This window comes from Scyliorhinus torazame, chromosome 2, assembly GCF_047496885.1.
Source record: "Scyliorhinus torazame isolate Kashiwa2021f chromosome 2, sScyTor2.1, whole genome shotgun sequence".
Taxonomy (NCBI): domain Eukaryota; kingdom Metazoa; phylum Chordata; class Chondrichthyes; order Carcharhiniformes; family Scyliorhinidae; genus Scyliorhinus; species Scyliorhinus torazame.
The window spans coordinates 368536986-368681164 of NC_092708.1; the positions used below are offsets into that span (position 1 = coordinate 368536986).

General features: G+C 48.0%; 1 protein-coding gene across 1 annotated transcript; it reads left to right on the plus strand.

Annotated features, from left to right (window-relative positions):
* The first annotated feature begins 6133 nt into the window (after positions 1-6133).
* Positions 6134-96637, plus strand: LOC140407920 (phospholipase B1, membrane-associated). Its single transcript, XM_072495114.1, has 16 exons — positions 6134-6257; positions 6349-6413; positions 12831-12924; positions 16793-16851; positions 32336-32403; positions 32493-32536; positions 35530-35650; positions 54460-54511; positions 64992-65072; positions 67688-67753; positions 79476-79567; positions 84740-84821; positions 87483-87587; positions 89767-89862; positions 92073-92144; positions 96283-96637. Exons 1-16 carry the CDS (start codon positions 6200-6202, stop codon positions 96418-96420), a joined length of 1293 nt encoding a protein of 430 aa, XP_072351215.1. The 5' UTR covers positions 6134-6199; the 3' UTR covers positions 96421-96637.
* The last annotated feature ends 47542 nt before the right edge of the window (positions 96638-144179 follow it).

The window sequence follows — 144179 nt, forward strand, 5'->3', positions numbered from 1 at the left end:
TCTCTTGCTGTCCCTGGGCATTAAGATATGCCACCTGGAATTGCCCTCCTCAAACAGCAGTCCCAGGCACTTATCTGAGAAACGGAGGCACAAGGGTGGGAAGGGGGTGGGAAGTTCCCACCTGCCTTCCATGACCATCAGGTGCTGAGGCCATGACTGCATACCGGGACACTTCTTGGAAAGCTTCAAGATAGCTCCCTCAGCCTCCCCCACAACTCCTCGCAGTCTTCAGGGAGTTGCTTCTTCCATTTTTGAACACCCTGCTGAATCCCCATTGGATCCAGCGCCTGACATGTTGCACCTCCACACACTGATAAACCAAACAGCAGTTGCATTTCACACTGGCCGGATGCAGAATATTATCTCATTCACAGCACTATGTCAGCCAGAAGCAGGTTTTATATCAGCTTCCAGTTGTGCCTACTTTGGGCATGCCCCGAGAATAAAATTCCAGCCTTTGTTTTTACCCTGTGGTGAACGTATTGCAGTAACCATTCACCATGTATATAATTGTATTGTGCTGTTGCCCATGTGGGCTCCATCTATGGACCATTGTAAGGTATTACCTGTAATGTATCATGTTGTTGCCTGGTGGGCTCCGCCCCTGGCTCCACCCCTTGAGGGGAGGTATAAAGAGCAGTAGCCCTGTAGGCGTCTCTCACTAGTAGACCAGTCGCAGGCAGGCACTGTTCAAGTTGATTAAAGCCACAGTTTACTTCTACTCTTACAATAGAATCGGCCCTCAAACCTCACCGACTGGAACTCAACCCGCAGGCCAAAGGGATTTTTTCGCACTGGCTCCGCTATTTCAAGGCCTACCTCGCCACCTCCTCCTCGCGTTCCGTCTCCGACGATCAGAAGCTGAGCCTCCTCCACGCCCGGGTGAACCATCGAATCTCTGTGCAACTCAAGAAAGCCTCTACTTACGCAGACGCCCTCGCGATGCTAGAGCGCCTCTACGTAAGGCCCGTGAACGAGGTATACGCGCGCCATCTCCTCACTACTCGCTGCCAACGCCCCGGGGAATCGCTGGAAGAGTACCTACGCAACCTCAAAGTCCTTGCGCGAAGTTGCAACTATCAGGCCGTTATGGCCACTCAACATATGGACCTCGCCGTCCGGGACGCCTACGTGACTGGAATCAGGTCCAACTACGCGAGACAGCGCCTACTTGAGAAAAGTGCCCTAGACCTGGAAGAGACGGTAAAGTTAGCTTCCTCTCTAGAAGTAGCGATCCAAAGCCTCAACGTGTTCACGTCTGATCACGTGACCCCCCTCATGGACCCCCGACAAAAGAGTACACCAGGACTGTGCCGCACGGCTGCCCGCCCACCATGGGGGGCTACTTCTGCGGCCAGCATCAGCACGCCAGGCAGCGCTGTCCGGATTGTGAACTGCAGCGACTGCGGAAGAAAAGGACATTTCGCTAAGGTTTGCCTGGCCAGGTCCAAACACTCAAAATCGCAGGCCTGACCCTCAGACTCTCAGGCCCACAGATCCCGCAGTGTAGCAGCTTGCCTGCCGGCTCCGCACCCCCGGACGCGTCATCGGCCTCATGTTGTCCGTGGGGGCAGCCATCTTCCAGCCCGCACAATGTGGGTGACTCACGGGGTCCGCCATCTTCGCCATCCTAGCCCACGCGGCCCACCACGTGCGACTCATGGGGACCGCCACCTTGGACGCTATCTTCCTCACCGCCCGACACGTGCGACCGATGGGAGCCGCCATCTTGGCTGGCATCTGCAACGCCGCCCGACACGTGCGACCGACGGGGGCAGCCATCTTGGGACCACCTCAGCACTTCCGACCATGCCGGCTCCCTGCAACTCAGCGCGGCCACCCTTGACCAGTCGCGACCCAAACACCTCTGGAGATCCATGATGACTGTCCGGGTAAATGGACACGCAACGCCCTGCCTGTTCGACTGGGGGAGGACGGACAGCTTCATTCATCCAGAAATGGTAAGACGCTGCTCGCTCCCAATCTTCCCAGCACATCAAACCATCTCCCTCGCTTCTGGGTCGCACTCGGTGCAGATCCGGGGGTGCACAACCGCAACCCTCGCAATACAGGGCGCCGAGAACGCCAATTTTAAGTTATATGTACTCCGCGACCTCTGCGCTCCTCTCTTGTTGGGACTGGACTTCCAGTGTAACCTCAGGAGCCTAACTCGGAAGTTCGGTGGGCCCTACCCCCGCTCACCGTATGTAGCCACACAACCCGAAAAATCGACCCTCCCCCGCTCTTCACAAATCTCACCGCCGACTCTGTGCAAAGTCGCCACCAGAAGCAGGCGGTATAGCATACAGGACAGGACTTTTATCAGGTCCGAGGTCCAGCGACTCTTGCGGGAGGGAGTCATCGAGGCCAGCAATAGCCCCTGGAGAGCTCAGGTGGTGGTCGTCAGGACCGGGGAAAAGAACCGGATGGTTGTAGATTACAGCCAAACCATAAACCGATACACACACCTCGATGTGTACCCCCCTTCCCCGGATCGCAGACATGATTAACCAGATCGCACACTACCGGGTGTTCTCCACGGTGGATCTGAAGTCGGCATACCACCAGCTCCCAATCCGCCTGGGGACCGCCACTACCCGGTCTTTGAGACAGACGGCCGCCTCTTCCACTTTCTCCGGGTCCCCTTCGGCATCACAAACAGGGTCTCGGTCTTCCAAAGAACGATGGACGGAATGGTGGACCAGTACGGGCTGTGGGTCACATTTCCATACTTGGACAACATCACCATCTGCGGCCATGATCAGCAGGACCACGATGCCAACCTCCAGAGATTTCTCCAAACCGCCCGAACCCTTAACCTCACTTACAACAAGGAATAATGCGTTTTCCGCACAACCAGACTAGCCGTCCTCGGCTACGTCGTGGAAAACGGGGTTCTAGGACCCGACCCTGACCGTATGCGCCCCCTCCTGCAACTCCCCCTTCCTCACTGCCCCAAGGCCCTGAAAAGGTGCCTCGGGTTATTTTCCTATTACGCCCAGTGGGTCCCCAACTATGCGGACAAAGCCCGCCCACTAATCAAGGCCACCATCTTTACACCGGCAACTGAGGCCTGCCAGGCCTTCAACTGCATCAAGGCAGATATCACCAAAGCTGCGATGCGCGCGGTGGACGAGGCCGTCCCCTTCCAGCTGGAGAGCGCGCATCAGAGGTCGCCCTCGCCGCTACCCTCAACCAGGCAGGCAGGCCAATTAGCATTCTTTTCACGAAGCCTCCGAAATTCTACACTCCTCGGTCGAAAAAGAAGCCCAAGCCATCATGGAAGCCGTGCAGCACTGGAGGCACTACCTCGCTGGTAGGAGGTTTACCCTCGTCACCGACCAACGATCGGTAGCCTTCATGTTCGATAATACACAGCGGGGTAAGATCAAGAATGATAAGATCTTGAGGTGGAAGATCGAACTCTCCACCTATAATTACGATATAGTATATCGTCCTGGGAAGCTCAACGAGCTCCCAGATGCCCTGTCCCGTGGCACATGCGCCAGCGCGCAAGATGACCGACTACGGGCTATCCACGATGACCTCTGCCACCGGGGGTCATCCGGCTTCTCCACTACATCAAGGCCCGCAACCTGCCCTACTCCACCGAGGAGGTCTGGGCCATGACCAGAGACTGCCCGATCTGCGCGGAGTGCAAGACGCACTTCTATCGACCGGATAAAGCCCACCTGGTAAAGGCATCCCGACCCTTTGAGCGCCTCAGTATCGATTTCAAAGGGCCCCTCCCCTCCACCAACCGCAACACCTATTTCCTCAACATCATTGACGAGTTCTCCCGCTTCCCCTTTGCAATCCCTTGCCACGACGTGACCGCGGCCACCGTCATTAAAGCCCTACATAGTGTCTTCACCCTGTTTGGTTTCCCCACGTACGTTCACAGTGACTGGGTCTCGTCGTTCATGAGCGACGAACTGCGTCAGTACCTGCTCGGTAAGGGCATCGCCTCGAGCAGGACTACCCATTATAACCCCCGGGGAAACGGGCAGGTGGAGAGGGACAAAGTGACGGTCTGGAAGACCGTCCTCCTGGCCCTATGGTCTAGGAATCTCCCAGTTCCCCACTAGCAGGAGGTCCTCCCAGACGCACTCCACTCTATTAAGTCCCTCCTTTGCATGGCCACAAACGAGACCCCCTCATGACCGCCTGTTTGTTTTCCCCAGGAAATCCACCTCCGGGGCCTCGCTTCTGTCCTGATTGAAGACACCGGGGCCCGTACTGCTCCGCAAACACATCAGGAGCCATACATCCGACCCCCTGGTCGAGAGGGTCCAGCTCCTACACACCAACCCCCAGTACGCATACATAGAACACCCCGACGGCCGACAGGATACGGTTTCCCTCCGGGACCTGGCACTCGCAGGTTCCACCACCACCGCCACCCCATCTTACCCCACCCAACCTACGCTGACCAGCACCCCCGCCCCTACATGGCACCAGCACCCCCTCCCGCTCTCCATTCCCCCTTCACCGACCCACAGGAATGAAGCTCCAGAAGACGTGCTCCCGGAGTCCACACCTGTGCCCGCACCGGCGACTTCACTACCCATGCCTGCACGGATGAGTTCGACACCCGGGCCAGCTGTGATACCAGAGCTTCGGCGATCACAGCGCACGATCCGTGCGCCGGACAGGCTGAACCCCCGCCGGACTTCATTTTTTTAACAGGGGGTGAATGTGGTGAATGTATTACAGTAACCATTCACCATGTATATAACTGTATCACGCTGTTGCCCATGTGGGCTCCACCTATGGACCATTGTAAGGTATTACCTGTAATGTATCATGTTGGTGCCTTGTGGGCTCTGCCCCTGGCTCCACCCTTGAGGGGAGGTATAAAGAGCAGTAGCCATGTAGGCGGCTCTCACTAGCAGACCAGTCGCAGGCAGGCACTGTTCTAGTTGATTAAAGCCACAGTTTACTTCTACACTTGGTTTCGCGTCAATTGATGGTCGCATCAGTTACTTAGCCTATGAATTTTTTCATGTAACTTACACTGCAATTCAGCTTTCATGCTGAGGGCACGTTTCATCATTATTATTATCGGCAAGGGAGTCAAAGGTTATTGGGGGGGTAGGTAGGAAAGTGGAGTTAAGGCCACAATCAGGTCAAACATTGAATGGCAGGACAGTCTTGAAGGGCCAAATGGCCTACTCTTGCTCCTATTTCATGTGCTCTTCTCTTCAATAATGATAAAGTGATGGAAAAGAGTTATTTGGTGCGGTATATGTCATAGTATGGCAAACATTCCCCTAAAAATGCTTCAAAGGTCTCCAAAATTGGGTTTGCCCAGTTACATTTTGCCAAAAACATGTTACAAGAATTGATTCACCCTCTTCAGTATCAGACACATGTCACTCGGTTTGCTTGAATACAGTTTTTGCACAAAAAGCGAATGAAAGACCATTCTTTCATTTCATAAAAAAATCAGGTATTGCAAAATTTGAGGCTGCAGACTGTGGCGAAGATACAGGCGAACATTTAAGTGTCATTTGGATATACATAAATGAAAGGGGAACATTTAGACTAGCTCTAGTTCAGATATATTAATCGATGTGCGGGTTGGATCTATCCAGGAAATGTACGATCCAAAGGGAACTAGTACCTCCTCTATGATTGAATGAACACGCTAACATCCAGGAAACATCCAGCACCCAAAATGAAGGAAGTTGGGCATATGTTCTCCATCTTGACAACTAAGAAATCCATGAACTACTCGCATTATTTTTTTTGCAAAAGTTGGTGTTGAAGGGAACAGAGAAGAGGGTTTTAAGAAGCATTTTGTCGTGGAGGAAATTAGCTACGTGCAATTCTCCCCTTCAGATTCTTAATTTCTGCATTAAAAGCTGATTTCAATTTGTGTACGAGTGTGGGGCTTATTTCATATTTGTTAACTGCAGAGGAAACACAAGAGTTAAACAATATGCATTTGTTCAAATAACTGTTGCCTCTCTACTTAACAGTCAGCAGATTGTTATCTTTATTCCCTTTTTAAAATGCTAGAGCTGTGCATGGTCCCCATCTGATCCTGATGGTAATCTCGTTCACGATCAATTGCATTCTCCTTTACCACCAGGCTTGTGCTGAGAACTTGCATGAAAGAGGAGTGAGTAATCAGTCCTATCGTTTCTCTCTTCCATAAGCTCTAGACAATTGCTGACCGCCGCTGCCTTTCACTATGGAAAAGAGAGTGTTGCTTCTCTCCATCTGTACATTGCTCAGCTCGTATGTACAAGGTATTCATCACCCCGTTGCTTCCTTCAGCATCTGGGATTGAGCTGAGCCTGTACACCTTACCAATTTACTCAATGTCCATTTTCATTACAGGTTCCCAGTGGTGGGACAATTATGAGAATGGGATCAAAGATTATATTTCACAGTTTGGACCCATGGTAAGTATGATTTTCCCTGTCGAGCATCCATACTTTAAAGGTCATAGCTTTAGCTTAAAAACAGCTGATGCGGCGTTTCATTTTTATGTTGAATTATCCCATTAAGAACGTTATGTACGTTGTGTTGAGTTGTATAATGCTCAGCATTGTGTTTTCAGTTGTGAAGCCCTCATTTTTTACAATGTCTGCTCTGTCTTTCACTCTGCCTATTGGAGACTGAGATGTTACACTGTTAGGAACTAACCGTCGAGCCTGAACAACATTGTGGGTGTCAGTCCAAATGTGTTCCGAGCCGGTTTGTGCTGTTGCAACAGCTGAGGAAGATTCAAACTGCGAACTTTCATGACATTATTGGTTACAGCAGATTACATAATTACATTCGGTGGGTTACAGATCAGCTTTGCTTGTTGATAACTGGTCCTTTTGATCAGTACTTTTTGCAAAACATTGTGATGTTGTAAAGGGATTGTATTTGTTTGCAAAAATGTGTTGAATTTGGTGATTACACTGAGAGTCACAAGCGAAGCTGTCTCTTTTGAATTCATCAGAAACATTATTAATACAAAGATTGGAATGGACAGTTGGGTCACGGCTTTGACCTTTGTAGAATTGTTGAACACATCTCCATTCAAAATTTATCGTAGATAGTAAAATTAATCTTTTAACTCTCTCCAAAGGTCAGTATTGTTTTGTGAACACTGTTAATATTACAAAATATGTTATGGAAGCAGTTACGAGGGGGAATTTGTTCATGAGAGTATGGCATTTTGGCTATAAATTGGCTGATTTATATCGAATTAATAACAATGAGGGTTTTTTTACACTAATCGGTACTTCTTTAGAAGTCCAATGTACTCTTAAAGCAGCAATATCCGATGATGCATGTACATTGCCTTAGCTGATGTGAACCAGAGGAGCCACAGGTGTGACTGGAGTTGGTTGTGTATCACACTGAGAGGAGACTCACCATTTGGACTAACAGCAAACAGCCATTATTAAGCTAATTTTATTTACACATGCTCAAGAAGAGGGCAATATAATAAGATGCTCAGCTCTGGCAATATAAAACATTCCCCCTCTCCTCCCACTTAAAAGAAACTTAGACCTTAAAATATAGCATGGTACATGGACGTATTACAATGGGACTAAATCAACATCGACGAGACCTGAAATTTTACAGATTGGGTTACATTCTTTTTTATCATAAACTAAAACTTAGAATTTGCACAGAAACAAAGATGTTTCCTTAACACTAGTCTGTATTCAACAAAAATATCATCATTTGACAAGAAATAGTGGGCAGAATTCTCCCATTTTGAGACATGGGGCGAAATTCTCCCGGAACGGCGCGATGTCTGCCGACTGGCGCCCAAAACGGCGCCAACCAGACGGGCATCGCGCCGCCCCAAAGGTGCGGAATGCTCCGCATCTTTGGGGGCCGAGCCCCAACATTGAGGGGCTAGGCTGGCGCCGGAGGATTTTCCGCCCCGCCAGCTGGCGGAAACGGCCTTCGTTGCCCCGCCTGCTGGAGCGGAAATGACATCTCCGGGCGGCGCATGCGCGGGAGCGTCAGCGGCCGCTGACAGTTTCCCACGCATGCGCAGTGGAGGGAGTCTCTTCCGCCTCCGCCATGGTGGAGACCGTGGCGGAGGCGGAAGGGAAAGAGTGCCCCCACGGCACAGGCCCGCCCGCGGATCGGTGGGCCCCGATCGCGGGCCAGGCCACCGTGGGGGCACCCCCCGGGGCCAGATCGCCCCGCGCCCCCCCCCAGGACCCCGGAGCCCGCCCACACCGCCTTGTCCCGCCGTTCAAAAGGTGGTTTAATCCACGCCAGCGGGACAGGCAATTTATCGGCGGGACTTCGGCCCATCCGGGCCGGAGAATCCAGCGGGGGGGCCCGCCAACCGGCGCGGCGCGATTCCCGCCCCCGCCGAATATCCGGTGCCGGAGACTTCGGCAACTGGCGGGAGCGGGATTCACGCCAGCCCCCGGCGATTCTCCGACCCGGCGGGGGGTTGGAGAATGACGCCCAAGATGTGGTAGAGGGTGGCTCTGGTAGTGCCTGGCCCGCTGACCAGAATGGCGGGTTCCCCTGCCAGATTCTGAGCCGGTGCAGACTCGATGGGCCGATTGGCCTCCTTCTGCACTGTAAATTCTATGATAATCTATGATGATGATCCTGCACTTGGAAGCTCATCAATTATGCACAAGCGCATTCCCCTCTGAGTCATCTGGCGGGCTGGCCACTGGCCACTGATTCATACACCCGCCATCAGCTGGTGGGTTTGAAGGTCCCAGCGCTATGTTACAATACCCATCCAGCACTCTCATTTCACTCTCTCTAGCCAAACTGTCTTCACCAGACCCTGCAGGATTTCAGTGACACAGAGGCCATTGGCTAGCAGCCTCAAAAAGAAGTATGTACCTCGATTCAAGCACCCTAATATTAAGGGGGATCTGCATGTGGCGTGACACTGGGCATGAATGGGCCGCAGCCAGGCAAAGGGAAAAGGATAGTATTTGTACCAGTTTATCAAAGGGCAAAGTCACAGGTAAGTTCGACAGAGGAGTCAGATTCTCCTGTCACCGACGGCGAAATCGCGTTCGGCTATCGGCCGGGGAATCCCAAGTTTATGACAGAATCGGGGGCGGCGCCACTCCACCCCCTCCAAAGCGGCATACTCTCCGAGTCCACCGCGCCACGTATCGATGGCCTCAGGACATTTCCTGAGGCCCGCCCCCCTCCAATTGAGTTCCCGACAGCGTGGGTCTCTCATGGTCTCATCCGTCGGAACCTCAGCGTGGTGGCTGCGGTCTCAGTCCAGCGCCAGCACAGTCGGGGGAGGACTGACCCGCGGGCAGGGGCGACATCATTCAGGGCTGGGAGCACTGTGGGGCGATGTCCTGGGCGGGTCTGCAGGCTGCGTCCACCATGTAGCATGGCGCTGCCGCTGCAGGCTGCCATGCGCATGCATGGCCATGGACCCGGCAATTCCCCGGGCCGAATGGGCAGCTAGAGCTCGGTGCACTAGGCTGCCGTCCTGCTAGCCCCCAGCAAAACGGGGAATCGGTGGCCGTTTTGCACCATTTCTTCTGCCGTAAAATGCCACCGTTTCCACGCCGGCATGGGGACAGAGCCCCAGAATCGGAGAATCCAGCCGGAGGCCTTTGACGGGCAGCATACAGGAAAAGATTGATGGCTGAGCACACGGAAATGTTGAAAGCATTGGCTGAAACAAGTGCTAATTGTATCAATTGAGTTTAAGTATACACAGAAGGAGGGCATTGATTGGATGGTTACTTCAGCACATATAAAGATACATTAACTGATTGAAGAGTGGTGTGGAGATATATACTTGCAATGTTTCACTCTGTGAATAAATGTATCCCAAGTAAAGACTGGCCTTGGATTCTTCGATCACCAACTGGCTACCTGGAGTATAACACCAGGGAGCCTGTTGTCATTATAAAGCAGCATGGACGAATATGGCAGCAGCATGGAACAAGACATCATGCAGAGCTTGGAACCCATCCTTTCCAGTTGTGGTCAACTGTAAGTGAACGCTTGTGACCCAATTGTGACTTAACATCTGGGGCGAGATTCTCCAATAATGGGGCGTTGTCACCACGTATGCGAAAAAACGCACTCTAATCACTCTGGACTTACCTGGAGAAAGTCCAGGGTGATTCTCCAATTTGCAGGGGGCGAGCAGGGCCCCGGAGTGCTCCTCGCAGCTCTGGCTGCCGTTACGGGGCCCTGCACTTCCGGTCAGCGGTCCGCGCATGTGCACGGCGGCGGCCTACGTCGGCCGCCTCATGCGACATGGCCGACCCACACTGCGGACCGGCACCGAAAACATAGACCCCCCCTCCCCCGATCACGCGCACCCGTGGATCAGTGGCCCCGGATCGGTAGCCTGGCCGTCCTGGAGGCCCCCCTCTCTCCGCGAATGGCCCCCCTCCCCCACCAGGGCAGCCGCGGACCGAGTCCGCAGCCGCCACGCCGAGTTCCTGATGGGTGGAATCATGCGAGAACCACGCCGTCGGGAACTCGGCCAGCTGCACTCGGTGAATCGCCACAGGGGCCACTTTCAATGGCCCCTGACTGGCGCTGCGCCGACCGCGCGTACGCGATTGGCGCTGATTCTTCGGGGACCGGAGAATCGCCGGATCAACATTGGACCCGATCTCGCCCATTCTCCACCCCCGCGCTGATTACGATTTCGCAGCGGAGGCTCGGAGAATCCCTCTCAGCTTCCATCGCAGCACAGACAATTTCAGTGCTGCAGTGGCAGCTCAGACTGAGGAGATCCTTGTCTGTTATTATGCAAAGCTGTTCGGTGCTAATCCCGGTCAGACTGCTGTCTTTGTGGGTGCCGATACAAGCTTGCAGGGCCTCACATCAGTCCAGCCATCCATGCTCGGGAGAGTGAGAGTAGCTCCACAGTGCATAAGCCTGCAGTTCTCTCTCAGGGTGACAGCAACCATGCTCCTAACGCTGACAATTCGCTAATGCTGCTCCCTGTCAGCCAGTCAACCTAGACTACTGCCACCCATTTTGAGATGGTGCAGTCTGAAGCTGGCTCTCATGGCCAAGAGCTGCTTGAGGGTTTCCTGCAAGGCAATTTGTGGTATCTCCCATTGAAAGTCAGCAGTATTCCACCAGCCATGCTGCAGGTCTGGGGGCAGCACTGTGTAGGTGCAGTAGGCCAGAAATAGGCAGCCGCAGACACGCAGCTGGAATGTACAAGGGTGAATAGTTGAGTGTTGTGTGGATTACTCAAAGTGATAATGGTTAGTATTGGCATGGAATATTTGCATTGTGGTGTCTTTTATTTCAGGATTATGGTTAAGAGGTTGCTGTGATGGTCAGTGACAGAATGTAGGTAGAGCAGGAAGGTGTTGAACAACAGGGATCTGGGAACATATTCTGGGGGAAATCAGAGTCTGATGTGCTGCTCCCAAACAGCCCATCTGGACAGCAGGTGTGCCAGCTGCATCCTTTCTTCCTCTTATGTTCCTCCTGTTCCTCCTTCCAAGGTTTTCATCAAAACCCTGTTGACAAGGTTGTGGAGGACGCAGCAGACTATCCCGGATTGAGCATTCCTGGTGAGTTTTGGAGGGCTCCCATCAAGTGGCCCATGCACCAGAACCATAGCTTCTGGATGCTAATGGCCTATCCTATGGCATTCCAGTTGCAGCATTGTCCTCATTGTAGGAGTGTTGGCCACGTGTTTGGGTGGCATAGGGGCCACATTTACAGCAGGTAGTTCTTGAAGCCAAGCAACAATCCTCTGATTGAAAGGTAGTGGCTCAAAGGTGACTGGAACTGTGGAGTGGCACAAAATAAAAGCATCTTGACTGCTGCCAGGCATTCACCAACTTAATGTTTGGGATGTGATCTTGCATGCTAACTGCACATTGAATGAGTGGTGCTACATGCGGACCTGTACATCAGGATGCCATTGTCTTCTCTCCAAGCAGAGAGAAACAGGAGGTTCGGGCATGTGTCTTTGCTAGGATAGCAGAATTTCCCGTGTTGCAGGGTTTATAGGTTGGCCTGTTGGACTGAGGGAAACACTCCTCCAGCAAGCTCACACGCAATGCTGTAAATGCATCCCAGTAAGCAGTGGAATGAAATCTCTGAAAATGTGCTGCCCATGGTGCAAAGTAGCTGAAGGCTTAAACACGTGCGTTTGAAACCAACTTCGCATCACATTTGTTTCAAAAGGATGATTTCTGTGATCTTTAGCATGTTAATTTTACAGGTGTTTAGAATGGAAACTATCACGTGCTTCATACTCCAGGTGTGATAATAATGGGCATCTACTAATATGAATCTCTGCCTTGATATTGATTTACTTACGCTATCCCCTTGATGAACACAATGAATGACCATCACATTTACCATTGTATTGGTTTGATTCATTTATTCACAGGTATTGGGATGTTATTTGCCCTGAATAGCTCATTCGACAATGAGAGGTTAGATAGTCACAAAGACAAGAGTCATGTGACAATCAAATACCATCGGCCTTAGTTAACAGTGGTGTTGACGTATGCAGATAGGCTGGACACAATTCTATGGAGAGGAGCCCCATTGCTTTCAGCTCATTCATATGTATTGTTCTTAGTTTGAAATGTTTTGTTGACTTTCCTTCCTGAATATTAATATAACTACAAATGCAAAGACTCGAGATCCGACAAAAATAAATCACAATTGGGGCATAATTAAACGCAGGTGCCAAAATAGATATACACACAATTATCAAAACATGGGATCCGGAATTGAACGTGTGAAATTCAGTTAAAGGAGGTATTTCAATTCAGTGTACCCACAGCAGTACTACTTTGTAATGATCTTGACAATATTACAGAGAACAAGATGTAAATTCTCCTACTTTGTGCACTTTTAAGGGCTTTCATAGGAATATTATGCAAATTAAGGATCCACAAGACTCTCCATTTATTTGTCCTGACATGGAACCATCAGAAACAGTACCGATCTCAGGTAAAGTGAAGCATGGCTTTTATTTAACATATTCAAACTTTTTCATGATGCAAGTTTAAAATCAAGTCACTGGAAAGTGAGCCAGAAGCAATTTTTGCTTCTTGAGAGCACCAAATTGGATTGGTAGTACACAAACGTTTAGGTACCATCATATTGTTCTTTGGGTTGACAACGCAGAACAGTTTGGGCACCAGTGTATTACACCAGAGTGAGAAAACCTGGATGTTTGTATATCGAGGTGCGTGCTACAGAATTGCGGAATATTGCTGCTTGTGGACTAACATGCAGGGCTTGTGGGACCCAAATGCTTTGTCATAGAGTGGCATGACAATCCTCCCATTGCTAAATTGTTGGGCTTGACTGGATCATTGGCAAGAATGACCTCACTGTCCACCAAGCCTCCGCTATTGTCAGAATGGATTGGTTTCAGAATATGAGGGACCGTAAAGTAATGTGGTCTCTCTGTGGCGTCGTCTGATTCTGACAGGTTATGGGCAGCACGGTGGCACACTGGTTAGCACTGCTGTCTCACAGCTCCAGGGACCCGGGTTCAATTCCGACCTCGGCTGACTGTCTGTGTGGAGTTTGTATGTTCTCCCTGTGACTGCATGGGTTTCCTCCGGGTGCTCCGCTTTTCTCCCACAGTCCAAAGATGTGCAGGTTAGGTGAATTGGCCACGCTAAATTTCCCCTTAGTGTCCAAAGATGTGCAGGTTAACTGGGCTAATGGGGATAAAGTGGGCGAGTGAGCCTAGGTAGGATGTTATTTCAGAGGGTTGTGCAGACTTGATGGGCTGAATGGCCTCCTTCTGCACTTTAGGGTTTCTATGATTCTATGAGTGCAGGAGGGAGAAGTGCTCATTTAAATATAGGAGCATTGGGGAGGACAAGGACTGGAGAATACTTTGAGCAGAAGAAAAGTGCTTAATTATCAAGTGCTTATACACCATGTGTGTGGTAATAATGGGCACCTACTAATATAAACCTCTGCTTTGATTTTGATTTAATGACATTATCCCCTTGATGAATACAGCCACCATCAGATTTACTCTTATAATAGTTTGATTTGAAAGTACAAAGAACAACATTCATCCTTTGGACATGGTTATTTTGTGGTATAGAAACATAAAATACTGGAAATATTCAGCCACTGCGGAGAGAAAAACTCAGGTTGGGAATTTCCGCCACCATCCCCCCAAATCCCCCATCCCCCTCCTCCCCCACGTACGTGTATTGTGGCAGCAGAGGTGACCCGTCGTTGGTGGGTCCAGCCGATGTCGATGGCCTTTTCCATTACTCACACCCCTTGCGGCTGGGGAAACTGTGGCAGGGGGTCACCATCAGCGGGACTGGACGATCCTGCTGGCGTGAAGGCCCAGAAAAATTTGGCCAGAGTGAATGTTCAAGTCAAATATGACCCCTCTGCAGAACTAAAACAAGGTAGAAATGTGTTGTGCCATCAAAATTGAGGAAAGGGAAGCAAGAAGAAGAGGGCACGTCTGAGGATGAGAGAGATTAAATGACAAAGATGTCATGGGCCAAAAGGTAACGGGTGTGGAAATGATGTAGACTGAATAAGAAGTTTTGAAGAAGAGTTCATATTTTCCTTCAAATATTAGCTCGTTTGGGAGGGGGGGGGGGGGGGAAGCGATTCTCCGGGGTCACTAGCCAGTAGCAAGAATTGCAATAGCTCAGTCAATCGGGTGGTAGGCACAAAAAAGAGTTTCACGCCGGGTGTCAAATCTCCCGTCCCTCTCTGTCGGCCCCAATGAGGTTCCCAGAGGCCTCGACGAGGTTCCCGTCCAGACCCAGTGGGAACATGCCGACAGGTCATTAAACTGATTTAAATCTCATTATTAGGCAGGGAGCCCAATTTACCAGTTTTCTGGTATCCCCTCACCCCCCGGCCAGACAAGTGTCTTGGCATGAATTGGTGCACGTCCTCAGAAACAGGGAGCTGGTGGCTTGCACTCTGACTGGCAGCAAGGAGGTGCGCACCCTCCCTAAACCTGCCTCCAGGGTACTGAGAGGTTGGGGGGGGGGGGGGGCCTTCAGGAGAGGTGAGGGTTGGGTTGGGCTGGGCTGGAGGAGCTCAGATTTGGACTTTTTCCTTGGTTGGGGGTTGTTTGGCTAGTCTTCCACCTGTAGTTTTTAAACACTTTAAACTGACTCCCAGCGTGAAAGATCTGTGAGATGAAGGTAAAAGTCTTCCCTTTAATGTTTTTTTCACAGTCAATTTAATTGCCCTTTTTCAAGCCTCTGTGCACACCTAGAAGCCAAAAATCTTTGAATTGCATTGTTTACATGCAATTTCATTGACCCGTGCCTTTCAAAAGCCTCTTGATTGACAGGGCCAGGCAATTTCATAGGATGAATTGCCATTGTTTATTTATATAGCTCTACAGGGGTCCATTAACTCTGAAGCACTTCCTCTTTTGAGCAGCTGTTCTTTCTAACCTCAGTTTTTAAAAAGAGGCTAGCTCTTTGTTCTGAAGGGCTTCCTAGAAAGACTAGGTGCTCTGCCTGGTACTTCCCCCACACCTGGTCGTTCCAGAAAGATCTAGGGTGGTGCCTGAAGGGGGAAAACTGAGAGGGGGAGGTGAAGGGGGGACTAAGAGGTGAAGGGGTTCCTTGTCAGACATTGGGGGGAACCTTGCCAGCGATTGTGGGGCGGGGAGGGGGTCCTTGCCAGCAATCTGAAAGTAGGGGAAGGCTGCAATGATATTTTGAGATCTGGGCGCCCTCAATCTCTGAGCTGCGGTACCTGACAGAGAGTCTGGGTGTGTCCCTCTCCGATCCAGCACAAATCCATTTTAAAATTTACTATGTGCCATTGAAAAACACGAAAACCCTTTTCCTCATTAAAAGAATTTATATGTGCCGTTGAATGGCACGTCAACTTCACTCCTAGCGCCAGCGGGAATCCATCCAAATTCTCTGCTGGAGTGAGCACTTAGTCTGCAAATAGAAGAATTTCACCCTCTGCTTCTCTCTCTACATATGCTGCCAGACATGCTGAGTATTTCAAGCACTTTCCATTTTTATTTCAGATTTACAGCATCTGCAGTATTTTGCTTTTATTTTCGTTTATTTTTTGGTTCCTGTAATGCAAAATACATGTACAGTTGGGAGCAGCGGGTTGTCGAATTTTACCATTTTAAGAAATATCTCCAACTGCATTGGAGCACGGAATAACACTTTTCCACATTAGTGTCGGATATGTATTCTCTATAATTGGTTGGATATTGACTCACTGGGGTTTTTTTTTATCATAGATTATCATAGAATTTACAGTGCAGAAGGAGGCCATTCGGCCCATCGAGTCTGCACCGACTCTTGGAAAGAGCACCCTACCCAAGGTCAACACCTCCACCCTATCCCCATAACCCAGTAACCCCACCCAACACTAAGGGCAATTTTGGACAGTAAGTGCAATTTATCATGGCCAATCCACCTAACCCGCACATCTTTGGACTGTGGGGAGGAAACCGGAGCACCTGGAGGAAACCCACGCACACACGGGGAGGATGTGCAGACACCGCACAGACAGTGACCCAAGCCGGAATCGAACCTGGGACCCTGGAGCTGTGAAGCATTTGTGCTATCCACAATGCTACCGTGCTGCCCTTAGTTATCCAATTCTACTTTTTTCACTTAAAGGTGACACATCAGTATTGGACAAGAGAACATTTTGAATATTGACACCAGTGTCAGTACTGAGCACTTGCAGGTCACATACAACACATCAGATGGAGAGTGAATCCCGAAATAGAAGCTGAAAATGAAAGTTGCAATTGTAATAACGTGCTGTTTTATATTTGTTATTTCAAATGAAGTTTTTATTCAAGTTTTTCTCTTTTTGAATTTAGTTCACACTTTGAAACCAGCAGATATTAAAATAGTTGCTGCTCTGGGAGACTCCCTAACAGTAAGTCACAACATTTGGAAGTTGCACTGTTGCAAATGTATGATTGTTTCATTGTGTGTGAGAGGAACATAATCATCACAAATTACCATTGAGGACCTGGACAATATGTCGCTTTAAAGGGACATTTAAAAAAAAAATTATTTCATGGGATGCGGGCATTACTGGCAAAGGCAGAATTTGTAGCTCATCACTGATTGCCCTTGGGTAAGTAAGCCACTTTCTTGAACTGCTGCAGTCCGCAATTCTACTGGGAAGAGAGTTCAGGGATTTATATCCCCTGACAGTGAAGGAGCGCCAATATAGTTCCAAGTCAGGGTGGTGTATGGTTTGGAAGTAACTTGGAGGTGGTCGTGTTCCATGCATCCACTGCCTTTATCCTTATATGCCGTGGAGGTCGCAGATTTGGGAAGTAGCCAAAGAGTGGGGCTTTCCAGTTGAAATAAAGTTTGGGAACAGTTTGTTCTAAAAACTCTGCTGAGATACCACATTGGTCCCTGGATGTCTGTGATAAAATGGTTGTTTTAAATGCTACCTTATGAACTTTAAACTGTGCTATCCACATAGAATTGCACCAGATGTGTGAGCAATCACATTGCGTTGTTCGGGAATAAGATAGCATTGTGGATATATTCATGGACCAGTAACCCAGAACCTCAACTAATGATCCAGAGACATGAGACCATGCATGGCAGCTGGGTGGAATTGACATTCAGTTAAATAAACTTGGAAGTAAAAATGGTGACCCTGAAACTATTGGATTGCCATTAAAAATCCATCTGGTTCATTAATATCCCTTTAAGAAAGCAAATCTACTGACCTTGCCTTGTCTGTTCCATATATGATTTAGACCCACAGCAATGTGGTGTACTTCTAACTTCCCTCTGAACTGGACTAGCAAGGCACTCAGTTATATACATGAAGGTATTGCCAGCAACTCCCATATTCTGAGAATGAATAAGTGAAGATTAGCATAGTGGATGAAGACCATGGCATTCATGCACCTTCTTCAGTTTTCTTCCCAAGGGCACAGGTAATGCTGCGAGGCAAGTCCTGAACCCACCCCAGCTGGAACAGGGATTGAACCCCATGTTGTTGGCACCAATCTGATCCACACTGGCTACAAAGAACAAACAAAGAACAAAGAAATGTACAGCACAGGAACAGGCCCTTCGGCCCTCCAAGCCCGTGCCGACCATACTGCCCGACTAAACTACAATCATCTACACTTCCTGGGTCCGTATCCTTCTATTCCCATCCTATTCACATATTTGTCAAGATGCCCCTTAAATGTCCCTATCGTCCCTGCTTCCACTACCTCCTCCGGTAGTGAGTTCCAGGCACCCACTACCCTCTGCGTAAAAAACTTGCCTCGTACATCTACTCTAAACCTTGCCCCTCTCACCTTAAACCTATGTCCCCTAGTAATTGACCCCTCTACCCTGGGGAAAAGCCTCTGACTATCCACTCTGTCTATGCCCCTCATCATTTTGTATACCTCTATCAGGTCGCCCCTCAACCTCCTTCGTTCCAGTGAGAACAAACCGAGTTTATTCAATCGCTCCTCATAGCTTATGCCCTCCATACCAGGCAACATTCTGGTAAATCTCTTCTGCACCCTCTCTAAAGCCTCCACATCCTTCTGGTAGTGTGGCGACCAGAATTGAACACTATACTCCAAGTGTGGCCTAACTAAGGTTCTATACAGCTGCAACATGACTTGCCAATTCTTATACTCAATGCCCCGGCCAATGAAGGCAAGCATGCCGTATGCCTTCTTGACTACCTTCTCCACCTGTGTTGCCCCTTTCAATGACCTGTGGACCTGTACTCCTAGATCTCTTTGACTTTCAATACTCTTGAGGGTTCTACCATTCACTGTATATTCCCTACCTGCATTAGCCCTTCCAAAATGCATTACCTCACATTTGTCCGGATTAAACTCCATCTGCCATCTCTCCGCCCAAGTCTCCAGACAATCTAAATCCTGCTGAATCCTCAGACAGTCCTCATCGCTATCCGCAATTCCACCAACCTTTGTGTCGTCTGCAAACTTACTAATCAGACCAGTTACATTTTCCTCCAAATCATTTATATATACTACAAACAGCAAAGGTCCCAGCACTGATCCCTGTGGAACACCACTGGTCACAGCCCTCCAATTAGAAAAGCATCCCTCCATTGCTACCCTCTGCCTTCTATGGCCTAGCCAGTTCTGTATCCACCTTGCCAGTTCACCCCTGATCCCGTGTGACTTCACCTTTTGTACTAGTCTACCAGGAGGGACCTTGTCAAAGGCCTTACTGAAGTCCATATAGACAACATCTACTGCCCTACCTGCATCAATCATCTTAGTGACCTCCTCGAAAAACTCTATCAAGTTAGTGAGACACGACCTCCCCTTCACAAAACCGTGCTGCCTCTCACTAATATGTCCATTTGCTTCCAAATGGGAGTAGATCCTGTCTCGAAGAATTCTCTCCAGTAATTTCCCTACCACTGAAGTAAGGCTCACCGGCCTGTAGTTCCCGGGATTATCCTTGCTACCCTTCTTAAACAGAGGAACAACATTGGCTATTCTCCAGTCCTCCGGGACATCCCCTGAAGACAGCGAGGATCCAAAGATTTCTGCCAAGGCCTCAGCAATTTCCTCTCCAGCCTCCTTCAGTATTCTGGGGTAGATCCCATCAGGCCCTGGGGACTTATCTACCTTAATATTTTTTAAGACACCCAACACCTCGTCTTTTTGGATGACAATGTGACCCAGGCTATCTACACCCCCTTCTCCAGACTCAACATCTACCAATTCCTTCTCTTTGGTGAATACTGATGCAAAGTATTCATTTAGTACCTCGCCCATTTCCTCTGGCTCCACACATAGATTCCCTTGCCTATCCTTCAGTGGGCCAACCCTTTCCCTGGCTACCCTCTTGCTTTTTATGTACGTGTAAAAAGCCTTGGGATTTTCCTTAACCCTATTTGCCAATGACTTTTCATGACCCCTTCTAGCCCTCCTGACTCCTTGCTTAAGTTCCTTCCTACTTTCCTTATATGCCACACAGGCTTCGTCTGTTCCCAGCCTTTTAGCCCTGACAAATGCCTCCTTTTTCTTTTTGACGAGGCCTACAATATCACTCGTCATCCAAGGTTCCCGAAAATTGCCGTATTTATCTTTCTTCCTCACAGGAACATGTCTGTCCTGTATTCCTTTCAACTGACACTTGAAAGCCTCCCACATGTCAGATGTTGATTTGCCCTCAAACATCCGCCCCCAATCTATGTTCTTCAGTTCCCGCCTAATATTGTCATAATTAGCCTTCCCCCAATTTAGCACATTCATCCTCGGACCACTCTTATCCTTGTCCACCAGTACTTTAAAACTTACTGAATTGTGGTCACTGTTACCGAAATGCTCCCCTACTGAAACATCTACCACCTGGCCGGGCTCATTCCCCAATACCAGGTCCAGTACTGCCCCTTCCCTAGTTGGACTGTTTACATATTGTTTTAAGAAGCCCTCCTGGATGCTCCTTACAAACTCCGCCCCGTCTAAGCCCCTGGCACTAAGTGAGTCCCAGTCAATATTGGGGAAGTTGAAGTCTCCCATCACCACAACCCTGTTGTTTTTACTCTTTTCCAAAATCTGTCTACCTATCTGCTCCTCTATCTCACACTGGCTGTTGGGAGGCCTTTAGTATACCCCCAACATTGTGACTGCACCCTTCTTATTCCTGATCTCTACCCATATAGCCTCACTGCCCTCTGAGGTGTCCTCTCGCAGTATAGCTGTGATATTCTCCCGAACAAGTAGCGCAACTCCGCCTCCCCTTTTACATCCCCCTCTATCCCGCCTGAAACATCTAAATCCTGGAACGTTTAGCTGCCAATCCTGCCCTTCCCTCAACCAGGTCTCTGTAATGGCAATAACATCATAGTTCCAAGTAGTAATCCAAGCTCTAAGTTCATCTGCCTTACCCGTAATGCTCCTTGCATTAAAACATATGCACTTCAGGCCACCAGACCCGCTGTGTTCAGCAACTTTTCCCCGTCTGATCTGCCTCAGAGCCACACTGTCCCTATTCCCTAGTTCTCCCTCAATGCTCTCACCTTCTGACCTATTGCTCCCGTACCCACCCCCCTGCCATACTAGTTTAAACCCTCCCGTGTGACACTAGCAAACCTCGCGGCCAGGATATTTATGCCTCTCCGGTTTAGATGCAACCCGTCCATCTTATACAGGTCACACCTGCCCCGGAAGAGCTCCCAGAGGTCCAGAAAACGGAAACCCTCCCTCCTACACCAGCTGTTTAGCCACGTGTTTGTCTGCTCTATCTTCCTATTTCTAGCCTCACTGGCACGTGGCACAGGGAGTAATCCCGAGATTACAACCCTCGAGGTCCTGTCTTTTAACTTCCTGCCTAGCTCCCTGAACTCCTGCTGCAGGACCTCATGCCCCTTCCTGCCTATGTCGTTAGTACCAATATGTACAACGACCTCTGCCTGTTTGCCCTCCCCCTTCAGGATTCCCTCTACCCGTTCGGAGACATCCTGGACCCTGGCACCAGGGAGGCAACATACCATCCTGGAGTCTCTTTCACGTCCACTGAAGCGCCTATCTGTGCCCCTGACTATAGAGTCCCCTATTACTATTACTCTTCTGCGCTTTGACCCTCCCTTCTGAACATCAGAGCCAGCCGTGGTGCCACTGCTCTGGCTACTGCTGTTTTCCCCTGATAGGCTATCCCCCCCGACAGTATCCAAAGGGGTATATCTGTTCGAGAGGGGGACAACCACAGGGGATTCCTGCACTGACTGCCTGCCCGGCTATCCAGCTCACTGAGCCAACCCAAAGGGTCCGAGTTGCTGAGGCAACATGCACTTTTACCTGCATGTTGTAGTCAGAGCTATGGATAGTGATGGGTGGAGGCTCCATCTTTCTTTCCACCACATTGCTGACCAGGAATCATTCTCGCTCTTACTTATCTGCCATTGCCGAATGTTTCAAGGATTTGGCGATCCAAGCTGTTAGGCCTCGTTAACATAGCGACTGCTAAATTCTAAATGACAACAAGCATTTCTAATAGAGGAATGCTGTGGAGGCAGTGAGCACCGGAGCAACAGGGCCGAGAAACAGCTGAAAGTGCTTCTTGAGCCTCACTTGAATGATTGGAGGGGGTGAGCTGACTGTGCAGGTTATACTTCCTCAGGTCAATAGCCTGTTAGAGGAAATGATTTTGGGCTGCTGGCAGAGGCTCTTAAGTATGTTTCAGGAAAGCTTTATAGGGAGCAACAGGAGCAAGGCAATCAGCAGAAGGTGGAGTCAAAAGAGCATTACTGGTCCTCCTAGCTTGATGGAAAAGCATTTCTTAAAATAAAATAAATTCAAACCTATTTCTAGCTGGCAGACACATTTACATGGGTGTCTGGCACAAACCTTGAACAGGCACCAAACGCTGATATTAAATGGATGTCAGGAAACGTAGAGAACAGATCCCACAACGTTAGCAGTGGGACCAATATCTGTGCAGATTGGGTGCAGACTGTTGCACTGCTAAATTGGTATGCTTTGCACACATTTTATGCCTGGGAAACAGACACAATGGGCTAGATTCCCCTCTGTCGGGATTCTCCGTTTTGCCGGCAGCGCACCCACACCTGGGGATTTCCCAACGGCGTGGGGCTGTCCACAATGTGAAACCCCATTGGCCGGCTGGCGGGAAGGAAAATCCCGCTACCGGTGGGGGGGGAAGCTGCACCAGAAAATGGGTGTGGCGGGACAGAGAATCCCGCCCCTTGTGTATCAATTTCTACCCTATATCTTAAATGAATCAAACTTTTTTCCATACATGCAAAATATGTTCTGAGTTGCTTGATTCATATTTGATATGGGAATTTAATTTGGCTATCTATCCATAATCATTGTTTTATTTTTAAACCTAAAGCAGCTTTTAAAACCTTAATCGAACCCGGGCGGGATTCTCTGTTCCCCGACACCAATTTCTTAATCAGCGATTTGGTGGAGAATCCCTTTTGAGGCTGAAATTGAGGGCGGCGCCTGTTTGATGCAGGTTATGTATGCTCCGCCCCTTCCAAATGGCGACATTGTGTTGTGTGGCGCATGCTGTTGTGACGGCCTTAGCACGTCACCTGAAGGCCCGCTCCCGATGCTCCGCCAACCCAATGGACTGAGTTTCTGACCGTGCGGTTGTCTTGTGGTCTCAGCGGTCGTGAACCGGGCGTGGCGGCAGCAGACTGTCCGGTACCACCACCGTCGGGCAGGAGCCGTGCTGCTGGGCAGGGAGGGGGGGGGGGGGCTTCCGCGAGGGCTGGGGGACTGGTAGGGGGTGGTCAGGGGTTGGCCAGGGGTCACTATCTGGCAGATCGGGTACGTGCACTGCCAGCGCCATGTTTTAAGTTCGCATGCGTGACCACGGACCCGGCCATTCTCCAGCCATTTCTTTCGTGGGAGCCGGGGGTTTTACGTAGTGTGGCTGCTAGCCCCTCACTGGGGACAGGATCGGTGAGGGGGCATCGCTGATTTTTTCCACGTAAAACGCCACAGATCCTCCACACTTAGGCACAAAAGCGGAGAATCAGCCCCCTATCCCTGATTTCCTTATAATTACACTTTCAAATGGAAATATAATTCTCCATTCTAAGTCCTATGATATTGTGTGACATTGTGAATGCCATTACCATAGCCATGGCCACTGGATTTAACTCTTCTTGGAAAAACAGGCAAAAACAAATGCAGAATGGATTCCCGAAAACCTTGGTGAAAATCCAAGAATCCCTTTTAGAGAAAATAACATTTGTTTCATTCGGTTACCATAAGCCAATGGCCCTCATTAAAGGGAAAATCATCCCCTTGTATAGTCTACTATGAGGGAATTTAAACAGTTTTAAATTAAATTATGCACTAGGTTTTATTAAGCAATGACTACGGATCAGCAACAAAGGTGAATCCATGCCAATCAAAACAAAATGTGCAGAGCGGGAAAGGCAACATTTTGAATCATTTAAGTCTACTTATACTGAAAATGGTCATCTTCCTTCTAATAATTTGGGGTAAGGTGGAGTAACAGTTATGTTACTGGGGAGCAATCCAAAGAATGTGAGTTCCAATTCTGTCATGGCAGATAACAATTTGATTTCTGTAAATAAAAAGCTGGCAATAGGAAAAAATGATAATGAAGCATATCGTAATAAATGGAACTGGTTTACTTTAAGAAGGAAGCCCCTGGGCGGCACGGCAATACAGTGGTTAGCACTGTTGCCTCACAGTGCCAGGGACTCGGGTTCGATGCCGGCCTTGGATGCCTGTCTGTGTGGGATTTGAACATTCTGCCCATGTCTGCATGGGTTTCCTCTGGGTGCTTCTGGTTTCCTCCCCCAGTCCAAAGATATGCAGATTAGGTGGGGCTACAGGGATAGGGCTCTTTTGGAGGATCGGGGCAGACCTGGGGGGCCAAATGTCCTCCTTCTGCACTGTCGGGATTCTATAGATTCTTTCCTTGGCTCTAGGCCAACAACAGGCGCACACCAATATGGTTAACTCTTAACTGCCCGTTGAAATGGCCTAACAATCCACTCAATTCAAGGACAATTAGGGATGGGCAATGAATGCTGGCATTGCCAGCAATGCCCGCATCCACTTAAAAAAAATAAAGAAAAAATAGCGCAGCTGTCCTGGCTGTGGAATCCAATAAATATAATTTGTTTTTTGTGGAAAAAGAGGCTGCCACTGAAATTCACCATCAATTAGTTTGGGCTACAAGAAAGCTGTTTTAATTTACTTTCCAGTCTCAAAATTCTGTATTGAACATTCTAAATAAAAATATAAAGAACTAGTGGTTAATGTACTTAGATGTGGGGCGGGATTCTCCGTCCAGCGATGCTGGAATCACGAAACTGAAATTGTGATGCACTATCAATTACGACGAGACGAGAGTAGAGATTAATTGAGGCTTTATTAAGCAGAGATGTGTAGCCTCCTGCAGCTGCTGCCAAAATGGCTGCAGCTCGGTGAGCACACAATTTTATACTCTGCCTACTGGGCGGAGCCAGCAGGCAGGGATCTACGCACGTACCTGTAGTACAGGAGCCTTACCGTATTACATCTCATATGTGATATATACAACAGTGGTGACTACCACATTCACCCCTGTTAAAAAAGAGACCAGCGGGGGTGGAAGACTATTTACATGCATAGGTTAACATTTTGGGGAAAGTTCACAAATGTAGACGGTCGGGCGCCTTGATCCTCCGTTGTGAGCGCCGCAGTCCCGGTGGCGATGCAGGCGTCGGTTCGGGAGATTCCGGGAGCGTGTAGACCTCATCTTCATTCCCGGGTGGGACCAAGGGGAGGACGGATCGTCCTGGAGCGGGGGCTGTGGTGAGGTGCGCTGGGGGGAGGAATGGTGGCGCCGGGGCAGAGGGGGGGGACCCAGCTGGTGCCATGTCCCTGAGGGAGACTGTGTCTTGGCGGCCGTCCGGGTACGCCACGTAGGCGCACTGCAGGTTTGCATGGAGTAGCTGTACCCTCTCGACCAACGGGTTCGCCTTGTGGAGCCACATGTGCTTGCGGAGGAGACCAGGTCCTGGAGATGCCAGCCACGTTGGGAGCGAAACACCGGAGGTGGACTTCCTGGGGAAGGCAAGGATACGTTCATGGGGAGTTTCGTTAGTCGCAGTGCAAAGTAGCGACCGAATGGAGTGAAGGGCGTCGGGGAGGACCTCCTTCCAGCGGAAGACCGGGAGATTCTTGGACCGTCGGGCCAGCTGGACGGCCTTCCAAACCGTCCCATTCTCCCGCTCCACCTGCCCATTTCCCCGGGGGTTGTAGTTGGTCGTCCTGCTATAGGCGATGCCCATGCTGAGCAGGTACTGGCGCATCTCATCGCTCATAAATGAGGATCCCCGGTCGCAGTGGATGTAGGCGGGGAAACCGAACAGGGCGAAGATGGTGTTGAGTGGTTTGATGACGGTGGCAGACGTCATATCGGGGCATGGGACGGCGAAGGGGAATCTCGAGTATTCGTCGACGACGTTAAGGAAATACGTGTTTCAGTCGGTGGAGGGGAGGGGCCCTTTGGAAACCACGCTGAGGCGTTCAAAGGTGCGGGAGGCCTTCACTAGGTGCGCTCGGTCTGACCGGTAGAAGTGCGGTTTGCACTCCGCGCAGACCTGGCAGTCTCTGGTGATCACCCTGACCTCCTCGATGGAGTAGGGCAGATTGCGGGCCTTTATGAAGTGAAAGAACCGGGTGACCCCTGGGTGACAGAGAGTGTCGTGTAGGGTCTGGAGTCAGTCCACTTGTGCGCTGGCAGATGTACCTCGGGATAGGGCATCGGGGATTCGTTGAGCTTACCGGGGTGATATAAAATCTCGTAATTGTAGGTGGAGAGCTCGATCCTCCACCTCAATATTTTATCATTTTTGATCTTGCCCCGCTGTGTGTTATTGAACATGAAGGCAACCGACCGTTGGTCAGTGAGGAGAGCGAATCTCCTGCCGGCCAGGTAATACCTCCAATGCCACACAGTTTCTACGATGGCTTGGGCTTCCTTCTCGACGGAGGAGTGCCGAATTTCGGAGGTATGGAGGGTGTGTGAAAAGAATGCCATGGCCTGCCTGCCTGGTTGAGGGTGGCGGCCAGTGCTAATTCTGATGCATCGCTCTCGACTTGGAAGGGGAGTGCCTCGTCAACCGCGTGCATCGCGGCATTGGCGATGTCGGCCTTGATACGGTTGAAGGCCTGGTGAGCCTCGGCCGCCAGTGGGAAAACAGTGGAGTGAATGAGTGGGCGGGCCTTGTCCGCATAGTTGGGGACCCACTGGGCGTCATATGAGAAGAACCCCAGGCATCGTTTGAGGGCCTTGGGGCAGTAGGGCAGAGGGAGTTCCATGAGGGGGCGCATGCGATCGGGGTCGGGCCCTAGAACTCCATTTTGCACGACATAGCCGAGGATGGCTAAGCGGATGGTGCTGAACACGCATTTCTCCTTGATGTACGTTAGGTTGAGGAGTTTGGTGGTGTGGAGGGATTTGGAAAGGTTAGCGTTGTGGTCCTGCTGGTCGTGGCCGCAGATGGTGACATTATCCAGGTACAGGAAGGTGGCCCGCAGTCCGTACCGGTCAACCATTCAGTCCATCTCCCGTTGGAAGACCGAGACCCCGTTAATGACGCCGAAGGGAACCCTAAGGAAGTGGTAAAGGCGGCCGTCCGCTTCAAATGCGGTGTACAGGCGGTCCGCCTTGCGAATGGGGAGCTGGTGTAGGCAGATTTCAGGTCCACTGTCGAGAAGACCCGGTACTGTGCAATCTGATTGGCCATATCAGATATGCGTGGGAGGGGATACGCGTTGAGCTGCATGTACCAATTGATGGTCTGACTGTAGTCAACGACCATCCTGTTTTTCTCCCCAGTTTTCATAACTACCACCTGGGCTCTCCAGGGGCTGTTGCTGGCCTCGATAATCCCTTCCCGCAGCAGCCGCTGGACCTCGGACCTGATGAAGGTCCTGTCCTGGGCGCTGTACCATCTGCTCCTGGTGGCGACGGGTTTGCCATCCGGGGTGAGGTTTGCAAACCGAGAAGGCGGGTCGACCTTAAGGGTGGTGAGACCGCAGACAGTAAGGGGTGGTAGGAGCCCGCCGAATTTCAGGGTTAGACTTTGAAGGTTGCACTGGAAGTCCAGACCGAGTAGCAAGGCAGCACAGAGTTTGGGGAGGACGTAGAGCCGAAAGTCGCTGAACTCTACATCCTGGATGGTGAGGGTGGCGGTGCAGTACCCCCAGATCTCCACGGAGTGGGATCCGGAGGCCAGGGAGATTCTCTGGTTAATGGGGTGTACCACGAAGGGCCAGCGCCTTACCGTATCGGGGTGGATGAAGCTCTCCATGCTCCCAGAGTCAAGAAGGCATGATGTCTTGTGCCCATCGACCTTTACCGTCGTCAACGCGACTGCGAGGTTGTGCGGCCGGGACTGGTCGATCATGATGGAGGAGAGCTGTAGCTGGTGTTGGAAGGCCCCTGGCTGGTCGGCGGCGGTTGCAGGCGATGAGCAGCCCGATGAGGTGCCCGACGAGCAGGGGTCCTGAGGCAGGGAAGATGGTGACGCCCACGGGGCACATGTGGCGGGCGGCGTTAAAGATGGCGGCGCCCACAGGCCGCACGAGGCCTGATGGGGGGAAGATGGCGGCTCCCACAGGCCGCACATGTCCTGAGGCAAGCAAGGTGGCTGCGCCCACGGGCCACACGTGATCTGAGGCGAGGAAGATGGCGGCGCCCAAGGACCGCACGTGGGTTGTGGGGGCGAAAATGGCAGCGCCCACGGGTCGCACATGGGGGCTGCAGGAACAATGGGCCAGGTTACAGCGGCGATTGAGCGGGCCTGGCACACAGCAGAAAAATGTCCTTTCTTTCCGCAGGCCTTGCAGAGTGCGCTCCGTGTTGGGCAGCGCTGCCGGGGGTGCTTTGTCTGTCCACAGAAGTAGCACTTGGGTCCCCCTGGGTTGGCTGGCTGCCGCGGGGTGCAGGCTTGGGGTTGGCTGGGGGCGGTTGCTGGTGGAGTCCACGATGGGGTGCTCGCTGGTGGGGTCCACAATGTCCAGGAGGGGGGCGCCAAGCAGTCGGGGGCTTACGCTTGTACATTATGGGAGGCGACCGTTAGTGAGATCGCAAGTTTCTTGGTCGCCGCGAGGTCGAGGGTAGCCCCTTCTAAGAGGCGCTGGCGGATGTACGCCGACCCTATGCCCGTAACGAAAGCTACCTTAACTCCTAATTAGGAGTTTGGAATGTTCAACAGCTGAAACGGCCTGGCAATCGCAGTCCCTCGCCTGGGCATGCTGGGCACGCCAGAAATCTTCCACAGACTCACCGGGGAGTTGATGCCGCCTGGACAGGAGGTGCCTGGTGTAGAGCTTGTTGGTTTGCTGGGTGTAGTTCTCCTTCAGTAGCGCAATGGCCTCAGCGTAGGTAGGTGCGTCCCGGATGAGGGGAAAGATATTGGAGCTCAGCCGCGTGTAAAGGATCTGGAGCTTTTGTGCCTCTGAGGGTGGTTCAGTCGCAGATCCGATGTAGGCTTCAAAGCAAGCTAGCCAATGCGCGAAGGCCGACTTGGCGTCGTCTGCTTGAGGGTGCAGCTGCAGGCGAATCGGCTTGATGCGGAGGTCCATCGTTGTAAAATCTCTGCGTAATAAATTGATGCACTATCAATTAAGACGAGATGAGAGTAGAGTGTAATATAGGCTTTATTAAGCAGAGATGTGTAGCCTCCTGCAGCTGCAGCTCGGTGAGCACACACATTTATACTCCACCTACTGGGCGGAGCCAGCAGGCAGGGATTTACCTCCGTACCTGTAGTACAGGATTCTTACCGTATTACATCTCATATGTGACGTATACAACAGTGGTGACTACCACAAATTGTGAATATCGTGACCAGCACCAGGCACCCGACGGAAAGCCATGCTCTGGTGTCTCAACAGCGGCGTCGATACATTCTGCCCCGCACATACAGTTAACAGCCTTGGTATATCATTAACAGGCCCAAACCTTTATTTTCTTGGGCACCCGCAATGCTCCACCTATGCCGACCGCCACCACACCCCCCGCACTACCCGTCTGGCATCCCCTTGCCCTACCCACCACTGAAACCCCCTCCGTGATTCATACCTGCCTCACTATTGGCAGTAACAGCGGGTCTGGTCCATGGGATGGAGGATGATGACGACCCGCTCTGTGATGAGCTCTGGTGCTCCGCCTCGTTTGACGAAACCTGTCTCCTGTTCAGGGTAGCACTTTCCACCGTCCGCCTGGGTGATCTCTGCATGCGATCTGTCCACTCCATCACATGGTCCCACCAAACCCTGGTGGTGGAGGTGGGGAGAGGAGGGGCGTGTTATGGTTAAGACTGAGCGGCAGGGTACTGGGACGATGTGCGGTGTCTGACCTCGGGGCCTGGCCCGTGCCCACCCTCAACGTTCAACTATCTCTCTCCCCCCACCTCCCCCACCATTGTGCCACCTCTGCAGACAGCCCAGCCCAGTCCAGCCCATTAATCACACCCTTCTGAACGAGCACCGAGGCAGTTTGGAACCTTTCTGCACGGGTTTTTATTTTGAACATAACAGGTGAACATCTCTAGTATGGTTTGCACCCTAGCCCCTAATGTTATCCTGTGTCCTGCACACGTGCCAACTTAACTGTCTACCTTTCTGGCCTGATGGGCCCTAACATTTAGGTGGATCCCCTGCCATACATCAGTGGTAGAGGTCGGAAGCTGTGATTCCCGCCCTGTTGCATGGGTCCCCATTAGCAGCCATCTTCTGGAGAGACAGGGATTGGATAGGCCTGGCAGCCACTCGGTCATCCCAGGTGGCGTGATGCCACCCTGTTCTGCTCACTGGCCCATTGGTTGCAGCAGGGACTGGCGTGGGGGGGACATGTCCAAAGCGCTGTGGTGTTCCAGCACCTCCCTTGCGGGGATCACTGGCACTGGTTCCATCAAATCCTCCTCCCTCGGGTTGCCTGACACTCCTTGGGATTGGGATGAGACATTGGCATTTATCCGTAATGTGTTTGCTGTCGTCCTCGATGTTTTGTCCTTGGTTTGGTCTTGTACTCTGGCTCTGGTCTTCCTTCTACTGGTGGTGTGATGGTCCCCCTCGTGGTGGCTGGTGAACATCACTGTTGTTGTGTTCCAGTTGCTGGCTGCTGCAGAGAGAGATTCCAAGGCGGTGCGGCACTTTTTACCTTCAGCGATTTTGCACCCTTTTGGGTGGTCGCTGGGTCATTGCCAATCAATTGATCAGGGGCAATTGACAACGGACAATATGTGGTGCAGAATGGGAAACGTGCACACTGCTGGTCAGTGGGGTTTGGTCACCCTCTGAGTTGGGAGGTGGGTCGGCGTATTATGGGTCAGGGATTGGTGCCAGAGGCACGGTAATTCCTACCCACCCTGGCAGTCCTGAGGTCATGCAGCTTTTTCCTGCATTGCTGTACCACCATGGCAGTGGGGCTCGTGGCGCTCACGGCCTCTGCCATCTGCAGCCAGGCCCGGCGTACAGCGGCAGGTGGCAGCCTCCTACCCACCCCAGAGAACAGGGTGGGCCCGTCTCTCCTCGAAGGCATTCAGCAGGGTCTCAAGCTCTGCGTCCATGAACCCGGATGCCACTCTTCGTGCTGCCATCTTGTTGGCTGGGATGAGTGTGTGGGGGAAGTGGAGCGCTAATATGCGGCTGCAGCTTGTTAGCCTCTTGAGCGGCAATCCCGAACCTGGTAAATCGGACACCATTTATCATTGGAATTAATCGAGTTCCACATGACACCGGTGCTAGCCCATTAACGGATCATGAATCCCTCCGGGACCAGTGCCAATTTAGTTGTCGTACAAGTCCACCAATTCAGTCCCGGCGTCAACACTTAGGGTGTGATTTTATGGCCACGTTGCACTTGAAAAGCAGCTCGTCGCAGCGCAGCATGGCTCATAAAAGCCAGAAGACCCCACTCCAGGGATCTACCCAGCTTGCAACGCCTCACGATATTGCATTGATCATGTTGCGATGTAAATCCCGCCCATTGTGTGCAGGAGCATCTTTTAGAAAATATGCATATCACAGCGTGACAGCTTGTCTCATTGCAATGTGCAGATTTCCAAGCCACCCAAGGTATGGGATCAATCTCCTTTGCCTTTGAGACGTCGGGCGAGTGACGTTCAGTACTGGCCTCCACAAATGGGGACCAGACGGAATGGCAGTCATGGGGGTTTCCCAGGGGATAGGAAGCCCCCAGTTTCATGCTGTTTGGGCAGGGTGATACCCTGACACTGTTTATGCCACCTGGGCACCATGGCGGTACCAGACTGGCACCCTGGCAGTGCCACCTGGGTGCCAGCCTGGCACTGCCAGCTGGTATGGGCACTGCCAGGGTGCCAGGTTGCCACTGCCAAGGTGCCAAACTGGCATTTTCTGCACTGGTGCAATCGGGCCGGGGTTCCCTGCGCGGATGTTGGAGGAGGTGTGTGTGCGCGTGGCGGGGACCCTCGCGGGGAACCTTCCATGGTGCGTGAGGCTTGGGGGTCTTGGGGGTCACTTTAGGTGCCTCGGAGATTGGGATGCCAGGCACCGGGAAGTTCCGGCGAGCGGAGCTCCTCAGTGTACAAAACAGAGCTATGCTGCACAATCCCCGTTTAGGCCCCTTATCGCGTTTTATAGCCTTGTTTTTCTTGGCGCTGCTATGGGACTTTGCTTCCATTTGGTACAACCGTTCCCTTACTCTCTGAAACGGAGAATCCCACCCGTATTCTAATTCAGACCCATCTCTTTCTGTTAGTAGCAGTGTTTTTCTTCTTAGATTCGGGGTCTTTGCTTCTTTTGTGAAGGCACTGTAACACAAGTGGAATCTCTCATATTTGTTATAAAATACACATTACAACATAAATACATGGTACAATGAGTAAAAGAGTATTTCTTTTTTTTCAGACAGCAATTGGCGCAAATGCTACAAATGTGTTGCAGTTACCAATTGAATATAGGCATGTTTCTTGGAGGTAAGCTAAATTGAGATCCACAAAGCAATCTGCAATTGTGAAAAATAACTCCAGTAACAAAAATATTAAGCTTTTGTTTTTTTTTACAGTATCGGTGGCTATGGTACGCTCAGTAAAGTTATTACCCTTCCAAGTAAGTATGAAGATAAAGATTTACAGCTCCAATTGTGCCTCTGCTGAGGTTGACCCACGTTCCTGTAAAACGTGAATTATCCATTCTATCAAATTCAATTAGTCAACAGGATGAACAACGGGAAAATAAAATGAAGTGACCGAGAAGGAGAAACACAAAGAGAGGATAGAATAAAATAAAACAGCTGAAAGATGAGTCTAGATGAAGAGAGATCGATATATGGAGACAGGAGGAAGGTGGTAGAGGATTAGAACAAGTGGAAAGAATGTCTATGCTGCAAGATAATAAATGTGTCAATCATCCAGGCCCTTTGAAATTTCCAAAACCACAAACCATGAACCCTTGTAGCCACTGAGCTTGTGAACAAACATTTTGAAATTGAACGCAAAGATCAGAGAGTGTGAGCTGTCAGTCAAGCAATGTTTCCTCTGGGGTGCAGGTGTTCTTGTATTCTAATAGCTGTCGAGGCTCTTAACCAAGTCTTGCAGTCCTTTTGACAGAAACCAGACTGCACGCTTTAAAGACACTCCTGAAACTTGCATAGCCTGGGAGGGATCTGAGGTGGAAGGGCAGAGTTTGGCATGGGGGTCATGAAGGAACATGGGGGATGGGCGAGGGGCATAACTTGGCATTGGGACCATGAGGAGGAACTTTTTAACTTACCGTTTAGAAGGTCCTCTCACGCAGACTCCGGTTCACGACTCTTCTGAGGGGCCGTGAACCGTGACACTTTAAAAACCTGGCCCAACTCCATGGAAGTTGCCGGTAAATGAGAGATACCAATCTCCGCAATGGACGCGGCCAGGTCACGGGTGCCAGATGTGAGCTTCTGACAGGGAACCGGCCTGCATCCTTTAAAGGCCCTCCTAAAAATTACACAGCTCAGGAAATAGGTTGGGAATCCCAGAATCAGGGCTCGCCTGCCATTTTCAAAGGGCTCCCAATTCATCCCAACTCTGTGGAAATCATAGAATCATAGAATTTACAGTGCAGAAGGAGGCCATTCGGCCCATCGAGTCTGCACCGGCTCCTGGAAAGAGCACCCTACCCGATCTCACACCTCCACCATATCCCCATGACCCAGTAACCCCACCCAACACCAAGGGCAATGTTGGACACTTAAGGGCAATTTATCATGGCCAATCCACCTAACCTGCACATCTTTGGACTGTGGGAGGAAACCCACGCACACACGGGGAGGATGTGCAGACTCCGCACAGCCAGTGACCCAAGCCGGAATCGAACCTGGGTCCCTGGAGCTGTGAAGCAATTGTGCTATCCACAATGCTACCGTGCTGCCCAGACCTTTGTTTCAGGAGGCTGTTCTCTGTGGTTGCAATGAAGAGTTTCAAAAGTTATAATGCCTGCCTGGAGGCTGGAGAAGAAATTGAAGTTTGAGGGGAAGGATCCAGGTGTCATGGTCAACATAGGAACATGAATGATGTTCTGCGAAGAGAGTTTGTGGAGCTCGGTCCAAATTAAATAACAAGACTTCATAAGTAATAATTTTTGGATTCCTATACTGCGCCACGCACCAATTGCCAGAGGAATCCAGTGGCGCCTTCCAGGAATGCAATTTTCGCAGCACTCCCACACCCTGTTCACCCCCTCCTGCCATTGAAAATTCAGCCCATGGCATCTCCAGCCCTGGCACAATAGCTGATTGAAAAGTACAAAGTCTTTTGCATTGCTAATATTCTGATTGCAAATTAGGGAGAAGGCTGCTTGTTTCTGGTCACAAAAAAATGATCACATTTGAACAATCGGCCTGAACCAAAGAGAACAGAATTTTCTAAAGTCCATTGTGGGTTAGAATGGTGCTGCACTATCAAATGTCGAAATGTGCCTCATTATTGCCCAAAGCTGGTCCCCTTCATGGCTTTGTGTCTGGAGGGAATCATCAAAATTGCTCATCTGATCATCTTTGTCTATGATGCACCATCAATTACACACGAGGCAAGTTGTAGGAAACAAAGTAATGGTTTTAATACTCTAAGGTGTAGCCTGTCTGCTGCTGAACCCAGACTGGAGACAGGGCTACAGATCAGTCAACTATATACAACAGCCAGTGGGGCGGAGCCACGGAAGAACAACAATATGTAAACAGTGAGTAACAATGGAACAAACAGTAACAGAGAATATATACAGCGCTGTAAGTAACAGTGGAACAGCAGTGGAACTACAATAACAGTGGTTCACCACAGTCTAACAGACCTTCCAAGCCAGTGCCTGGCCTTCACTTGATCAGCAGGTGTCACAAATAGTATGTTTCGCATGTTGGGATTTTGTTTGTCTTGGAGGGATGCATGCTTATTAGCTGGGATATGTAAGGGTATAGGTAGCCAGAGGAACAAGATTGCCATTTTCTCCTGAGAAAGAGTTCATGTCAAGACCTGAGGGCAGAATGCAAAGAAGCTTGCTTGCTCATTTGCTTTGAAAGTCACTGAAAGTTACATGCAGGTTTCTCCTTCAGTTTTGACCTATTTGCTATCTTGCATACTGGTTGATTCTGTAAGTAACTCATAACTGAACCTATTTACTAGATTGGCCTGTTACAGAAGGAGTCCGGCATGGTTAATATTATCCATCTCCTGGACTGTGTCGTATATGGTGGAATCTTGAAAACTATGCAGTAACTAGCCCACGTGGAAGGCAAAGTGTGTTTATCCTGCAGCAAGCAATATTCCAACTGCATGTATTGTATATGGTAAGCCTCTGATTATAGGAAATTAAGGTTTGCCTAAGGAAGAGGTCCTTTTTCAGAGAGAATGAGAATAAGAAATTGGAGCAAGAACCTTAACAGCTTGGCACTGAAAGAGTTAATTGATACATTTGATGTAATGAACTATGTGCTTTAAAAAAAATGTACAATATTTGTTGTTCGCATATTCTTATAGTGCATTGTTTTGAATAGACAAGAATCTGCCTCCATGTACAGAGATTTTCTATCTTCGTTTGACAGAAAGTAAGCTTGGAATTTTTTACATTTCCAGATATCTTGAAACTCTTCAATCCCAACATCACTGGTTATTCCAAAAGGAAAACCTTCCATCAAATACCACCAACTCTAGAGCAGACGGGATTTAACTTTGCAGTGACTGGAGCTAACACACAGTAAGTAACATGAAATCGTAGAGAAATAATCAGTGGTATCATCATAGCCATCCAAGTGTAAAGTGGTGTCACCTGTGAGTAGTTCCATCTATGTGTACCTGCCTCAGCCATCTACTGCTGAAACCATAAAACTAGAAGATATGGGAGCAGAATTAGGCCATTTGGCCCATCGAGTCTGCTCTGCCATTCGATCATGGCTGATATGCTTCCCATCCTCATTTTCCTCCCTTCTCCCCATAACCTCTGATCCCCTTATTAATCAAGAACCTATCTATCTCTGTCTTAAAGACACTCAGTGATTTGGCCTCCACAGCCTTCTGCAGCAAAGAGTTCCACAGATTCACCACCCTCTGGCTGGAGAAATTTCTCCTCATCTTTGTTTTAAAGGATCATCCATTTGGGTTTGAGCCAAATGTTTGGTCAACTGGGCTTAAGGAGGACTCCCGGTGGCGGCTATGAAGGAGTAAGTTGCACATTTGGTGGCTCCCGCTCGGGTCGGGCTTTTGCACCTTTTCCCCTGATTTTCTACTGGACTTGAATTGTAAAACTGATGACAGAGGCAAGTGTGCACTGAATTCCCACATCGGTGCATGGAGAGAAGGATTAGAAGTGCTCGTAAAGGCAGAAACAGAAAGACAGAGAACGCTTGGGCTGAAGCTGCAGCGGGAGACAGCATGGCGGAAGACCGGACCTCTGGCTTGTCAACCCAGCGGTCAACGGAGCAGCTGATGCAAGTTATTCAGGAGGGCTTTGCGAAGCAGAAACGGGACTGCTTGGACCCGATAAAAGAGTCAATTGAGCGGCTGGAGCTTAGATTGGACGCCCAAGATCGGGCGATCCAGAAAGTAGAGAAAGCGCTGGCTGAGCAGGAGGAACATCAAACTGCGGTGGAGTTGGAGGTGGGGATGCTGAGAGACCAGCAGAAGAAGCTCCTGGAGAAGGTGGAGACCCTAGAGAATAGGTCCCGCCGGCAGAACTTGAGAATCGTTGGGCTCCCAGAGGGGTCCGAAGGAGCGGACGCTGGGGCATACATCGCAGACATGTTTGAAAAGCTGCTGGGGGATGGGGCATTCTCCCGGCCCTTGGAAGTGGACAGGGCTCACAGAGCACTCGCGAGGAAGCCGCGAATGGGAGACCCCTTGAGGGCAATGGTGGTGAGATTCCACAGGAACTTGGATAAGGAGCGCATTCTACAGTGGGCCAAGCAGACACAGAGCTGTAAGTGGGACAACAGTATCCTGCGGGTTTACCAAGACCTGAGTGTGGAGGAAGCCAGGAGAAGAGCAGGCTTCAACCAGATTAGGTTGATCCTTTTTAAGAAAAAGGTGAAGTTCGGACTGTTCTATCCGGCCCGTCTCTGGGTCACGCACGAGGAACAGCACTGTTATTTCGAGTCACCTGAGGACGCGATGGACTTTGCGAAAAGGAAAGGACTGGTGGTGGACTGAGAACTTTTGAACTTTGCTGCAACGTTCATGCATTTTTTTTTCCTGTTTTTTAAAAAAAAGATTTTCATTTTTTGTTTTGTGGAAGCTGTTTCTAATGCCGTTTGCATTAATTTGAGACCAGCGATAGAGCTGAGTGAGTTAAGGTTTTCATTTGCACTGTTGGGGGATGGAGGTGTGCTTGTTTAGATTTTGGTGTTTCTCTGTCGGGCAATTGTGTGGGGATTGTTTGATGTTGGAGTATGTTTGTATGAGTGGTGGGGAGGGAACAATAGGTGGGAGACGACCCGGCGCCAGGGATGGGGCCACCAAGCTAGCTGGGCAGGCTAGCTCACGGAAGCGCAGTGGGGGGTGTACATATGTTCGGTTTAGTAAAGGGGTTGGCTGACGAGGGAGGGGTTTGGGCTAAGGGACAGAGAGGAGGTTGGGGGTAGAGGCTGCTTAGGGGCAGACCGGTGAAGGCGCGGAGCATGGGCTTGAGGCGGGCCCAATAAAGGGGATGGCTGATCGGCGAAGGGGGGGCAATGAGCCCCCCAACTAGGCTGATCACCTGGAATGTTTGAGGGTTAAATGGACCGGTGAAGAGGGCACTTGTGTTCACGCATCTTAGGGGACTGAAGGCAGACGTGGTAATGTTGCAGGAGCCGCACCTTAGAGTAACTGACCAGATTAGATTGAGGAAAGGTTGGGTCAGTCAGGTCTTTCACTCGGGACTGGATTCAAAGACGAGAAGGGTCGCGATCCTGATCAATAAGCGGGTGGTGTTTGAGACGGGTAGAATAGTCTCGGATGTGGGAGGTCGGTACATTATGGTCAGTGGGAAACTGGAGGGGGTGCAGATGGTATTTGTAAATGTGTATGCGCCAAATTGGGATGATGTGGAGTTTATAAAGAGGATGCTGGGGAAGATACCGGACCTGGATTCGCACTGGTTGGTCATGGGAGGGGACTTCAACACAGTTATTGACCCCGGCTTGGACCGGTCAAGCTCGAAAACGGGCAGGGTGCCAGCAATGGCAAAGGAACTAAAAGGTTTCGTAGAGCAGATGGGGGGGTGGATCCATGGAGGTCTGGGAGCCGAGGGTGAAGGAGTTCTCCTTCTACTCACGCGTGCATAAAGTGTACTCCCGAATTGATTTCTTTATTTTGAGCAGGGCCTTACTGGCAGGGGTGGGGGACAGGGGATACTCGGCGATCACAATCTCAGACCATGCTCCGCACTGGGTTGACCTGCAGGTTAGTAAAGACAGTAACCAACGCCCGCACTGGAGGTTAGATGTGGGACTTTTGGCTGACGAAGGGATGTGTGAGCGACTGAGGAAATATATTCAGAACTACCTGCAGGTCAACGACACGGGGGAAATTTCAGCAGCGGTGGTCTGGGAAGCACTAAAGGCAGTGGTCAGAGGGGAGCTGATCTCGATACGGGCCTATAGGGGGAAGGTGGACAGGGCAGAGATGGACCGACTGGTAAAGGAGATACTACTGGAACACACCATTACAAGGGGACATAAATTTAAGGTGAAAGGTGGAAGATATAGGAGGGATATCAGAGGTAGGTTCTTTACCCAGAGAGTAGTGGGGGCATGGAATGCACTGCCTGTGGAAGTAGTTGAGTCGGAAACATTAGTGACCTTCAAGCAGCTGTTGGATAGGTACATGGATTACGGGAAAATTATATAGTGTAGATTTATTTGTTCTTAAGGGCAGCACGGTAGCATTGTGGATAGCACAATTGCTTCACAGATCCATGGTCCCTGGTTCGATTTCGGCTTGGGTCATTGTCTGTGCGGAGTCTGCACGTCCTCCCCGTGTCTGCGTGGGTTTCCTCCGGGTGCTCCGGTTTCCTCCCACAGTCCAAAGATGTGCGGGTTAGGTGAATTGGCCAATGATAAATTGCCCTTAATGTCCAAATTGCCCTTGGTGTTGGGTGGAGGTGTTGAGTTTGGGTAGGGTGCTCTTTCCAAGAGCTGGTGCAGACTCAGGGGGCCGAATGGCCTCCTTCTGCACTGTAGATTCAATGATAATCTATGATTAATCTCGGACAAAGGTTCGGCACAACATCGTGGGCCGAAGGGCCTGTTCTGTGCTGTATTTTCTATGTTCTATGTTCTATGTTTAAATCGATGGGAGGTATGCAAAGACCCCAGACGCAGGGCTTTTAAAGGAACGGCGGAGGCTACAGGCGGAGTTCGGCTTGTTAACCATAGGGAGGGCAGTGGAGCAGTTGAGAAAGGCGAGGGGGGCGATCTATGATATGGAGAGAAGGCCAGCAGAATGCTTGCACAGCAGCTTAGAAAGAGGGAGGCAGCTAGGGAGATAAGGAAAGTAACTGACGGCGATGGGAACCTGGCCGGAGATTCAGCAGGGGTGAATAAGGCGTTTAGAGATTTCTCCAGTAGGCTGTATAGGTCGGAACCCCCAACGGGGCCGGTGGGGATGAGGCACTTCTTGGAGAGGCTGAATTTCCCAAAGGTGGACGGGGGGCTGGTAGAGGGACTGGGGGCTCCGATCGGGTTGGAAGAGATAGTGGAGCGTCTGAAGGCCATGCAGTCGGGTAAAGCCCCGGAGCCGGACGGGTACCCAATGGAGTTTTACAAAAGGTTCTCTGGGATATTTGGGCCGGTGTTGATGAGGATGTTCAGTGAGACAAGGGAAAGATGGGTGCTGCCCCCGACGATGTCGCAGGCCACAATTTCGCTGATTCTGAAGCGGGACAAGAACCCGGAGCTGTGTGGGTCCTAGAGGCCGATATCCCTGTTGAATGTGGATGCCAAATTGCTGGCCAAAATTCTGTCCTCCAGGATTAAGGATTGTGTTCATGACGTTATTGGGGAGGACCAGACTGGGTTTGTTAAGGGTAGGCAGTTGGTGGCCAATGTAAGAAGGTTGTTAAATGTGATCATGATGCCCCTGGAAGGTAGGGAGGTGGAGGTAGTGATCGCAATGGATGCAGAAAAGGCTTTGGATCGGGTAGAATGGGATTATCTGTGGGAGGTGCTGGGACAGTTCGGATTTGGGCGGGGCTTGATTGACTGGGTCAGGTTGCTGTACCAGGCTCCTGTGGCAATAGGACGAATAGGACAACATCGGACTATTTTAGACTGCACCGGGGGACTAGACAGAGATGACCCCTCTCCCCACTGTTGTTCGCGTGAGCTATAGAGGCATTGGCAATTGCTCTGAGAGCTGGAAGGGGCTGGCCTGGGGGGGGGGGGGGGGGGGGGATGAGCACAGAGTCTCGCTCTATGCAGACGACCTGCTTCTGTATGTATCGGACCCAATAGCAGGGATGGAAGAAATCATGAGGATTCTATTGGGAAATTGGCCGGTTTTCGGGGTATAAGCTAAATATGGGGAAAAGTGAGATGTTTGCAGTCAAGGCGAGGGGACAGGAGCGGCGATTGGGGGAGCTGCCGTTTGGATTAGTCGGGGGAAGATTTAGGTACCTAGACATTCAAGTGACGCTGGAATGGGACCGGCTGCATAAATTAAATCTGGCCCGACTAGTAGACCAAATGAAGGACGATTTTCGGAGGTGGGACGCGCTTCCGTTGTCACTCGCTGGGAGGGTGCAGACGGTGAAGATGACGGTCCTCCTGAGATTCCTGTTCGTGTTTCAATGTCTCTCCCCCTTTATTCCGCGGACCTTTTTTAAACGGTTCAACAAAATGATCACTGGCTTCGTTTGGGCGGGCAAGACCCCGCGAGTAAGGAAGGTAATGCTTGAGTGGAGTCGAGTAGAGGGCGGGCTGGCACTGCCAAATTTTAGTAACTATTACTGGGCAGCGAATATAGCCATGATCAGGAAGTGGGTGGTGGGGGAGGGGTTGGCATGGGAGCGTCTGGAGGCGGCTTCATGCAAGGATCAGCAGTCTGGGGGCGTTGGTAACTGCGACTCTGCCGTTCCCGCCGGCATGGAACTCCACTAGCCCCGTGCTGGTGGCGGCCCTGAGAGTCTGGGGGCAATGGAGGAGACATGTGGGAGCAGAGGGAGCATCGATCTGGTCCCCGATCTGTAATAATCACCGGTTTGCCACGGGAAGTATGGATGGGAGGTTCCGGATATGGCGGAGAGCATGGATTGAGAGGATGGGGGATATGTTTCTAGAGGGGAGTTTTCTGAGTATGAGGGCGCTGGAGGGGAAGTTTGGGTTGGCGAGGGGAAATGAATTCAGGTATCTGGAGGTGCGGGACTTCCTACGTATACAGGTGTCAATCTTTCCGCTCCTACCGCTAAGGGGGATTCAGGACAGGGTAGTTTCCAGAGGGTGGGTAGGAGAAGGGAGCATCTCTGACATTTACAAGGAACTTATGGGGTCAGAGGAGATGCAGACTGAGGAGCTGAAGCGCAAGTGGGAGGAGGAGCTGGGAGGAGAGATAGAGGATGGTCTATGGGCAGACGCGTTGAGTACAGTCAACGCGTCCGCAACATGTGCCAGGCTCAGCCTGATACAATTCAAGGTTGTTCATCGGGCTCACATGACAGTGGCCTGGATGAGCAGATTTTTGGGGTGGAAGACAGGTGTGCAAAATGTGCGGAAGGACCAGCGAACCATGTCCACATGTTCTGGGCATGTCCGAAGCTTAGGGGATTTTGGCAGGGGTTTGCAGGTGTCATGTCCACGGTGTTAAAAACAAGGGTGGCACTGAGTCCAGAGGTGCCGATTTTCGGGGTGTCGGAAGATCCGGGTATCCAGGAGGAGAAAGAGGCAGACGTTCTGGCCTTTGCTTCCCTGGTAGCCCGGAGACGGATACTATTAGCTTGGAGAGACTCAAAGCCCCCAAAGTCTGAGACCTGGCTATCGGACATGGCTAGCTTTCTCTGTTTAGTGGAAATCAAGTTCGCCTTGAGAGGGTCACTGTTAGGGTGCGTCCGGGGGTGGCAACTGTTCGTCGATTTCTTCGCGGAAAATTAATCGTCAGCAGAAGGGGGGGGGGTTAGTTTAGCTTAGAGTAGGGGTTTAATAAAGGTGGGACCTACAAGGGAGGAAGACGGCTTTTGCACTATGTTTCATGTACATTGTTTATTTTGTTGTTGCTATAATACCAAAATTACCTCAATAAAATGTTTATTAAAAAAAAACTGGGCTTAAGGAGTTGTTTTAAAAGCTTTCGTGTCCACCCCTCTCAATCTCTCCTTTTGCACACATTCCACATACTCAAAGTGTTTCAAATCACTATTGTAGTCCAGCCATGTCTTTAGTTGGCTAAATGGAATGGCCAGTTCACCTACAGTGAAGTCTGTTATGGGACAAGTGACTGATGAAATAGTTTTCAGTAGGATTGGGCACCTAGATTATTTTCTGAAGTCGGGTTGGATCTTGGCCTGGTGTGATTGCATAAAACTCTGTGACAGTGAATCTTCTGCTTTGTATTTGCATTGATTTTGATAGAATTATAAATTGGATATGATATAAAACTGCCCATCAATTCACTATCAACCACTACAAAGTCAAAATGTACCCACTAGAGTGGAGTTTGGCCCCAAAACCATTCAGCCCATCGAGTCCACACCAGCTCTCTGTGGAGAAATCCAGTTAGTCCCACTCCCCGCTCTATCCCAGTAGTATTGCACCTTTATTACCCTCAAGTGTCTGTTAAATTGCCTCTTGAAACCATTGATGATCTCCGTCTCCACCATTCCTGTAGGTAGGTAGTCAATTCTAGGCCATCACCACACACTGCATAAAAAAATTCTTCTCTCCTGTATCCCTTGCCCAAAACCTTAAATCTGCATTTCCTAGTTAATGGGCACAGATTTTCTTTGTCTACTTTATCTAAACCTGTCTTCGGGTGGCACAGTGGAACAGTGGTTAGCACTGTTGCCTCACATCACCAGGAACCCGGGTTCAGTTCTGGCTTTGGGTGACTGTGTGGAGTTTGCACCTTTTCCCCATTTCTGCGTGGGCTTCCTCCGGGTGCTCCTGTTTCCTCCCACAGTCCAATGTTGCGAAGGTTAGGTGGATTGACCATGTCCCTTTGTGTCCAAAGGTTAGGTGGGGTTACAAGGATAAGGAGGGGGATTGGGCCTAGGTAGGGTGATCTTTCGGAGGGTCGGTGCAAACTCACTGGGCCAAATGGCCTCCTTCTGTACTTCAGGGATTCTATGATTCTATGATAATTGTGTGCACCTCTATCAAACCTCTCCTCAATCCCCTTGATTCTAAGGGGAACAACCTCAGGTTCTCCAACCTAACTGTATAGCCAAGTCCCCTCATGCTTCAAATCATCCTGGTAAATCTCCTCTGCATTCCCTCAAGGATTCTTACACCCTTCCTAAATTGTGGTGACCAGAACTGGGCGCAATACTCTAGTTGTGGCCTAACTATAGCTGTCAACTGATTCTGTGCTCCGTACCAATATTTATGAAGTCCAAGGTCACATACGCTTTGCAAATTACTCTGCCAACCTGTCCTGCCACCCCAAAGATCTGTGCCACGCACCCCTCTGTCACTGCACTTTCTTTGGAACTGTGTTATTTGACCTGTACTGTTTTTCCCTATCCTTTCTGCCAAACTGCATCACCTCACACTTTTGCCTATTAAATTCCGTCTGCCACGTGTCTACTCATTCTGCGAGTCAATCATTATCCTGTTTTTATCAATTAGTATTATCCGCATTGTTTTCCATGCCTACAGCTTTGGTGTAATTGGCAAATTTGGATGTTTTACTCTATATTTCAATTTTCAAGTAATTTACTGTCATGTGAGGGTACCTTTAAGACATGGATGTTTAAGCAATGTACCTTTAAGAAAAGAGTGATGTCAGAGAGTGGGTGGGGCTGAGCTCAGGTCAGCCATTTTGCAGGTTTTTAGTTTCAGTTTGGAGAAGAACCTGGCTGGTTTTGCTGAGAGCAGTTTAAAAGTGCCTGGCTGGTTTGCTGTGAGCTGATTAAAAAGTAGGAAGCCAGGTTTGAGAAAGCAGTTTGGGTGCGTCTGTGGGTTTCCAGAGAGCTGCATGAAGAAAAGCAAGGTGCTGGAGCTGAAATCAACCAAGCTAATATATCTCTGCCATTCTACAGAAACTATATATATATCCTTTAACCTGATGTGATACTGTTTAAAGGTGTTAAGTCTCTTGGAAGTTTGGAGGAACATTTTAAGGAAGTATTTACTGTTGCAATATTTTCTGAGTTATCTTTGAAGTAAGGGGTGTTAAGAGATTCAATGTTTATTTAAGATGTTAAGTTGAGTTCATGGAATAAACAGTGTTTTGTGTTTAAAAACCCACGTGTCCATAATTGTAATCCACACCTAGGAAAAGCAACAAATCCATTAAAGGGAGAGGTTGGTTGAACTCCATGATACATTTTGGGGTTCTGAAAATGCCTCACCCATAACAATTGGGGGCTCGTCCGGGTTAAAAGTCTATCTATTGAATTGGCTTTTGTGAACTTAAAGACAGTGAAGGATTGTTGCTTTTCCGGTGTGGTATTTTAGTTTAAGTGGGGAGACTGTTGTGAGCAATGGCTCTTTCAGAGGCTCAGAAGTTTTTGGGGCTGGAGAATGTCACACGTAGTACATCACGGACAGAAACAAAAAGCAGACTATTAGATTTGGCAAGAACATTGCAGTTAACATTACCTGACAAAATGCGAAAAGATGAGGTAATTATGGCGGTGGCTAAGCATTTAAAGTTGCCTGAGATAGAATGTGACTCATTGGAAATGGCAAAAATTCAGTTGCAAATTAAACAAACGGAACATGAGAAAGAATTAAAGCGGCTGGCATACGAGAGTGAGAGAGAATAAAAAGAAAGAAAAAGACAGAGAGAGGAAAAAGAAAGACAGAGAGAGGAAAAAGAAAAGGAGAGAGAAGAAAGGAGAAAAGAATGAATAGCCCTAGCAGAACAAAAAGAAAAAGAAAGAGAGATACAGATCAGGGAAAAAGATAAAGAGATGGAGTTTGAACTTCAGAAAATGGCCATGAAAAATGACAATCAGTTAAAATTGGCAGACGTAAAGGGAAACGTACAGTTGGATGATAGTGGTGAGGATAGTGATAAAGAGCGTCATAGTCGAAGACGTGGTGAGAATCTATTTAAATACGTCCAAGCATTGCCAAGGTTTGACGAGAAGATAAGTGGAAGCCTTTTTCATTTCATTTGAGAAGGTAGCTAAACAAATGAAATGGCCACAAGACATGGGGGTATTACTGATTCAAACAAAGCTGGTAGGTAGAGCTAGTGAAGTGTTTGCATCACTACCGGAGGAGGTATCTGGAACGTATGAGGAGGTGAAGAAATCCATCTTAAGTGCATATGAGCTAGTTTCTGAAGCTTACAGACAAAGGTTTAGAAATTTAAGGAAAGAATTTAGTCAAACATACATGGAGTTTCAAAGGCTCAAACAGAGTAATTTTGATAGGTGGATAAGGGCTTTGAAAATAGACCAAATTATGAAGCTCTCAGAGAAATTATACTTTTGGAGGAGTTTAAAAATTCTATTCCTGATGTAGTGAGAACTCATGTGGAAGAACAGAGGGTTAAAACTGCGAGATTAGCAGCGGAAATGGCAGATGATTATGAATTAGTTCATAAATCAAAGATTGGTTTCCGACATCAGTTTCAGCCGGTGAGGGATAGAAACTGGGGACATGAGAATTACTCAAGTGGTCAAGGTAAAGGTGATCTGATGGGAGACAATAAAGAGAGTGTACCTCAGATTAAAAAATAAATCCAGGAGGGTGGAAAAGAAATGAAAAGTTTTCACTGTAATAAACTAGGCCATGTAAAGTCACAGTGTTGGTGGTTGAAGAAAATCACTGGGAAGGCTGAAGTGGTAAAACAGGATAAGACAGTGGGGTTTGTTAGAGTGGTAAAGGAAGGCCCAAGGGAAGCGAAGGAGGTGCAAACGATTGTACAACCTGTTCAAGAGGTAATTGTTAAGCAGGTGCCAAATGTCTTTAAAAAATTTACTTGTGTGGGTAAAGTTTACTCATGTGTATCAGGAGGAGCAGGTAAAGAAGTCACAATTTTAAGAGATACAGGGGCTAGTCAACCTTTAATGGTAAGAGATGAGGAATTATGTAGTTTGGGAAGAATGTTGCCAGAAAAGGTGGTGATATGTGGAATTCAGGGTGAGAGGAGTAGCGTTCCATTATATAAGGTAAGGTTGGAAAGTCCAGTGAAGAGTGGTGAAGTGGTAGTAGGAGTAATAGATAAACTATCTTGTCCAGGAATACAGTTTATCTTGGGTAATGATATAGCTGGATCGCAGGTGGGAGTGATGCCTACTGTGGTTGATAAGCCAGTGGAAAATCAGTCAACTGAAGTGTTGAAGGACGAATATCCTGGGATTTTTCCAGATTCTGTAGTAACAAGGTCGCAAAGTCACAGGTTAAGACAAGAGGAGAAATCAAAGAGTGAAGATGAAGTTGAAGTGCAATTATCAGAAATGATTTTTGATCAGATGGTTGAAAAAGAACAAGAACAGGTGGAGGATGAGGTGGATATTTTTAGTTCAGGAAAATTGCCGGAGTTACAACAGAAAGATGTAGAAATAAAATGGATATATCAGAAAGCATATACGGAAGAGGAATCTGAGAGTATACCATAGTGTTATTATCGTAAAAATGATGTCTTGATGAGAAAATGGAGACCTGTACATATGCAGGCGGATGAAAAGTGGGCAGAAGTTCATCAAGTAGTATTGCCGGTAGGGTATAGAAAGGAGGTGTTGCAAGTTGCACATGAGGTACCAGTGGGAGGTCATTTGGGAATAAGGAAAACTCAAGCTAAAATCCAGAAACATTTTTATTGGCCTGGACTACATAAAGATGTAGTTAAAATTTGTCAATCATGTCACACATGTCAAGTGATAGGGAAACCTCAAGCAGTGATAAAACCAGCGCCCTTAATACCCATTCCAGCATTGGAGGAACCTTTTACAAGGGTCCTAATCGATTGTGTAGGACCGCTTCCTAAAACAAAAAGTGGGAATCAATATCTTTTGACTGTCATGGATGTGTCTACTCGGTTTCCAGAGGCCATTCCAGTACGTAATATTACAGCTAAAAGAATTGTGGAGGAGTTACTAAAATTCTTTCCTAGATATGGACTACCCACAGAAATTCAATCGGATCAAGGAACGAATTTTACTTCAAAGTTGTTCAAAGAAGTTATGGATAGTTTAGGAATAAAACAATTTAAATCAACTGCGTTCCATCCAGAAATGCAGAGAGCATTAGAAAGGTGGCATCACACATTAAAGACAATGTTGAGGACATATTGTCAAGATTATCCAGAGGATTGGGATAAAGGAATCCCATTCGTATTGTTTGCAATTAGGGATGCACCTAATGAGTCTACCAAATTTAGTCCTTTTGAACTAATTTTTGGTCATGAAGTAAGAGAACCATTTAAATTCATTATAGAAAAATTGGTGGGTGAGAAATCGGAAATTACACTATTAGATTATGTGTCAAGTTTTAGGGAACGATTAAATAGAGCAGGTGAATTGGCTAGAGAACATTTGAAAGTTGCACAAAATGTGATGAAACGGGTAGCGGACAAGAAATCCAAAGTTCGTAGTTTTGCCAGTGGGGATAAAGTTTTAGTGTTGTTACCAGTGGTAGGTGAGCCTTTAAAAGCTAGGTTTTGTGAACTGTATCAGATTGAAAGGAAATTAAGTGAGGTGAATTATGTGGTAAAAACACCAGATAGAAGGAAGACTCACCGAGTGTGTCATGTGGATATGCTTAAAAGGTACTTTAAAAGGGAAGGAGAGGAAAAGGAGGTTTTATTTCCAACATCCAGACATGGAAAGAGCATTTAAATCATCATATGGAGTTCTTCGATCGACTTCAGGTGGCGGGTTTGGTGATGAATCTAGCCGAATGTGAATTTGGAGAAGCCCGAATCACTTTCCTTGCGTAGTTTCCGTTATCCTCAAGACAAAGGGAAATAATGCAATTTCTTAGCATGAATGGCTTTGATCGAACAGTTTTGCAAAGGTTTTGTGGCGTGTTTACTCCACTGATGGAATTGTTAAAGAAACCTAAAAAACTTCAATGGACAGCGGACTTTCAACGGGCATTTGACTGCCTGAAAGCTGTGATCTCCAATGCTCCTGTATTGGAGAACTGCAAGGGACTCTGTGGTCAGATTGAACTAAAGTATCTGATTCTGAAGAGAAATGCCGAGGAGTAGAGGAATGGATGGATCGTGCAGAGACGTTTTTCAAAGAGACTGTCAATCGAGAAGGATTTTGGTTGGAGGAAGAAGAACAAAGAAAAATGGAATTTATTATTATACCTGTTTGAGTGTGTTGTTTTCTTTAAATGAAAAGGTATATTTACTGTGTGCATTTCGTAGTGGATGGTGCAAAAGTGAAAAATGAAACCATCTTGAAGATGATGGTTTATTCTTTTTGTCTTGGGGGGGGGGGAGGTGTCATGTGAGGGTACCTTTAAGACATGGATGTTTAAGCAATGTACCTTCAAGAAAACAGTGATGTCAGAGAGTGGGTGGGGCTGAGCTCAGGTCAGCTATTTTGCAGGTTTTTAGTTTCAGTTTTGAAATGAAGCTGGCTGGTTTTGCTGAGAGCAGCTAAAAAAAAGAACCTGGCTGGTTTTGCTGAGAACAGTTTAAAAGTGCCTGGCTGTTTTGCTGCGAGCTGATTAAAAAGTAGAAAGCCAGGTGTGAGAAAGCAGTTTGGGTGTGTCTGTGGGTTTCCAGAGAGCTGCATGAAGAAAAGCAAGGTGCTGGAGCTGAAATCAACCAAGCTAATATATCTCTGCCATTCTACAGAAACTATATATATCCTTTAACCTGATGTGATACTGTTTAAAGGTGTTAAGTCTCTTGGAAGTTTGGAGGAACATTTTAAGGAAGTATTTACTGTTGCAATATTTTCTGAGTTATCTTTGAAGTAAGGGGTGTTAATAGACCCAATGTTTACTTAACAGGGTTAAGTTGAGTTCATGGAATACACATTGTTTGTGTTTAAAAACTCACATGTCCATAATTGTAATATCACACCTGGGGAACAAGCCGTGTGCTGGAAAAGCAGCAATCCATTGAAGGGAGAGGTTGGTTGAACTCCATAATACATTTTGGGGTTCTGAAAACGCCTCGCCCATAACATTACAAACATCAAAACAACAAACTACCATCTTCCAGTTTTAAAAACAAATGTTTACCACAACTTGTTGTTTTTTATCTTTAATCCAATTTTTAATCCACTTTGACACTGACATTCCTATTCCATGAGCCTCCATTTTCGTAAGCTATTTTGTCAAATGCTTTCTCAGAATCTACAGAGATGACAACCACCACATGAATTTAGGGCTTGGATTAGTACCTGGGAATATGATGTTATTGGTATTACGGGGACTCGGTTGAGGGAAGGGCAAGACTGGCAACTAAATATCCCAGAGTATAGATGCTTCAGGAGGGATAGAGAGGGAGGTAAAAGGGGTGGAGGAGTTGCATTACTGGTCAGAAATGATATCACAGCTATGATTAAGGAGGGCACGATGGAGGATTCGAGCACTGAGGCAATATGGGTAGAGCTAAGAAATAGGAAGGGTGCAGTAACATTGTTGGGACTTTACTACAGGCCTCCCAAAAGCGAGCGTGAAGTAGAGGTACAAATATGCAGACAGATTATAGAAAAATGTAGGAGCAATAGGGTGGTCGTGATGGGAGATTTTAACTTCCCCAACATTGAATGGGACTCATGAAGTGTTGGAGGCGTAGATGGAGCAGAATTTGTAAGGAGCATCCAGGAGCGTTTTTTAGAGCAGTATGTAAATAGTCCAACTCGGGAAGGGGCCATACTGGACCTGGTATTGGGGAATGATCCCGGCCAGGTGGTTAAAGTTTCAGTCGGTGATTACTTTGAGAATAGCGATCACAATTCCGTAAGTTTTAGAATACTCATGGACAAAGACGAGAGTGGTCCTAAAGAAAGAGTGTTAAATTGGGGAAAGGCCAAGTATAACAAAATTCGGCAGGAGCCAAGGAATGTGGATTGGGAGCAGCTGTTTAAGGGTAAATCCACATTTGAAATGTGGGAGTCTTTTAAGGAAAGGTTGATTAGAGTGCAGGACAGACATGTCCCTGTGAAAATGAGGGATAGAAATGGCAAGATTAGGGAACCATGGATGACGGGTGGAATTGTGAGACTAGCTAAGATGAAAAAGGAAGTATACATAAGATCTAGGCGACTTAAATCTGATGAAGCTTGGAGGAATATCGGGAAAGTAGGACAAATCTCAAACGTGCAATAAAGAGGGCTAAAAGAGGTCATGAAATATCTTTGGCTAACAGGGTTAAGGAAAATCCCAAAGCCTTTTATTCGTATATAAGGAGCAAGAGGGTAACTAGAGAAAGGATTGTCAAAGACAAAAGAGGGAATTTACGCGTGGAGTCAGAGGAAATGGGTGAGATTCTTAATGAGTACTTTGCATCGGTATTCACCAAGGAGAGGGACATGACGGATGTTGAGGCTAAGGATGGATGTTTAAATACTCTTGGTCAAGTTGGCATAAGGAAGGGGGAAGTTTTGGGTATTCCAAAAGGCATTAAGGTGGACAAGTCCCCAGGTCCGGATGGGATCTATCCCAGGTTACTGAGGGAAGCGAGGGAAGAAATAGCTGTGGCCTTAACAGATATCTTTGCAGCATCCTTGAGCACGGGTGAGGTCCCAGAGGACTGGAGAATTGCTAATGTTGTCCCTTTGTTTAAGAAGGGTAGCAGGGATAATCCAGGGAATTATAGACCTGTGAGCTTGACGTCAGTGGTAGGCAAACTGTTGGAGAAGATACTGAGGGATAGGATCTATTCACATTTGGAAGAAAATAGACTTATCAGTGATAGGCAGCATGGTTTTGTGCAGGGAAGGTCATGTCTTACAAACCTAATGGAATTCTTTGAGGAAGTGACAACATTAATTGATGAGGGAAGGACTTCAGTAAGGCGTTTGATAAAGTTTCCCATGGCAGGTTGATGGAAAAAGTGAAGTCGTATGGGGTTCAGGGTGTACTAGCTAGATGAATAAATAACTGGCTGGGCAACAGGAGACAGAGAGTAGTGGTGGAAGGGAGTGTCTCAAAATGAAGAAAGGTGACTAGTGGTGTTCCACAGGGATCTGAGCTCGGACCACTGTTGTTTGTGATATACATAAATGATCTGGACGAAGGTATAGGTGGTTTGATTAGCAAGTTTGCAGGTGATACTAAGATTGGTGGAGTTGCAGATAGCGAGGAGGACTGTCAGAGAATACAGCAAAATATAAATAGATTGGAGAGTTGGGCAGAGAAATGGCAGATGGAGTTCAATCCAGGCAAATGCGAGGTGATGCATTTTGGAAGATCTAATTCAAGTGCGGACTATACGGTCAATGGAAGAGTCCTGGGGAAAATTGATGTCCAGAGAGATCTGGGAGTTCAGGTCCATTGTACCCTGAAGGTGGCAACGCAGGTCGATAGAGTGGTCAAGAAGGCATACAGCATGCTTGCCTTCATCGGACGGGGTATTGAGTACAAGAGTCGGCAGGTCATGTTACAGTTGTACAGGACTTTGGTTAAGCCACATTTGGAATACTGCGTGCAGTTCTGGTCGCCACATTACCAGAAGTATTTGGATGCTTTAGAGAGGGTGCAGAGGAGGTTCACCAGGATATTGCCTGGTATGGAGGGTGCTAGCTATGAAGAAAGGTTGAGTAGATTAGGATTGTTTTCGTTGGAAAGACGGAAGTTGAGCGGGGACCTGATTGAGGTCTACAAAATTATGAGAGGTATGGACAGGATGGATAGCAACAAGCTTTTTCCAAGAGTGGGGGTGTCAATTACAAGGGGTAACGATTTAAAGGTGAGAGGGGGAAAGTTTAAGGGAGATGTGCATGGAAACTTTTTACGCAGAGCGTGGTGGGTGCCTGGAACGCTTTGCCAGCGGAGGTGGTAGAGGCGGGCACGATAGCATCATTTAAGATGCATCTAGACAGATATATGAACAGGCGGGGAACAGAGGGAAGTAGATCCTTGGAAAATAGGTGACAGGGTTAGATAAAGGATCTGGATCAGCGCAGGCTGGGTGGGCGGAACAGCCTGTTTCTGTGCTGTAATTTTATTTGTTCTTTGTTCTTTGTACATTCCCTTCATCAACCTTCTCCGTAGTTAGATTAGTTAAACAAAATCTGTCTTTTACAGGCCATGCTGGCTTTCCAAGTCCCTGTTTCATTTTTTCCATTAATTATTGTTTCCTAAATCTTACCCATCACAGATGTTAAAATGACCATCCTGTAGTTACTACTAGGCACTTAGACACTCTAATGTAACCAGCCTTTCCAGTGTATCCTGCCTATCAACTTTCATCCCATCCATTACTCTGCCATCTCTGCTTCCACCGACATTTTGTCAGCATTTTCTTCCTTCGGAAACAATACAAAGTGCTCAATGTATTTTGGCCTTACCCTGCACCTCTCAGCATATATCAGCTTTGCTCCTGAAGGCCCCATACCATTTCTATTATCAGCTTACTGTTTACAGGCCATGTCTTTGCATTCCTCCCACTTTCCCGCTCTACTTGTCATTTAAAACAAAATCTTTTTATTGGCATTTCTCATATTTATAAACAATTGTATATATACATCACATTTTTCTTACCCGCGCTAATTTACTTTATTGTACAGAGAGGTTTATTTGGTCTTTCATTTAATTGACCCTATATACATTTCCCTTTGGATCGGTCTATAGTTCCTCCCTCGTCCCACTTGCACCCCTCCCCCCCGCCCTTCCTCCCCTTGTCATTTTGATCTGGTTCTTCCTTTAAGAATTTACCTGACATGTACCATACACCCTCTATTTGTTTAATCATATTCTCCATTCCCCTTATCATCCTGCCTTTAGTTTCCCTACCTTTCTCTCTTGTTGGAATGTCCTTGGCCTGTACCTGAAATATTTCTTCCTTCCTTTATAATCACCCATTGTTCCATTACAGTTTTCATGTCAAACTTTGATCCATCTTATTCTTCTCATCCCATTGAAGTTCGCCTTCTCCTAATTCAAATGTTCCATTTTAGGTTGTTCCTCGTTCTTTTCCATGACGTACTGATCATTCTTACCGAAGTGTCCTCCGACAGACACTTTGTCTGTCTCATTCCCTAGTGCCAGATCCAGCAATGCCTCCTTCCTGGTTGGACAGAGAAAACAGTGATCAAGGAGGATCTCCTGAATATATTTCAGGAATTATTTACCTATCTTTCCCTTGACTCTAACATTATCCTAATTGACATTTAGGTGATTAATGTCCCACATTATCATCACTCATTAGCTCTTGCATGTCTTTGTGACTTCCCTGCATTTCTATCTCTCACACCTTGAGTATTGTGTGCAGTTTTGGTCTCCTAGTTTGGGGAACAACATTCTTGCTGTCATAATATACACCAGTATATCATGGTGCAGACACACACTGATGGACACACAGTGGGACCAATCAACATACACAACACCGCAGCCAATCACCAGTGAGAGCACGCGCACTATAAAGACAGGGGGCATCAGAGTTCCTGCTCATTCGAGTAGCAGCTAGCTAGGAGCACAGAGCTCACTGCCTGCAACACAGACATTCACCATGTGCTGAGTGCATCAACTGGTTAGGACAAGGCAAAGGTCTTTAGTTAAAGCTAGTATCGTATTTACCCACAGTTCAAGTATGTTTAAATAGTTAACCTTTTAATAAAATAGTGTTGCATTACTTCAAGTGTTGGTGACCTGTATGTGATCCAGAACACCCAACACATCACTTGCTATTGAGGGTATCCAGCAAAGGTTCACCAGACTAATTCTCGGGATGGTATGACTGACATATGAAGAAAGACTGGATTGACTTGACCTGTACTCACTCACTGGAGTTTAGAAGAACGAAAGCGGATCCCATAGAAACATATAAAATCCCGATGGGATTGGACAGGCTAGATGCGAGAAGAATGCTCCTGATGTTGGGGACGTCCAGGAATAAGTGTCACAGCCTAAGAATAAGGGGTAAGCCATTCAGGTCTGAGGTGAGGAAAAAGTTCTTCTCTCAGAGAGTTTTAAAGCTGTGGAATTCTCTACCACAGAAAGCCGTTGGGGCCAGTTCGTTGGATATATTCAACAGGGAGCTGGACGTGGCCCTTGCGGTTAAAGGGGTCAAGGGGCATGGAGCAAAAGAGGGAGTGGGATACTGAATTTGCATGATCAGCCATCATCACATTGATTGGTGGTACAGGCTCGAAGGGCCGAATGGCCTACTCCTGCACCAATTTTCTTTATGTTTCACTATTTGGAGGGGAGCGTGTTACCACTTCAGCCAGTTGTATAAGTTTGACCTGATTTTGTTTTATACATAATCTCTTTTTTAAAATTGCTTTTTCTCTAGCCAGTTACCTAATCAAGCAAGACGTCTGGTCGACACAATGAAAAGATTTCTTGTAAGTACGAATGGAGACAAGTTGAATTTCCCTGACACTAAAATAATCATGAGTTTAAAAATTGCCATTTTGGTCAGATTTTCATATCTTTGACAAGATGTAAGTTGAGTTGATGGGAAATAATTAATTTTAATTGAGCCTCAAGGCAGCTATAGAACATCAAAAATTAATTTATCTTTGGAATTAGTATCAAAAGATTCAAGGATTTGAAATAAAGCCAGAAAATGCTGCAGATTATCAACAATCATCAGCCTGATGTTATGAGCCAGGGTTTAGAGAAGCCCAAAGTGTATAATGGAGTTCACCTGACCCACAACTTTTAATAGATTGTGGTATGGGGAGCACATGGATCACTCTACAGGTGTGGTACAGCAGAGATTAACTTCTCCACAATCTTTTTAGCTGTAATATTATGTACTGGAATGGACACATCCATTATCGTCAAAAGGTATTGATTCCCACTTTTTGTTTTAGGAAGCGGTCCTATGCAAGCAATTAGGACCCTTGTAAAAGGTTCCTCAAATGCTGGAAAGGGTAATAAGGACGCTGGTTTTATCACTGCTTGAGGTTTCCCTAACACTTGACATGTGTGACATGATTGATGAAATTTAACTACATCTTTATGTATTCCAGGCCAATAAAAATGTTTTTGCAGTTTAGCTTGAGTTTTCCTTATTCCCAAATGACCTCCCACTGGTACCTCATGTGCAACTCGCAACACCTCCTTTCTATACCTCCTACCTATACACCTCCTACCGGCAATACTACTTGATGAGCTTCTGCCCACTTTTCATCCGCCTGCATATGTAAAGGTCTCCATTTTCTCATCACGACATCATTTTTACGGTAATAACACTCTGGTATACACTCAGATTCCTCTACCATATACGCTTTCTGATACATCCGTTTTATTTCTACATCTTTCTGTTGTAACTCCGCCAATTTTCCTGAACTAAAAATATCCGCCTCATCCTCCACCTGCTCTTGTTCTTTTTAACCATCTGATCAAAAATCGTTTCTGATAATTGAACTTCCACTTCATCTTCACTCTTTGATTTCTCCCCTTGTCTTAACCTGTGACTTTGCGACCTTATTACTACACAATCCGGAAAAATCCCAGGATATTCGTCCTTCAACACTTCAGTTGTCTGATTTTCCACTGGCTTATCAACCATAGTAGGCATCACTCCCACCTGCGATCCAGCTATATCATTTCTCCAGATAAACTGTATTCCTGGACAAGATAGTTAATCTATTACTTCTACTGCCACTTCACCACTCTTCACTGGATTTTCCAACATTACCTTATATAATGGAACACTACTCCTTTCACCCTGAATTCCACATATCACCACCTTTTCTGGCAACATTCTTCCCAAACTATATAACTCCTCATCTCTTACCATTAAAGATTGACTAGCTCCCGTATCTATTAAAATTGTGACTTCTTTACCTCCTCCTCCTGATACACATGAGTAAACTTTGCCCACACAAGTAAATTCTTTAAAGATATCTGGCACCTTCTTATCAATTACCTCTTGGTCAGGCTGTACAATCTTTTGCACCTACTTCGCTTCACTTGGGCTTTCCTTTCCCACTTTAACGAACCCCACTGTCTTATCCTGTTTCACCACATCAGCCTTCCCAGTGCCTTTCTTCAACCACCAACACTGTGACTCTACATGGCCTAGTTTATTGCAGTGAAAACATTTGAAATTTTTCATTTCTTTTCCACCACTCTCTTTCCTTTTCCTCTCTCTCTTTTTCTTTTTCCTCTCTATCTCTTTCATATTCAAGCAGCTTTAATTCTTTCTCATGTTCCATTTGTTTAATTTGTAACTGAATTTTTGCCATTTCCAATGAGTCAAACTGTATCTCAGGCAATTTTTAATTCTGAGCCACCGTCATAATTATCTCATCTTTTCACATTTTGTCAGGTAATGTTAAATGCAATGTTTTTTGCCAAATCTAACAGCCTGCTTTTAGTCTCTGTCCGTAAGGTACTGCGTGTGACCGTCTCCACCCCAAAAACTTCAGAGCCTCTGAAAGAGCCATTGTCCACAACACACTCCCTACTTAAACTGAAATACCACACCTGAAAAGCAACCACAATATGCTCACCCCTCAATGTCTTTAAGTTCACTCAGCCAATCCATTAGATAGACTTTTATCCCGGACGAGCCCCCAATTTGTTATGGGCCAGGGTTTAGAGAACCCCAAAGTGTCTCATGGAGTTCACCTGACCCACAACTTTTAATGTGTTATGGGGAGCACATGGCCCACTCTACAGTTGTGCTACAGCAGAGGTTGAAAAGTATTTTTTAAAGCAAAACAATGTTTATTCTATGAACTCAAGTTAACTTTTTTAAAACATACAGTGGACATCTTAGCAACCATCAATTCAAATACAACCCCCAAAGAATACAACACTAAGTAATCCTTAAGCTTTCCTTTTAACATCCATAAGTAATTTTAAAAAACTTTTAACAGAAGCTCATCAGGTTTAAATTCACTACTGAGAACAGTTATCACTCTGAATTCACCAAATGATCAAGAGATAGTCTTTACATGACAGAGAGAACAACATTACACATTCTTTGGCTGGCTGCAGCTCCAACACTGAAATAAAACAAAAAAAAACACAGACACTCCCAAGCTTTTCTCAAAGTGAAACTAAAAAGCAGAGCCAGAGCTCAGCTCCACCCACACTCTGACATCACTGCAGTAACATGAGCAGACAAACATTTCTTAAAGTGACATTCTCATGACACTAATGAAAGGACATCAAACTGAAACATTGGGTGGAATTTGCCTTTTATTTTAGCTGTGTTGCTTTGACCGTGAAAAGAGGCAAGTAGTCTGTCAGCGCCATTGGCCCGTTTTCGCCCCTAGGGTGTGACTCTCTGTCCCGCCGTTGGCCCGTTTTCCAGTGCGACGGCCCCCGCTGGCAGCGGGATCCTCCGTTCTAGCAGCTGTCCAATGTGGGCAGAGATTCTCTGAAACGGCGTCAACGGGCCCCTTGACCCAGTGATTCACTTACCTGAAGGGGGCCAGCAGGGCGCCGTTGTGCTCCGCACAGCTCCGGTTGCCGATACGGGGCCCTGCACTTCCGGCTGCGGGTCCGCGCGTGTGCGCGGTGGCTGCCTGTGGCGGCAGTCCCGCGCAACATGGCAGACCCACACAGCAAGCTGGCCCCCACAAAATAGCCCCCCCCCCAGATCGCGCATGCCCGCCGATCGGTGGCCCCTGATCGGAACCCTGGTTGCCCTGGAGGAACCCCCCCCCGGTGACGTATCCCCCCGTCGCCCACCAGGGCGGCCGCGACAGCCGCCACTCCGAGTGCCCGCTGGGTGGAATCATATTAGAAACAAGCCGGCGGGAACTCGGCCAGCTACCGGCGGAGAATCGCCGCAGGGGCCTCTTTCAATGGCCCTGACCGGCACCACGTCGCCCGCACGATTGGCGGCGATTCTCCGGTCTGTGGAGAATCACGGGAAGGCGTCGGACCTGATTGGGGGTCTGACGCCCCATTCTCCGCCCCCACGCTGAGCGCGATTTTGGCGCGGAGGTTTTGGACAACCCCGGCCGGCGTTTCCCATTGTGGCAATTGCACATCGTCGGGAAACCTGTGAGCATGGGTGCACTGCTGGTGAAGCGAAGGAGTCCGCCGACGCAGAATCCTGCAGCACATTTTTAGGCACTTGAGGAGGGGGAAAAAAATTTTGAATGAGTATCACGCTGCCTCCATTGCAGACCAACTTGCCATCATTACTGCAATCAGGGGTGTGCCTCCTCAACAAGAGGATAACTGTTAGGAAGGCTTCCCTGAGGTTTTCCAAAAGAACCCTGATCCGAATGCTGGGTGCGATGCATGACAGAAAGGAAAGCCTGCATGCTCAGGCTAAGAGAAGACCAGCAAAGCGACCAACCCCGCACGGAAGACAGTGGCAACGAGCTCCCTGCACAGGAAGATAGGCATCCAGTGCAGGTAAAGGAAAAATGACGTCCTCTGTTCAGGCAGGGTAAGGCACTCTTCTCATCTGTCACCACACACCCACTCACACACCCCTCACCATGTCCAAACTTAAAATCATGTACCCACTTAAGGAGAGAGCCCTTTACCTTGCCATGGAGGAAGAGGATTGCTCCTATGCTGGGGGCGATATGGGCGCAAGAGGAAAAAGTGTGGACCCACAAGATAATCATTCATCTCGCCAATCTCTCTTCTATCCTTATGCCCTTACAATGCGCTAATGCCATCTTCCTTCCCTTGCAGGAAGAGCAGTGGAGTAGCCCGGTGCATCCAATGGTGTGACATTGGACAGCAGCAAGGAGAGCAGCTCCCTTGAGTTCTTGGACATGCCCGTAGAAGAGGGGTCACAACTGTCATCTGCCAGTGCAGAGACTCACACCTCGGTGGGAATTAGTAGTAGAGAGGTTTCTGGGTCGCTAACTGGTGAGCACCTCACTTTTGCTAATCCACAGCATGCGGAGGGAGGGACATCCCACGGATCTGATACTCGGAGGATTGCTGGAGACCACAACACTGCAGAGCCCCAGTCAGGTGACGTGCCTCTGGACTCAATCATCGATCAGCTGCTGGAGCTCCAAAGGCAGAGTTGGGGACATTAGGAAGGAATGTCTGCTTCACTCCTTGGATTGCAGGGCCGATTGGAGGAGTCACAACACCTTGTAGTCAAGAGAATTGTGCAAGCACTCTGCAGCAGCCAGGTCAACATTGCAAGGGTGGCATCCGCAGTGGAGACTTTGGTGGAGGCCATCCACTCCATAGTGGGCGATGGTCACAGCACGGTACAGGGCATCAACCCCACGTTGAAGGTACCTGTGGACATCCATGAGTGCCAGCACCAGAGGATGGCAGGATTCTTGATCTCACTCCCGCTGCCCCTCTAACCTAAGGAGGAACACAGGGCCCCTCAAGTATCCATAGGGAGGAGGCACAGCTAGTTCATAGCCTGGGGTCTTCCAACCAGGACACACTTGTCCAACCCATCTCATTCTCTTATTCCTCTGAACACTTCAGCTCCAACCCCACAGACCAAGGAGGGTGGCACCACCTACCTACGCATCGCTCAAGCATGGCTGGGACCTCGATACGTCAATGCCGAGGGGGGTGGGTGGTGGGGGGATTGCATCATGAGATTTCACCGGCAAGGATTTTGCGCCCTTGTCTCCATTTACGGCAGCAGCAAACAGAGGCACAAAATCCCAGCCGTTAACTCTGTTTCTCTCTCTCCACAGATGCTGCCAGAGCTGCTGAGTATTTCCAACATTTCCTGGTTTTAGTTCAGATATCCAGAACAACAGAATTTGGCTTTCCTATTCAAGTATTTGGCCTGGACGTCAAAGTCATTCTACTTATCTCGAAGGGAGGAATTTTCCCCTGAAAATCAAAAGTGGCAGGTTTGAGGCCTGGCTCTTGTCAGATTTCTCAGTCTTTCCACCTGAGTCTCTGGGGCTACCAAGCGGAAGGTAGTGCTGAGCCCCAGGAAGCAGTGATGATCACCTTGAGGTGTCTCCATGGAAGGTGAAGGCCTTACAGCAGCCTTTGCTCCCTCCTTGTTGATGGCTACAAAGTGAACAAATGTGGCTTAAAAGCTCACCCTGTTGTTTACCTGTGTGGGTGCTCTTTAGTGCAACGTGTGGAGAGTAATATTTGATGAGGTGTAAAATCAACGACCTACCTGATTCTGTGGGTTTGCGGCCCAATGACTTAGCTTTAAACCAGCTTTAAACCACCCCCATGAATCTGTTTTGACAGGAAGCCCACCTTCTTCTGAAGTATTAATCGGTGCAAAGGGTGGCAGGAGTCTGTGTCTCTTCCAACTAGCAATTGTAGAGTAGCTATTTTACTTTTAGAGCTCTGGAATACATATCCTGTTCTTTCATTGACTCCTTGGCCTCAGCCCACACGACGCTGTGTTATATTTCGGCTTGAATCAAAGTATCTCGGTTGCTTTAGCTGCAGACAATACAAAATATAAACAATCTATTATTTTGTTCATGTAGATTCAAACAACAGAAACAGATCTAACTGCTTAAAAATGAGATAGAACGGTCATATTGAAGGATATGAAATGGTTTGCCAAACACTAATATGACTGAATGTTTTTCTAAACAAGAGTAATTTTCAATCACACTACACTGAAACCTCCTCAGTCCAAGATGCCTAGGACCGAGTTATTTAAGGATGGTGGATTTTTCTACATTATAAAATGGGTTTGGAATGCATAGCCACAAGGGTGAGAAACAGAACATTGATACCTCGTTATAAAGCAGAAATAAAGATCGTAACTTACACATTGCCACTCCCAACGTACTGTAATACAGTCCCTGAATTGCTTGGGTGTGCTGAAAGAAATTCCAGACAAATGGGATGGGATTCTCCAATGGCTGATGCTGATTGGACGGAGAATCGGTTCCGACGCCAAAATCGCGGTGGGCACCGTTTTGACGCCAAATCGCACTTTTCCGTCAGCGGCGTCAATGCGTTTCGGAACGCACGTACAGTAAACACCTTTTGCATATCATTAGCAGGTTCGACCTGTTATTCTCTGGGGGCTCGCCGATTCTCTGCCTCCACTGGGCCGGGTTCCAGACGGCTCGGTTCACTTGTGCTTTTAAAAATCATGAAACCGGTGTCGCGGCTGATGAGGGAACGAGAGGGGGTAGGACACAGAGAGACGCGACTGCGGGCTGCTGGGCTGGACACTGGGAAGGTGGCCTGCCAGGGCCGGGGGGGGGTGGGTGGAGGCGGGTGATGAGAGGTGACCCCCCCCACCAAGGGACTGGAGCAGATAGTGTCGGGGGGAGCGTGGTGTCATGTGTGGGTGGTGCAGAGGAGAGTGTGGTGTTGGGGTGGTGTTGGGAGGCAGTTGATACATGTATCATGGGGAACCGCAACTAAGTGGGATGCTCGCCCGCGGCCGAAGTCCACCCGGGTGACTTCCCTTATCTCTGGGCCGCTGATCACATCCAAGGCCCTTTGCTCTGCCATGGTTAGAGGCCGCAGATCTGGCGGTCCCCCTCTTGTCCTCTCCCACTCCTGGCGTTTGTGGGTGCCTTTTCCTGGGGGTGGGGAAACAGAAAACAACAGTGTCAGGCAGTCCAATGTAAGCAGCCAACGGGATGGGTAGCTGGTGGCCTCAGTGGCCATGTCACCCAGGATATGGGTGCCTGCACGTGGTGCAGGGTGGGGGTTCAGCTGCCTTCCGGTTGCGGGGAGGAGTGTTACAAGTGTGTTAAACGTGGTTGGTGCCAGGGGCACAGCGCTGCCTACTCACCCTGGCCATCCTGAGGATGTTGTGCAGTTTTTTTCAGCCCTGCTGGCCGGTCCGCATGGTGTTGCCCACAGCACTGACCGCCTCTGCCACCTGTGCCCAGGCATGGCGAATGGCGGCGGCTGGCAGGCTCCTTCCCATGCCAGGTACAGGGTCATCCACCTATTCTCCACGGGGTCCAGGAGTGTTTCCAGCTCAGCATTGCTGAACCTCAGGCCCACGCATCTTTCTGCCATCTTGTTGGCTGTAATGGTGTGTGTGTGGGGAGTGAAGTGTGTATATGAGGCTGCAGCTTGTCAGTCTCCTGAGTGTCAATCACAAAACCAGCGAATCCTTCACCGTTTCTCATTGGAATAGATTGTGTTCCACGTGGCGACGGTGCGAGCCCCTTAATAGTAGCGGAATCGGTCCAGGTTCGGCGTCAGTTTTGTTGCTGTGGACCTCCACAAATTCCACGCCAGCGTCAACACTTCGTCTCAGAAATGGAGAATCCCGCTCATCGAGTTTCGGAACATAGATTTTTGGACTGGAGAGGTTAAGACCAGAAGACAGAGGAGCAGAAGTGGGCCATTTGGCCCATCAAGACTGCTCTGCCATTCAATGAGATCATGACTGATTTGATATGATAATCCGCAGGTGTGATCTTACCGCCTCATATCGCCCAACTCAGGACGTGACAAGGTCAGTAAATCTTGCGCAAGATCTCTCACGAGATTCACGATGCTCATTACGCCTCGTGAGATTCAATGAGATCTCACGAGACGTCGTGATCTGGCTCTCGCCCTCAATGAGAGGGATTCAGATTTGCATATTTAATTGTGCACTTAAGCACACTTAAATATGTTCGCGCCGGATTTACCCAAGCGCAGGACCTAGCGGCCTCGCTTTGGAGACTCCGAGCGGGTGTCATTTAGCACTGCTTTCTACAAATGTGGATCAAGCGTAACGGCACCTGGAGGGTCTCCAAGGCGATATGGCCCCCCCCCCCGGTGGTTGGGCTCTGGACAGGGTGGTAACCTGGCACTCCTGATGCCACCTGGGCACCATGGCACTGTCAGCCTGGCACCCTGGCAGTGTCATCCTGGCGATGCCAGGCTGGGAGTGCCAAGGTGTCCAGGTGGCATCTTGCCTGTGTCAGGGATTGGGCCTTTATGAGGTGGAATGCGGGGGGCTCGAGGACCACCTAACTGGTACATTGGGGTGTTGGAGCGGTCTCAAAGCCACAATAGGGAGGTCCAGAGATCGGTGCGCCATTTTTAAATGCCGCCTTGGTCACTTCTGGCACTGGCGAGTGGAGCCTGTTAGTGCAGAAAATGCCTTTAGGAATTGCCTTGGTTGGGCATTCCTTGCTGTGGCCCGAAAATGTGGCAGAGTCCTGTGTAATAGAGGGGTCGTTGTCGGCACTGCCCAAAAATTGCTCCTCAACTCCACTTTCCCACTATACCTCCATAATCCTTGATTTCCTTACTGAGTAAAATTTTGTCTATCTCGGCCTCGAACATACCTAACGACACAGCCTCTAAAGCTCTCTGCACTAAATATTTCAGCAGATTCACTATCTTCTCAGAGAAGGAATTCCTTCTCATCTCTGTCTTAAATGGGCGACCCCTTACTCTGAGATTCTGTGCTCTTGTCCTGGACTCCTCCACAACCTCTCAGCATCATATACAATGCTTCACCCAACTCAGGCGTAGATCGAGTGTCCACATGATGACACGGTTATTTAAGATGCCGTGTGACGGAAGTGCGGAATTTCTCCCCCAGACCGTGGACAGAGTACAATTCCCTTTTAAAAAAGCTGGAGTTCTTCCTGAAGCCATGACAGGCTGCATTGAAGCAAAATCATTCTTTTTTTAAGCACGAACCCCTCCGGCGCCGGGCCGTCCGGAAGTTGCGGAATCCTCTGCACTTCTGGGGGCGAGGCCGGCGCCAGAGGGGTTGGCGCCATGCCAATCGGTGCCGAAGGGCCACCGTGGGCCGGCACGAGTTGGCACATGTGCAGAACCGCCGGCGTGTTTCCTGCGCATGCGCAGGGGTTTCTTCTCCGCGCCGGCCATGGCTTGCAATAGTTATGTGCCTGTCAACCTCTTGGTAGTCTAGTAGATTAAGAGAATTTGTAGCCTCATTGCAAGACCTCAGGCCTAGGGCTATAGCTAAATTTATGAGAAATTATACATGACATACAGATATTTGATTCTACTTTCCAGAATGGCTCAAAACCAACACACCACAAAGTTGGTTATAAAACACCACAATGTTAGCCAGATACCAATAATGTTACAAGAGATAACCATACATGCAATTGCCATTTGATGATTATTCCTTGTTGATTGTCAGTCCTCATGTCAGTTGGTTGTCAGTCCTTCTGTTTGGCTCTCTTTTTAGGACAGTGGACCTTACAGGTCAAAGCCTCAGATGTGTTATTTTGTTTTCCCCATCACAGTCCAGCAGTTCTTGTCCATTTGTGAAAAATCAGCCTTTACTTTGAAAGATTTCTTGGCATTGCAAAGCCTGCTGGTAGGGTTTGGTCAATTTTAAATCAAACCTGTATCCTTACACTATCCAAACTCCTTAATAGAGGCAACCACAGTCCCGTGCTCCCTGGAAATCCAACCAATGCTTGCGGGCACTGATGATATCCTTCTGTGACCTTCTAGACGCATGGAATGAGGTGCAGTTTAAGAAGAACATTTCCTTGCTCTTGAAGTGATGGGTTTAATATTTGGATACAGATTTTACAGAGCTGGGTTTTGCACATTCAAGCCTGAAAATAATCCACAGTCATAATTCTAGATGCTTGCTCGCTAGAAAGGACAAGCAGGTAGCTGAGTTTTTACATAATCACAAATAGATTCTGAATTTTACAAGTGCCAAAGAGTGTCACAACTTAGATTGACATGCTTTAATTATACAATGCAGAAGCAGTGTATACAGGACAAATAAAATGCAGGTGAAGGGTAAAGAGATTTTGATGGCGGCTTTCAAAGAGGTCAACATAGGGACATTCATGAATGGTGTTAGCTTTGGAAATATGCCAGAGTGGCATTACCTCACACTACTGGTATCCACTGTAGTAAAAGCGAAGGGCACCATTGTCTAAAGTAAGGGTTACGTTGTTATTGATCATATTGTTGAAAAACACTGTGAAGAATATTGAGTCTTATTTTGCTAAAATTTAGGGCATAAACTTCACCGAGGACTGGAAATTAGTCACTGTCTTCATTGGAGTTAACGATTTATGTGACTACTGCAAAGATAAGGTAAGAATTGTTTTTGCAGCTTATACATATACATACAGAAGCTATGTATGGAGGTTTCATTGTGAAACTAGAACAATTCAAGTTTTGTAAGTAAATGTTCAAGAGACCATAGGCAAAATGCTAAGAACAGATTTTAATCAGATATATTCTGTTAATTGTGATATTCATCTTTACTGTATGAAGTCGGCTATGATATTTGAATTTCTTTCTTATAGATTGAGTCTGAAAATGGGCGTACTGTATTTTTTGCTTCAGTTAGACAAAGCATGAGAGTGTTAAGATCGCAATAATGTTTCCTACTTCCCATGGTGTAACATCACAATCGCCATAGGTCATGGGGGTGCTTCTGAATCATGATTGGTTTAAAATTTAAGTTGGGGCAATTTAGCACGGCCAATCCACCTAACCTGCACACTGGTCTGTGGGAGGAAACCGGAGCACTCGGAGAAAATCCACGCAGCCACGAGGAGAACATGCAAACTCCACACAGACAGTCACTCAAGGCCGGAAACCGACCCAGATCCCTGGTGTCGTAAGGCAGCTGTGCTAACCACTGTGCCACCGTGCCGCCCTGGTACATGAATCATAAGAAGTTAGTATGCAAGTTCAGCAAGTGATTAGAAAAGCAACTGGAATGTTGTCATTCATTGTAAGGGGAATGGAATATAAAAGTAAGCATATTTTGCTACAGTGCTCTGGTGAGATTACATCTGGAGTATAGTTTGGCCTCTTAATTAAGAAAGGATATAATTGCATTGGAAGCGGTGCAGAGAATGTTCGCTTACAGATTCCTGAGATGAAGAGTTTATTCTATGAGGAAAGATTGGACAGGTTGTGTCTGTAACCATTGGCGTCTAGAAGAATGAGAGGAGTTCTCATTCAAACATATACGATCTTGAGGGCACTTGACAAGGTGAATGCTGAGAAAATGTTTCCCCTTATCGGAGAATCTAGAACCATGGAACACAGTTTAAAAATAACGGGTCTAACCATTTAAGGTGGAAATGAGGAGAATTCCTTCTCTCTTCGAGGGTGATTAGTCTGTGGAATTCTCCAATTGGCAGTGGAGGCTGGGTCATTTCATCGCCATAGGTCATGGGGGTGCTTCTGAATCATGATTGGTTTAAAATTTAAGTTGGGGCAATTTAGCACGGCCAATCCACCTAACCTGCACACTGGTCTGTGGGAGGAAACCGGAGCACTCGGAGAAAATCCACGCAGCCACGAGGAGAACATGCAAACTCCACACAGACAGTCACTCAAGGCCGGAAACCGACCCAGATCCCTGGTGTCGTAAGGCAGCTGTGCTAACCACTGTGCCACCGTGCCGCCCTGGTACATGAATCATAAGAAGTTAGTATGCAAGTTCAGCAAGTGATTAGAAAAGCAACTGGAATGTTGTCATTCATTGTAAGGGGAATGGAATATAAAAGTAAGCATATTTTGCTACAGTGCTCTGGTGAGATTACATCTGGAGTATAGTTTGGCCTCTTAATTAAGAAAGGATATAATTGCATTGGAAGCGGTGCAGAGAATGTTCGCTTACAAGGTGAATGCTGAGAAAATGTTTCCCCTTATCGGAGAATCTAGAACCATGGAACACAGTTTAAAAATAACGGGTCTAACCATTTAAGGTGGAAATGAGGAGAATTCCTTCTCTCTTCGAGGGTGATTAGTCTGTGGAATTCTCCAATTGGCAGTGGAGGCTGGGTCATTTCATGTTTTGGAATGCAGAGTTAGTTCGATTGTTGATTGACCAGGGAGTCAAAGGTTAGGCGGGTATATAGGAAAGTAGAGTGGAGGTCACAATCAGATCAATCTCAATCTTTTCAAATGGCAGAAATAGGCTAGAGGGGCTCAATGGGCCACTTCTGCTCTTAATTTGGATGTTAGTATCTAGACTAGCCTTTCATGGAAGAATATCTCCAGTTTCCTCATCTCCTCCCATATATTAAGCTTTTAATATATGATTAAAAATTTCCGGTCATTCCCACCAGCAGGATCTTCTAGTCCTGCCGTTGGCGACCCCTTGGCACAGGGTGTGAACAATGGGTAAACCCGCTGACAGCAGTGGGACATAAAGATCCTGCTGCCAGCCTATGGCGGACCACCTCTGCCGCAATACGGGCTGCGAGGTGGGGGGGGGGCGGAATCCCACCCATGGTTACTCCAGGACTTCCACTGATTTTCCACCATAATTACGGTGAGGGATTGGGAGAACCCCATCTAGCCCTGATCAGGTAGATGTAAAATACCCCTTGGCACTCTTCAAACGGTCAGCGAGTCAACATTCATCTTGTAATCAGTACTGATAAAATCAATTAGTTGATCACTTGTTCCATTTCTGTTTGTTGAGGCAGCCCATTGCTGATGAACTTGCTTATAAAATAACAACAGCTACATTTCAAAAAGAAAAACACTTTTGACCTATGCGGAGTGGAGGAAAGGTTCCGTTCTCCCACCTTCCTCATTTGCACTAAGTTTTAGTTTTGAACTTAAGTCAGTAAAATTAAATTTACCATGTGTGCTTATTGTTCATGGAAACATATGCCATCGAGTGCTTCATGTCCACCGACCGTATGATTTTACTAATAGTCATACTACTTTTTACGCAGGATCTCTTTTCACCTCACAGCTTTGTGTACAATGTCACAGTAGCCTTGGACATACTTTCCGATGAGGTAAGACGTACTCTATTAAAGTCGGATTTCCAACTGAATGTGTTGACCAGATATCCGCATTGCAAAGAAACACAATATTTAATAAAGGGTGTCTGCCAAGTTCAAAGAAAGACGTTTATTTAGCCACAGCATTATTCACAGGGCCTGGTTACACCTCACCAGGTTCTTTCTCCTTTTTAGCTGGCTCTACAGTAGGCCGGCCTTTTATGCTAGTGCTGGGTTAACTCGAGGAAAAAAAATCTCTCCAAATCCTGCAGCAGCCGGGTGACAAATAAAAAATATAATAGCGGTTAGGTTCGAGCACGTTGCCACCGAATGGGGGAGCAGGACGGGCCGGCAAGTACCCCGCCGATCATTAGGTTCGGCCCTACACCCCACCGTGGGGGGAGCGGCCCACAATGGGCTGAGTGGCCGCCCGTTTTTGGCCGGTCCCGCCGGCGTAAATCACAACAGGTGCTTACCGGTGGGACCTGGCTCCACGGGCGGCCGACAGAATCCTCAGGGGGGGTGGCGTGGAGGGATCTGGCCCCGGGGGGGTACCCTCACGGTGGCCTGGCCTGCGATCTGGGCCCACCGATCCGTGGGGGCACTCTTTCTCTCCGCACCGGCCGCTGTCAACCTCCGCCATGGCCGGTGCAGAGAAGAACCCCCCTGCGCTTGCGCTGGGATAACGCCAGCACACGCTGGCGCTCCCGCACTTGTGCCAACTCACGCCAGCCGGCGGAGGCTCTTCGATGCCGGTTGGCATGGCGCCAAGCCCTTCCACGCCGGTTGACACAGTGCCAAACACTCTGGCGCCGGCCTAGCCCTTGAAGGTGTGGAGGATTCCGCACTTTCGGGGCGGCCGGACGCCGGAGTGGTGCACGCCGCTCCTCGGCGCCGGAGTGGCCCCCCCCCGCCAGTTTGCGGAGAATCCCGCCCATGAGTGCTGAAGGCATATTTCTTCCCCAAGAGTGTGGGGGTGCAATACCCTCCCCAACAAATGTCACTTACTGACACCTTATTTGGTTCATTTTCCAACATCCTGGGGCATATAAGCATTTGTATTATGACATGAAATTCTGAGTCACATCACCACTAGAATTCTAGTGAACCTGAAAGGTTTCCTCTCTAAAGGTTCTGCACATGCCAAGCAAGTAGAAACCTGGTTGTTAACTTCATTCCTAAGTGGCATTTGAAATATCATGGGCACGATTCTCCACTCCCACGCCGAAGTGGTCGCGCCGTCGTGAACGCCGTCGAGGTTCACGACGGCGCGGAACGGCCCGGTCCCAACCGATTCAGGCCCTGACAATGGGCCAGGATCGGGGCCGCGTCATCTACACGCGCCAGGCCTTGTCGCCCGCGAAAAAGCGGGGCAGCATAGATGACGCGGCCGGCGCCGCATAACGGGCGTCATCTGCGCATGCGAAGGTTGGCCGGCGCCAACCCGCGCATGCGCGGTTGCCGTCCTCTCTTATTCCGCCCCGCAAGAAGATGGGGGACGGATCTTGCGGGGCCGCGGAAGAAAGGAGTTCCTCCTTCAGAGAGGACGGCCCGACGATCGGTGTGCACCGATCGCGGGCCACCCCACATTTCAGGTAAAGCCCGGTGCAGGATCCCCCCTCGCCCCCCCACAGGCCGCCCCCCCCAGCGTTCACACACCGCCCACGACTGCAGAGACCGGGTGTGGATGGCGCCGGGGGGAACCCGCCATTTTGGCCTGTCCGCTCGGCCCATCCGGGCCTCAGGATAGCGAGGGTGCCGGAGAATCGCCATTTTCGGTGTCTCCGGCGATTCTCCGGCCTGCGGCCCGCGAAACCCGACTGGGCCGTTCCCGCCGCTTGGGAGAATCGCGGGAGGGCGTCGGACCGGCGTCCCCGGAAATTTTGGCGGCTCAGGCGATTCTCCCAACTGCCGTGGGAGTGGAGAATCGCGCCCATTGTCTGCTTAATTGGAATATAGTGACAGGTTTAGGAAGTAAGTTAAAGGTTGTCTCTTTTACTGAACTGTTGGAACTGTCAACTGTAAAGCTTTTTTGTTGTTGCTAATGTGGTTAATTCTGTGTTTAAATTAGTTTGTTTGAACATAAAAGATACCTATTGGTCAGTGTTATCACTAACATTATCACTGCAGTAACATTTCCTCAGTTTTACAAATTGCAAATAGTTGATTGTTCGTTCAGGGTCCTGACAGTTTTAACAAAGTCACATGTTAATATTGCATTTTCCTAAGGATGGCAGGGTGGCGCAGTGGTTAGCACGGCTGCCTCACAGTGCCAAGGACCTGGGTTCGATCCCAGCCTCGGGTCACTGTCAGTGTGGAGCCCTGTCAACCACAATGGGGAGCAGGGAACCCTCGGTTAATGAAAAAGGAAGACACATATTAAGTGCTGATATGTAAGGTTGCTCAGAACAAATACAACTGAGGAACAGAAACTGGGGAAAATGGCATGGAACCCTTTCAGAAAGCAAGGTGCCAGGAAGTGTAGTCAGAGTAGATGTGGGATTCAGCGGGCTTACAGAGCTTAGTGTGGATATTAGTTAATGGCCTATCCCCAGGAATGGAGACAGAGAAGTCAACGAAGAAGAGGTAAGAGTCAGAGTTGAACTGTGCAAAGTTTAAAAAAACTAAATTTAGAGTACCCAATTCATTTTTTCCAATTTTGGGGCAATTTAGCGTGACCAACCCACTTACCCTGCACATCTTTGGGTTGTGGGGGCGAAACTCACGCAAACACAGGGAGAATGTGCAAACTCCACACTGCCAGTGACCCAGAGCCAGGATCGCAACAGTGCAAAGTAAGAGAAAGGTGGAAATTGGAAGTAAAGTTGATGAGATTTTCCAGTTTGGGTTGAGAGTAGGAAATGGCACCAATACAGTCATTAATATATTAGAAAAAGTAATGAGGGGGGGACCTCTGTAAAACAGGAACAAAGAATCTTCCATATATCTCTGATGAATGTAAGAAATTGATATATATATTGTATTTCATAGAATTTACAGTGCAGAAGGAGGCCATTCAGTCCATCATGTTTGCACCGACTCTTGGAAAGAGCACCCTACTTAAGCCCATGCCTCCACCCTATCCCCGTAACCCAGTAACCCCACCTAAACTTTTGGACACTAAGGGCCAATTTAGCATGGCCAATCCACCTAACCTGCACATCTTTGGACTGTGGGAGTAAACAGGAGCACCCGGAAGAAACCCATGCAGACAGGGAGAGAAATTGCAAACTCTGCACAGTCACCTGAAGTCAGAATTGAACCCGGGTCCCTGGAGCTGTGAGGCAGCAGTGCTAACCACTGTGCCACCATGCTGCCCTTTTATATCTGTATTTTATATCTGTTGCAGTAAGGTTTCTAAAAGCCTGGGTCAAGGTGTATATTTGTTGTAATAGTATTAGTAAAGAAACTAGTTTAAGGAATCCAGACTATGCATCTGCTAATGATATAATTAAGAAGTCATAAAGGTGAGTTATGATTGATTCGAACCATTTACCTTTTTACATATAGAGGGCTAATGGGATATTGTTATGATTGCTGCCGATTTCCTGGAGAATAAATAATTTATGAAGAGTTGTACTTAGTCATCTGGGGCTGGTTTAGCATAGTGGGCTAAACAGCTGGCTTGTAATGCAGAGTAAGGTCAGCAGCACGGGTTCAATTCCCGTACCGGCCTCCCAAACAGGCGCCGGAATGTGGTGACTAGGGGCTTTTCACAGTAACTTCTTTGAAGCCTACTTGTGACAGTAAGCGATTATTATTATTATTATTACATCTTAGTCGAATACAGATGATGCAATGAATGGGAGGAGCCAGGTCTGTATGTAGTCTTGAAGTTTGCCATAGGATTTGAGTCTGACAAGTCAGAAGGATTTTGAGGTGAATATTAGTTTACTAAATGCTGCCAGGTTGAGCAGAAGTGCACTGGTTCTGCTCCTGAAAGGGTCACTCTCTCCAAAAGTCTCTACATGTCTAAGCAGGTAATCTGTTTGTCATCTGTGGCATTTGAACTGTATTGAGTTGCTCAATTGGAGTTAGTAACAGGTTCAGATAGTAAATTCAAGTTTTTCCTTGTGTGTAAGAACTGTTTAATTGATAGTTGTAAAGCTATTTTCTTTGATTTTACTGTGGTTAATGCTGTGTTTAAATTAAAGTTTATTTTAACATAAAAGATACCTATTGATCAGAGTCATCACTCCTGGGGTGATGTATCCTTTCCTCACAGTTTTATATATTGAAAATTGTTTGAGGTTCTTATCCGGTATCCTAACAAATGTTGGGGTCTGGTCTGGTATCCGAACATATCCCAAGAAAAGTCAGACAAAATTAGAACCCATACAGGATCCTTTAACACCAGCTTTTATTTGGAGAAAGCAAGTGGAGTTAAAGGAGAGTTGTGAAGGTGAATTGTATCAGATCAGCCATGATCTCATTGAATGGAGGAGCAGACTCGATGGGCCAGAGGCCTGTATGGTCTTATGATCAATGTGTATTGGTGACATTTAGATCAGGTCATGTCTAAGAACCAGCCTTTTCAGATTTTCATGATAATTTCTTTATAATTTACAAGGTGTGGATTTCACTGGTTAGGCCAGCAATTATTTCCCATCCATAATTGCCCTTGAGAAGGTGGTGGTGAGCTACCTTCTTGAACCGCTGCAGTCCATGTGGTGTAGGTACACGCACAGTGCTGTTAGGGAGGCCGCTCCAGGATTTTGACCCAGCGACAGTGAAGGAACCACAATATAGTTCCAAGTCACAATGGTGTGTGGTTTGGAGGGGAACCTGCAGGTGGTGGTGCTCCCAGGCATCTGTTGCCGTTGTTCCTCTTGGTGACAGAGGTCGTGGACATGGAAGGTACCGTCAAAAGAGCCTTTGTGCTTGCTGAAGTGCAACTTGTAGATGGCGCACACTGCTACCATTGTGCATAAGTGGTGGAGGGAGTGAATGTTGAAGCTGGTGGAGGGGGTGTCAATCAAGCAGGCTGCTTTGTCTTGAATGGTTTTGAGCTTCTTGAGTGTTGTTGGAGCTGCACTCATCCAGGTAAGTGGGGAAGTTTCCATCACACTCTTGACTTATGCATTGGAGATGGTGGAGAGACTTTGGGGAGTCAGGAGGTGAGTTATTCACTGCAGGATTCCTAGCCCCTGACCTGCTCTTTTGGCCATAGTATTTATATGACTAGTCCAGTTCAGTTTCTGCTTAATAGTAACCCCCAAGATGCTGATAGTGTGGGATTCAGTGATGGTCATTCCATTGAATGTTAAGGGCATATGATTGGATTTTCTCTTGTTGGAGATGGACATTGCCTGTCACTTGTGTGACATGAATGTTACTTGTCACTTCTTAGCCCAAGCCTGAGTGTTGTCCAGGTCTTGCTGCATGTGGGCACAGGCTGCTTTAGTATCTGAGGAGTTGTGAATGGTTCTAAACATTGTGCAATCATCAGCGAACATCCCCACTTCTGACTTTATGATGGAAGGCAGGCCATTTATGAAGCAGCTGAAGATGTTTGTGCCTACGATACTATCTTGAGGAATTCTGATAGTGATATAATGGAACTGAGATGATTGACTTCGAACAACCACAACGATCTTCCTCTGTGCTAGATATGACTCCAACCAACTGAGAGTTTTCCATCTGACTCCCATTGACTCCAGTTTTACCCGGGTTCCTTGATGTCACACTTGGTCAAATGCTATCTTTGTGTCAAAGAAGTCACTCTCACCTCACCTCTTGAGTTCAGTTCTTTTATCCATGTTTGGACAGATTTTTAATCAGTAAGCAAATCAACAGTTATGGGGCTAGGACAAGAAAGTGGAGTTGAGGTCTATATCAGATCAGCCATGATCTAATTGAATGGTGGAGCAGACCTGGTGGGCTGAATGGCCTATTTCTGCTCCTACATCTTAAGGTTTTATGGACCAAGGCTGGAAAGAGGTTAGGTGTTGAGTGCCCCTGACAGAATCCAAACCGAGCATCAATGAGCAGGTTATTGCTGTGTAAGTGCTGCTTGGTAGCACTATCGGCGACACCTTCCATCATTTTACTGATGATTGAGGCTAATCTGATTGGCCGGGTTGGATTTGTCCACCTTTTTGAGGTGGAGCAAATTGAATTAGCTGAATACTGACAACTGTGATACTGCGGACCTCTGGAGGAGGCTGAGGTCGATCATCCACTTAGCACTTCTGGCTGAAGATTGTTGCAAATGCTTCAGCCTTGCCTTTTGTGAGTAAACCTTCTTAGTTTTAATAACATCCTTGAGAATATTTGCCTCTATAAATTGCAAACTGCACTCTGAACGTGGTCGAAGCAAAGTTCAATAATTTCACTGCTTGTCTGTATTTCATGTATTCAGAGCATTAAACCAGCAACTGGGTTGACAAGTTAATCATTTTAATGAGGTTGACAGATTTTGGTTTGGCCCACTTTGCCAGTCTTACACATCTTGGGGAACAACGCTTTTCTCTGGCCATCTCAAGCTCCCCCTCCATCAGAATACACCTTCACTTAGAAAGGGACCGACAGTGGGGGATTATACCTCCCCGTCCTCGGGATCAGGCCCCACCATCTCCATTGACCTGCCACCTCGCTCCGTAATTGAAACTCTATTAAGATCAGGGACCTGTTTATTGATCACCCTGCTCCAGAATGATCCCCACCCAACACAAAGTTGGGGTATCGGTCAGGGCCAAAGGTGTGCTGCAGTGATACAACTGCGGTGCATATAGGGAAACGGAGGGCTGACTTTCATCGTCCAGTTGTGGTGCAGGCAAGGCCGGAAATTGTGGCAAGCCGTGACAAAGATCATTGACTTCAGCTGGAGGAAAATTCCTCCAGTTGCCTTAAAATTCCACCCCTGGGCTTTCCAGTTCTCTGCCTGTGACCCTGTTCTTACCTCCACTGCCTCTTCCATACTATCAATGTGACCAGCCTCTGTAATAACCAATTCTTATCATCTAAGCCAACTGTGATGTCATATTTACCTGTATCAAAATCTGTTGGCCAATTACACCACTTTTCCAGGAGTTTACTGACATTTCCCGAATTTTGTCATTGTGGTCGTCTTTGTAGAGGTATTACCTGGTAATGCTGGAACACCATTGGTAGGTATTGTATGTTTCCTATTGGTCAAGCTGTATGGTAGCTCCGCCCTGCAAGGTGTGGTATAAGAGCCCATGCCACCCAGCAGCCTTCATTCTGTACCTGAGCTGCTGGGGGAAACATCTAGCTTATTAAAGCCTTCAGTTGGACTACAACCTCGCTTTAGTGGTCATTGATCGTGCATCAGTCATATTCCCATGTTATCTACGCTTCCCAATTTGGTGCCCTCCACAAATTTTGAAACTGTACTTCCTCTTCCTGAGCCCAAATCATTCATGTAAATTGTGGTCCCAGCGCAATGAACATGGCTTCCCAGCTTTTCTCAGTCTGAGTAATTGTCCTTAAACCCTACTCTTAGTTTCCTGTTTTGTGGACAGTTTGCAATCTGCTCTGCGACCAGCTCTTTGACTTCACAGTTCCCGTTCTGACCATAGTCATGAGCTATTATTTAAAAGCTTTTGAAAATCCAAATATATTACGTTGACTGCATTAGTCTTTGCTACACATTCTGTTACTTTTCAAAAGGTTTCAATAAGATTGGTCAAGCGTGGCCTTTATTTGTTATGTTTTTGGTGTATGGATGTTTCTCTATTGCATCTTTGAGGGAAGATTTAATTCTCGATCATACCTTTGACATTAAACTAACTGACCTACTATTCATGCGACCTACTGTACCTTTCTTTTTATCTATAGGTATAACATTAGCTGGCAGCCAGTCCTCTGCAACGTGTCATCCTTAGTGACATTATTATGAATCTAAAATGTAGCCTTTCTGTTCCTTTGCATCATGGTAGTAGAGTGGTTAGCACTAAGGCTTCACAGTGCCCGGGTCTCAGGTTCGATTCCTAGCTTGTGTCACTGTCTGTGTGGAGTCTGCACGTTCTCCCCGTGTCTGCATGGGTTTCCTCCGAGTGCCCCGGTTTCCTCCCACAATCCCGAAAGACGTGCTATTAGGTCATTTGAACATTCTGAATTCTCCCTTTGTGTACCCGAACAGGTGCCGGAATGTGGTAACTAGGGGCTTTTCACAGTAACTTCATTGCAATGTTAATGTAAGCCTACTTGTGACAATAAAGATTATCACTATTATCATTCCAAAACAGATTATTCATGAAGACGCAGCCTTCTCAACCTTGCCCTTTGCCTGAGGTGTGGTGATCCTCAGATTAAATCACCACCAGTCAGCTCTGTCTCAGCATTTGGTCTTCTGCGACTGTGGCGACATTTCATTTCATAACGGATTACACACGACTTTACACAGTACCCCAGCTTCTGCATGGCATGATAAACTTTGCCTTCCTTCCTTGCCTTTGTAACAAAACCAAGAATTCTGTTTTCCTTTTTTAAATAAATTTAGAGTGCCCAATCCATTTTTTTCCCCCAATTAAGGGGCAATTTAGCATGGCCAATCTACCTACCATCTTTGTGGGGACAAAAACACGCAAACACAGGGAGAATGTGCAAACTCCACCTGTTTTCCTTTTTAATGTCTATTTGTATGTTTGGACTAAGGCTGTAATGAGATCAGGCGCTGAGTGACCCTGGCATCTTTAACCACGTGTATATTGGCATAAAGTGGTACTATTTACAAATGAGAGGGGCCATATTGTTGGAGAGGACAGTGTGAAACAGACTGGTAAGCTCGAGGAAATACTTGTTAGGAAGGAAGATGTGTTGGGCATTTTGAAAAGCTTGAGGATAATGAAGTCCCCCGGGCCTGACGGGATATATCCAAGGATTCTATGGGAAGCAAGAGATGAAATTGCAGAGCCGTTGGCAATGATCTTTTCATCCTCACTGTCAACAGGGGTGGTACCAGGGGATTCGAGAGTGGCGAATGCCGTGTCCCTGTTCAAAAAAGGGACTAGGGATAACCCTGGGAATTACAGGCCAGTTAGTCTTACTTTGGTGGTAAGCAAAGTAATGGAAAGGGTACTGAAGGATAGGATTTCTGCACATCTGGAAAGACACTGCTTGATTAGGGATAGTCAGCACGGATTTGTGAGGGGTAGGTCTTGCCTTACAAGTCTTAGCGAATTCTTTGAGGAGGTGACCACTGAAGGTAAAGCAGTGGATGTAGTGTACATGGATTTTAGTAAGGCATTTGATAAGGTTCCCCATGGTAGGCTTATGAAGAAAGTAAGGAGGCATGGGATAGTGGGAAATTTGGCCAGTTTTGGATAACGAACTGGCTAACCGATAGAAGTCAGAGAGTGGTGGTGGATGGCAAATATTCAGCCTGGATCCCAGTTACCAGTGGCGTACCGCAGGGATCAGTTCTGGGTCCTCTGCTGTTTGTGATTTTCATTAATGACTTGGATGAGGGAGTTGAAGGGTGGGTCAGTAAATTTGCAGAAGATACGAAGATTGGTGGAGTTGTGGATAGTGAGGAGGGCTGTTGTTGGCTGCAAAGAGACATAGATAGGATGCAGAGCTGGGCTGAGAAGTGACAGATGGAGTTTAACCCTGAAAAGTGTGAGGTTGTCCATTTTGGAAGGACAAATATGAATGCGGAATACAGGGTTAACGATAGAGTTCTTGGCAATGTGGAGGAGCAGAGAGATCTTGGGGTCTATGTTCATACATCTTTGAAAGTTGCCACTCAAGTGGATAGAGCTGTGAGGAAGGCCTATGGTGTGCTAGCGTTCATTAACAGAGGGATTGAATTTAAGAGCAGGGAGGTGATGATGCAGCTGTACAAAACTTTGGTAAGGCCACATTTGGAGTACTGTGTACAGTTCTGGTCGCCTCATTTTAGGAAGGATGTGGAAGCTTTGAAAAGGTGCAAAGGAGATTTACCAGGATGTTGCCTGGAATGGAGAGTAGGTCTTACGAGGAAAGGTTGAGGGTGCTAGGCCTTTTCTCATTAGAACGGAGAAGGAGGAGGGGCGACTTGATAGAGGTTTATAAGATGATCAGGGGAATAGATAGAGTCGACAGTCAGAGACTTTTTCCCAGGGTGGAACAAACCATTACAAGGGGACATAAATTTAAGGTGAATGGTGGAAGATATAGGGGGGATGTCAGAGGTAGGTTCTTTACCCAGAGAGTAGTGGGGGCATGGAATGCACTGCCTGTGGAATTAGTTGAGTCGGAAACATTAGGGATCTTCAAGCCGCTATTGAATAGGTACATGGATTACGGTAAAATGATATAGTGTAGATTTATTTGTTCTTAAGGGCAGCACGGTAGCATTGTGGATAGCACAATTGCTTCACAGCTCCAGGGTCCCAGGTTCGATTCTGGCTTGGTCACTGTCTGTGCGGAGTCTGCACATCCTCCCCGTGTCTGCGTGGGTTTCCTCCGGGTGCTCCGGTTTCCTCCCACAGTCCAAAGATGTGCAGGTTAGGTGGATTGGCCATGATAAATTGCCCTTAGTGTCCCAAATTGCCCTTAGCGTTGGGTGGAGGTGTTGACTTTGGGTAGGGTGCTCTTTCCAAGAGCCGGTGCAGACTCAATGGGCCGAATGGCCTCCTTCTGCACTGTAAATTCAATGATAATCTATGATTAATCGAGGACAAAGGTTCGGCACAGCATCATGGGCCGAAGGGCTTGTTCTGTGCTGTATTTTTCTATGTTCAATGTTTCTCATCGGTGGGAGGCAGTGTGCCGGTCGCTGGTGGCGAGATTCTCTGCTCCCGCCACTGTCAATGGGATTTCTCATTGTAGCCACCTGACGCCATCAGGAAACCCGTGAGCGGTGGTGTGCTGCCCGCGGGATGAGAGAATCCCGCCGCCAGCAGTTCTCCAGCCATTAACTTTGCTTGTCTCTCCTGCTGTCAGATCTGCTGAGTATTTTCAGCATTTTTGTATTTTATTTCCGATTTCTGGTATCGGCATCCACAGTATTTTGCTTTTGTTTTAATAACAAGTAAATTTCCCTCTTTTTACATTGCTACAGAGCAGCTTTATCTATCTCTCTGAAACTGAGGAACTAAGTTGTACAATGATTCTGTCTGATAGATGCTGTGGTTCTTTGAACCCAACACAAAATTATTTACATTTGTGCGCTTGTATTGCATTCCTTTGCACCTAAAAGTCTAAAGTTCCATGAATAAAAGACTTGCCTAGTTTATCAGTGCACCAAAATAATTTGGACATTCTTTAAGGTTACTTCATATTTCCATTTCCAAATCAAAATACCTAAACTGAAGAACACATTTATCTTCACGAACAAATGCTGGGTATTTACATTGCCCTATGCTTTCATGCTGCTGATTTTAAACGTGAGCCTGTCCGGAACTATGAAATTGCAATTTTATAGAGTCAAGCTTTCGAAACGCATAGCGCACATGTGGACAGCACAGTAGCATAGTGGTTAGCACTATGGCTTCACAGCGCCAGGGTCCCAGGTTCGATTCCCAGCTTGGGGAATCTGTGCGGAGTCTGCACGTTCTCTCCGGGCTCTGCATGGATTTCCTCCGGGTGCTCCAGTTTCCTCCCACAAGTTCCGAAAGACGTGCTGTTTGTTAATTTGGACATTCTGAATTCTCCCTCCGTGTACCCGAACAGGCGGCGGAATGTGGCAACTAGGGGCTTTTCACAGTAACTTCATTGCAGTGTTAATGTAAGCCTACTTGTGACAATAAGGATTATTATTATTAAGTAACATGTAATCTTTCCTACACAGATGCCTCGGACAATAGTGAACTTAGTGCAGCTACTGCCAATAGAAGGTCTCCGTTTAGTCAACGATGGCTCTTTTGGTTGCTTACTTCAAAGGTACTTTACCCATCTTTGATCCAATTTCATCCATTCCGCGGGGGTAGTTTTCTTTTTGTCTGTAGGTTCAATATTTTGTGGGTTTAAATTGATTTCAAGAATGTTAGCTGTCTCTGCAGAGAGAAATAGATTGGCATTACCAGTGTAATTTTCTAACTTGCTGCCTCTGCCAGGGAGCCTTGTCTACTGGTGGAGCATGTGATGCATATAAGTTCTCTGATCTCATGGTTGTGGGCTGTGCATGATTTCCCGACAGCTGAACAGGGGCTTTCATGTGAGTTTCCAAGCATTGCAATGAATGGTTGATTTTTGTGCTACTGGACTCCAGTTATCTAATTAAATCTCATTTGAGGGAGGTAAATAATTTTGCGTATTTTCATCAATATCCTGCCCACGTTTGTATTGCGTCCAAGAACGCCACCCCCTCTTAACTTTGACATTTCCTTTGTTTCAGGAATAAAGGTCTTTGAATATTGTTGTCAAAAAGAAAGAAATAATTTTTGAAATTGCAACATTCAACTTAATAGTTTTTGTTGATGATTAATTCATGTCATCTGCCCATGCCCAAATCCAGGTCTTAGGTTCTTATTTTTACTGTTACCACAGTCAAAATTTTCTCAAATTTAAACTTTGTGAACGTAGCATTTCAAAAGGTGATCAGGCCTAAGCTGAATTGATATATGTAAATTAATACAGAAATATCAATGATACATAGATGATAAATCAATTTAATATTCATAGAAATTTTATGTTATAACACGATGATATCATTTTTCGGACCTGAAATTAAAGGCCTGGATTTTCATTGAATCGGGAAGATATAGGAACCCTTTAAAAGAGGCAGCCGGGACCCGATCCTGGCATTCCCGGCCGCATTCAAAGGGTTCCCAATTTTTGGGAGTGACTTTTAAAGTTGCGGGCGGGTTCGGGTCAAAAAAGGGCATTCTGCGTTCTTCACCTGGCCTCCACCATTGCAAGGATAGGCATGTCCTAGTCCGGCATAATTCTCCTGGGCCTGAATCTTGCGCTGATTGGGTGTGCCCACTCGGCATGCTAGGAAAGGCTCAGTGCTGCCTGGGGGGATGCGCGGGAGCAGGGCAGAGGCCAAGAAGAAAGCACATGCAAAGAAAAGGGGCTGGCACATCTAGTGGGCTCAATCAAGATGAGCAACTGGTGTGGAGTTTTCTCAGGAAGTTGCAGACCTGTACAAATTTAATGCAAAGTAAAAAAGTGCAGGAACCTGTGCCTATGCAATACATTCAAACATCTGACAGCAGAACTTAGACAACCTCTCTCCAGACATCCCTCCCTGGATTGAGGTTGTAATGAAAACGTGAAGGTTGCCCAGCTAATTCGCTAGTACCGGAACCGTAAAAGTAAATGGGCCATATTTTTTAACTGACTCCTTAATAAGCCTAATTGCCCATTTAATTTACAGCAGACTCATGCATACAACTGCCAACTGAAATATCATGCGAGTGCGTGATGACGTCTTTGATCTCTGCTTTCAATTACACAGTGTTTATGTGCACATGAGAAAGAGGTTTCAAGTGCTTACAGTTTCAGCTATTGAAACATTAAGCTGTCTGCCTGCCCCCTCGCATTGAAAATCCTGCCCTTGCGGGCACTTTATCCTGAGTCTGGCAGTCAGAAACAGGACTTTTCCCCACTGCCCATCTCGAGGATGAAAAACCAGGAAAAAACCTTCTCTTTCACCTTTTGATAACTGTGAGCAGAACATAGGAACAGGAGTAGACTATTTCACTCCTCGATTCTGTTCTGCCATTCAATTACATCATGGCTGAACTATACCTTTACCCCATTCAAAGACTTTGATTCCAAAAACTGAACCCAGTATTCCCAAAGTGGTCTGTCCAAAGCTCTGTGAAACTGAACCATCCTTCCTGTTGAATTTCAATTCAATGGTCCTTCCTGAAACGAGTTTAGATCATTTAAATTTTCTGTCTAATAAATGAAAGACCAAAGTGCAAAACTACCAAAACCCCAGACTTGGCCCAACAGTTTATTCAGAGTGTAATGATCCTAAATCAGATCCTCAAGGTACAATCTGGTAAGGAACCAGTAACATTTTGTTTAAATTTGCAACGGTTGAGATTCAAGATACTTGCTGAGAAAATTAAGCTACAAGGTTCCATGTTGTTTGAAAGAGCAAAATAAACTTTACCATACAAATTCAGAGAGTAATATAATGTACAAAATCCATCCAATACTCTAACATTCAAGGACAATTAGAGTACAGGTGAATTAATTGGAAAACTGCAGTCAAACTCAGCACACTGCACAATAAATGGCACATGCGACCAAGTAAAATCCCATGGCTTTCTCAGCAACCCATCTAGCTGTCAGTATCTGCTGTGAGTTACACAATGTTGTTTTGTTAGAACTCTGTCTTCCTTATGAATTATTGTAAGTCTTCACTCTTTCCTTTCGAAGAGCTAACCTTGGAATTTTCTCCAAAAACAGCTCCAACTCGAACTCCCTCAATGGCTGCTCACCTCCCAAGATTACAGTCTCTTCTTTCGAGGCAAACTTCATGCTAAGTTTTGCCCTCACCCACCCCTGCCCATGCCCCCTCATACCCCCTTCATAGCCACTCATCCAGTATCCATCAAGTGAAGCTCTCAGGAGCCATGTGGGGATGAAAACAAAACTTCTCGCAATCTAATAGAACTCCCAAATTTGATTCATAGACTTGTTATTGGCGAAATGTTTCCAGATATTGGCAAAGTATGATAGTGGGCGGGGAAAGAGCGTATTACTTGGGATTTAGTCAGAAAACATGAAGGAGTGGCTCCCATCATGTTACACTGACGGGAAGGCTATGATTGTGCACACTCTGCCAGAAACTTAGTCACTTGAAGATCAGGGTACCATTTTTAAAGGCCACTGCAGCAAACAAGTCTTCACGAGGAACCACCTCATGCACCCTCCTACCCAGCACTGCCCAGGCACTGCCCCTGACATTATCCCCTCATATCGGCTGACATTTCCCCAGGAGGCAGTCGCCAGGCAGTGACAGGGCCAGTATTAGGGGGCAGTGCTGGGGAAGCTCATGGGTAGTGCCCAAGCATGACAATCTTGCTCTTGAGCGATGCACTCACCTGAGGTATTCTGGGAGATCTACTCGCAAGGTGTATGGCTTAGGAGACCAGTTAGGTTTCACACCATTCTGCCCTCACACCAACATAAATGGACTTTCTTATGGGTGAGGTGATTCAGGAGCAGGATAATGAGATAATAATACATTCAAATTATGTTCATGATGTTCAACGTTGGGAAATATGCTACAACAGTGATGGAGAGGGGACAGTCGAGCCATACATTTATGTCAGCGTAAAACTCAATTTAGAAGTCTCACGAGATTTTATGTTCCTGCCTCCAAATTCAACAGACAAAAATGGGAGTGGAAAATACCAGGCATAGTGAAAAGACCCCGGGGGCGATTCTCTGAGCCCCGCACCGGGCCGGAGAATCGGAGCAACCGCACCACGACGCCCGACGCCGGCGCGTGATTCTCCGAGGTGCGGAGAATCGTCGCCATTTGCGCCAACGCATTTGGCACGGCGCCGGCCGCGGGCCACTGGAAATGGCGGGGCCGCCGATTCTCCAGCCCGGATGGGCCGATTGGCCGCTCCGACATGATCGAGTCCCGCCGGCGCCGTTCACCCCTGGTCGCTGCCGGCGGGAACTCTGCGGGAACGCTCAGGGGATGGCCTGGGGGGGGAGGGGGGCTCCCTCACCGGGGGAGTCTCCGATGGTGTCTAGCCCGCGATCAGGGCCCACCGATCAGCAGGCTGGCCTCTCCCCCCCGCACCTACCTTCTGGCGCGGCCGGCCCCTGAACACCGACCCCATGTTGGGTTGGGGCCAGCGTGCGTAAGAAGATCCCCGCGCATGCGCAGGATGGCGCGGCCCAACTGCGCATGCGCAGGTTTGAGCTGGCCCAACTGCGCATGTGCGGATTGGCGCGCCGCCCTATTGGCACCGCGCACAGAGGCGCGAACACTTGGCCGCCATATCGAAATATCGCCCCCCCCCATTCATGAAAACCATTCAAACATTTTAAATCTCCTCAAGTGGGTAATCTGTTATAAAAACAAACACACTCTATTCAGTAACTGCATCGTAGACAGCTAGTGCTTTAATGGGCTCCTTACTCTATCAGTGAAACTATCAACTCAGTCTCCCCCACTGAGAAAGCTGGGGCGGGATTCTTCGTCCCGCCGCACCTATTTTCTGGCCCAGCAGCCAGCCAGTGTCAGGAAATTCGTGGGTGTGAGTGCGCTGCCAGTGAAGTGGAGGATTCCGTCGACAGAGAATCCATCTCCTGGTTTTGTAGCTTTTGAAACTTAGCCAAGCATTCACAATGACACAATAACAACCGACGGTAAATGGCAATTAAGAACTCGATTGAACATTTAGAACAGATGTGCCTGTCCATCAAAGTCATCCAGCAGAAAATGTTTTTTTTTAACTCTTACCGACAACTTCAGCCTTTTATCAATTTTAAAGAGCAGGGTATTTTTTTTAAAATTAGATAATGACACTTAAACAGACCATCACTCCTTCAAGAGCATTACGTCTACTCCATACATCTGTGACTTCCACCCTGCCGGTGAAATCCCTTGGAACAGCCAAAATGAGGTCTAGGTTATATACACTGACTTCATAATGGCCCGTCTGAGTTCAGGTTTCTTGCCTGTGTAAATCACGCTGTTCGCCCTTCCCGCTATTGACAAAAATTGGATCTGTTGTAAATGGGGATGGGACCTCTGCACCAGAGACCATTTGTAAAAATCTGTGACGTCTTTCTGATTCCATGAAAATCTAGCCCAACGTTTCAAGTAGCTGATGTTTTATCCAGGTGTTTTTTTGCATCAGTGCTGGAGGAGCTAAGTAACAGGACGAAATCAGGCGCAGAAATCTCCATATATCATATATTCAGAATTATGTTGTATTTGCAGCATAGAAACCAGCCATTCTGTCCAACAAGCCCATTCCTTTATATTATTGAATACATATTCAAAGAATGATGTGAAACATTACGACTATCAATTAAACTAACCTGAAAGATGTGTAAAAGTTCAATAATGTCTTATTCATTCATGTTTGATTGCAGTTTCTACCCCAAATAATACGGTTATTGTTCCAGGAAATTTTGTCCATGTTTAGTAAACCCGACTCCCGATTCAGCTGAATTAAAGGAACTGCGCAGAATTAATAAAGAGTTTCAGGTAGGTAATAACTGTGATAAACTGCTTGATCTGTTATACCAATTGAAGGGTATGTGACATAGAACAGTGTTGTTAATTTTCAATGGCCAATTAAAGTTGTCATTTAGAAAAACTTGTTTTGCCTTCAGCACTAAAAACAGCTGTAGTTTCAGCACACTGCTGGTGTGTAGTCCTTTTTAACTCACACGCATGATGAAATTAATTATTTCTGACTGATAACTGCATGCATAACAGCTTTAATTGACAATGAATAAGTGAATCCATGATCCCTGGAGAGTTCAACACAGTCATCTTCAATTATATATTCAGGTGTCATTCTCAGGCGGGTGATAAATAGTGCAGCCTCTTAAAGATGCATTTTTCAACAGTTTCAATGTAATTATTACAGCCCTGCTAAAAGAAACATAGACCATAGCTCGCAATCATTACAGCATAAAACAATTGTACTTTAGTAAGCAGCACATTGTTGTGTGAATAGGTAAAACCATCATTTCTAAATTAGTTTGCACATTACGGCAATGACGAGACTTCCAAAGTACATCATTGGCTGTAAAGCATCTTAAGGTGCTATATAAATGCAAGTCATTACCTTTGTAATACCTTCTACTTCAGCCTGGTTGCCATTATGCTGAAGATTGAATGCTATAAGTCCACGGCACGGTAGCACAGTGGTTCGCACTGTTGCTTCACAGCGCCAAGGTCACAGGTTCGATTCCCGGTTTGTGTCACTGTCTTTGCGGAGTCTGCACGTTCTCCAAGTGTCTGCGTGGGTTTCCTCCGGGTGCTCCGGCTTCCTCCTACAGTCCAAAGATGTGCAGGTTAGGTGGATTGGCCATGCTAAATTGCTCTTTAGTGTCCAAAAAAGGTTGGGTGGGGTTACTGGATTACGGGGATAGGGTGCAGGTATGGGCTTAAGTAGGGTGTTCTTAACAAGGGCCAGTGCAGACTCGATGGGCTGAATGGCCTCCTTCTGCACTGTAAATTCTATGATTCTATGAATGGTGTTATGATTCCTGTAGAGCCCAATAACCTGAAAATAAAGGAAAACACCAACAATGTCAATGTAAATAATTGAGGGACAAAGCTTCGCTATTTAACATTTCATTGCAACAGTCAAACTCAAACTCAACATAAAGTTAAGCAAGCATTAACAGAAAAATGGGGCCGGATTCTCAGGCCTCCCAGCCGTGTGTGTTTCCCGGCAGTGGGAGGCGATGTGCTGTTCGCTGGCGGAAATATTCTCTGCTCCCACATTGTCGGTGGAAATTCCCATTGAAGCCACCCCAGTCTGCCAGGAAGACCGCGGGCGGAGGTGCGTTGCTAACAGAACCAGGGAATCCTGCCACCAGCGAACGACTAGAGAATTCCGGCCATGATAATTCAATAGGAATGATGGAAGTCATTTTAAATAGTTCATTCAACATAGATGGTCTCATGAAAGTACAAACATTCCTCTTGTGAACAGAAACCAACACTTTGAGAAACCTGTTCGGCTTTTTACCATCAACAGCTCTACCTGCTTCTTCCCAAACAGGAATTCCGTGTGTGTGGGGGGGGGGGATTTGTCCTTTTTGGTTATCAAGCTTCCATCTTCATAACAACCTTAAGTCACATACTGGTTCATGCCTCTTAGTTAAATACTTGCCTCTCCCGAGCAACCTTATCTAGAATCTAACTTCTCAAAAACGATATCATAGCCAGGAAATCCATTAACCTCTGTTCCAGAACTCGCTTTGTTCAACTTTGAATTAAAGGAATATCTCACAAATATAAGTTTTTGAAAAATGCAGAGTTTTTCACCGCAGGGGCTGTTTTGACACAGGTTAAATATATGCTAAACTCAGTTGTAAATCTGGCCCATTTCACTACAGAGGCCTTCTTATTAGCGTTATTAAATAATAAACGTATTGCACCAACATACCCACCAACATGGGCACTATGCGCACTTGTGTCCCAGGAAGCTGGTTTTGCTTCAGACTGTGGGGTAACTATTTTGTGACACACCTGTTTCAAGTTCCGTCACCATTTTTGCATGCATGGTCTGTCCTGAAGCACCAATGAAATGGGGGACCACTCACCCAATTTATGTAGGTGGTCATAGAATCATAGAATTTACAGTGCAGAAGGAGGCCATTCAGCCCATCGAGTCCTTGGCCCTTGGAAAGAGCATCCTACCTAAGCCCACATCTACACCCTATCCCCCTAACCCAGTAACCCCACCTAAACATTTTGGACACTAAGGGGCAATTTATCACGGCCAATCCATCTAACCTGCACATCTTTAGACTGTGGGAGGAAACCAGAGCACCCGGAGGAAACTCACACAGACACAGGGAGAACGTGCAGACTCTGCACAGACAGTGACTCAAGCCGGGAATCGAACCTGTGACCCTGGAGCTGTGAAGCAACTGTGCTAACCACTGTGCTACCATGCCACCCATGGCGAGCCAGCTCCTGTGGTGTTGAGGATCATTTACATAACAAAATCATTTTTTTAATGTTTACTGGTAGCAGCATGAATTAATCAGGAAGGTTAGGTTTTGAACAAATCTTCACTGAGCTAGGAACAGAAATATGTGTGATATGCTTTGTGGAAAGTTGCAAGTGTATGCATTTTTCATTGTAATTTCTCTGAAAATTGTTAAATATTTTTTCGCTTAGATAAAACTGGAAGAACTGGTTGCATCTGGGAGATTTGACGAAAAAGAAGATTTCACTGTGATACTTCAACCCTTCCTAAAAACTGCAACACCTCCATTAGATGAGGTAAATTATTCAATCCCACATTTCTACTTCAATGGAATTAATAGTTCTTATTGGAAACACATTGCATATTGTATTGGATTGTAAGATCACATGGGGTTAAGGATAATTTATTCATTTGGATAAAAGGCTGGCTAACCAACAGAAGGCAGGGAGTTGGGATAAATGGGTCTTTTCCTGGTTGGCAAGATGTTACTAGTAGGGTTGCCACAGGGTTCGGTCCTCGGGTCGTAAATATTTATTTATTTGACTTGGATGTAGGGATAAAAGATACTACAACCAAATTTGCAGATGACACTAAAATAGGTGGGATAGTAAGTTGCAATGAGGAGATAAGAAAGTCACAAATTAATATAGATAGGTTAGGTGGGCCAAAATTTAATGAATGGAGTTTAATGTGGATAAGTGGGAAGTTATTCATTTTGGTTGGAGAAGTGGAAAGGCAACTTATCTAAATGGAGAGAAACATCTGAGTGCTTTGGTGCAGAGGGATCTGGGGTCCTCGTGCATGAATCTCAGAAAACTAGTATGCAGGTACAGCAGGAATAAGGAAGGCAAATGGCAGTTTTGCCTTTACAGCTGAAGGACCAGAGTATAAAACTAGAGAAGTGTTTCTGCAACGTACAAGGCATTGGTGAGACCGCACCTGGAGTACTGTGTACAGTTTTGGTCCCCTTATTTTAGGAGGGATGTAGTTTCATTGGAGGCAGTTCAGAGGAGGTTCACTAGATTGATTCCAGAGATAAGGGGCCGGATTCTCTGCCCCGTCGCGCCACATTTCTGTTTCAGCATGCCGGAGGGATGCTCCGTTACGGCGGCTGGTCAAAGAAGTTTCCCATTGTCGGGAAACCCCTGGGCTGCCGGCAAAACGCAGCATCCTGCCGGTGGAGAAACCAGCCCAAGAGATTTGTCTTATGAAGAGTGATTAAGCAGTTTAAGCCTGGAGTTAAGAAGAATGAGAGGAGAACTAATTGAGGTATATAAGATGGTAAAAGATATTGAGAAAGTAGATGTGGAGCGGGTGCTTCCTCCTGTGGGGTAATCTAGAACGAGAGGTCATGGTTTTAGTATAAGGGGTAGCAGATTTAAAATAGAGATGAGGAGAAATTACTTCTCTCAAAGGGTCCTGCATCTGTGGAATTCGCTACCCCAGAGTGCAGTGGATGCCAGGACATTGAGTAAATTTAAGGAGGAGACAGACAGATTTTTAATTAGTAATGGGTTGAAGGGTTATAGAGAACAGGCAGGAAAGTAGAGTTGAGGCCGAGAGGGGATCAGCCATGATCGTATTGAATGACGGAGCGGACTGGAGGGGCTGAATTGCCCACTCCTGCTACAATATTAGGGGCGATTTTGCACCCACATTAGCCATCAGCGAGAACAGTGACACAGGCGCAAAACCTCAAGGTTTTGGGTTTTTCCATTCTGATGTTGCAGGGTGTCAGATACCGTTTGGTAGGGCTTAATGAAGTCTTTGTAGTGTTAAGTAGCTTAAATGTATGTAGATACAAATTACAGGAACTATGCACATATACACAGTAAATGGCTCAAGCTAGGGGCCGGTCTTATATCACTGTGTGGGCAGTACTGTATCAGTCCCACGTTAATCCTATATGTGCCATGCCCTGATATTACAATAGGGACAATGTTGCCCATGATGAAATGACTTGCACATGCGCAGCCTGAGTGACGCCTTAAGCTATATACAGTTTCTGTTGAAACAACGAGAACAGCCGTCATGACGTTAGTGGACAGATAAGCATTCAAATTACTCAATGTACAATGAAGACTTTCAGAATATAATCTCTCTTACATTTTCTTCTCTCAAGGGTAGAATTAAACTCTCTGGTCAAGAACGTTAGGGAATCAGTTGCAGTATAAAGTTTTGTCTTACATTGTTCTGAAAATACCCCTCAAACCAACATCAAAAAGCATGTATACTGTGTCAGTGCCAAACTCAGTTGCAAAGGTAAAAGATCAGTCATTTAAATAGCGGAGTCAAGCACTTTGCTGAATTATTGTTTCAGAAATCAATCTTCCATTAAGGTCATCTAGCCACCCAAGCTTCTCCATGTTGTTTGATTGAGTTCCGGTCCCCTGCACTCAGAAGTTGCACAAAGCTCTTTAGAATCTTGTGAAAAGATTCAAAAGGATTATATCTGATTTTTATTTATTCATTCAGGCTGGGGAGATTGATTACTCCTTTTTTAGTCCCGACTGTTTCCATTTTACCATCAAGGGACATAAGGAGATGGCAAAGGCACTTTGGAATAACATGGTAAGAATGAAACTTCTAAATCCTCTACCAGGGGGGATAGAGAGCTGTTTTATATAACAGAAGAATAAATGCTTATTCCTTCAATGGGCTACAAAAACTTGCATTTATACTGTGACCTTTACTCAATAAAGCACTTTGTTTTACATTATTAAATAAAATAGGGCACTGAGGTACATCAGGCGATATTAGGGTCGGTGTCAACCAGGTGTGTTTTAAGGAGTGTGTAAAAGGAGGAAAGAGAGGGAACAAGATGGAGAGGTTCAGAGAAGGAATCCCAGAGCTTTGATCATAGGCAGTTCAGGGTACAGCAACCAAACACTGCGTGATTATAATTGGAGTGTTCAAGAGATCAGAGTTAGAGGAGTGCAGATATCTCGGGAAGGTTGTAGGGGTCGAGCAGATTACAGTACTAGGGAGGAACCAGACCATGGAGGGGGATAGGAGTTTTAAAATGGTGGCATTTTAAAATCTGAAGCCAGTGTAGGTCAGTGAGCACAGGGGTGATGCGTGAATGGGATTTGTTGCAAGTTGAGACACTGGTAGCAGAATTTTGGATGACCTCAAGATTACAGGTGAATATGTAAAGCTGGCCACGGCGTTAGATGGATAATAAAGGCATGGATGAGGAGTTCAGCAGCAGAGGAGCTGAGGCAGGGCAGAGTCGGGCGATGTTGCAGAAATAGATGGCTATGGAAATGTGTGATTGAAAGCAGTGGTGAGCAGTCTGGTTCAGTCTCAGACATTTCATTAGGGAGAGGGCTGGAGTCAGTGGATAGGGAGGGGCGATATTGGCCGAGCCTTACCAATATTTAATTGGCAAAACATTTTCTTCATCCAGTATTGATGTTGGATTTGATTTTGTTTATTGTCACGTATACCGAGGTACAGTGAAAAATATTTTTCTGCGAGCAGCTCAACAGATCATTAAGTACATGAAAAGAAAAGGAAATAAAAGAAAATACATAATTGGGCAACACAAGGTACACAATGTAACTACACAACACCAGCATCGGGTGAAGCATTCAGGGCTGCAGTGTTAATGAGGTCAGTCCATAAGAGGGTCGTTTAGGAGTCTGGTAACAGTGGGGAAGAAGCTGTTTTTGAGTCTGTTTGTGCGTGTTCCCAGACTTTTGTACCTCCTGCCCGATGGAAGTAGTTGGAAGAGTGAGTAAGCCAGGTGGGAGGCGTCTTTGATTATGCTGTCCTCTTTCCTCAGGCAGCGGGAGATGTAGACAGCGTCAATGGATGGGAGGCAGGTTTGTGTGGTGGACTGGGCTGTGTTCACGATTCTCTGAAGTTTCTTGCAGTCTTGGGCCGAGCAGTTGCCATACCAGGCTGTGATGCAGTCAGATAGGATGCTTTCTATGGTGCATCTGTAAAAGTTGGTAAGAGTTAATGTAGACATGCCGAATTTCCTTAGTTTCTTGAGGAAGTATATGTGCCTATACATGTTGGATAAACTGTTTGACATTTCTGATCATTTTAGAGGATGTTATCGATACCATGTCAGGAAACTTGCACTGGTGGGCAGAATGGCTCCAGTTCGATGAAATCACAACATTTTTTTGATCGTATTGATATTTCACCAGACCAAAGCAAATCTCCCAAAATGATGAAATAATGATTTTCCTTTTAATGGACATGTGGGATTAGTGTGTAGAAGGTGGAGGGCTGAGTATATTTTGGGATGAGAGGGAAGATAGGCACTTGTACATCTCACTAAATACTGGGAGGAACATAGAAGTATAGACATAAATATATGTGTGTGTGTGTGTGCATGCATGTGTGTGCGTGTGGTCAGATGGCTAAAAGGTATTAAAGAGCGTCTTTAGGCAGGAAAATGAAGTAGAGAGGGACAGAGATGGAGTGATACAATTCCAGAGGTAGGTTTGGGTCGAGGTAACTGAAAGCACAGTCACCAGTGAGGGAGAAATTATCATTGAAAATGTACAAGAGACCAGAATTAGAGGAGCACAGATATCTTGAAGGTTTGTGAAGTTGGAGGAGATTTCAGAGAAAGGGCGGGGAAAAGCCCTGGAGGAATTTGGAAAACCAGGATTAGAATATTAAAATCAAGACATTGCTTGACCATGAGAGTCAGTGATGAGAGTCAGCGAGCACAGAGTGATAGGCGGGCAGGAACTGCTGTGAGTGAAGTCGTGGCCAGCAGCTAATGACATGTTTTTTTTTAATTCCCTTCTTTGTTCCAGCTTCAGCCGGAAGGCCAGAAGGTGGAAATTTACTCAGTTTCCAAACCAGTGCAGCTCATTTGTCCAACAAAGGTATGGCAGAAAGGTTGTGACATTTGGATGAATAATTTAATAAGGTAGTGTTCAATTTAGGATAAGATATTTGGTGCATTCTCATATCAAGATTTACAGCTTTAGAAATACGTGGTGATTTTTCTCTGCTGATTCTGTTCAATGATTATTGAAGAAAGAAAATGTTTCTTGCCGCGTAGTACAATAAATTCCCATTTCTAATATTCCTGTGTCAGCATTAATGACTCTCTGGTAAAGTACAACACATCACAATTAGTTGCTGGGCAAAACTCCCCTTTCTCTTCAATAAACGTGAGAGAACTAAATCCAAATTGCGAAAACAAATTCAAGAGAAATCCAAGACGAAAACAAAGTAACCAAACTTTCTTGGTTCGGGCATGGTAAAGGTGTGACTGCGAGATCAAGGCCAGAATTTTATGGTCCCCTGCCGGTCAGTGTTTAGCCCTGCAGGATGGCTTACTCAAACTTCAGTAGGCAGGGTTGTGCCTCCAATACTGTCCCATTTTTAAGATCAAACACCTCTCAAGGTGTGGGCCCTCTGAATGCTCCTTCTCCATCTCCCTTCTATATCACCATCCCCAACCATCTCCCAGGCCTCCTAACAATATCGTGAGATACCCATCCTTGCACTTGTCCTTGGGCTCTGGCACATTGGGCTGGATTCTCCATCAGTGAGAAATGTTTCTCCCCATCATGTATCTTTCATTTTTCATGTATCTTTCATCAGTGAGAAATGTTTCTCCCCATCAATCCTTTCAAGTCTATTAAACATCCTCAGAACTCCTATCAAACACGTTGTGACTATCTAGTTCATGCTTCATATGTTTTGGAATATAACCTTCATTTTAGGAACTAATGTTTTAACCGTAGTAAAATCTGATTGAGAAACTGCTCAAAGCAGCCCTGAAGTAAATGCAATTCAAACAAGCTTAGAATTTATTACACTTTAAAATTTAGGGTCATGTTGACTTAAAAGCTTAGCAGCTAGAAAGGTAAGGTCATAAACAATAAGTGGGCTCACTTAGCTAAAGAACTGGAGACTTTGGTCAGGAGTCTCCATTTCTGAGACCATGGGCTGGATTCTCTGGTCGCTGACGCCGAAACCGCGTTCGACGACCGGATGGAGAATCTGAGTTCCCGACCAAATCGGGGGCGGTGCCGCTTTCGCGATGCTCCAACCCCTCCAAATCGGCATAATCGAGAGTATGCCGCGCGCCGTATCGACAGCCTCAGGACTTTGCCTGGCACCCGCCCTCCGATGCTCTGCCCCCGACTGGCTGAGTTCCCAATGGCGTGGTCCACGTGTGGTCTCATCCGTCGGGAACTCGGTGTGGCGGCTGCAGACTCAGTCCAGCGCCGCCACAGTCGGGCATGGGGGGACATTATTTAGGGTTGGAGGCATTGTGAGGGGTTGGTCCGGGGCTTGCGAGCCGGCTGAAGGAGGGGACTATTTTGCGGGCCAGGTCCATGAGCGGCTGTCGCCATGCTGCACGGCGCGGCCGCTGCAGGCCACCGTCGTGCGTATGCGCGGCCACAGACCCGGCAATTCTCCGAGGCATATCGGCAGCTGAGCCGGGTGCTCAATGCTGCCGTCCAGCTAGCCCCCAGCAAAACTGCCCATTTTATGCCAGTTTTTCTGACTTATTTACTTTTATGACAGAAAACCTGGTGCCGCACCTGGACCGATTCCATTGAGAGGCTAGCATCGGTGCCGCCTGGAACACAATAGATTCCAAGGAAAAACGTTACGGGATTCGCTGGGTCTGTGATCGACACTCAGGAGGCTGACAAGCTGCTGCCGCACAAACACACTGCTATCCTGACACACACTCATCCCAGCCAGCAAGATGGCACTGGTTGCACAGGAGTGTGCCCAGACAGCTGCATGGTTGCCTTACCGGCTGCGGCAATGGCGTTCCCTGCCTGTCCAGCCCAACCCCACAGCCCACCTCCTGGCCACCCCCACTACTCCCCCCGGCACAACTGTCAGCAAACTATGGCGATGTTAAACACTTTCCGTACCCACCCCCCTCTCTCCCTCAGCAGCCGCCACGCCGGTTTTACGAATTTTAAAAGCACAAGTGAACCACGTCATCGGGAACTCGGTCTATCGGAGGCGGAGATTCGCGGAGGCTCCGGAAAACACCGGGTCAGGCCAGCTATTGATATGCAAACAGTGTCGACTATATGTGTGTGCGGCCTGGATCGCATTGGTGCTGGAGCATTGCGATTTGGTGTCAAATCGGCGGCTGCCGCGATTTTGGCGTTGGAACCAATTCTCCGCCCGATCGCCTTTCCCGATTTTGGCGTCGGCTGACGGCGAATCCCGCCCATCATGTTTGCAGTTATTCCGGTAAAAGTTATTCAGGTGTTTTCCCAGAATTAAGGAAAGCGTTTGAATTAAAAGGTAGCTGAGTTGCATTTCTACCTGGGAACAGGGCCATTGTGTGTCACATTTCCATGGTGATGGGTGAAGCTTAGTGAGATTTCTTATGTTGGAGTTTATCTCTGTTAGGACATATCCAGCAGGAAAGGCTGCTTGTTTGGAAACTGCAACTTAGCGACTGTGTCATCTCTGGGTCTTATGTAATTTATAGCTCCTCGAAGTCAAGAGATAAAGCCAGATCTACAGCTGAAGGAGAGCAAATAACTCTGCCTGTGATTGGGAGCTAATATTCAGTATAAAATGTTAGAAAAAGTGGGAAAGACGAAAGACTGGAGGCTCAAAGAAAACATTATCCTCAGTGAAAGGCAGTTAACCTTGAGTCAGTTGACATTCTGGATGTAATCAGCTAGGTTGCATTCTGGAACCATAGCAGGCTATTGAAACCAAGGGTGTCTCCTGAAGTTTTAAGCCAAAGCGCAGGAGTCACAGGGTGGCTTGTGCTTGAGTTGTAGAATCCAGACTTATGAGGGCTGTAATGATATGTATACATGTAGGTAACTAAAGGGTTAATTATAACATCTAGCTGTAACACTACCACTAGTGGGCACCACTAGATCCCACTATAAGTATCAGCTCCCAGAGAATCTTGGTCTCTTTCAACCCAGGAGTGACTAGACGGCAGTAGTGTATGATAGATAGATCACAGCACGTGTAGTTTTGAATCAGTTAATACATTAAAATTTAATTGCTTGATTACTAGTGATAGTTCTGTGGAGTGTCGAACTCAATTATGATTAATCATTACTTAGTAAATTAGTTTGCTCGTGGTTTCTTCAAGATCACACCATCAGATCTTCTGGATATATAGCAACTAGTAACGATACATATTACTGAACCCAGTAATGTAACAAGGGCCGGTAAAGAAATGGGAGAGGGGGCTTTTTTAACCAAAAGCTAATGGAAATTAAATGAAATCTTGCACCTTGAAGAATAACTGGAACACTGAAGAGAAATCAGAGTGATTTCCAGAGAGCTGCGATATTCCTTTGGTTTTGGCCCAGACAAAAAAAAAAACTTTCAAGATTTCCTAAGGTTTTCATGACTTCTTCGGCGGGAAGTAGAAGGAAAAACGGCATTGCCCGCCATGACCAGCCAGTAGCAACTTAAGTCACGTGGCCCCGGACCTCTTCGCCTCTGGCTCCTTCCAAGGATCTGCTGAAGACCATGCTGGTTTTTCTCAAGTAACCCATTTCTCATCTCACTGATGCCCCATTTGTGAGAACTGGGCAGTTTATAATTTTATGGAGATGGGGGCTTTGGAGACAGGAAGGGCAATGTGTTGGATTTGTGCAGATAGCATGGGTCTCTATAATCTATAGTGTTCAGTTAATAGTATTTACATTGTTTAATTCTTTTTGATATATAATAAATTTTGTTTTTGTTTAAAAAAGTGAAATCATGTGGCAGGCATAGTTTTGTTGATTAACTGCTGGTAGTTCAGGTTTTTCACTAACTGAATCACAGAAAATACCACTTAACCTTTTATTTTCCAGGGAATATAAGCCTAGTTTATGCAATCTCTCCTCATAATTTAAGCCTTTGAGTCTTGCTAAAATGATGTTGCATCTGCACTGTACTTCTTCCAAGGCCAGTATATTCTTCTTGGAGTGTGGTGGCCACAGTATACGGGATGTGGTCTAAAATAAATGTTCGGCTGCTTGTTAGTAACACAGCTTCTTGGTCTCTTCGCAGGAACACCCTTACATTTATACCCGATGGAACAGTGTTGCCTCTTTGCCTCCACCATCCACCAGTGTGTCTGCTGCGTGGGCACAAATAGATGTCTCTGCATTTACCTTGCCTCTTGTGCTTTTTGTCAACTTTACTTGATTTGCTTCAATCAGGCTTACAAAATGTTATCGAAATGTATATAAATAATTAGCATCAAAGATGAATTTCCGCTGTAAATTGGTGCAAGAGAACAACTGGGTGCTCTCAACTACAAAGAGTGAAAATGCCCAAGTGCCCAAATATATGGCTGCAATAGATTAATGTTTTGAAGACACTACTCACTCCTTTGTGACTATATTAAAAGAAGTAACATGGATTCATTGAGCTGCTCATACATTTTTTTATGTGGATGTATCGGTTTTAACAAAGATAATCAATGTTGCTGCCCATGATTTTCTATGCGTTAAGATGAATGAATGAAATGTGCTCGAGCAGTATATTTAGGTCGCACTGGGCTGAGTGCAGGGGTGGGCAGGCTCAAGATATAAGTGCCGCTGACTGGAATACTAGTTTGACTTCATCATTCCGTGGGCACTTTGCTCAGGACCGGCGAAGGTGGGACCCAGCAACCTGCCAAAATTTGGAAATGTGATTAATTCATTGTGTCAATGAGTTTATTGTCAAACGTCAAGGGCCGGTTCGGAATTTTAGCAGGGGCCCATGGGTTGCACACTGGACCAAGATCAAGTCCAGATATATGTTGGCGGCAATACAATGCCCCGTCATTAAATTAAGTGGTCCATAAAAAGGCTGAGAGATCTTTGAGGGTGTACAAGAGCGTGATGGAAAGGTAGATTGCAAACAGAATTGGAGCCATTACGTAGCCTAGCTTGCCTCACTGGTGACAGGAAAGGCATCTGATAAGGCACCATTATATGGGCCCTTGCAGCATTGCCTGCCATGACCTGCCAGTAGCAACTTAAGTCATGTGGCCCTGGACCTCTTCGCCTCTGGCTTCTTCCAAGGATCTGCTGAAGACCATGCTGGTTTTTCTCAAGTAACCCATTTCTCATCTCACTGATGCCCCATTTGTGAGAACTGGGTAGTTTATAATTTCATGGAGATGGGGGCTTTGGAGACAGGAAAGGCAATGTGTTGGATTTGTGCAGATGCAGGACATTATTTATTTCAATGAGTGACTTGTTGCTATGATTGAGGAACAGGAAGGGCTTCCATTCCCTCAATGTTCAGCTGGTCTGTGACTTTCTGCATGTCTGTACCCACTCTCCTGACTATTGCCATGACACTATCATCCTTTGGCAGTCTAGGCTAGCTCACCGTTTCATTGCACCCCTCCATGCATGGATTCTAGGGGACAAGGGATATCCCTCAAAGAGATGGCTATTCCCCGCTTATGTGACCCTGAGTCATAGTCAAAAGGCACTACAATGAAGCAGAAGAGGAGGAAGGAGGAATAGAAGACATAGAACAGAGAGATGGCACAAGGAGGTGACCCTCGTCCGCACAGGGCTGGGAGGTCTCATCAGGATACTATCAAAGTCAGGGAACATCTGATCCAGGCACGTTTCACATGAGTGCTCTTACCCTGGAGGACTGGGTGCTGTGGGGCTCACTTTGAAATGTCTGTGAGAATGCTCCTATTGAAGACGCAACCTTGAGCTAACCCACTCTTATCACCATTGCTTGGTACACATGGGTTCAGCGGTCTTTCCCCCCCATATACCTTCACCACTGGCATCCAGCCCATGCATCTATGCACCAAACATGCGACAGATTGTTGCCTGCACTCTGTGCATGTCAGTGTGCTGCTCCTGCATCCAATCCAAATGCTGTTACATTTGGCACTGCATGAGGTTGGTCTTTTTCTCAATGGAGCAGCTCATACGTTCTAAACCTTGATCGATACCTGTGCACAGGAGCTGAAAGGGCTCTTCCATTCTCAGACCATGAGCACACACTGCTTCATGGAACTCTGACATTTCCCTGCAGGCCACAGTTCACCTGCCTTGCTTATGACTCATGGGACTGTCCATCTGCACCCAGTTGAGTGCAGCTGCGTCCTCTGAGGGGGGACTGTCCACAGCTGCCCTCCACTGTGATCACCTAATAATAATAATAATAATCTTTTATTGTCACAAGTATGAAGTTACTGTGAAAAGTCCCTAGACACCACATTCCGGCACCTGTTTGGGTAAGCTGGTACAGGAATTGAACCCGCATTGCTGGCCTTGTTTTGCATTACAAACCAGCTGTCTAGCCCACTGAACAAAACCAGCCTTTCTGACCATTTTGCCAGGAGCATGTGTCTGAGAACCCGACACCCCAAAAGATCAAGTCCAATTAGTGACCGTTTCCACTCCCAAACAGGATGCAGCATCTGAAAATAAAGGTGACCTCTTAATCCCATCCCTGGAGGAGAACCCTGCCCTAGGTATTGGATTGTGAGTTACACTGGAAGAATGAGTTAGAATAGACAAATTAATGCTGTGAGGATACCTGGGAGACAGGACATACTTGTAGCCACAAGGAACCACAAGAAAATAAACTTCACAGGGCAGTAACCCTGGTGACAAAGGGGAAAAGAAAGTTGCTATGAGAGTTTGGAGATGAGAGTAGACTTGCTTATTGGATAATCAACTCTTGCATCTTGCTGTAAGAGATGCACAATGATAGGCTCCCTAATGGTTAGCTGAGCTACAGTTCAACCGAGGAATAGGAAGAAAATCAGAAAGCCAAGTATTGGATCAATGTTGATAGTTATCTGCAAAATCAATGAAGCACAGCGTACTCAAATCCAGGGTAAAGACAGTAATAATCACTGTTCCACCCTTTATTTATTTATTTTCTTTTTAAATTTAGAGTACCCAATTCATTTTTTCCAATGAAGGGGCAATTTAGCGCGTTCAATCCACCTACCTTGCACATCTTTGGGTTGTGGGGGCGAAACCCACGCAAACACGGGGAGAATGTGCAAACTCCACACGGACAGTGACCCAGAGCCGAGATTCGAACCCGGGTCCTCAGCGCCGTGAGACTGCAGTGCTACCACTGCGCCACCGTGCTGCCCTTGTTCCACCCTTTATTAACAGTTTTACGAAAACTACAAAGAATCTCTGGATTGCTCAAGAAGAGAATTTGCTTCAAAGGGCAATTGACAAAAGATAGGCCAACAAAGAATAACTAGCCACTTAGAAAGCTAACAGTGACAATGTACTATCTTGGCATAAAGTGACACGTTTGAAGATGACAGCTTGTCCTAGTTAGACCTCAAGAGATTAGGTGTTAGAAAACCACTTTTGCAGAGAAGATGGACAGTTAGCCAAGGTGTAAAGAAGAATTTCTTTTTATCCTTTAAAAGAAAAGAAAAGGCTACAGTCAGCAGGGAAGGTGTAAGGCAATATCAGGACAAGGCCACGATCTACCCTTCATTGTAGGCATGATGCAGCTTCTCCTTTAAGGTTAGATGTTAACTGTTCATTGAATGATTGGCAAAAATAATCATCCATTGTAAATTTTAACTGTATGTTTGTGTGGCATAAGTTTGCGACTGCATCTTCCCTATGGGTGCAAATCTAAAATATATAGACATTCGTCTGAAATCCTACAAAGTGGGTAAAATAAAACTAATAATGTCATCGAGTCACAGAGGTCCAGAGCACAGGAAGGGCCTTCGGCTCATCATGTCTGTGCCTAAAAGAGTTTATCTACATGTAAAAAAAACAAATTCATAGTCTCACCCTTTTCTTATTTGCACTGTACAAGAATTGGGATTCCTTCACCATTCTACAAGAAGTGTCACTATATGCCTAATGTTTCATCATCACACTTGGCTTTAGTAGGTCTGAACTCAGCATACACTACAATAGATTCAGCCTTTTCTAAAATGAGGAACACGTTGAAATACAGTGGGAATCATAAATTCATCTATAGTGACTAGGTTATTTTTCAATATTGCAGAAGATAGTCTGAAGCAGCAGTGATACTTTGAATGTATGCTCTCAGCCAAATACTATTTAAATACCTTGGCAGTCATATTAGTCAAGATTTTGTTTATAAAATATGAAGGACAAAAAATAAGCTCGCACCTTTCAAAACGTATCTTTTAATATCCAACTCCAGAGTTATATGTTTTCCAGGTTAGTTATTTCCATTTCAAAAATGTATTATTTTGAATCCATCCCAGTCATCAGAACTGCCCCGCTCACAGTTAGTTGTGACAAACTTGGATAGGACATCTTAACTAGCCATAGTTTATCCCCTGAGAAGAGTGCTTGTACTTCATTGTAATGCCTTATTTGATAGTATTAAGTTTCACCTGAGGAAGGAGCAGTGCTCCGAAAGCTAGTGATTCGAAACAAACCTGTTGGACTTTAGCCTGGTGTTGTAAGACTTCTTACTGTGCTCACCCCAGTCCAATGCCAGCATCTCCACATCATCAGTATTAAGTTTGGCATTGTAACTGAATGTAATCTTTTAAATGGCTACGTCAATGTTTATCATTGGCAAGAGGGTATTTTATGCTAATGTAAAATGAATTATCGAGTTAGTTACAGACATCAAGGGCGGGATTCTCCGACCCCCTGCCGGGCCGGAGAATCGCCGGGGGGGGCGGTGTGAATCCCGCCCCGCCGGCGACTGCCGGATTCTCCGGTGCCGGTTTTTCGGCGGGGGCGGGAATTGCGTCGTGCCGGTCGGGGGCCGTTGGCAGTGGCCCCCCCCCCCCCCCCCCGGCGATTCTCCGCTCCGCAATGGGCCAAGTGGCCGCCCATTTTCGGCCAGTCCCGCCGGTGTAAATCAAACAAGGTCCTTACCGGCGGGATCTGGTTCTGCGGGCGGCCTGCGGAGTCCTTGGGGGGGGGGGGGGGGGCGCGTGGGGATCTGGTCCCGGGGGGGGGGCCCACACGGCGGCCTGGCCCGCGAGCAGGGCCCGCCCTTAGAAGATTGCAGATATGGCCGAAAATGGGCGGCCACTTGGCCCATTGCGGAGCGGAGAATCGCCGGCGCGGAGGAGAAACATGTGCACATGTGCTGGGATCACGCCAGAACCCGCTGGTGCTCCCGTGCATGCGGCAACTTGCGCCTGCCGGCAGAGGCCCTTCGACGGTGGTTGGCACAGCGCCAATCCCACCGGCGCCGGCCTAGCCCCTGAAGGTACGGAGGATTCCGCACCTTCTGGGCAGCCCGACGCCGGAGTGGTTCACGCCACTCCTTGGCGCCGATACGGCCCACTCCGCCGGATAGCGGAGAATCCCAGCTCAAGTTCTTCTTAAAATATTTTGTCTTCAATATCTTCGAAGCACTATTTTCTCTCTCCTGATGGTTTCACTCTTGTTCTCTATGATCCAGGAGCTGGAGGCTTTTGAAGGAATTATTGAAATTCTCATTGACATCACAATTCCAATACATTTTGTACTTCGTTATCTGCAAATACATCCTACGTGCGGACTTACCTGGAAACATCAGCAATGTTACACTAAAACTAGAGCTGCATATCCCTAAAAGAAAAGTTAATCACCCTGTTTTTTTGGTTATGTTTAGCAGTGCCAGTTAAAATGGTGGATGCCGCACATTTTATTGTGGCCTTTGGCCAACCATAATGTAGCTATGTTGAGTCTATTTTACATCTGAATTGGCAATTAATGATCATGAATGGGAAATCATTCATTTGTCCAGTTATGAGTAAACAAAGCTTTGCTTAAGTACCTCAGTAAGGATCTTGTAAAGTAGAGTAGTGATCACGTTAGAGAACTCAGTGGGAATATGTGGTGGCCTGGCATAATCCTTAAATTGTCCACATGAAATACTGTCCGTGTGGCCACAGTCTCTTCCTTTATCATTTAAAATGCTTCAATAAAAGACCCCTTCTATGCTTTACCTAGAGTAAAAAGATTCAGCTCTCTGAGATTGAGGTTAGGATGGGAATGTGGAAAAAGGCAGGAATTAAAGAGTTAACAATGGCTGTGGTATGGGAGCTGCACAGAGGAAGAACGCCAGAGCGATCACCGTTTTCAATCTAGCAATACTTTCTCCTTAGAAGATTGCAGATATTTTACGTAAAGTTGGCTGTCAAGACTGCGAGTAATAATCCAAGTTGATCAAGGCAAGTGGACGGTGTGTATCAAATCCATGGATCTCCTCCTCTTTGGACAGAAAACTTCTGTGTGGTCTCACTAGTTATTTTCCCCAGATCTGAGATTCCCGCCTGGGAGCTCAAACCTGGAAAATGGCCCTTCCCTCATAACTTTACAGGATTCAATTCCTTTCACCGGGAATCTAATCCCAGAGGTATGACAGACAGAAAGAAAACGATTGCAAATGCTGGAAATCTGGGGGGGGGGGGGGGGGGGGGGTAAAAACAAAGTGATAGATGTGCCTATCCTCTGTAAAGGGCAAAGATTAGTTCACATTTTATGCAGGTAATCCTAAAGAGCTGTAATCGAAATGCTGGTTTGCCTTTTCTCTTCGTCTCTGACTGACCTGTTCTATACGACCGGCGTGTTCGAGATATGTTGCATCAATTTGTGAGCTGAAACCTTTTCTAACATGCCCTAAATAATCCCAACTGGCAGCCCATTGTAAATTCAAATGGGAAAGCTAGCTCATATTCACATCTGACTGCGTCCCTGAAGCTGTTATAAGGGCAAGTGTTGAGGGGGGGGGGGGGGGGGTGAGTGAGAGTGGACAGAAGGGTTGAAGGGGTTACAACAGCCGGGTTTGAGGATAGGCTAGCTTAACCATTTGAAACAAACATTTATTTTTAAGCAGCTTCAGAAGAGATATGGGGATGTGAATATCACCAAAGCAAAGCTCTTGGAATTGAGCTCTGATGAAGGATAGCACTGAACCATTAACCTGTCATTCCCTCTTTTATAGGATCATTAACCTCTTGCACATTTGGAACATTTTTTAAAATAAAACCTTAAAAAAGTCAAGGCGAGAAATTATTGCTCGGAGCGAGTAGACCGAGGCCTAATGCGTTTCTATGACATTCCTGGCTCTGCTATTTTAACAGCAGGCCTTAACACATTTAAAATGAACAGGTTAATGCTCTGTTGAAATAGCAGACGGAGGAATGTCAAATGAACGCGTTAAAGCATCCGTTTGCTATTATTGGCAACCGAGTTATTCTTCACCATCCTGTCAAAAAGTTTTATTTTTCACGTCATAAAATCAGAACTACTCAGCAGGCAACTCAGCATCTGTAAAGAGAAAAGAGACAGGTTATGACATTTTGGGTTTGCACCTTTCATCAGAACTATGCTGGAAATGACATCCCTTACACATTGCAATCATTTGGGGGGAAAGAAATGATACACTTAAGTACACAGCTCTCCGATCTGCAGGACGAGACAGGCAGGGAGATCTGACTTGTATGCTTTCAGGTTGACATGACTTCCTGTGGTCTTGCCATTTGCAATCTATTCTGCTCGTTGATTATTAATGTTGCATTTCAGATTTGCCCATGAATGCTAACCGTCGGATCCATTTGTTTTCCACCCCTTTAACTTATTTAAGAGCCTTCTTGTCTGTTTACGTGCAACCGACAGTGAGGGAAAGTGACCCCTGATTGGAGCCGACAGGATTCAGTCGCAACTTCGAATTGGCCTGATTGCTTTACACTGTGACAAAAGGGAAGCATCCATGTTTAAAGCGGCCTTTCTGCTGAGTTTTTAAAAAAATCTGTCACAGCACAAGGGGTTAAAAGCCAACTTCAATCACGGAAATTGACTCCCATCTTTTCTTAATGCATTCTTGTAATGAAGATCTTGCCACTTGACTGAAAAGACACTTAATTCAAATACAAACATGCAGGGCGGGATTCTCCAGTAAGGCCAGGTGAGATTTCCTGGGCGGCGCACTCTCGCCGGCAGCGGGATTCTCCATTCCCGCCACCTTCCAATGGGATTTCCCATTGTGGCCACCCTACACCGCCGAGAAACCCTCGAGCATGGGTGCGCTGCCAGCGCAATGGAGAATATTGTCGCCGGAAAATCCCACTGGCAGTGTGTTTTGTTAAATTGGGTGTTTGATTGGCAGCCTCAAAAAAAGTTAACAGCTAATTATTTACAAACAGTTTGGCCCTGATCACTGCTTGAGAACCAGTGAATGTGCTTGGGACTTTCACAGAGGTGATAACTGGTCCCCGATAGTCAACATGGGTCTTGTGGTGCTGTGGCGCAGTGGGTAGTACCCCTGCCTCTGAGGCAGAAGCACTGGGTTTGAGTCCCACCCCAGGACTTGATGGCCATGGAACGTGTGTTCGTAATGTGGCCAAACAGGTAGAATGTCAACCTGAAAATCCTTTCAAATATGCCATGGGCTGGCAGTAAGAGCCGGAGAGACTCCTGGTCAGCCATGCTTCTTGTGGAGTGACACCCTTCGAGCATCCGGTAACAGACTAGCTCCCTCTCCCGGGAATTACTAGCTATGGAAACAGAGGAATGTTTGTCTCCGTGAAGCACTCAGGAAGAGAAAGAGGAATATTCACAGCGATTCTGCCGTATGTTTCTGAAGCACATTAGCTGGGTCAAATCCTTCCAAAGTTGGTGAGACTCAGCAGAAGCACAGTATTAATCCAGGAACTGAAGAAATCTAAAAATAACACTTCTGCTGATTGACTTGGCCATGCTGCAGTGAGTGAAAATGCTCCTGAGGATTTAGAGAGCTAGGACTAACCTCAAGTCCGGTCTGAAATATGGAAACCAACCTTAGCTAGAGGGAAAAGACGTGCGAAATCCTAAAAGACAGATTTTATGGTTGTGTGCCTCTGGCAGGTGAGATCCTCGATGGGAGTACACATTCATAATGCTGTCTCTTAACTAGCAGTTTCAAATGGCATTTATACATCGTGCTTTCTTCCCAAACTGTGTCAGAATCCTTTCTGGTTGAAGCAAAGCATGGGAATGATCAGCCAGACCTTTGATTCCTGGGGTTCCAAATAAGTACCTGAGAGCAACACTGCATCTCTGACCCTATCATTGAAATATCACAAGTACCTTGTGACATTGCACTGCTTACTTGAAAATAAAGATTTCAATAAACAATGTCATGAGATTGATTTCTGACTCATTTGTGCACCACTGATGGTCCTATAGCATACCACATGTTATCAACATTACACCCAGTGGAATTATAATATTCAGGTAGCACCGTATATCAGGCCAGATCAACTGGCAAAGATCATATCCTGAAGTTGTCATCTGTCACTCACTGCACGGGCTGAAATGTGGGTCCCTGGCCCTCCTGCTACCCCTCCCTGGGCCAATATTGTAGTCAGAGAGGAGCCTGAAAAGGTAATTCAAAAGTAGTAGTCCTACTCACAGTAAAGAAATACAGCAGCCAGCAACACCCCATGTCCCTGCCGGGACCCTCCTGAGATGCCGGCTCCCTTCTAGGCGGGCTGTCATCTTGGGAATTGACAAACCGCGCTGTGGGCCCCTCAGGCCGGGGAGCTTGTCTTCCACGAGCTCCATTGGGGGGATCGATGGGGTCATCTCCATGGGTCTTGTGGGGGTTACAACATCCCTCCACCCCCCCCCCCCAAAGTCCGTAAGTCCCTCTGTCACAGGGGTGGAGGAGACTGCCTTCCCCAGTTGTGCCTCCAGCAGTTGAGGGGCATGGTCGGGCCGACCGTCTGGGAGGGGCACCGTTGGCGACTGTTCCCTGGCGAGGCTGTCATCCGAAACCGTGGATGTCGGACCCTCCACCTCATGCATCTCAGAGTCTGGGCCCCAAGGGGATGATGCAAACTGGACCCTTTGTGCCGGGCAGGCGGGGTGGAGAATGGTTCATCCGCTGGGGTCGGTCCTGATACTTACTCCCTGCTCTGGAGGCGGTCCACATGCTTTCACACCGTCCGCTCCTATGTTTTGTCATGCACAATACCAGTACTGTCTGTTCCACGCTGCTCCTAGTGTCCATCGGGCACCGTATCTGAAGTTTCTGATGTATACCGTAATCCCTGGCTGAAAACGTCTGTCTTGCCTCTGTCTGCTTCAGTGCTGCCTCTGGAGATCTTGGGAGGGATTCTCCGGTCCGCCAGTCGTGTTTTCCAGTGCAGCAAGGTTTTCCCTTCCCACAGAGGGCCAATGGGGTTTCCCATTGTGGCCACCCCACGCCGTCGGGATACCTGCGGGCGTGGGTGCCCTGTCGGCAGAACCATAGCATCCTGCTGACGGAGAATCCCACTGCTTGTCTCCGTTCCACTTTCCCACTAATATCGGGGAATGTTAGGCTAAGGCAGGTTCTCAGCCTCCGGCCCATCAGCAGTTTCACCGGTGTCACTCTGGTCAATATATATGGTGTCGCCCGGTAGCTGAACCATGGGTACTGAATGAGAGGCACAGCTTCTCGATGGTAGCCTTTGAAGTGGTGGATGGCATTCGATGGTTGTCTAACCATTTGGAATGGGTGTCCAATATCAATAAGAACATTGAGCTCTGAAAAGGTCCGGCAAAATCTGCATGGCAGGCACACCCAAGGCCACCCCAGCCGGTCCCATAGATGATGGAGCGTGACTGGTGGGAGTTTCTGATGTTCTTGGCATGTGGTGCATTGTTGGGCCAGCCGCTCAATGTCACCATCCAGGCCTGGCCACCATACATAACTCCTGGCGAGCATTTTCATCTTCGACACCCCAGGTGTCCACCCCCAGGTCCTGAAGTAAAACCCATCTGCCCTGACTCAGAATTAGAATGCAAGCTCCCCACAGGAGGATGCCGTCCTCCACGCTGAACTCTTGCTTCTTGACCTCAAAAGTCCCCAACTGAATAAGCAGTTTCCCTTGCCGACCCCCATGCAGGGTGACATGGCGTAACTTCGCCAAGACAGTTTTCTTCTGCGCCCAAGCATGAACTTGTGCGGTGGTGACAGGCAAGGTTTCCATAAAATTTAAGCTCGTTGCGACCTCGTCAGTCACTGGCGGAGATGGGAGTGTGTTGGCCGCAGGAGTCGGCTCAGACCATCCGCATTTGCGATCTGCGTGCCCCTTCCATACTCAAACATGTGCTCGTAGACCGCTAAAAGGAAGGCTGTAACTTTGCAGATGCTATTGGCAGAATTCTTTTGTCCTTTTCAAACAACCCAAGCAACGGCTTGTGGTCTGTTACGATCATGATGTGATGCCCATGTACACACTGGTGGAATTTTGTCATTGCGCAAATGACGGCCAGCCCTTCTTTCTCAATCTGAGCACAATTGTGCTCCGCATCGGCCAAATTCTGTGTCGTGTAGGCTATCGGTCCCTCTGTACCATCATCCATGCGATGGGATAATACCGCCCTGGTTCCGCCTAGGGAGGTATCACAAGTGACCAAAAGAAGCTTTGAGAGGTCATAGTGGGTCAATAAACCTGATGACAACAGTCACTGCTTCACTGTTGCAAACCCTGAGAGTTGCCCAAAACTGTGCTTTTTCAATCAGGCATAAGGCAATGCGAGGATGGTTGCCAAATTAGGAATGAATTTCCTGTAATAATTCACGAGTCATAAGAATGACCGCATTTAGGTCGTGTTCTCAGGCCTGGGGGTTTGTTTGATTGTCTGCACCTTCTCCTCTACTGGGTGTAAGCCGTCCCAGTCAACATGGTCCCCTAAATATGTGAGCACTTTCGAGTGAAAGACGCATTTTCTGCTCTTAAGGTGGATGCTTGCCTCAGAAAACCGGTGGAGGATTTGCTCTAAGTTGCTCAGGTGCTCCTCTTCCCTGGCTCCAGTGGCCAGGATGTCATCCAAGTAAACCGCCTCCTGCAGAAGCCTTTGGAGGATGTTGTCTGTGACTCTCTGAAAAATAGCACAAGCTGATGACACCCCGAATGGAAATCTTGTCTATTAGTAGAGGCCCCCATGGGTATTAGTCATCACAAACCTTCTGGAAGCTGCATCTAGCTCCAATTGGAGATATGTGTGATTTATGTCAAGTGAGAAAAATGGAGTCCTCCAGCCAGCTTTGCATAGGGTCCTCCATTCATAGTCAGGTATCTGTCCAAACAAGAGGCCTTGTTTACTGTTAGCTTTTACTCCCCACACAGCCGGACAGTTTTGTCTGGTTTCAGTACCAGCACTACAGGTGCTGCCCAATCTGCAAATTGTACCGGCCGGATGATTCCCAGGTTTTACAACCGGTTTAGCTCATCCTCTACCTTCGTCAGCAATGCGCAAGGTACTGTGTGGGGCCTAAAGTACATAGATTGGTCCTCAGAGTCCATGTGAATCTTGACCACGGCACCTCTAATCTTACCCGGCCCTACAGACCCGGGTCTGGGCCCTGTACTACTATCAGGGACAATTGGACAGATTGTTGTCCATAGGCAGCTGGGGTCATTGTCATGCCGCCGATGGCCAACGGTTCTCCTGTGCATATTGCCGACCAGGCCTTAGTGTTCCTCAAGTTCAAACCCTGGATTCACGGCCTGACCTTTTTGAAAATCTGCCATCCTATCACAGAGACCACAGCCCCCGTCCCCAGTTCCATTACAAAGTGGGTGACCATTCACCTGGACGGTGACTTTGATGTGGGCAACCCATGGCACGGCAATGCAATTCAACCCTGCACTCGTCTTCATCAGACTACGCTAGGTGGAAGGCCCTGGCTCAAGGTGGGTGCATCCCCTTGGGGCCGAGACTAACCCTGCACGCGTCTTCATCAGACTACGCTAGATGGAAGGCCCTGGCTCAAGGTGGGTGCATCCCTCCACTGGGGTGATGTGTTTGCTGGCTGTCCCGGCGTTCCTGGCCCTTGTGGTTTCTCCGGCCACAAGTGCAGCACTTCCATGGGTCCTCCTCCAGTGGTTCTGGGGAGATACTTCATCTGGCTGCAGTGGCCCTCTGCAAATGGGCCTGGCCTGGTGTTGTTCGGGCAAGGGCTGAGTCCCAGAGGCTTTGTTCCTAGGGGGCATTGCATGCCTGAATGGGGGGCATTCAATCATTCACCTCAATCTCTAATGTACCATGGAGCTTCAGGACTCTCTTCTCCATCCTCTCCTGTGAGAGGCAGATCTCGATGGTCCTTTTCAGGTCCAAAGGCAATTTAGCGAGCAATTTCTGCTGGGTTGTCATGTTGTTAATCAGCACACAAGGCGGTTCCTTAGCATCTCTGGTAGGGATGTCCCATAATCGTAGTGCTCTGCCAGTGTGCATAACCCTGCCAGAAACTCAGTAACGGATTCCCCCAGGGTTCGCTCGGCCATATTGAACCGATATCTTTGGACAATGCCCGATGGTTTAGGGTCATAGTAGTCTGCCACCAATTCATTAAATGTCTTGGAGTCTTGGGCCGCAGGGTAGGTTAGGCTCTTTGTGCCACTGAAATTAGGGCCCCCACAGGCTGTCAAAAGAATCACTTTCTGCCGGTCCTCCCCAGTAATGACGTTCACCCTGAAGATATAGCGTATAGGCTCTGCATACTAAGCCCAGTCTTCTGTACTCAGGTCAAAAGCGTCGAGTCCACCGAAGAGCGGCATTTTTAAAACATTGCTAACCAAGCTCCTCTGTGTTGAGACGTAGCCATGGTCTGAATGTCCAGCAGCGCCACCTAGAGTTCCGTTTTATCCTCTTTGTCAATATTGTAGCCAAAGAGGAGTTCCGAAAAGGTAAGTCAGGAGTAGTTTATTTCCTACTCACATCCTGAGCGACAAGCAGCAAGCCACCACCTGAAAGATCGCTTCGCGTGGGAGGACGTGGCCTCGTTCGAGAGAACGAGAGCAGCGCAAAAGGGAAAGCGGAGTGGCAAGCTAGAGGGGTGCAGGGTAGAACATAGAACATAGAACATAGAACAATACAGCGCAGTACAGGCCCTTCGGCCCACGATGTTGCACCGAAACAAAAGCCATCCAACCTACACTATGCCATTATCATCCATATGTTTATCCAATAAACTTTTAAATGCCCTCAATGTTGGCGAGTTCACCACTGTAGCAGGTAGGGCATTCCATGGCCTCACTACTCTTTGTGTAAAGAACCTACCTCTGACCTCTGTCCTATATCTATTACCCCTCAGTTTAAAGTTATGTCCCCTCGTGCCAGCCATATCCATCCGCGGGAGAAGGCTCTCACTGTCCACCCTATCCAACCCCCTGATCATTTTGTATGCCTCTATTAAGTCTCCTCTTAACCTTCTTCTCTCCAACGAAAACAACCTCAAGTCCATCAGCCTTTCCTCATAAGATTTTCCCTCCATACCAGGCAACATCCTGGTAAATCTCCTCTGCACCCGCTCCAAAGCCTCCACGTCCTTCCTATAATGCGGTGACCAGAACTGTACGCAATACTCCAAATGCGGCCGTACCAGAGTTCTGTACAGCTGCAACATGACCTCCCGACTCCGGAACTCAATCCCTCTACCAATAAAGGCCAACACTCCATAGGCCTTCTTCACAACCCTATCAACCTGGGTGGCAACTTTCAGGGATCTATGTACATGGACACCTAGATCCCTCTGCTCATCCACACTTTCAAGAACTTTACCATTAGCCAAATATTCCGCATTCCTGTTATTCCTTCCAAAGTGAATCACCTCACACTTCTCTACATTAAACTCCATTTGCCACCTCTCGGCCCAGCTCTGCAGCTTATCTATATCCCTCTGTAATCTGCTACATCCTTCCACACTATCGACAACACCACCGACTTTAGTATCGTCTGCAAATTTACTCACCCACCCTTCTGCGCCTTCCTCTAGGTCATTGATAAAAATGACAAACAGCAACGGCCCCAGAACAGATCCTTGTGGTACTCCACTTGTGACTGTACTCCATTCTGAACATTTCCCATCAACCACCACCCTCTGTCTTCTTTCAGCTAGCCAATTTCTGATCCACATCTCTAAATCACCCTCAATCCCCAGCCTCCGTATTTTTTGCAATAGCCTACCGTGGGGAACCTTATCAAACGCTTTGCTGAAATCCATATACACCACATCAACTGCTCTACCCTCGTCTACCTGTTCAGTCACCTTCTCAAAGAACTCAATAAGGTTTGTGAGGCATGACCTACCCTTCACAAAGCCATGCTGACTATCCCTGATCATATTATTCCTATCTAGATGATTATAAATCTTGTCTCTTATAATCCCCTCCAAGACTTTACCCACTACAGACGTGAGGCTCACCGGCCTATAGTTGCCGGGGTTGTCTCTGCTCCCCTTTTTGAACAAAGGGACCACATTTGCTGTCCTCCAGTCCTCTGGCACTATTCCTGTAGCCAATGATGACATAAAAATCAAAGCCAAAGGTCCAGCAATCTCTTCCCTGGCCTCCCATAGAATCCTAGGATAAATCCCATCAGGTCCCGGGGACTTATCTATTTTCAGCCTGTCCAGAATTGCCAACACCTCTTCCCTACGTACCTCAATGCCATCTATTCTATTAGCCTGGGGCTCAGCATTCTCCTCCACAACATTATCTTTTTCCTGAGTGAATACTGACGAAAAATATTCATTTAGTATCTCGCCTATCTCTTCAGACTCCACACACAATTTCCCATCCCTGTCCTTGACTGGTCCTACTCTTTCCCTAGTCATTCGCTTATTCCTGACATACCTATAGAAAGCTTTTGGGTTTTCCTTGATCCTTCCTGCCAAATACTTCTCATGTCCCCTCCTTGCTCGTCTTAGCTCACTCTTTAGATCCTTCCTCGCTACCTTGTAACTATCCATCGCCCCAACCGAAACTTCACACTTCATCTTCACATAGGCCTCCTTCTTCCTCTTAACAAGAGATTCCACTTCCTTGGTAAACCACGGTTCCCTCGCTCGACGCCTTCCTCCCTGTCTGACCGGTACATACTTATCAAGAACACGCAGTAGCTGATCCTTGAACAAGCCCCACTTATCCAGTGTGCCCAACACTTGCAGCCTACTTCTCCACCTTATCCCCCCCAAGTCACGTCTAATGGCATCATAATTGCCCTTCCCCCAGCTATAACTCTTGCCCTGCGTTGTATACTTATCCCTTTCCATCATTAACGTAAACGTCACCGAATTGTGGTCACTGTCCCCAAAGTGCTCTCCTACCTCCAAATCCAACACCTGGCCTGGTTCATTACCCAAAACCAAATCCAACGTAAGGTAAGACGGGGAAAGAACGGGCGAGGGAAAAACGAGACAGTAACTCCCGGGAGGGGGGTCACCACACTAGCGGGAAAGCGAGCTCTGGGAGCATGCAGCGGATAAAGGCCGCTGCGTGCCCCCCCCCCCCCCGACAGGGGAGACAGCGCCAGGCAGGGTGGGGGGTTTAAACAGTGGGGACGGGGGAGCAAAGGGGAAAAAGAGCTGGGGGAGGGGGAACAGAGCGGGGGAGCATTGGAAAGAGGGGATAAGGGAGGTCAGGGGGGGGGGGACTAGGCAGAGAGGGGGACATGGGGAAAGGGGAAAAAAACACAACCTGAGCGAAAGCGGCAATATAGAACATAGACATAGAACATTACAGCGCAGTACTGGCCCTTCGGCCCTCGATGTTGCGCCGACCTGTGAAACTACTCTAAAGCCCTTCTACACTATTCCCTTAGCGTCCATGTGTCTATCCAATGACCATTTGAATGCCCTTAGTGTTGGCGAGTCCACTACTGTTGCAGGCAGGGCATTCCACGCCCTTACTACTCTCTGAGTAAAGAACCTACCTCTGACATCTGTCCTATATCTATCTCCCCTCAATTTAAAGCTATGTCCCCTCGTGCTAGAAATCACCATCCGAGGAAAAAGGCTCTCACTGTCCACCCTATCTAATCCTCTGATCATCTTGTATGCCTCAATTAAGTCACCTCTTAACCTTCTTCCCTCCAACGAAAACAGCCTCAAGTCCCTCAGCCTTCCCTCATAAGATCTTCCCTCCATACCAGGCAACATTCTGTTAAATCTCCTCTGCACCCTTTCCAAAGCTTCCACATCCTTCCTATAATGCGGCGACCAGAATTGCACGCAATACTCCAAATGTGGCCGCACCAGAGTTTTGTACAGCTGCAACTTGACCTCATGGCTCCGAAACTCAATCCCTCTACCAATAAAAGCTAACACACAGTACTCCTTCTTAACAACCCTTTCAAGGCAACTTTCAGGGATCTATGTACATGGACACCGAGATCTCTCTGCTCATCCACACTACCAAGAATCTTACCATTAGCCCAGTACTCTGTCTTCCTTCCAAAATGAATCACCTCACACTTTTCTGCATTAAACTCCATTTGCCACCTCTCAGCCCAGCGCTGCAGCGTATCTATGTCCCTCTGTAACTTGTAACATCCTTCCGCACTGTCCACAACTCCACCGACTTTAGTGTCATCTGCAAATTTACTCACCCATCCTTCTACGCCCTCCTCCAGGTCATTTATAAAAATGACAAACAGCAGTAGCCCCAAAACAGATCCTTGTGGTACACCATTAGTAACTGGACTCCAGTCTGAACATTTCCCATCAGCCACCACCCTTTGTCTTCTTCCAGCTAGCCAATTACTGATCCAAACTGCTAAATCAGGAGCTGTTTAGCACAGGGCTATATTGCTGGCTTTGAAAGCAGACCAAGGCAGGCCAGCAGCACGGTTCGATTCCCGTAACAGCCTCCCCGAACAGGTGCCGGAATGTGGCGACTAGGGGCTTTTCACAGTAACTTCATTTGAAGCCTACTTGTGACAATAAGCGATTTTCATTTGTTTCATTTCAAATCACCCTGAATCCCATGCCTCTGTATTTTCTGCAATACCCTACCATGGGGAACCTTATCGAACGCTTTACTGAAATCCATATACACCACATCAACTGCTTTACCCTCATCCACCTGTTTGGTCACCTTCTCAAAGAACTCAATAAGGTTTGTGAGGCACGACCTACCCTTCACAAAACCGTGTTGACTATCTCTAATCAAATTATTCCTTTCCAGATGATTATACATCCTATCTCTTATAAACCTTTCCAAGACCTTGCCCAGAACAGAAGTAAGGCTCACTGGTCAATACTTACCGGGGTTGTCTCTCCTCCCCTTCTTGAACAAGGGGGCAACATTTGCTATCCTCCAGTCTTCTGGCACTATTCCTGTAGACAAAGATGACTTAAAGATCAAAGCCAAAGGCTCAGCAAACTGCTCCCTAGCTTCCCAGAGAATCCTAGGATAAATCCCATCCGGCCCAGGGGACTTATCTATTTTCACATTTTCCAGAATTGCTAACACCTCCTCCTTATGAACCTCAGCCCTTCTAGTCTAGTAGCCTGAATCTCAGTATTCTCCTCAACAACATTGTTCTCCTCGGCTACAAAGGGCCGCAACCAGGGGCCCGTAGCAAGGAAGCACTGCAAGGAACCATCTAGTACGGTCTCTGGGCGAAGGGAGATCCTGGAATGCAGTGACCTACCCACGTGGAGGACACACAATTGATGGCCATGTTGGGCTCCCCCTGGACAAAGGGAAACCGCGGAGTGCAGGGCAGATCCACATGGCGGACGCACTGTTGGTGGCCATATTGGATGCCCCCTGGACAAAGGGAAGCCCTGGAGCGCAGGGACTCGACCGCATGGGGAGAGCAGTGATAGTGGCCATCTTGGATGGCCCCCTAATAAAGGGAAACCCCAGAGGGTAGGGGCGCATCCACCAGGCAAATATGGTTAATCCCACAGGAGCAGGGGGACAGAAACCCCCCACCAGGATAGATACCTGGAACATCAAGGGACTTAACGACCCAGTGAAAAGATCCAGAGTCTTCATCAACCTAAGAAACATGAAAGCCGACATAGTCTTCCTCCAAGAGACGCACCTGAAAGATCAGGACTGACTGCGGGTAAGGAAGGGCTTGGTGGGACAGACCTACCATTCCTGCTGGGGGGCGCGGGCTAGGCGGGTGGCAATACTGATCAATAAGAGGACGATGTTTAAGGTGACAAAGACGGTTATGGACCCAGGGGGATGGTACGTCATGGTCAGCAGGGCCCGAGACGGGGCACTGGTAGTACTCATTAACGTGTACACTCCCAACTGGGCCGTCACAAAATTCATTAAAAAGACCATGGCAGAAATCCCCGACATAGCGACGCACTGACTGGTCATCCGGGGGGGGGGGGGGGGGGGGGCTTTATCTGTGTACAGGATCCAAGGGCAGACTGGTTGCACCCTAAAACAGGGAAGACCTCGAACATGGCGAAGGAACTCGGTCATTTTATGGAGCAGATGTGGGCGGTGGACCCTTGGAGGTTCACCCACCCAGGGGAGAAAGAGTTCTCGTACTTCTCCCCAGTCCACAACATATACTCTAGGATCAACTTCTTTGTGATGGGGAAATCAGTGCTTCCAGGGTTGCTCAAGGCAGAATACTCCGCAATCATAATCTCCGCCCAGGCTCCAAATTACATGGATATGAGGTTGGAGTCAGGCAGTACCCAACCGTCCCACATGGAGGTTGGACACTGCACTACTAGCCGACATGGCTTTCAGCGAGAGGGTATCACTGGCCATAGCGGAGTACACGACAAACTACCAAAACGGGGAGGTCTCACCCTCCATGTTCTGGGAGACACCAAAGGCTGTCATTAGAGGGGAATTTATCACCTTTAAAGCGCAAAGAGACAGGGAGGAGAGAGTGGCTAGGCAGTAGTTGGTCGACTCCATACCGGAGGTAGGCCGTAAATACTCTGAGGCCCTGACCGTAGAGCTCCTGGCAGAGAGGAAAATGCTACAAATGGACTTTGACCTGCTCTCCATGAGGAAAGCAGTACACCAACTCCGCCAAGCACGGGGGACCCTATATGAACTCAAAGATAAAGCCAGCCACCTGCTGGCTCACCAGCTGAGAAAGCAGTCAGCCACGAGAGAGATCATGCAAATTAGAGACAGCAGAGGTATATTGGAAACATACCCAGACAAGGTTAACAAAACCTTTGAGGTCTTTTACCAGGGGCTGTACATCTCAGCGCCCCCACCAGGGGACTCGGTGATGAAACAGTCGTCGATGGACTGGGCATGCCAGTTGTGGGGAGGTCAGAAAACGGGGCTTGGAAGTGTGGTAGTCACCACTGTTTGTACATATGACGTATATGAGAAGTAATACGGTAAGGCTCCTGTACTACAGTTACGGGGGTAAATCCCTGCCTGCTGGCTCCGGCCAGTAGGCGGAGTATAAATGTGTGTGCTCACCGAGCTGCAGCCATTTCGGCAGCAGCTGTAGGAGGCAATGCACCTCTGCTTAATAATGCCTCGATTACTCTCTACTCTCGTCTCGTCGTAATTGATAGTGCATCAATTTATTAAGCAGAGATTTTAGAGCGATGGACCTACGCATCAAGCCAGATCGCCTGCAGCTGCACCCACAAGCAGACAACGCCACGTCGGCCTTCGACCACTGGCTAGCTTGCTTTGAAGCCTACATCGGATCAGCGACAGAACAACCCTCAGGTGCACAGAAACTCCAGATCCTGTACACACGGTTGAGCTCCGATATTTTTCCCCTTATCCGGGACGCGGCCAACTACACTGAGGCCATGGCGCTTCTGAAAGAGAACTACACCCGGCCGATCAACAAACTCTTCGCCAGGCACCTCCTGTCCACACGGCAACAACTCCCCGGTGAGTCATTGGAAGATTTCTGGCGTGCCCTGCACGCCCTGACGAGGAACTGTGATTGCCAGGCAGTTTCGGCCATTGAACATTCCAAACTCCTAATCAGGGATGCTTTCGTTACGGGCATAGGGTCAGCGTACATCCTCCAGCGCCTCTTAGAAGGGGGTACGCTCGACCTCGCGCCGATCAAGAAACCCGTGACCTCACTAACGGTAGCCTCCCGAAATGTACAAGTGTACGCCCCGGACCGCACGGCGCCCCCCTCCTGGACATCGTGGCCACCACCAGCGACCGCCCCCAGCCAACCCCAAGCCTGCGCCGCGCAGCAGCCAACCAACCTCGGGGGCCCAAGTGCTATTTCTGCGGGCAACAAAGCACCCCCGGCAGCGCTGCCCGGCTCGGAGCGCAATCTGCAAGGCCTGCGGGAAGAAAGGACATTTCGCTGCGGTGTGCCAGGCCCGGTCGAGCGCCACTGTAACAAGCCCCATTGTTCCTGCACCCCCCACGTGCGACCCGTGGGCGCCGCCATTTCTATCCCCGCAACCCACGTGCAGCCCGTTGGCTCCGCCATCTTCCGCGCATCAGAACACGTGGGCCCCTACCACCCCTTACTGTATGCGGCCTCACGACCCTTAAAGTTGACCCACCTTCCCTGTTTGCAAACCTCACCCCGGATTGCAAACCCATCGCCACCAGGAGCAGACGGTGCAGTGCCTCTACTCTCGTCTCATCGTAATTGATAGGGCATCAGGAAGCACCGCTAGAACTGGGAGAGATCATGAAGAGTATTAGCTCCATGCCGGCGGGGAAGGTGCCGGGACCAGACAGGTTCCCAGCGGACTACTACAAAACATTTGCGACAGCACTGGCCCCGCACTTGCGGGAGATGTTCACAGGCTCGCTGGCAAGGGTATCACTGCCACCCACACTAGCACAGGCCTCAATCTCGCTGATACCTAAGAAAGACAAAGACCCAAAGGATTGCGGTTCATACAGATCTCAGTGCTAAACGTAGACACCAAAATACTGGCCAAGATCCTAGCCAAACGGCTGGAGAACTGCGTACCACAGGCAGTCACAGAGGATCAAACGGGCTTTGTCAAAGGTTGACAGCTAATATTGAACATCAGGCACCTGCTGAACGTGATCATGACTCTATCCGGGGAGAGAACACCAGTGATTGTCGCCACTGGACGCAGAAAAGACCTTCGACTGAGTCGAGTGGAAGTACCTCATAGAGGTACTGGAGCGGTTCGTGCTTGGAACAGGGTTCACCTCCTGGGTGAAGCTCCTATACAACGCTCCCATGGTGAGCGTACAGACAAACAACACCAGCTCCCAGTACTTCCACCTGCACAGGGGCACCAGGCAGGGATACCCGTTGTCCCCGCTGCTGGTCGCCCTAGCAATTGAACCACTAGCGATCGCACTCAGAACAGCAAAGAACTGGAGTGGGATCCAAAAAGGAAGCAGAGAGACTGGCTCCATGCATAGACCTGCTCCTCTATATCTCGGACCCACAAAGCTGCATGGAAGGTATAATCGCACTCCTGAAAGAGTTTGGTGCCTTCTAGGGCTATCAACTCAACAGGAGCAAAAGTAACATCTTCCCAGTGAACCCGCAAGTTGGAGGGGCTGCACTGGTGGGACTGCCGTTTAAACAAGCCCAACACAAACTCCGCTACCTGGAGATCCAAATCGCTCATGACTTGGCGGGGATTCACAAGTGGAACCTGACCAGCCTAACAGAGGAAGTCAAAAAGGACATGCAGAGATGGAACATACTCCCACTCTCCCTCACGGGTAGAGTGCAGACGATCAAAATGAATGTGCTGCCCAGGTACCTCTTCCTAATTAGATCCATCCCAATCTATATCTCCAAGGCATTTTTCAATTCATTGGACAAGTTAATCATGGCGTTGGTACGGGGGGGATAGAGGGGAAGAATGCTAGGATCCCAAAGACGTTTCTGCAGAACAGAAAGTCCGGGGAGGGATAGCCCTCCCAAACCTACAGTACTTCCACTGGGCAGCAGCAGCAGAAAGAGTAATGGGATGGATTAAGGAGCCTGTAGCCGAGTGGGTGCCCGCGGAGGAGGCCTCCTGCAGGGGACCTCGGTCCGGGCTCTCGCTAGAGCAACACTCCCATCCTCACCCAAAAAACATTCCAGCAGCCCAGTGGTGGTAGCCACCCACCAGACCTGGAACCAGCTGTGGTGTTGGGTGTTCTGACACACAGATGAGCCAACACAGTTGCATATGGTACAACGCTTCTTTATTTAAACTCACTATTTACAGTTTGGTCTTTGCACTCTGCACGTGGGGGGCTCCCTGCTTGTGGTGTTTCAACAGCTTGTTCTTGTTCCCTTCTCCCCAGACCTACTGACCTCCAGGTGTCGTGCTCGTGCTTTTTATGTGGTTGGTGTTCTTGTCTGTGATTGGTTGTGGTGTTGTGTACTCTGATTTGCCTGTTAGTGTGTCCATCATGATGTGTGTGTTTGAATATCATGACATCCCCCCTTTTTACAAAGATATGTGCCTACGTGGTAATAAATATGATCGTGACGTGAGTGCATCTAAGAGTGTGTGTGTGTCGTGTGCAGCATGTGTCTATGACGGAACTATGTACATGGGGCGATGTCGAGTGCGTCACATGAATCCAGTTGTACCATAACATAACAGAAATGCGAACGAGAGAAGAAGAAAAAAAATTTGAACAGTTGTCCAGTCAGACGACATCTGGAACGATAAACAACAACAGGTTATCATGTAAAATTGTCCAACTTATTAAACATATGAACTGTATTATAAGTCCATTCTAATGGGTTTGCGACGAATTCGGGTTGACCGCCTCAAGGGTGGATCAAGAACCACCGGCTGCTGTGCAGGCATGGCCATGGGTGGCGATGGAAAGGGCGTGATGTGCGGCAGCTCCACAAAGTCATCCTCGGAAGCCTGTTGAGGATCTGGCGTGTTGTGTGGCTGTGAGCGTGGAAGTCGGCGAAGGGCGCGCCGATTGCGGCGACGCACGGAACCATCCGGCATGCGAACCAGGAACGAGCGGGGAGCCACTTGTCGGAGGACTTCGGCCGGTGCTGACCAGCCACCATACGGTTGATGGACGCGTACTTTGTCTCCGGAGGACAGGGGGGGCAGGTCCGTCGCTCGTGTGTCGTACCGACCTTTCTGGCGATCACGCTGCAGTTGCATGTTCCGAAGAACCGCCTCATTGTCTGTTGTCGGTGCCAGGACGGAAGGTACCGTCGTCCTGAGGGAGCGACCCATTAGTAGCTGCGCTGGCGAGAGGCCCGTGGATAACGGGGCCGATCGATAGGCCAGCAAGGCAAGGTTAAAGTCCGATCCGGCATCAGCCGCCTTGCACAGGAGCCGCTTTGCGATGTGGACACCCTTTTCAGCCTTCCCGTTCGATTGTGGATGCAGAGGGCTGGATGTCACATGAGTGAAACCATATGCTGCGGCAAAGGACGACCATTCACGGCTGGCAAAACAAGGTCCATTGTCTGACATGACAGTCCTTGGAATGCCATGGCGAGCAAACGTTTCCTTGCAGGCCCCAATGACTGCGGACGACGTCAGATCATGGAGAGGCATGACTTCCGGGTAGTTTGAGAAGTAGTCTATAATAACAATGTGATCTCTGCCGAGCGCGTGAAATAGGTCCACACCCACCTTCGCCCAGGGGGACGTCACCATCTCGTGTGGTAGAAGTGTTTCCGGAGGTTGCGCCGGCTGAAACCTCTGACAGGTTGTGCAGTTGAGCACCATGTTGGCTATGTCTTCATTAATACCCGGCCAATATACCGCCTCCCGGGCCCTTCGTCTGCATTTTTCGACGCCCAAGTGGCCTTCGTGTAGTTGACGAAGAATCATCTGGCGCACACTGTGTGGAATAACGATCCTATGCGATTTCATAAGGACCCCGTCTATATTGGTGAGATCATCTCGCACATTATAAAACTGGGGGCACTGCCCTTTTAGCCACCCTTCCGTCATGTGGCGCATCACTCGCTGCAGCAGAGGGTCAGTCGCCGTCTCTGCGCGTATGTGGGCCAGACTAGGATCATCAGCTGGCATATTTGCTGCTGTCAGAGTCACGTGTGCCTCAATTTGACGCACGAACCCCTCTGCATCTGGTGGTGTGCTCACTGCTCGGGAAAGAGTGTCCGCCACGATGAGTTCCTTCCCCGGAGTGTAGATCAGTTCAAAATCGTACCTCCTGAGTTTGAGTAAGATGCGCTGGAGGCGAGGAGTCATGTCGTTCAGGTCTTTGTTAATGATGTTGACCAGGGGGCGGTGGTCAGTTTCGACCGTGAATCGTGGCAGGCCATACACATAGTCGTGGAACTTGTCCAGTCCAGTTAACAAGCCCAGGCATTCTTTTTCGATTTGCGCGTAGCGCTGTTCGGTAGGGGTCATGGCTCGTGAGGCATACGCAACCGGGGCCCATGATGACGTGCTGTCTTTTTGCAGGAGTACCGCTCCAATACCAGATTGGCTGGCGTCTGTTGAGATCTTTGTAGGGCGAGCCGTGTCAAAGAAGGCCAGCACTGGTGCCGTGACCAGTTTGTGCTTGAGCTCCTCCCATTCCCGCTGATGCGATTGGTTCCAGTTGAATTCCGTCGATTTTTTTACGAGATGGCGCATGTTTGTTGTATGAGAAGCCAGGTTGGGAATGAACTTCCCAAGGAAGTTGACCATGCCCAGGAATCTTAAGACAGCCTTCTTGTCAGCCGGTCGTGGCATGGCTGTGATGGCGCTAACCTTGTCTGCATCGGGACGGACCCCGGACCTTGAGATGTGGTCCCCGAGGAATTTCAGCTCCGTCTGGCCGAAAGCACACTTCGCACGGTTGAGACGCAGGCCATTTTGCCGTATGCGGGTAAAGACACGTCGAAGACGATGCATGTGTTCCTGCGGAGTGGTGGACCAAATGATGATATCGTCCACATATACACGTACCCCTTCGATGCCTTCCATCATCTGCTCCATAATGCGGTGGAATACTTCAGATGCCGAAATGATGCCGAATGGCATCCGGTTGTAGCAGAATCTGCCAAAAGGGGTGTTGAATGTGCATAGTCTTCGGCTGGCCGGGTCCAGTTGGATCTGCCAGAATCCTTTGGACGCATCCAGTTTAGTGAATATGTTGGCTCGCGCCATCTCGCTGGTGAGGTCTTCTCGTTTCGGGATGGGATAGTGTTCCCGCATGATGTTGTTGTTCAGATCTTTTGGATCTATACATATACGGAGCTCGCCAGAGGGCTTCTTTACACAGACCATGGAGCTGACCCATGGCGTGGGCTCCGTGACCTTGGATAGGACCCCTTGGTCCTGAAGAATCTGCAGTTGTGCCTTGAGGCGGTTTTTGAGAGGCGCAGGAACCCTGCGAGGTGCGTGAACGACAGGGATGGCGTCCGGTCTGAGTCGAATCTTGTACGTGTGTGGCAATGTCCCCATGCCTTCAAAAACCTCCTGGTTGTGAGCGAGGAGGGAATGGAGATTCGCGTGGAACTCAGCATCCGGGAAGTCGGATATCTCATCTGGAGAGAGAGACATAATGCGCTGTACCAGGTGAAGGACCTTACACGCTTGTGCGCCCAGTAACGAGTCCTTTGATGAGCCCACAACTTCGAAGGGGAGTGTGGCCGTGTACCCCTTGTGAGTCACCTGTAGCTGGCAAGATCCTATGGACGGGATAACGTTCCCGTTATAGTCAACCATCTTAAGCCGGGATGGTGTGATGGGTGGTTTGACCTTCATGGCCTGGACTGCAGAGTAAGCAATCAGGTTGGCGGATGCGCCGGTGTCCAGACGGAAGGCGACGCGCGATCGGTTGACCGTCAGGGTGGCACACCACTCATCGGCTGGATTGATGGCATTGACCTTGTTGACATCAATGACGGCAACTCGGAAGGCATCCTGGTCATCTGCATCACTTAACTGGAAGTCTTGATGCGTGGGCTGGACGGTCCTGACTCGTGTGCGAGGTTGTCGAGGATGCGCCGGATCCATGGGTTGAGCCGCACGACAGCGGGCTGCGTAGTGGCCCATCATGGCACATCTGTTGCACTGTCGGTTTTTTGCAGGACATTGCCCTTTTAAGTGTAGACGTCCACAATTGCTGCATGTGATGATGTCACGGCGTTCGTTGCGTCACTGCGCATGCGCAGTGCGATCTTGCGGTGGGCGCGCCTGCGCAGTGCGTCCCTCGTTGTGGCCGTTATTTTTTGCGCGCACCTGCGCGGGAGACCGCGAAAAGCGCGGGAAGCGGTCGCTGTCGTCCGGGCCGTGGGGCGGGAAGAAATCGACGGCCTGGATGCGTTCGACGTCGTGGGCGGCCTGGCTTGCCGATTCGACGGCTGGGGACCCCCTCCGTGCCAACTCGGACGCCTGAAATCGGGCAAAACGGCAGGTAGCATTTTCATGGAGGACACAGGCTTCCACAGCAGACGCTAAGGTGAGGCTTTTCATTTTAAGAAGCTGCTGGCGTAGGCCACTAGAGGCAACGCCAAAAACAATCTGGTCCCTGATCATGGACTCTGTAGTGGTGCCGTAACCGCAGGACTGCGCTAGAATCCGGAGGTGCGTCAAAAAGGGTTGAAAAAGTTCCTCCTTACCTTGCAGGCGTTGCTGAAAGAGGTATCTTTCGAAACTTTCGTTTACTTCAGCTTGAAAGTGCTGGTCCAGTTTGAGGATGACCGTGTCATATTTGGCCTGGTTTTCGCCTTCCTCGAACACCAGTGAGCTAAAGACATCGGTTGGGTACGGGCCTGCGTAGAAGAGGAGCATTGCAATCTTCGAATCATCCGAGACATTCTGTTTTTCGGTGGCACGGATGTACAGGTCAAATCGCTGCCTGTAGAGCTTCCAGTTGGTGCCTAGGTTCCCCGTGACTTGCATCGGCTGCGGTCCGTCGGTGTGGTCCATGTCCAGAATGGCAGGTTAGTAGGCAGGTATCGATCCACTCCTGTACCATGTGGTGTTGGGTGTTCTGACTCACAGATGAGCCAACACAGTTGCATATGGTACAACGCTTCTTTATTTAAACTCACTATTTACAGTTTGGTCTTTGCACTCTGCACGTGGGGGGCTCCCTGCTTGTGGTGTTTCAACAGCTTGTTCTTGTTCCCTTCTCCCCAGACCTACTGACCTCCAGGTGTCGTGTTCGTGCTTTTTATGTGGTTGGTGTTCTTGTCTGTGATTGGTTGTGGTGTTGTGTACTCTGATTTGCCTGTTAGTGTGTCCATCATGATGTGTGTGTTTGAATATCATGACACCAGCTACGGCAACAATTCAGTCTGACCGAAATGTCCGACAAAGCTCCCATCTGCAATAACCCATCACTCATCCCAGCACTCACTGACGCCACCTTTAAAAGGTGGAGACAGAATGGGGGGACACTGACAGTCAGGGACCTATACACCGATGGCAGGGTCACAACACTGGACGAACTGACGGAGAGATTCCAGCTAGCTAAGGGCAACAAACGCAGATACCTGCAACTTAAAGTGTTCCTACAGAAGGAAACAAGAACGTACCCGTGACCACCGCAACAGGTGCTACTGGAAGAACGACTGAACGCAGACATTTTAGGTAGAGGGAACTAGTGACATGTACGCACGACTGATAGAGAGGGCTGACACTGTACTGGATGCGACGAGGAGGAAATGGGAGGAAGACTTGGGGTTCAAAATAGGGTGGGGCCTCTGGAGCGAAGCACTACATAGAGTCAACTCCACCTCCATGTGCGCAAGACTCAACCTAACGCAACTAAAGGTGGTACATAGAGTTCACTTAACAAGAACCCGAATGAGTAGGTTCTTCCCGGAGGTGGAGGACAGATGTGAATGTGCCAAGGAGGCCGGGCCAACCATGCCCACATGTTCTGGTCTTGCCCCAGACTTGCTGGGTATTGGACAGCCTTCTTTGAGGCAAAGTCCAAAGTAGTGGAGCCATGCCGGAAAGTGGAGGTCTTCGGGGTATCAGATCAGAAAATGATCTCTTCATGGGGAGGAGGGCGGACGCCCTTGCCTTTGCCTCCCTGATCGCCCGGCGTAGAATCCTCCTCGGCTGGCGGTCAGCAGCACCGCCCAAAGCTGCAGACTGGCTGTCCGACCTCTCGGAATCTCTCCAAATGAAGAAAATCAAATTCGCCATCCGAGGGTCGGAAGATGGCTTCCTCAAAACATGGAAGGCATTCACCCGACTGTTCTGGGACCTGTTTGTGGCCAACAAACAAACGAACAGACAAACAAATAAACAAGTAGCCAAGAGCCAGGGGAAAGTAGCCAAGACATGATAGAAGAGAGGGAAAGGAGGGAGGACCGGGAAGTGGGGGTGGATGGAGCAAGAGGGAGTATCCAGACACAGCAGGAAAGAAAGGGGAGTAGCAAAGAAGAAGGGGGTGGGAGGGAAGGGGTGGAGAGAAGGGGGGTAGAGAAGGGGAGGAGGAATGGTGTGAGGGGGGGACATGGAGCGAGGGAGGACGAGGGAAGGAAAACAACATCGGGGAGCCAGAAGGGAGGAAAGAGAAGGGAATACAAACTAGGGGGAGAGCGCAGGAAACGACAACGACCGAAAGAATAGCAGGGCGAAAGAGAGAAAGAAAGAACAGAAAGAAGGAATGACAGACGGCCGAAGCTGAGGCAAATGGACAAAAGCAAAGGAAAAAAAAACGACCAAGAGATGCAAGTGACATCAGGGGCACCAGCCAGGCGTCCCTTCCACCCGGTTCTGTTTTGCTTGTTTGTATAAAAAAAGAAGAAAGTCGGGGGGGGGGGGGGGGGGGGGGGAGCCTCCCCTTATTTCTATGAGTTATGAAATTTTTCTTTGTTTCTTTTTATATCTACTTCCTCTGTTTTCTTTTGTCTCTGTGAGTACATTTGTAAGTATATCATGTATAAAACCCAATAAAACTTTTTTTTTTAAAGTGGTTTTCGGTTGGGGGACACACGTACTACCTTCTTTGGCATGCAGTCTTACTGATGAAGTCTGTGACAGTGGTGGCATACTCGTTTAGGTTGGCCGCTGCGTTCTTGAATATGGACCAGTCCACTGACTCCAAGCAGTCACTTAAGGAGCTCTTCCATTGCCTCGGACCAACATTGCACGACCTTCTTAACCAGATTCTCCTGCTTAAGTTTCTGCTTGTATGCCAGGAGAAGGAACACCGTCTTGTGGTACGATTTTACGAAGTGCGGTTGGGAGTTGGTTCGGTAGGCGCCCTTGATGGTTGTGTAGCAGTGGTCAAGGATGTTGGGGCCCCTGGCGGGATAGGTGATGTATTGGTGGAATTTTGGCAGTATACTCTTGAGATTGGCCTGGTTGATGTCCCCAGCCATAATGAACAAGGCCTCCGGGAATTCTGTTTAATCTCCGGGGAATTGACGAGCCCCGCTGTTGGGCCTCTGCTGGTGAATTTGTATTCCACGAGCCCCATGGGGAGATCGATCGGGTCGTCCCTAAAGATCTCGTAGGGGTTACAACAACCAGCAATCAGTGAAATCAATTGATGCGGAGAACTTCACTTTTCCACTCTCACACTGTTTGAAACTTCATCACAAATTACACCATATTCAACCAGGTGTAACTGGGATTTTACAGTGATTTGGGTAACCAAACTATTTGTGAACCACAGATCTCACTCCTGATGGAGTAATTTTATATTTGCGAAGTGTTAATAAATAACTCCATTATGAGAAACTACTCGATGTTTTAAACAATTTTTAAAAATCTAACTTTTGGAGATATTTTTCATAATACTTCAGCTCCTACCTTTCCCCCATGTGTATGTCCCAATATTTATTTAGCTATGTGTAATTTTTTAAAAAAGTGAATTCATGTTAATGCTTTTTATTTCCTGTCTGTCTGTGAGAATTCTTTAATCTGATTGGCTGATTGGACAGCTTGCTGGCATCACTGTATCTCCACACTGGGAATCCCCATTGAAGAACACTGCGATCCACTGCACTATGGAGGAGATGAAGATCTCATCTCAGAGGTTTCTAAATCTCTCAATGAGGCTTTCTTCCAGGGCAGTGGTGATCGCCCATGCTTCACTGCTGACTGCAAAATCCAGGCCAAAGTGCCTTCCATGACTTGGGGGCCAGCCCAGTGTTTCGCAGCCAATGAGTAACTTTTTGAAGTGTAGTCACTGATTTAATAAAGGGAAAGATTAAAACTTAATTATTTTTAAATGGTAGTCAACATTTTCAATACCTGAACCTGACGAAGAGTCAGATGATTTCAAAACATTAATTTTGTTTTTTTCTTCACAGATGCTGCCAGCCCTGCCGGGTTTGTCACGCATTTCCTGCTTTTACTTCCAAAACCTGAATCTAGCGGATCTGGAGGATGCAAAGCAAAGCAACGTAAAGATAATCAAAGGTGGATCCATTTTAGAGCTTAAAATAGAGGCTCAAGGCAAGTGACCAATACCTTTTGAGAGTTCTACACGTCACCTGAATTCCTGACAGAATGTTACGGCACAGATGGGGACCCTTTGGCCCATCATCACTGTACCGGCCCCACTGTGAGAACTATTCAATTCATCCCACATTCCTGCTCTTTCCTCATAATCCTGCAACTCCCTCCCCTATTCCTTAACCTTGTTCACATTCCGCACCATGGGCTTTGGTCATTCACCTATAACTTTAAACAGCTAAGAGAGCTCCATTTAAAATAACGTCCAGCTTCAGTACTTCGGTCTTTGTTGCACCCCGAGCATGTGTTTATTCTTCTGATTTGCATCTGGATTTTGTTTGCGTTGTTTTTCACTGAAAAAAGATCAGCAGGAATAACAATTAATTTTGGGGGGCAGGAATCGGATATCAGGGCTGAAGTCCCCACATGAAAACAGTGATGTTTCACGCCAGGCGAACTGGCGCAAAACGACCACAGATTTCCTGCTCCGAGGGGTTCTAGTTGCCAGGCAGCATAGAGCTCCCAGCTTGAGCTGCCGATATGGCCCGCAGAATTGCCGGGTCCGTGGCCGCGCATGTGCAGGGCGGCGGCCTGCAGCGGCCCGCGCCATTCTTCATGGTGGTCTCAGCCTGCAGACCCGGACCACAAAAATAGTACCCTCCTTCGGCTGCTCGCGCGCCCTGGATCGCCCCCCCCCCCCCCCCCCCACAGTAAGCCCCCAGCCCTGAATGAAGCCATCCCCTGCCCGCGGATCGGCCCTCCCCCTACTGTGGCGGCACCGGACTGAGTCCGCAGCCGCCACATTAAGTTCACGACGGGTGAGACCACACGTGTCCCACGCCGTCGGGAACTCGGCGAGTCGGGGATGGAGCATCGCGGGGCGGTCCTCAGGCAATGACATGAGGCCGTGGATAAGGCGTGCGGTGTACTCCTAGGGGCGGAGCATCGCGAAAGCGGTGCTGCTCCCAATTTGGGCATCATCGGGAACTCTCCGCCCACTTGCCAAACGCGATTTTGGCATCGGGGATCGGAGAATTCAACCCCCTATCTATTTTCTAAATGGGGAAATGATTAGGAAATTAGAAGCACAAAGGGACTTGGGAGTCCTTGTTCACGATTCTCTTAAGGTTAACGTGCAGGTTCAGTTGGCAGTTAGCAAGGCAAATGCAATGTTAGCATTCATGTTGAGAGGGCTAGAATACAAGACCAGGGGTGTATATCTGAGGCTGTATAAGGCTCTGGTCAGACCCCATTTAGAGTATTGTGAGCAGTTTTGGGCCCCGTATCTAAGGAAGGATGTGCTGGCCTTAGAAATGGTCCACAGGAGGTTCACAAGAATGATCCTTGGAATAAAGAGTTTGTCTGTCGTATGAGGAACAGTTGAGGACTCTGGGTCTGTACTCATTGGAGGTTAGAAGGATGAGGGGATTCTTATTGAAACTCAGGATACTGCAAGGCCTGGATAGAGTGGACGTGGAGAGGATGTTTCCACTTGTAGGAAAAACTAGAAGCAGAGGGCACAATCTCAGACTAAAGGGCGATCCTTTAAAACAGAGATGAGGAGGAATTTATTCAGCCAGAGGGTAGTGAATCTGTGGAACTCTTTGCCGCAGAAGGCTGTGGAGGCTAAATCACTGAGTGTCTTTAAGACAGAGATAGATAGGTTCTTGATTAATAAGGGGATCAGGGGATATGGGGAGAAGGCAGGAGAATGGGGATGAGAAAAATATTAGCCATGATTGAATGGGTCACGTGGCCTAATTCTGATCCTATGTCTTATGGTCTTATCACAATAGTTTTTGTAATGCTTTGAGAGAAATGTGTTTATTTATTTAACACAAAATGAAACACTAATGCAAGACTTTGAAGGCAACGTTTTTAAATGAATTAAATCGAATGCTCCACTTACATGAAATGAGCACTTGATTTACTTCAGTTTTTATGCATTCATTTGTACATTAAGTTAAATCAAATATACTGCAATGAATCTGTCAAAATTCTCCGAAATACCATCTATTTGAAACCGCTGCCCTTACATCTAATGAATGGGGGTTTTATCCATTTACACAAAAATAGTTCTCTCTTAATATCAAGGGCCATTTATATGCACTTACCGGAGCATTATATCAAATGGAACGTTGAAAGTGGCCTGTTAAAATTTGCAAAAGTTACCAGACTTATAACCTGAAGAGAATTAATCTGTGGTAATAGGTCATTTTAGTTTAAGGAGGCTAAGTGTTTTGATATCGAAGGTGAGGTTTAATGGTCCATTAAAAGTCCAGGTTCTGAAAACCATGCAGGGGTTTGCTGTTCTGTGGACTGTGGAGTTCGTTTTCAGAGCTGCTTAATTAATGGTTGCAGCTCGGTGATGCACAGTAAGTTCGACCTTGGGGAAAGAGGCCACTCCCTTGGTATTCGGAAGTCCCATGTCACCTTTAAGCTATGATCGACAACCACATGCAGTAAATCACTGATGAACTCTGCAGCATTTGCCGACCGTTTTCCCCCAAGGTGGAACAGACAAAAACAAATAACACCCTCGCGCCAGAGATTTTAAAAGGTGAACCCTGTATCTCTGCAAAAGCAGAGAATAAGTGAGCTGCAAATCCCAGGACTTTGTGTGCTCCATTTTTTAAAATTCCTTTTTCTCTGTACAGCTGCTGGAAAAATTTCTTCTGAAGGGAGATCACTTTAGAAATATGTAAAATGAATCCTTCAATTCTGTCAGCATCAGAGAAAAGTGAGTGTGTTCCTGACTGAGCACATGGAGACACTGGGCGGGTTTCTCTGAGCCTCCGCGTTAAAATCGTGATCGGCGGGGGGCAGAGAATGAGCATTGACGCCGAAATCCGGCGCGACGTCGCTCCCGCGATTCTCTGGTCCCGGCGAATCGCTGCAAATGGCGCGCGCGTGGTCTACGCGGCACGGGTAGGGGACCATTGGCAGAGACCCCCGCGGGAATTCACCTACGAAAGCTGACCGAGTTCCCGACGACGTGGTTCTAACCACGTTTTGCCTGTCAGGAACGGCCAATGGCGGCTGCGGAGTCAGTCTGCGGCCACCCTGCTGGGGGTGGGGGATCCTTCACGGGGTATGGGGTGGGGGGGCCTCACGGATGGCCAGGCTAGCGATCTGGGGCCACCGATCCCCGGGCGTGTGCGATCTCGGTGGGGGGGGGGTGGGGGGCTTTTTTGGGGGGGCCGGTCCACAGTGTGAGTCCGTTATGTCGCACGGGGCTGCCCTGCTAGTCCCCTTCAGGTAGGAGAATCACTCTGGACTTTCTCCAGGAAAGGCCAGAGTGAAACGCCCGTGTTTTGATGCTGGAGTGGGGACATAGCCCCATTATTGGTGAATCCCGCCCATTGGTAGGGTTTCTGAAGAAATTTAGATCAAATGGGACATAATCTAGAATCAACGAAGAAATGAAGATAGAAAGAGGGAAGGCTCTAGGTAACATTTTGAGAAGTTTAGGCATTTTAGGAGGCTTACCTAGGGAATAGGCTAGGTATCTCATCACCAGTGATGGGCAAAATGCTGAACTGAATTTTCTGGGACATCATTAAAGTTTATCTGAAATATGAAAGCAGCTCCAACAACACTCAAGAAGCTTGAAGCTGGCTATTTGATTAGCACTCAAACCATTATCTTAAACATTTACTCCCCTACCTCCGACACACATTGAGTGCACCATCTACAACAGTCATTTTCAAAGTTAGGGTCGCGACCTGCAGTAGGGTCGCGGGCGGGTGGCAGGAGGGCCACGGAGCCATCCATCGCAGCGTTCCCGATCACGGGAATGAATGTGCAGCGGCCGCAGCAGCCGGCTTTTAAAAATGCCAGCTGCGACCGGCTTTAAAAATGGCGTTCGCGAACGGCTTTCAGAATGCGGGCGTGCTGCGGATGTGTGCCCGCTCATCAGTGAGCATGCCCAGAGCCCAGCAAGAAACACCGCTTCCTCCTGACATCAGGAGCTGACCCAAGAGAAGATTTTATTTTAATTTAATGCAGCCTTCCTGCCTGAAGCGATGGCAGAGAGCAGGTCACGCGCCCCGTCACATGCTCTGGGCGCAATGGCGATTCCTCCATTTTGTCAGCAGAAAACAAGCAACAGCACTGTAAAATTTACAATGGATCATTTTGTAATAAGGAAGAGAGGGCCAGAGACACAAACAGGCCAGGATCGTACAACTAACCCTGCTGGAGGGAATGGCTCAGGAGAATCCACAACAGGACAAAGCAGTGGTGGTGTGAGCTCCAGGACTTCTGATAAACAACCCATACATGGAATGTGTTACTGCATGACAAAGCAAGTGAGATCATGAGGACCAAGCAGGCTCACCTGTCGCATTAAAGGTAAGCGAAAATGGTGGCTCACGAAGTTCAGGTGGCGTGGGTCGCAAAGGTCGGCAGGCGTGGGTCGCGAAGGTCGGCCAGTTGGCAAAAATGGGTCCCTGGAAAAAATGTTTGAACAACACTGATCTACAAGATGCAATGCAGCAACTCACCAAGGCTCTTTTGATAGAATCCTCCAAACCTGTGACCCCTACTACCAAGAAGGACAAGGGCAGCAGATGCATGGGAACACCACCACTGTCAAGTTCCCCTCCACACTCCATCCTGATTTGGAACTATATCGACATTCCTTCACTGTCACTGGGTCAAAATCCTGGAACTCCCTCTCTAACAACACTTTGGGTGTACCTATACCAAAGGGACTGCAGTGATTCAAGAAGGCAGCTCACCGTCACCTTTTCTAGGGTATGTAGGAATGGGCAATAAATGCTGGCCTAACAATCGCCCATTGACGTTCCATGGCATTGCTGTCAATGAATCCCCCACTACACTATCAACATCCCGGGAGTCGCCATCGATCATAAACTGAACTGGACTAGATATATATATACTGAGGCTGCAAGAGCCGTTCAGAGGCCAGGAATCCTGTGGCAGGTAACTCACCTCCTAACTCCCCAAAGCCTGTCCATCACCTACAAGGCACAAGTCAGGAGTGTGATGGAATACACTCCACTTGCCTGGATGAGTGCGGCTGTAACAACACTGAAGAAGCGACACCATCCAGTTCATTTGATTGGCACATCTTCCACAAATATTCTCTCCCTCCATCGCCGACGAACAGTGACAGCCGTGTGTCCCATCTACAAGATGCACTGCAAGAATTCACCAAGGCTCCTGAGGCAAAACCTTCCAAACCCACAACCACGACCATCTAGAAGGACAAGGTCAGCAGATACATGGGAACACCACCACCTCTAAATTCCCCTCAAAATCATTCGCCATCCCGACTTGGAAATATATCGCAGATCCTTCACTGGCACTGCGTCAAAGTCCTAGAAGTTCTGGAGTTTTCACTGAATTTTATTTGCAGCAGGAGCTAGTCCAACACTTTTCCTTCTTAGAAATGATTATTTAAACTTCAAATTAAGTTTGAAACACAGGGCGGAATTTTCCACTTTTTCTTCTAAGTGCTGTACCAGGCGAGAAAAGCGATGTGCAGCATTCCGGATACACAGCTGCCTTTGCAGCACTTAGAAGAAAAACATCCTGGAGGTGTGCTTCACGCTGTCAGGGCGGGACCTGAAAGAGCTAGCAATGTTGGCACCCCGATCTCCAGTTAAAAAAAGAAAAAGCTCCCAAGGCAACAGAGACCAAGCTTCCCCCACATGTACATAGGACCCCCCCCCCCCCCCCCACAAGCAGCCCCCCTCCCCCCCACACACACACATGATGAGCCCTTGGGGACCTCCTTCCATGTAATATGGGGATGCCTCACCCATGCACATGGGAACTGCATCCGATGTAGCTCTGCAGAGGAAACCCCCCGGCACTTCCCCTTGGCATTGAGCCTTGGCACTGCCCGGCTGTTTCACTTTCCCTTGGGGGACTGTACTTACCTGGTGTAGTCTCTTCGCCTGGTTCACATTGCTCCAGACCTGTTGTGAAATCATATCGATGAGGGGGGAATATCCCAATGTGGGGGGGACGATACAGCAGGGAAGCCTACTATTGAGATGATAATGTATTTTAATAAAGTTCTTGACCTTCCTGGGCAGGATCCTCATTACATCAATGGGATGGGCCAGGAATAATTGTGTCATGAGATCCCGTTGGTGAGAATATCGCTTTTGTCCTCTCGTGGGATTTATGCCTTCAATGCCAGGGTGAAAATTCCTGGCCATTGGAACAGGATTTGTTCATTAGGAGCTCAAATCTGCCCGCCACTCAAAGGCAATCATGATTCACCTGTGACTGAACGTCATATAGATATTTTTGTCCAATTAAAACCTATGATTAACAAAGATCCATCAATCTAAGATTTAGAATTGACAACTGACCCAGCATCAGCTGTTGCTGGCATAAAAGAATTAAAAAGATAAGAAAAAGAAACAGGAGTGGACGATCTCCCCCTTTGAGTCTACCTGATCTTTCAATGAGATCATGGATCAAGTGATACTGATTAGCAGTGCACAGCCAAATCTTTCAGCCTAAGCTTGTTTTCCAGACTGCAAGTGGGGAGTGCCAGATACAATAGCTGGAGATTGTCTTCTTCTCTGGTTCTCTAGCCAAAGACAAGTCCCACTCAAAGAGGTGCAATCTCCATCACAGGTAGACAAGTAGACCCAGCCGCCATAGGGAATTGAACTCCAAGCTGAACCAAACACCAAGCTGATCCGAGGCTACCTGAGACAGCCAGCCCCTCACGAGGAGTTTGAGTCATACGGTAACGTACAATTTTAGGTGCATCTTGCAAGCTGGAGCTCTGGATAGTGATGGTAAAGGCCCCAATTTTCTTTCCATCACATGGATATGTGGCTACCCGGGAATCTCTCTCATTCTTATTTCCTGCCATTGGCAAATATTGGAAGGATGTACATTTGATACTCAACCTGTTTGGCCAGATTATGCACAGCATCTTCCTTTAGCCACAAAGTCCTGGAGGGGGACTGGAACCCAGAGCTTCTGGCCTGGAAGAACGGACATCACCACAGTACTGCCAAACTCTTTGGAGGTAGGTGTACATAATTTGAAGTCAATGTCGGGCAGGTGTGTGATTGGCTGCGGAGGCCCTTAAGTTAACATACTTTTTTCTTTTTAATATAAATTTAGAGTACCCAATTCATTTTTTCCAATTAAGGGGCAATTTAGCATGGCCAATCCACCCAGCCTGCACATCTTTTGGGTTTTGCTATTATCATCCCTTTACTCAAAAATGAAGCGTTCACCCCACCATCCTTGCAAAATACAGTCCCAGATCCAGCCTCCCCTTCCTATGTCCTTGAATGTGTTACTACTTCCCAAATCCATCGCCTTATTTCCCGGAACCTCCATGCTTCCATCCTTCCATTCAGGCTTCTGCCCATGCCACAGTATCAAAACAGCTCTTCTCACAGTCACAAGTGACACCCTATGTAATTGTGGGGTAAACCTGCCCTCCTTACCCTCCTCGAACTGTCTAGCCTCTGACAAGGTTGACCACGCCATCCTCCTCCAATGCCTCTCCGCTGTTGCTGAGCCGAGTGGAACTCCTCTCACTGTTCTTTAATTCCACTCTTATCTATCAAATAACATCCGGGACATCATTTGTAGTGACTCATCTTCTTTCTCCTGCACTTTTACCTCTGGTGTTCCCCCAGAGATCTCTCCTTGGCCTCTTCCTATTCCTCATCTGCATGCTGGCCCACAGTGATTCCAGTCGCAAACACAGCAATAGTATTCACCGGAATGCTGATGATACTCAACTTTACCACACCGCCATCTCTCTCGACCCCTCCTCTCTCACTAAGTTTCCAGACAGCGTGACTGACATTCGGTGCTGGATGAGCAGAAATTTCCTTCAATTGAATACCAGAAAGGCTGAAACGTTTGTTTTTGGTTCTCCCCTCCAAACTCCGTTCCCGAGCTACCATCTCTATCCCTCTCCCTGGCAACTGGCTTCACACCAGACCCGACGTTTCACAACCTTGTTGTTATATTTGACCTCGAGATAAGCCTCCAACCTCACATTCAGCTACTAGCTATTTCCACCCTCATGACATTACCCAACTTCACCCCGCCTCAACCTATCTGCTGCTGAAACCCTCATCCATGACTTTGTTACCTCTAGACGCGACTATTTTAATGCACCCCCGCATTCTAACCTCACTTTACTTGAGGTCGTCCAAATCTCTATTGACCTATCCTAAATTGCACCAAATTGCGTTTACCTATCAACCCTTGTGCTCACTAAGCTACACTGGCTCTTGGTCAAGCTGTGTCTTGATTCTAAAGTCCTCATCCTTGATTTCAAATTGCTCCACGTCCTTACCCCCCCCCCCCCCCCCATCTCTGCAATCTCCTCCAACCCCACAACATTGAGATATCCGTGCATTCCCAGTTATAATTTCTCCACAATGGGTGGTCATGCCTTCAGTTGCTTAGGTTCCAAACTCTGGAGTTCCTTCTCTGCACCTCTCCATCTCTTTGCCTCACTTTCCTTATTTAAGACAAGCCTTAAAGCGTACCTCTCTTTTCAAGCTTTTGCTCATCTTCCCTTATATCTCCTTAGGTGGCTCCTACTTACTTTTCCGATGCTCTTGCCATTAGGACCACATGAGAAAGTTATTCCCTTATACCGCCACTACAGATCTGAACCATAACACGTTTTTTTTATGTGTGAATTTAGAGAGGATGTGCTTTGCCAATACTGTAGGTGTTCCATTATGTATGCTTTCAGATTATAAAGAATTGGTCAGACAAACAAAGAACGAGGCACGTTTATTGTAACTACTCAAACTTTTTTAAAAATAAAGAAAATCACAACCACCATTCACAAGTCACACATTCCCTGCACCCACACACACTAGTACAGATGGTAGAATAAGAGTTTATCCCGGGTGTGACTGCTCTCATGATGATGGGGGTGTACTATAGGCCTCCCAATAGCCCACGGGAAGTTGAAGAACAGATATGTAAGCAGATTCTGGATAGATGTAGCAATAATAGGGTTGCAGTGATGGAAGACTTTAATTTTCCACATATTGACTGGAAATCCCTTAGGGCTAGGGGTCTGGATGGTGAGGAATTTGTTAAGTGTGTCCAAGAAGGTTTTTTTGAACAATATGTGGATAGTCCGACTGGAGAGGGGGCTATATTGGACCTAGTACTAGGGATCGAGCCTGGCCAGGTCATCAAAGTTGCAGTGGGAGAATATGTGGCGAACAGTGATCACAATTCCGTAAGCTTTTGGATACTCATGGAAAAGGACAAGTGATATCCTAGGGTTAAGGTGCTAAATTGGGGGAAGGTTAACTACAACCAGATTAGGCAGGATTTGGCGGCTGTTGTTTGGGAGAGGCTGTTTGAGGGTAAATTCACATTTGGCATGTGGGAGTCTTTTAAGGAGCAGCTGATGGGAGTGCAGGACAGGTATGTGCCGGTAAAAAGGAACAACAGGAAAGGCAGGATTCAGGAACCATGGATGGCCAGGGAAATTGTGAATCTTGTCAAAAAGAAAAAAGATGCATATGTGAGGTACAGGCAACAAAAAACAGACAGAGCACTTGAGGAATACAAGGAAAGTAGAAAAGAGCACAAGCAGGGAGGGCAAAAAGGGGTCACGAAATGTCCTTTGCAGACAGGATTAAGAAGAATCCCAAGGCATTTTATACACACATTAGGAACAAGAGAGTAGCTAGAAAAAGAGTTGGCCCACTCAAGGACAAAGGAGGGAAATTATGTGTAGAACCAAAGGAAGTAGGTGAGATCCTTAATGACTATTTTGCATCAGTATTCACAAAGGCAAGGGACACGTTGATTGGTGGTGTCTCAGATGAATGAGTAAACACTTTAGAATGGGTTGTTATTACAAGGGAGGAAGTATTAGGTGTTTTAAAAATCATTAAGGTAGACAAAGCCCCAGGGCCAGATGGCATCTACCCTAGATTACTGAGGGAGATAAGTGATGAAATCGCTGGATCTATCATAAATCTTTGTGTCCTCGTTGGCCACAGGTGAGATCCCAGAGTATTGGAGGATAGCCAATGTTGTACCGTTATTTAGAAGGGTTGCAAGGACAACCTGGGTAATTATAGGCCAATGACCTTGATGGCAGTGATAGTGAAACTGTTGGAAAAGATTCTCAGCGATGGATCTTTGCACATTTGGAAGTGAATGGTCTTATTAGCGAAAGGCATCATAGTTTTGTACGAAGGAGGTCATGTCTCACTAATTTAATTGAGTTTTTTGAGGAGGTGACAAAAATGATTGACGAGGGAAGGGCTGTGGATGGTGTCTACATATATAAATGACTTGGAAGAAAACGTAGTGGGTCTGATTAGCAAGTTTTCGGGTGATACTAAGATTGCAGGAGTTGTGGATAGTGATGAAGATTGTCAGAGAATACGACAGGATATAGATAGGCTGCAAAATTGGGCAGAGAAATGGCAGACAGAATTTAACTCGGACAAATGCGAGGTGATGCATTTTGGTAGATCCAATTCAGGTGGGAGCTATAAAATAAGTGGCAGAACCATCAGGAACATAGAGACACAGAGAGATCTGGGCGTGCAGGTCCACGGACCCTTAAAAGTGGCAGCACAGGTGGAAATGGTGATAAAGAAAGCACATGGCATGCTTGCCTTCATAGGACAGGGTATCGAGTATAAAAGCTCAAAAATAATGTGACAGTTATATAGAACATTGGTTGGGGCACATTTGGAATACTGCATCTAATTCTGTTCACCACACTACCAGAAGGATGTGGAGGCTTTTGGGAGAGTACAGAAAAGGTTTACCAGATCCTGGTTCTGTGTCCGCATCTCCTCTAATGATGTGATCATACTTCCCAGAAGCGCGATACCTGTCCAGGCTGAGCTGCTTCCTGGTTTTGGGAAGCCCTCCCACCATCCAATCCTGCAGGAGGCCCTCCCTCCACCTGATGTGCTGCAGCATGTGTGATGTGCGCACCAGCAGGTGACCCAGGAGTAGCTTCAGTAAAATGCACCACTGAATTGATAGTCTCTGGGATGGTGGAGGGTGCAGGTGAATGCAGTTCAGCGAAGTCAGTGTCACCCTCGGACTGGTCCTCATAATGTGCTGGGGATCACACTGGGGCGAGGTACCCCAGATAGGCTGACTTGGTCTGATGGGGATCCTGCAAGACAAAAGATAAGGAGACAGTATGATCTTGGGTAGGAGTGGTCTGGGGGAGAGGGGCTCACTTGCTATAGGGACAACATTTTGCATTGGGAGCTCACTTGGCTGTCACATGTTGACCTCCGCTCTGAGATGGTACTCTCCTGCACCTCTCTGGCTAACTCCAATGCCCTCTGCTCTTCAGGGATGAGAGCCCAGATGTCCATGACACCCTCGCCGATCTTCTCCCGCTCTCATCGATCATGGGCTGCCTTTTCCTAGGAGACACAAAGGACATGGTGAGATGCATGGAGGCGAGTTACACGGGGTCTGTAGCTGGTGGCATGTGCGTACAAGGCACCTGGCCAAAGAGGACAATACAGGTGTTGGAGTTTGGTGCAGGATGGGATGTGAGGAGAGGCAGGCAGGTGGGTTTTGAGTGGGGGGGTGATGTGAGGAGTGAGGAACAGGATTGATGCCAGGGAAATAGATATGGTGACTCACCCGACCTACCTTAAGGAGGTCATTCATCTTCCTACGCTGCATTCCAGTTGTAGTGATATTCAGATATCAATATACATGATCAATGTATGTAAATGTAGTAGTCATTTGAACACTGGATGGCTCACAGTCAGATACTATAAGAACTGGTTTCCCGCCTTTTCTAAGTCAGATGACAAGATGATATCAGAAAAGTGAACAAGCAAGACATAGAATAGCTAGAGTGAGAGAAGTTAGAACTAGTTTGTTATAATAGTGTATAGTTATATAGTTATCTGTATTGTATTTTAATTCTTTATTGTTAGTTTAGTATTGAGTAAAAGAACTCACAGTTTATTATTTTATTACTCATTAAATAGTTCATCTTTCAACAAGAAGACTATTGGTCATTTTATCATCCTGGTGGATTCAAGAGTAATATATATATTTTAGATAAGTCATTATTTAAAATATAACACCGGTCTGACTGGTGAGGATGACAGCACTAACTGCCTCGGCCACATCCGCCCAGGTCCAGTTAACAATAGCGGGCTGGAGCCTCCGGCCCACCCTGGGAAAGAGGGTGGCCCACATCTCCTCTACTGCATTAAGCATCCTGTTAAGATCCGGGTCCAGAAACCTTGGGAAAGTCTCCTTGCTGCCATCTTCTTGGCTGATATGAGAGTGCGTGGGGTGGGGAGTGCTTATATGCAGCTCCAGCTCGTCAAGCTCTCCAGCGCAAGTTCCGCCCCCAGAAAATCAGACGCCGGCGGGAATGGGAATTGTTTAGATTCACAGGGCAGAGTGCTGGCCATCAGCACGTCCTGAATGGCTCCGGAACTGGTGCCCCCAGCGTGAACACAAACCGCTTGCAATTCAGTTCCAACGTCAACAGTTAAGGCGGGATTCGCTGCTTGCCGATGCCGAAATCGTGAAATGCGGAGAATAGCTTCAGATTCCAAAAGCGGGTGGGTGTCGGTTTGACGCCAAATTGGGATGTTCCGACACCCTGAAAATGGCATAAATAGGTCGCTCGCCGCACAGGGTTCAAGCAGGCATATCATTAGCAGGCCTGACACCCTATTCTCCGGGGCCTCTGAGATTCACCGCCTCTGATGGACTGAGTTCCCAATGGCCATCATTAAGGGCATTTATATGGTCATTGGATAAACATATGGACGATAAGGGAATAGTGTAGATGGGCTTTAGATTGGTTCCACAGGTCGGCGGAATATCGAGGGCCGAAGGGCCTGTACTGCGCTGTAATGTTCTAATGTTCTAAATGTTCTAATTTGTGGTCTCAAAAATCACGAACCTGGCGTCCTTCCAGGCGCCGAGTGGGATCCTATCCGGGATCTCACAACCTCGGCGCACAGGTGCATCCGTACTGTCACGGAGGCCCTATATGCCCAGGCAGATCATTACATCTATTTCCATGTGGACCGAGCCCGCCAGGATGCCCGGGCAGCGGAGTTCGCTGCCATTGCCAGGATTCCCCTTAGTCCAGAGGGCAATAGAGGGAATGCATGTTTCCCTACAGCACCTGTGGATAGCAGGATGCTCTGTTTTGTTTTGCTCTTGACGAAGCATAAGCTGCTTCCTTGATGTACACTCTGACAAAGGAAGGTTCAGACTTGGCGATAGCTTTAACATGTTTATTAAACTATTCACAATTCTCCTACTTGGATTCGACGCTACTGATAATCCTGCTATAGCTACTCAGACTGACGAACCAGTCTGCTACAATCCACGTGGTGGGTGTGATGTTCAATCAACCCAGTGTCTGTACTCACGGAGTGTCTCCACTGGAAAGAGACTCAGCATGTGTAATGTGTCCTTTTATATGCGTTGGTTTAATGCCCTCCTGTGGCAGTGTCACCTCTGTGTGTATCTTGAATGCCCATTGGTCGTGTCCTATCTTACTGACCTATTGGTGGACTGTCTGTGTGTCATGTCTCTGGTGTTCCCTCTAGTGTCTAGCTAGGTGTAGTGTATGGACATTAACCCTTTGTGTACTTACAGTGATGTATATCACCACATCCCCCCTTTTTTGTGTTACAAATTTTCTGTACAGTGTTAAAGAAAATTGAACAAACTAGGTAGATGAGTGATACTCTGTACAAGTTATGATAACAGTGATCATTAAACAATAAGTCCAAATCATATGCATGAGTCCAAAGTTAATTAATTATCATGGTCGAGTGGCTTTCTTGTTTGGTTGGTGATGTTGATGGTGGCATTGCATTGTAAACGCCATCAGTGTCCCTGTGCCGAAGGAACCAAGAAGTCGTCAAATCACTTCGTTGTTGGATTTGGACTCTATTTTTTTCCTTCGATGCTTGTCGTGGTAATTCTTGATGGCATCTGTCCTGAAAGCCAAGTTGCCTGTTGGTAGTGCAGCAAACGTGAATTGGTAAGATGCATCGTCCTGCCATGGCATGTCATTGTACTGAGCTGAGCAGTAACAGTGTCCCTCATTTGCAGAGTTGTACCATGTCGTACCAGTCGTAGTTCCATTGGTGTTGTTTTTGTCGTGCTTGTTGTCGACGTTGTTGCCTTTGGTACGCTTCTTGCTATTGTCTTTGATGTTGTTGTGTTGGTCGGTTTTGTTGTTGTGTTTGCTGCGCTCAAGGACCACACTCTGTGGATAATGCGAGTCCATCACACAGTTACTCGTGTCAGTGTCCTGTGTGGCAACTGCTGTTTCCTTGAGCGTGCCGTCACTGAGTTTGCGGCGCTCCCCGTCTGGAGTCATGTCTGGCATACTTGAATCAGCTTTGGCTTGTCAATGCTCCCCGTCTGGAGTCTGGGCTGTTTCACCTGAGTCAGTCTTGGCTTCTTGATGCTCCCCGTCTGGAGCCCTTTCTGGTGCACCTGAATCAGCTTTGGTTTCTTGCCGCTCCCCGTCCGGAGCCATTGCAGGTTCACTTGAGTCAGCTGAGGTTTCTTGATGCTCCACGTCCGGAGTCAAAACGTTCAGGAATTCATTTGCTTGTGGAGAGGCTCGAGCAAATGAGGGTCGAAGTAACGTGGTGTCACCGGAGTCACCAATAGTCTCACTGTGATTGTGAGTGCCTCTGAGCTGAGGTCTGTCACATTGCACATCTGGGGCGAAATTCTCCAGTATCGGCGCGATGTCCGCCGACCGGCGCCAAAAACAGCGCAAATCAGTCCGGCATCGCGCCGCCCCAAAGTTGCGGAATCCTCCGCATCTTGGGGGGCCGAGCCCCAACCTTGAGGGGCTAGGCCCGCGCCGGACTGATTTCCGCCCCGCCAGCTGGCGGAAAAGGCATTTGGTGCCCCGCCAGCTGGCACGGAAATGACATTGTCGGGCGGCGCATGCGCGGGAGCGTTAGCGGCCGCACACGGCATCCCCGCGCATGCGCTGTGGAGGGAGTCTCTTCTGCCTCCGCCATGGTGGAGACCATGGTGAAGGCGGAAGGAAAAGAATACCCCCACGGCACAGGCCCGCCCGCGGATCGGTGGGCCCCGATCACGGGCCAGGCCACCGTGGGGGCACCCCCCGGCGCCAGATCACCCCGCGCTCCCCCCAGGACCCCGGAGCCCGCCCGCGCCGCCTTGTCCCGCCGGTAAGGTAGGTGGTTCAATCCACGCCGGTGGGACAGGCATTCTAGCAGCGGGACTTCAGCCCATCCGGGCCGGAGAATCGCAGGGGGGGGGGGGCCGCCAACCGGTGCGGCGTGATTCCCACCCCCGCCGAATCTCCGGTGCCGGAGAATTCGGCAACCAGCGGGGGCGGGATTCACGCCAGCCCCCGGCGATTCTCCGAAGTGGGATGCCGTCGTCACTTGCCTCATATACAGTGGGTAGAGCCTCAGTAGCTCCTTATCGTTCACTTGAGCTGGGTAGACCGTCAGTGTCTTCTTCGGGTGGCTCAAATAATCTGGGTGGACTGTCATAGTCTGCTTGCTGTACACTTGAGCGTGGTAGACTGTCAGAGTCTTCTTCTTGTTCACTGGAGCGTGGTAGACTGTCATCGGCTGCTTGCTGTACACTTGAGCATGGCAGACTGTCATAGTCTTTCTGTTGTTCACGTGAGCATGGCAGACTTGCATTGTCTCCTGCTGGTTGCTCAGAGGAGGTTGCTAGACCCTCATGGTCTTGTTCATGCAAGGACTGCGCTTTGGAGTCTTGCATTGCTTCTGTTGTGGAGGCTGTCCACGAGCTCGCTGTGGAGGCTTGTGTCCCTCCCTCTGTGGAGTCTTGCAGCGTTCCTTGTGTGGAATCATGCATTGGTCTCTCTGTGGAGATTGTCATCACTTCTTGTTCACGCAAGGACTGCTCTGGAATCTTGCGTTGCTTCTATCATGGAAGCTGTCCACGTGCTCACTGTGGAGGCTTGTGTCACTCGAGTCACTTCTTGTGTGGAGACGTGCAGTTGTCTCGCCGTGGCTGGGACCCTTTGTGGTGTGTGGAGTTGGTGACCCTTCGCGGTGCGTGGACCACTCTCTGTGTGGCAGCAGGCCACTCTCTGTGTGCTTGTACCGCTCTCTGTCTCTTGGTGTCAGGCCGCAGCATAATCCTGCACTCATGAATCGGGATGTCGTATATGCTGGGCTGAAGATTCCCCAATCCGAAGAACTCGTTGTCGGGGTCTTCAATGTACAACATGTTTAGTTGCGGATCGGATTTGGTACTGAGGTAGCCTCCCAAGGTGAAAGCTTCGTCTGAGTCATTGTCTTCCAAGACCATATCATCACATTTTGTGTCGGAGCTGGCATTGGGCTCGCGATGTCCAAAGAAGAATTCAATGTCTGACTCATAGTCTTCAAGGACTGTATGATCTCTTTGGGCGGTGCTAACTGCTTGTTGCAGGGTTCTGCGGCAGTTATTTCAGCTACTGGTCGATTTTCAGGCATTGTGCTGTCTTTCCAGGTGAAGGAATCTGGTTTTGAGGCTTTATATTTTTTTTTCCCGTGTTTTGTGACATTTCCCCTTTAAGTGGGTGTGGTCCGGGGCCTCTGACATCATGAAGCGTGTGATGTAATGCGTAGGAAGTGATTGTGCATGCGCAGATCGCTGTTCCTTTACTTGGGGCCATGTTCTCAATTGTGCATGCGCGGCTTCTCGCGCATCCACAAACGGACCTTCCAGTTCTGTGCACTCTTCGCGCAACTGCGCATGTGAAGCACCCTTTCTAAGATGGCTGCAATTCAAAACTGCCGTTCGTTGCTGCAAGCCTACCTCGCGGTGAGGTTTGGAGCCTCTTTTACCTTTTCTTCTTGTATGTTCCTCGCAGAATCCTTGGAATTTGTGCAGGACTGCCTGAAAATCGCTGTTGTTTTGCACGTTTGAGT

What these genes read in the sequence shown, in the direction of transcription:
- LOC140407920 (XM_072495114.1), top strand. Translation starts at nt 6,200, where the DNA reads ATGGAAAAGAGAGTGTTGCTTCTCTCCATCTGTACATTGCTCAGCTCG. An exon ending in TATAGGCATGTTTCTTGGAG is followed by an intron (nt 32,404 to 32,492) that starts GTAAGCTAAATT and finishes TTTTTTTTACAG; the next exon opens with TATCGGTGGCTATGGTACGC. An exon ending in TAAAGTTATTACCCTTCCAA is followed by an intron (nt 32,537 to 35,529) that starts GTAAGTATGAAG and finishes TTACATTTCCAG; the next exon opens with ATATCTTGAAACTCTTCAAT.